A 116,184-nucleotide genomic window follows, 5' to 3' on the forward strand; every position below is an offset into this window, starting at 1 on the left:
CGATCTTACACGACCTAAATTACTAAATTAATATAAATTGTACTATTTAAAAGGTTGTGTTATAAACTTTAAATTGATACCATAAATAGAGGTAGGTACATAGTAGTAATTAAGCTTGGAACAGAACATAAGAGGGTGATTCCAGACTTTTGCTCGCAAGTATACATAATTACTCCATTTTTGTCAATTACCAGGAACTAATGTGTACGTACAGGTAGTGCACTTAGATTTTAATTCTTGTTGTAACTTTGGCATCAAGCCTATACTTACCTACTTTTCAGTAACACTGCAAAATATTAGAAGAGATAGTAATAGGATGGGTATGTCTTGCCCATATCTTACAAACGTCCTATTACCATCTTTTCCCACGCATCTGTCCAAATTTGGTACCAGATAGGAACTTTGGCATCCTCTGATCTCAAATTTGTGGATGAGTTTGACGTAGAATGAATTAACAAAAATACCCAGACATTTTTTACACTGCGCCATCTAAGTCTTAAACAAAGTTAGCAAAACTTTACCAGTGGTGGACCAGCTTTAGTTTTGGTTTCTTTTGCGGTTATATGCATTGTGCAAATTACAAATTCTAAATAGGTAAATGAAATCTTTTTTCTAATTTGTGCGAATTGGAACTCTAATGCTTCAAAAATAAGCCCCCTGAAAGCCGACACATCATCAATCAAGACTGAGCTCGATGGCGGACGTAACGTTACGGCGACGTTATAACGGCATTAGTTTTGATTAAGAAAAATCGACCGACAGTAATTTATTTTTAGTTTATTTGTTAATAAACATATTTATTAGGTTTAATTAGTCATTATTTAATTAGTTTTATCAAATTTACAGTTCAGTAACGTCACCCGCGATAAAATTTTCCAAAACAACATGCAATACTTTCCCTGTTTGAAAAACATTATTCATTTAATTAGTCTGGACGACATTGTACGCACAATATTCGAACTAATTTGTATATTTTATAAAACAAAATGTTTAAGACGGAGATTCTACTCGGCGTTGTTGCCTTGTCAATCGGCGTAGTTCACTCACTGTGCTCTTATCGTGATGAGAGTCCAGCTGACTCATGGGGTGAGTTACTCTTGTATCATCATCATCATCATTTCAGCCATAGGACGTCCACTGCTGAACAAAGGCCTCCCCCAATGATTTCCACAAAGACCGGTTGTTAGCGGCCTGCATCCAGCGCCTTCCTGCTACCGTTATGAAGTCGTCGGTCCCACGCTGCGCTTTCCAGTACTTGGCCTCCACTCCAAAACCTTACTGCCCCATACGTGCTATTTTATACATTTTTATTGTTTTATCGTATATTTTTTAAATTTTTCAAACATTTGCGTCTGTGAATAATAATCTTACATTGATGAGCTAATGATGAAAGATTAAACTCCTTAACTTTAATTTTAATCTGCCATCCATCAGCTCATCTTCTAATGAATTTGAAGTTTATCGAAAAGATACTGTGTCGAATTTGGGCTCGTAAGAAACATGAAGATGAATACTATTTTTCTCATCGTTAATTTCCTTGTTTCAGATATTGTTATCTCCAGTGAGGGCCAACTAGAGTTCTACAGTAACCAAACCAAAACAAACAGCGAAGGCACTGGCTTTAGGGACCTTTCTGCTTTGGCTTACGATGCTGTCCACAATGTGCTGTTCTTCGTCGACAGGGCAAACGACAACGCAACCATATTCAGCTTCAATTTAGCAACAAAGAAGTTCCAGTCTTTAGTCAAGAATAAGTGGCTCCAGAACATCCAGGGTCTGGCCTTTGATCCCGTGAAAAGAATGCTTTTCTGGACTGACATAATAGAAAGCAGCATATTCTGGATGTCATTGATGCCAGACTCCGAAAACGATGGCTATGGCAACGTTTTGATCAAAATGAACGATGAGATCCCAGTATCGATTGCCGTCGATAGCTGCAGAGAGTAAGTAAGATACATTGTTTGAAGATATTGTCGCTACTTATTGATGTACCAATTTTTATTTCTTGGCTATGTCAGGTCATGGCAATAGGTACTCGTCTTTCCTTCGTCATGATTATACGCACAGATCACAGAAATAGATCTCTATGGTTACCTATACGTCATGGAAACATGTACCTAAAGTATGGCCAACGAGAAGCGATACCAAATGTAAACAAACCCAATGTCATGGTCATTAGAAATAGTGCATAACTTTTTAATAGTTATATTACAAATTTTTGTAGACAATATAATTTTAAAAAATATCTGGCAAACCATAAAAATAGATGTTTTATTGAATTTTGTTTTTGTTATAATTTGAATTATTTGAATTATTTGTTTAATGTAGATTTAAATTAAATAAAGAGAATAATAAAATAAGAACCAACAAGTAACAGATCCGCCCTCGTGAATTGCAACAACTATGTATACTAAAATTTACGTCCGAATGTTGACGAACCCGTCTGACTTTGACATATTTTGGCGGGAGAACGAGACATTACGACAAATTTTAATACACAAGATCGGAAGAGACAGAATAGATTGTCAACTCGACAGTCGTATCGACCTTTCGTATCGCTGCTAGTTGGCCGTACTTTACACGTTATAAACTTTCGAAAAACAAAGCTGAAAAGTTTTTAGGGTTCCGTAGTCATGACAAGGAACCCTTATTTTACTTAAATTTAGCCACGTAACATTTTCATTTTTATTTTAATGACTGTGTCCATTATTGGCTTAAACATATAAATAACTAGATTTTGCCCGCGGCTTCACCCGCGTGAAATTTTGTTTGTCACAGATTGACATAAATTATAGCCTATATGTATGTTAATCTGGGTTATAAACAATAATACTGTAAAGTTTCATCAAAATCTGTTCAGTAGTTTTTGCGTGAAAGAGTAACAAACATCCAGACATCCAGACATCCACACAAACTTTCGCATTTATAATATTAGTACGATTAGTAGGATAGGATAGTAGGCAGTAGGATGTTTCTTCATAACTTTAATTAAATTTGTTCTGTTTTATTCCAGATACATTTACTGGACGTGTATCCTGATAACAGATTCAAAATCATCGATAGAAAGATCTAAATTTGATGGTTCAGAGAGGGAGGTCATTGTTCACACTCATCTTCACATGCCACTGCAACTGGGCCTAGCCATCGACCAAAGAACTAAGAGATTATATTGGGCAGATGAAAAAGAGGGCATACATTTTTCCATAGAAAGTTCTAACCTAGAAGGAGAGGACAGGCAGATATTGCTAAATGACGCTCATCACCGACCAAATACTTTAACAATATCAAAGGACTGGATCTACTGGGTCCATTCGGGATACAAAACCGTCTGGAAATTGGCAAAGGACAAAGAAAACGTTGAACCTTTGGAAGTGCTCAAGCTCACAAAAAGCATTTTTGGAGTAGTTGCGAATTACGGAATCCCTGAGTGTGAGACTTTGCCCAGAACGTTGCGAAATAAAGCAGCTAGATTCGCCAACTCTAAGAATGCATGGTTGGCCCTTGTACTTTATTTTTGTATTTTCACTGTATCCTCTCACTTTTATTAGTAGGTACAGCCGGGTTGGAGGGCGCGCCGTGATAAAATCCTATCGATGATTTTAGACTACAAACGTATTATTATCGCGTAAAATTGATAAAATCTCGCGATAGAAGCTTGTCGCGGCGCGCATCCTTGATAGTATTTTTGTGGATAACTGACAGTGTTGATTGTGTGTATAATTACTTTAAACTGTTTAAATTATAATTTTTGTACTTACTGTTGTTTATTGTCCTTACTTTACAGTTAAGGGCTAGTATGTATTTCTTTTCACTTTTTAAAGTAAGTTTCACGAGAGCTTTGTAATTTTGTTACGTGGTTTTGGTGAAACCGTAAGAGGTGCTTTTGGTTTTTTTTCTCGTTTTAAAGACTAGTTCGGGGCCAATTCCAATTTCTATTTAGTAAGAAGTCATATCGTCAAATACTTTCTAAATGACAAAATTATAAAGGTNGTAAGTCATACCCAGCTTTTGGCCTAGGGGGAGGGGCAAGCCTTACCCAGCTTCTGGCCTGGGGGGAGGGGGAGGGGTCAAGTCATACCCAGTTTCTGGCCCGCCCATGGGAACGGCGAATAGATAGGTAGGTTTAACTCAGAAAAACTAAATAACAGGTAGGTATTGCGTGTACATCGAAATGATCTTCATAGCAATGTCTTGTAGCCTAGGCAGAGTGTATCTGCCTCAGCTATACTAATATTGTTAGAAGTTAAATTAATACTTATACATTTTTATACTTTACTTGGACGAAGATATGACTCAACAACACTTATGAACACTTTATTTGCATAAATCGCCAAATATACCACCGCGGAGACCCTAATCGCGTCTCCGCGTTCCATTGAATCGTATGAGCGTATGGATTTTTTGCGATATTTTTCACAATTTCTATTTTAAAAAAATACCTATCGATAGCTTACTTTATTCTGATGAATAAATGTCATAACAAGTTTTTCTCTAAAACTGATAGTATGGCTAGAAAAAAATATTTTCTATCCACGCAGTACGCCGGCAGCGTTCGGATCGGATATAATGACGTCAGCGGTCCCGCGCCGGGCGGTCAGTGAACTTTTTTAGTAATTTGGCCATAACTTTGTCAATTTTTGTCGTAGAACAAAAATTTTTGGACTGTATATTAAGGATTTCTTAGACCTATAAATCTGCATTCACAGCTAAAAATCGAAATGATCCTCATTATAAAGGTACCTATTAAATTAAACAAAAATGTTAATCTTTCTTCAGGTAATAGGGTAAATTCACCTTAAAGTAACATCTTTCGTAAAAATTTTAAAAAGAACTATTTGTGCAACATTTTTTATTTTTTATATAGCAAGGGCCATTTTTACACAGAAAAACACGTTATCTATACTTAATGTTATAAAGCTGAAGAGTTTGTTTGTTTACTTGAACGCACTAATCTCAGGAACTACCGGTTCGATTTGAAAAATTTTTTCAGTGTTAGATAGCCTATTTATCCTGGAAGGCTATAGGCTACATACCATCACGCCATGAGTAATAGGTGCAGAGCAAAAATGAAAAATGTTGCGAAAACGGGTTTTCACGTGTACCTACGAAGTCGCGGGCACAGCTAGTTATTAATATGGCCAGTAGAGAAAATATTAGTCAAAAAATTTCCGTCGCTAATTGGTCGTAGAGTTTTAAGGTAGCAGCTGTTAGGGCCAAGGATAAGAAGTATCAAGACCTTAAGATATAGGGAGACTAGGTGTAGACTCACCATTACTCTCATTACTGCAGTTAGCACATCAAGCTAAATATGATACAATAAGAAAGTTGTAAAAGGAGTTTTTGTAACGGAAATAACTATAATAATACTCTGATTCACTGGTGACTATGTATAGGTAAAAGAGTGCCCTTTTTTCAGAACACCGAATGTCCCATATGGCTGACTTATAATATTTGTTCCATGTAGCCCCATAAGGTCTTATTAAAGCACTAGATAGGATAAAATAATTGTTGGTTGTTTCTTTCTCTTCCTCCAATGTTTCCCAACCATTTACATACTCCACAAATATTCACAAAACTAATAAAAACCGCGTTGAAAGCTATAAAAAGAATCCACAGGTGAGTACTGTAGCTTAATTAACTTTGTTCATAGCAATTAAAAGAAGGGGTGAGACACCAGCCCCGGGTGACCTATTTCCGTTCTTGATTCACTCAGGTCAATATGACGACCCACTACACTCAAATGGGAACTCTAACGGGACAAATTTAAAGTTTCATTTCCGTTTTGGGGGGAAAGTCTGGTACTGAAATAGATTTGCAAGGTATCCAGTTTGAACAGTATTGATTGTTCTGCAGTGAAATGGCTGAATTCCCAATAAATTTGCTATCGTCATTATGACCTCGTTAATATGCATGTTCATAATGATTATCTTTATGATGAAAGTTTAGCAATTTTTCAAGCTTTTATAGTTTGCTTTAAACGGTCTAGAGCCCTTCCTTGTGGCATCCCTTTGGGGGAACTTATACCCAAGATTGAGCTTCTAGAAAGAAACTAGAACTGGTATTTGTTGATTCTAGGGCATTGGTAGATGAATTTAAAGCTAGTTTACTATACTATCTAAATATATAAAAGGAGAAACTGACTGACTGACTGACAGATCAACGCACAGCCTAAACGGCTAAACGTAGGCACTTGAAATTTGGAAGGGACGTAGCTTAGGTACCGTAGAGGTGCACTAAGAAAGGAATTCCCAAAATTCCCACGGGAACGGGAATTAGCGGGAAAAACGGGATTCACGCGTACGAAGTCGCGGGCGGCCGCTAGTAAAGTATAAAGTTTAAAAAGTTCTAGAACAAACTAACACAGAAAATATTAATTAACAATTTTACCATTGCTTTGGGATAATAAGGAGGGCTGGTGTACAGAGAAAGAAATTGCAAAATAATCTTGATTCACGCATAGCTTATTACATTTTGGATCTCAAAGTAATTCATGGTAAAGTAGGACAAAACCTTGGCAAAGAACTTTGGCTTTTACGGCATCGTAAAAGAAAGAAATTGACAGAGCCCACCAAGCAAATATAAGTCCCGCCCGTTTCCTACACATCTCTATTTTTAGCGCCTTTCTTTGCTCTAACCTGCTCATATAACCTTGCACGCAAAACTGAATCTTCAAGCCTTGTCTGTAATAATGAATTTCCAAGAAGAGCCTTAGAATAATCGCAGACATAGCATGGGAATATTTTAAACGTGCCATATGTGCTCGGGACCTTCAAAGGGACGGAATGAAATTCTAAGTGAATCAAATATCAGTTATAGAGGTAAACGGCTCCTTTGAAGAAATCTATTGTGAAGTTGAATATGATTTTATTTCTTAGGCGTTCATAATTTTAAATCGACTTCAAATATTTTTTTATTATGAGGCAAGGCCACTCGATGGACTGACGATCTGGTGAAGGTCGCGGGTTGCACTTGGATGCGCTAAGCGCAGGACTGGTCGTTATGTAAATCCTTGGTCCAGCAGTGGACGTTTTTGACTGAAGTGATGATGATGATGATGATGATGATGATGATGATGATGATGATAAAGTACCTAAGTAGAATAAATTTCATTTTCATTTAAGTTAAATATTGAAATTTCTTTAATATTTACATTATTTGCACTACCAGAATTCAACATAGACACAAATATTTTACATTCAGGTTCTAAAATGCCCTTTTATTCTCTATGCTGCACTGTGTCCTTGTGGTTGTAATTCATAGCACAACGTAAAATAACGGATGTACCTACCTACTATTCAATTAACTAAAATTAACACCTTCCTATAAAATAATTAATCAATGCCACATGTAGTATACTTATTATTACTAATTTATAACTATTAAGGGCTGCATATTGTTATATTTTTTTATATTTTAATTTATTATCAATAGAGAGTTGAATTTTTAATCATCATCGATTGCTGCGGAAAAAAGAGAATAAGGTCACGGGAAAAATTTGGAATAATCAATTATCACATAGTATAAAACAAAGTCGCTTCGCTGTCTGTCTGTGTATGCTTAGATCTTTAAAACTGCGCAACGGATTTTTAAAGAACTAATAGAATCGCTTCATATAGTTACCTCGCAACAGCTCTGTTTAGAGATTCAACTTTTTTTCATGCGTTACAAGGCAGGTATTTGAACGCCATCGCACCTAGTGTTAAGTGAGATGCAATCTAGGATGGTACATACCTGCCCTGCCCTATTCACTTTCGCCTTGAAAAGGTCCGGATGAAAGTGTTCAGAAAAGGCAGCAGCAGGCAGTGAATTCCAGCCCCTAGCTGTTCGCATTATAAAAAAGTTGTCGAACCGCATAGTGCGAGCTGGTGGAATGTCGACAATGTAGGGATGGTGCGCTAACCTGCGTCTGGTTCCCTGGTGATGGAAGGTGTGAACTGTGCATATTCACAGCTTCGCTACACATCTTCGTAGGCAAATCTCTGGTGGGAACGCAGCCTAAACAAGATTTTACTATCCTCTTAACTAAGTATGCCCACTATAGGCACTATAGCTACATCGGAAGCGGAGCCATCTGCTACGTTCCATCTCACAGAATTATGTAAATTATGTATAGGAGCAGATCGTTCCGTGCTCGTTGTTTTGGAAACCCTCTCCCTCTTTGCCCGCTGTCCACTCTACTGGAAGTAAAGCCGGACGTGTACAATGTGGGACGTTAATATAGACTTTTTATGCGGGAACGGAACGGCGATTTGGTGGAAAATTTTGATAAAGTACTTATGTACCAACATGGAAAAATACGGGTTTTGCGACACGGATTGTGTTGGTGTGATGTTCTGAAGCAAAACTTTTGTGCACTTGATAAATTACTAACTAAAATACTTAAAATAAGTACCTACGAGTACTTTATGAAATTCTGAATGAAATATGTTTTTATTTCAAAGTAGCTTTCCGCCCGCGGCTTCGCCCGCGTGGAATTTTGTCTGTCACAGAAAAACTTATTCGCGCGCGTCCCTGTTTCAAAAACCGGGATAAAAACTATCCTATGTTCTTTCCCGGGACTCAAACTATCTCTATGCCAAATTTCATCAAAATCGGTTGCGAGGTTTAAGCGGGAAAGCGTAACAGACAGACAGACAGACAGACAGACAGACAGAGTTACTTTCGCATTTATAATATTAGTTGGGATGGGATAGTCTATCACATTATGCATTTTTTTCACAAAGTAGCAGCTATTTTAACTACATGAGTACAATGGCATGGTGTCGTCTATAGTTAGTCATATTTAACAAAGAAATCGATAAAATCCATCTAACAAGGTAATCTTGCATCAATAGTCAATTATGCTAGACGTAGGCTTANCCAACATGGAAAAATACGGGTTTTGCGACACAGATTGTGTTGGTGTGATGTTCTGAAGCAAAACTTTTGTGCACTTGATAAATTACTAACTAAAATACTTAAAATAAGTGCCTACGAGTACTCTATGAATATGTTTTTATGTTAAAAACAGTTAGATCTTTTTCACAAAGTAGCGGCTATTTTAACTACATACGAATACAATGGCATGGTGTCGTCTTTAGTTACAATAGTCAGTCATATTTAACAAAGAAGAAATCGATAAAATCCATCTTACAAAGGTAATCTTGTACAGTTGTATGTGCAAAAGTGTAAATAAATAAATAAATAAATCTTGCATCAATAGTCAATTATGCTAGACCTAGGCTTACAATATTCCGAGTGATGTATTTATAGACTAAATGCTAAGGTATTTAATATTTCACGAAAATGTACTGTACAGTAATAATATTACATTGCTGTACCGTGGGCCCGCCTACTAAGGACGTGTGGGCTCGGACCCGTTTGGCCGTGGGCGACCCGCAAAGGGCCGGTTTAAGGACCCACAATGGCCCCGATAAATGTAAATGATTCATCATCATGCCACAGGACATCCACTGCTAAACATAGGCCTCCCTAAAGATTTTCAGATTTGCCGGTTGGTAGCTTCATGCTGCTATGATTTCTAATCAGCTTTTCGTCACAGAAACTCGGCGCAGGCCTGAAATATCTGTTTTCCTAAAATGTACAATTCTCAAAAAGTTTACGTACTCCTCATGTTTGCATTCCTATTTTGTCAGCTTGATTGAAATGTCTTCAATTTAAAATATGTGCAGTATATTAGAAGGTCTTCTCATAATGTTTACATACATAATTTCTATAATCTGAAAAGCGAACATTGTACAAAAACTGCCATTCTTGGAGACAGACAATTTTAAATAGTTAAAATTTTGAGAAGCTGATATTATGCACAAGACGTGCTCACATTCTGAATAGCAGACATTTTGCGAAAAATACATTTTAGGAAAATGGATATTTCAGGCCTGAACCAGAAATTCTATTCTCACTTGCGTCCAAGAATTTAACTATTTTTATTTTATTTTATTCTATTTCTTCCAAGAATTACCCATATTAAGTTTTAAGTCCTTACTACGAGTACCTATACTGTCTACAATCTATAAGTTTTCTTGCTCCTACTTTTGCAGCAAAGATCACATTTCCTTTAAGTGTAGTAGGTAACTCTCTTATAAATATTATTTTTATTATTATTATTTATACCGCCAACAACCTGAATCCCTCCCTGGCTTTGTAGATAATAAAATAATAATTTCACACAAGATTTACAAGTCAGCCAAGGGATAGACTGCTTTGATAAGGTACCTTTATTATTAAATTAGTGTCTGTTCTGCCATTCTGTGCTACTTCAAATAATATTAAATATTAATGGTTCTCAATTTATTATGGTGCCCAAACGGTCGTGATATAAGTTGGTTGGACAACTTTAACACAATCTTCTGCCGTTAAATACGTACAGACATAATTGTAATGTAAAATGCTGTAGAAAGTATCAACTAACAACCATTTATGGGACGTCCACCTACAAGGTGAACCGATGCCCTCATAATTGTAGCAGGAAGGCGCTGGACAGACCTCAGACCGCTACTAATCAGGCGATGTGGAAATCATTGGGCATACATTCAGCAGTGGACGTTCTGTGACTGAAAATGATGATGATGATGAACAAACATGATAAAAGCTAACATAATAAAAGTATATTGAAATGAATAAATGGACCAATTCTGACACTGGCCTGAAACATTAACATCAATTACTTAGGTCTTAATTAAGTTAAGTGCACACGTAGTTCAGCAAAATCCCTTCGAATGCACGTTCGCGCCTGTTGCGGTTTGAAGCAATTGACTGTCTATTGTTTCTGAGTTTCCATTCAGCAAAACATTTTCCTTTACTTCACCTTTGCCTGATCTTTTTGGTGAAAGAGACAGAAAGAGAGGAAGAAGAATCAATCTTCATCCAGCAGTAAAAAAGGTCAAACTCTAAATTTCCTTAAATCGCATATTATGGTGTTTATCCATAATAGTAGTTGATGATTTAAAGCCTGAACAAGTTCACTGTATGTAGTTACGGTTAAAGTAGGTTATTGAGGCTGAGTTGCACCACTTTACTCCGAAACTATAACCATAACTGGAGTTTTATGTACGTAGTTTGACAGACTTTTAATTTTTGTTAAAGTATGATGGTGCAAGTCTCCAAAAATATTAGGTTCAGTCGTGGTAAATAAAGATTATGATGGACTAAAAAAATTTGTATCTAGGTATATTTTCAGCATTATTTCGACGGATACTAAATTCATAATTAGTGGTAATGCCTACTTATAAATAATAAAAATACACCAATGATTTCCCGAATATGATGCAAGTAAATTATCGATATTTAATTACTCATTATCATTTGTAAATAACTATTAAGTTTTTACGCTTAATGAAGATTTTAACTGATGTAACGGTTAGCGTTACCGCTGACCTTTATCTTAAATCTAAATTCTAATTTAATTACTATTATCTACCTAAATAAATATACTTAAATAATAAAATATCTAAATCTACTTAAACTACCTAACTAAATAACTTAATTAAATAATTCATATTGTTCTACACTAATAAAATAAATAAAATAATAAATCTACAAGCAAACCCGCGCGAAACAAGTTGTTCGAGATTTCTTTTGTTCTCTGTCGAGCGGGCGGACTGTTTTTAAGTATGTTAAATTCGTACACATACTCACTCACAAATTGGATATTAAATACAAATAGGGTAACGGCACCAGTGGTCAGCCTCATAACAGCTTTTTGAAGTTTTGACAATTGCCATTTCTACAACAATCGTCGCATAAAAAAACGTACAACATGTNTATAATATCTTAAAAACTAAATATGTAATCGCGAATTGGTGAACCCCGCTACCGGGTGAGTGTTGCAAAAGTATTTTTAACGCTTAGATTTTATACTTGTCCTAAATGTAAGTACCCCGCCGCCATTTTGTTCTTCAAATGTGCTATCCATGTGCTCGGTGTCATTTCATACAAATTTCCTATTTCTATAACTTCCTAATATTATTTATTATTTTACAACTTACTACATGATTAAATAAGTGAACTAAATATTTTGTGAAATGACATCGACACGTCATGACCTTTAAATGACCTTGTTCGTACTGTAACGACACTTATTCCAAATTCTATTTAATTTACTAAATTGAACTAATCTAATCTTATTCTACTTGTTCTAATTATTCTAAATTATTGCCTACCTATATTGTTCTATAAATTAATTGCCTACATAGATGATATGCTAAATTATTTTCTACCTACATAATTTAATATTTTTGCCTACTTCACTGCAATCACTTTCACTGCACCTATTGTAATTCTGTTTGACTGCCACATCATTACATCACCATTTATTACCAAAATCATTCCATCTGCTTCGCTAGTATTTTGATGTCGCAGTCAAACGGACAAAAGCTAGCAACTGCTTTAGTGTCCGCTTTGATTTGCAGGGTTCACGTTCATTCTCACCTTATCTTCACTACAAATGGCCATCTCATCACTGTCGAACTACCAGCGGCTCTTCAACCCGGCAAAGCTGCCTGCCGTGTCGGACGGCCCGTGCGCACACTCTAAGTGGCCCTACACCACAGTGCGTACGGCCCTAACCGTCTGGCGCGTCGGCGACTCTGCGGGATTACCACCAGCGAAGAACCAACCCACATCACCATAAATGCTAGCGAGGACAGTGGTTTGAATATACTACCACCGGTGACGAATCTCGTGCGATACGATAGTTTGCTCGACAACCCACTCCCTAAGAGTTCTCACTTCTCTAAATTGTAATAAACGACTTGTAAACTTAAATCTATCTTTTATTTCTCTAACTAAATCTCTAAATTCTAAATATGTCACTGCTCCTAAAGCCACTAACCGTGACACTGAGTTATTTCTATTTATTATTACACCCGACTTATTCACTTTTTCTTTATTCAGCTTTTGGCTTACTGTATTTTTTCTATACATTTGTGACAAAACGTCTAGAAGTTTGATATTGTACCTACATTGACTGCAATACGCAAGCAATAATTGAAAGGTGCTGGTTGACTGGACAACTGGGCAGGCTAGAATCATATTTCTTCTGAGGCAATTAAATTGATAGTCATAGTTTGTAACTAAACTCGCATGGAATACAAATTCCAGATCTTTGAGAACTTAGTCATCTTCCACATTTTGTATTCCATCTAAGAAACGGGTCCAAGTGTCAAGGTATTCTGAAATAAGAGACGTTTGTGAAGACATTGTATTTGTAGTGAATATTGACAAATTTTCAATCTCATCTGAAAATTGCAAATAGGTCCAAGTGATTCCATCTGTGGTGGAACGAGGTAGTTCAGTCAATGAGGTATGATTACAGATTTACTGGTAATAAGTTACCTTACAATGTTACAGGTACATTTACAGTGTTGGAAATTAGTAGGTATAACAAATTTCCAACGCTGTAAATGTACAAATTTTTTCACTATCCTAGAACAAAGAATACCCAATTAAATCCTGCTAATAATTGCGCTGAAAAACTAATAGTCTCAATTGCATGCTTCAAGCTGTACATCCGATGTTAAACAAATTAACATTGTTGCTTTACGTGTATCCTCCACTATTATTGATGGGTTTATAAATCAGATGGGTGTGCTCGTTAAGGCATTTGCCTGATTGCATAATGAGAGGCGTATCGGTTCTTTTGTTGTGGAGTGTGGTGGACCTCTCCACCCAGTATGTGTACGATAATGTGACCATAGACTATGTGCCCAGACAGCTGACGCAGTTTAAAGAGGAACATCCTGTGAGTACTGAGTACAGTTATATTATTAATGCAAAAAAGATAATGCCCAACAACATTAACATGAAGTTATCTTTGCCTCGAAAACGATTGATAGTACAAAGTGAAAAAGTGTGTCTGTTTTTCATAAACCATGTCGTCTGATGAGGCACTCTTTATTTTTAGTTGCGGTGTGACGTGCTCCTATGTTTTATTAAAAATCACTATAAGTAAAGGCTATTAACTAACTTGATACTTAATGCTTTCACTTACAAGTAGGTAGTTTAACTGAAAGCCGTCAGTTAAGGGTGATTCTTTACTACTTTTATGATCTGTTGATAAATAAAAAAATCAATAAAAAATAAATTGTGCGATATTGGTAATAATATTGCTCTACTAACTATATGTACATTTATATTGAGTTTTTGTCTCTTTCAGAAACCAATAGGAGTTCTCACAACAACTGCCGGAGCACCTGTTGACATCAGGCAGACGATCACAATGAACACAGACATATTCTCCAACACCTACCACATGGACACAACCTCAAATTCTGACGTCAGACAAATCCCGGAAAGGACTGTGCATGCCCGAGGGTTTGGAGCTCACGGATACTTCGAAGTGACCCATGATGTCTCCAAATACACCAGTGCTGATGTTTTCAATGGAATTGGAAAGAAAACTCCTTTATTTGGACGTTTTTCCACAGCCATTCAAAACAAAGGTGGACAAGAGCTTGGAAGAGAAATCAAAGGATTAGCAGTCAAATTATACACACAGGAAGGAAATTTAGACTTCCTAAACTTACATCTTCCGGTCTACCTATACAGAGATCCCGTTGACTTTGCCCATTTTGTAAGGTCATTCAGAAGGAACCCTAAAACAAATGTAATTGACTACACAATGATTTGGGACTTTATATCCCAAAGACCAGATGTACTGAACAACTTTATGTGGCTACACTCGGATTACGGGATCCCTGATGGATACAGAAGAATGGATATATTCCCATTGCATACTTATGAAATCACCAACAAACATGGAGAGAGTTTCTTTGTTAAGTTTAACTTTCGGACTGAACTGGGGTTGGCTAATCTTACCACTGCTCAAGCCCAAGCTATAGCCAGCCAAGATCCTGATTATTTCACCAGAGATGTGTATAATTCAATTGCTAATAAGAAATATCCTTCATGGAGATTAGACATGGACATCATGACTCCAGAACAGGTATTGCATCTAGATTATAATCCTTTCGACGTGACAAGGTTGTGGAAGAGAGGAACTTTTAAAACTGTCACCATTGGCCGACTCGTATTAAATAAGCATGCCGATAATGACTTTAGAGATACAGAACAGAGTGCGTATAACCCTGCCAACTTAGTGCCTGGTATACCTGGGCCCGTTGACAATATGTTCAGGGCACGAAGATTTGCTTACCGCGATGCTCACAAGTACCGTTTGGGAGGTAACCACGATAATATTGAAATCAATCATCCAAAATATACGAAGGTCTACAATCGCGATGGTCAAGCTCCGGTAAGAGATAACGTGCACGATGCCCCGGTTTACTACCCCAACACTTTTAATGGTCCAGAACCAATTGTTGATTTGAGTCATCCGAAAGTGAGGAAACACATGTGGGATAGAAATTCTGTTGATTTGCAGCCTAATTCAGAGTTCTACAATGACATTTTAGAGAACGATGCTCATAGGCAAAGGCTTGCAGATAACTTGGCGGCTACTCTTGTCAATGTGGACCGTCGTGTTGTGAAGAATGCTCTTAGTCTGTTATCGATGGTTTCTAAGGATTTGGGTCATAGAGTGACTGTGAGTTATAAGGCAGCTCAAGAGAGAGCAAATGCTGCTGCCAAGTTGGATGCTCAAACGAGATACGAGCCTCTTGCAAGATGTGTCAGCTTGTTCGCACAAGGTCGTTTAAAATAAGATATCCTAAATACTTTTTCTTAATTCTTTCCGGTTTCTTTTTCTGTATAATTTTAATTTTCAATCATCAAAATTTCCGTCCATGAATGCTTTAGTGTTCGATTTATTGTAAAGTATGGACCGATTTCATGACGAAATTAATTTTATATTTTCATAATAAACCTAATTTTGTGACCACATTGTTTCGATAGTTCCACAATTGGTAAATGAAATGCTAAAGGTAAGAATCCTTTGATTTGCCCTCCCACTGGAATTCTTGGAAAGTGACTTTTTCTTTTTGCTGGAACTTGGGTCGTTGGAGGAAAATTGACTTACAGCCGACGACAATGTGTGGGTAAAACGCAATATACACCTTATGTAATTTTGATTCTTTTTTTAGACCAGTTACTTTGCAAAAACTACTTTACTAAATGAAATGGTAGTACTAACCAATCAACTATTGGGTTTATTTGTTTCGAGATTGTTTTTTATTGATTTCTACTTTCTGCCGACTGATTTATGATTCATGTTGGTAGCAGAATAATATTTTTTTACTTATTAACTTTCGATCCATCATTTAGAGACATCTGAAAATTTGTACTTCAAAAAGAAAGTCCTGAAAGGTTGGAAATACCCAACAACCTCTCGCATACAAACTTGCTGAAGTTGGTTGTGTAGGTGCAGTATCGATCGAGGGCGTTGACCCCGCGTGCCACAATCGTAACTCCGTAACTGCTAAGTTCATGGGCAGACATGTTGACAGTTATTGTGATATCGATTCGTCCTACAAAAGCGTTACGGGGGCGGAAAACTTTGCTTTCTCTACAATTACGAGTGATAATTAAATTGGATGATGAAGGAAAATGGTAGAAATAGTAATAATATAATAGGTTATGTCGATGCCTCCTAAGTAAACTATCGTATGTCTCAAAACCAAACTTTACAGTAGAGCCATTTTAAGANTAGTACCTACTAACCAATCAACTATTGGGTTTATTTGTTACGAGATAGTTTTTTATTGATTTCTTCTTTCTGCCGACTGATTTATGATTCATGTTGGTAGCAGAATAATATTTTTTTATTTATTAACTTTCGATCCATCATTTAGAGACATCTGAAAATTTGTACTTCAAAAAGAAAGTCCTGAAAGGTTGGAAATACCCAACAACCTCTCGCATACAAACTTGCTGAAGTTGGTTGTGTAGGTGCAGTATCGATCGAGGGCGTTGACCCCGCGTGCCACAATCGTAACTCCGTAACTGCTAAGTTCATGGGCAGACATGTTGACAGTTATAATATTGTGATATCGATTCGTCCTACAAAAGCGTTACGGGGGCGGAAAACTTTGCTTTCTCTACAATTACGAGTGATAATTAAATTGGATAATGAAGGAAAATGGTAGAAATACTAATAATATAATAGGTTATGTTATGTTTTGGAGTCCGTACCTATTGAAAACGATTACCTTACCATAATTTGAGTGTAGAATCATACTTAGGCGTCATTTTTAGAAAACAATGATACAGCTTTAATAATGATAGAAGACGCCTTTGATGATCAATCAAAGAGATAAACAAAATAAGGGCGTTACCTATAGGTAAAACATACTGCGACACTCTAATGACCTAACGAGCTAACGACCATGTCTGTAGCCGCACTGAAATAGCTCTTTATAAATACAACGGTCGGCCATGTTGAAAAAATCTAAGGGCATCCAAGTGAGTACACATTCAGCCTGTCGATCAACAGTCCATCGGAAGCTGATCTCCCCTGCCCTGCTGAGGACTTTGGAGTAGACGCGAGAGAGGGGTGTTGTAGCTGGTATCGAGGGTCAAGGTACACTGGTCATTGGTACCCCATTTGTTGCCACCTTTGTTAGTACTTTATACTAGGGACACGTAGGTAGATGGGTACTGGCGCATGCTTGGACATTGCCTTTCGCATAGCGGATTTTATACCTACCTAACGTTCAGAGCCAGTGTCATTAGTTCCTGATAAAGTTATCTGTCATCATATCTAATGGATAAAATATGTTTACCCAAAGTAGATACGATCCTAAGTAAAGAGAAATAAGAATAAAAAAGTTTTATCATTTCTTAGTACCTACCTGCACTATTGAATTAATTCTGCCTTTAAAAAGTTTCGCCTAGGCAAGTGTGTTTATTTATATTGTGTAAAATTATATTAGCATCTACTCATAAGCATTATGTGTAATGGTTGGGAGGATTAATTGAAGATAATTTACAAGTATTATCCATTATTATCATAATTACCGACCAAGTAGATTCCACCGAGAGGTTTCAGATACCGTACATCATCACTATTTGACGGCTGCGTGCCGTATTATCATAAACAAAACACGATAGAAGATTGAAGGTGTGTTTTCTAATCATTATACTTTGTAGGCAGTGTTAATGAAGTTAATTATTTCGACTTTGTCTGTGATTGTTAGATGGACTTAAAATAAATACATAAATAACCATTACCAGTTACAGAATAAACTGAACATGTTAGTTAGTTAAAGTAAAAATTACAGTTGCAATGTAATTGGGTCCATTTAAAAACCTTAATACCAAAATTAAATTATTGTGGGAAACAAAAAGTTTTTCCCGTACCGGGAATCGAACCCGAGCCTCCTGGGTGAAAGCCAGGTATCCTAGCCACTAGACCATACGGGAGTTGATAAAGTTGTTGAAAAATTGTAATTTAACCTAATTTTTCATTATATTTGGAAGACAGTAATATTGCACACTTGGTAACTGAAAATAAACATTTAAAGTAGAGATGAAACGGATAGTTGTTTGGCCGGATACCGGATACCGGATATCCGGCCAGCTGATAGGCCGGATAGCCGGATATCCGGCGGCCGGATAGTTGGCTCATTGTCTCGTTGCATTTCGTGCCGAGTTTAACGCCGCACAGGTGTTTCGAACGTGATCAGTGGGTCTAGCTAGACTAGTCTAGACTAGACTAGTCACACTTTTCGAAAATCGAATCCGTCCGACCGAATAGAATGTCAGATTTTGCCACTTTTCTAGGGAGCAGATCAACTCAGGCGATTTCGGTTGCCATCGTGTGTGATTGAATAGCGAAAATTAAATTAGTTTACTTGCTGCGTAATCTGACTTAACTGCATCATGTCATCAGACCATCAGTGAAAAAAATAGCGCCTATTTATGTATTCGTCATTAGAGTGAATAGCCCAGAAAAAGAAATTAGGTTTTTGAAAGGCCTTAATATGGCTTTTTTGTAACTTTTTGGACTTTAAATAAAAGCTGTCATTATTATAAGCCATTTTATTGATATTTACCTCAAAGATTAATGTACCATTTTATGGTATTTCATTTTATTAACAGGAAATTGTAGTAGTTTTTTAATATCCGGTATCCGGCCGGATAGTGAGTTACTATCCGGTATCCGGCCGAATAGTAAATTTATTCCGGATATCCGGCCTACCGGATAGTTGCCGGATATCCGTTTCATCTCTAATTTAAAGTAATCAAGATGCAATGCTCACTCGTTATAGTATTAAATAAACAACATCATACTACCTACTATTTCAATAAAGAAAATTCGTTCTCACCAGGTTATAGGTATCAGCCTATTTAGATACAATTTTAGCCTATTTTTTTTTTTTTGTATTTTTAATATTTTGGGGACTAAATAAATGGTACATGTAGTGACATCTAGTATCACTGCTCACGCAACATCTATTTTAGGTACTCGCGCCCTCTTGCGTTTATTCAAAGAACTCCATAAAGTTAGGTTTCAATTTGTAGTTTGGAGCAAGCGATTCAATTAGTTTGCGTTAGATGGCGCTTTCTCGCGTAAAACCTTGGACAGAAATAAATGAAAGTTAGTTCCAGACTAACATTATAGATGGCGGTTTATACTATTTTTTCAAAAATACCCCATTATAAATATTTGTAGAACCACATACAATTTTACTATCGCTTAAAATTTACTATGTACAAAATAGTTTTATTTATCTATGTGCTGGATTAAAACATATAATAATGACCTAATAAAATTCCTCACCACAAGATTTTTTCTTGATGCAGGATTCGAACCTGCATTTTTTTGTTAGTAAATTCTTTCAGTATTCATTATAAAAAATGCTCTGACTTAAAATACAATGAAAGAAAGAAAACAATCTAAGAGCTTTTATTTGTCATTATAAGATTTAAAAGTTTTTTTTAAACAGGTGCTTAAAGAAGGAAAATTGAATAAAAAAAAGAAAATGCCGTGAATAAATATGAATATCTCTTTATTTTTAACAATAAACTCTAGACAGGAGGTATTTTATCACTTATAATAACCATTTAAGTACTAAACAAATTTGCCACATAGGTACGTTATAGGAATTTTAAGTTTAACATTAAATCACTATTATAAAATGATGGAATGTTAACGAAAGCTTGGATAACCTTAATTAATATAAATACTTTTAAGTTTCCCTAATTACATTAAGCGTGTTGTACTAAATAGTGTCATTTTACATTAAAAGGAAAAGTCAAGTTTTAGGAAAAATATTTTGGCGTCGTTTATTTCGTATTCCTTATTCATTTTGTAAAATCTTAGAAATGATAAATTACGCATTTAGGCTTATCACATAGAAATGCTCAAATCAGTCAATTTCTAAACATAAAGTTACTTTTACGAAAATAAATTGTATGCAATTATACAAAATAATTATTTCTATTAATAGGTACTAGAATTAATTTCTCTTGGTAAAAATGACTAGAATAATAGGTTTACTTATGCAACTCAATAAGTGTAATAGTAACGAACTTTAGTTTGTTAAGTATTGAATAAGTTAAGATGGAACAATGAAATGGAAGATAAAGATCGAACTATGATTTTAGATGAATGAATATTGATTAATATTCACGATTTCCGCCATCTTACATTCAAAACACTATTAGACAAACGTTTTTAAGATATCGATTTATTTAGACACAGAAGGCAAAGTATACAGCGTTATTGTGAAGTACATGACTATGAATTGCGAGAGCTTTCTAAAAGCTTGAGTTTGTAAGTTTACGTAGATGTTGCCAGCCGAAGGTGGGCCCGAAGCGTGGATTCTAAGTGGTGGGGCGAGGTGTGATGGGGCCCCAGGAGGTGTGACGGGGCCCCAGGGTTTGTGTGGGGCCCCGGAGTTGTTGGTGTTCTAGTGGGCATCCCGCCGCCTCCTGCCGGGACCGAAGGCCGAGTTGGCGGCGGCGACGCCCAGCATATGCTTGGCTTGGAGAGCCCCGGAGTAGCCACGGCTGAGTCCTAGGTCCAGAGCGCGTTNTGTTTGCCTTTGTTTTGGATCTTAATACGGTTAATTGGGAAGCATAATTTATAATATAATATAAACGTTTTATGGAAATTATCGAATGCTGTATTTAAGTCATTTTCAGTAAGAACGTCTGACCTTTTCACAAGGCAATAAAATCTTGTATTACTTAGTTCATCGGTAAATGATTATCATTACTTAGGGTTTTAAGTGTTAAAAAGATTAAAGTACTGCTACCTGGGGTACGCAGATGTGGGCAGGACCAACAGCAGGGCGATGAGAGCGCAGGACGCCAGAATATAGCTTGCTCGCACCATCCTGGAACAACAACAAAAATATCTTCATCATCAATATCATCGTCAACGTCATCATGTCATTTAGTCTCCACTGCAGCGACGACCTTCTTTAATTTACCAAAGGCCATAGCTGGGCATTAACTCGTTAATCCGTTAATCGTTAATTAACGAAGTTAACATTTCTATTAACGGATTAACTTTTAAATTAACTTTAAAAAATGTTAACGGACTCGTTAACTTCCGTTAAATTATCCTAAGTCCGTTAATCGTTAATCCAGTACCTACTATTTATCAAAAAGATACAGCAGGCACGCTGAAAAACACTAGAAAAACGCGTTCTGACAAATACGTTCGGGCTTCCAGAACTTTCAGAACCCAAAATAATAGTTTTTGTAACCAGGACGAAAGGATATAAAAAATGGTATTTTTTTATTTATTTACAAGCTTTATATTGACTTCATTCACTTGTTAGTATGTGTGGGACAAATCTTGCAAATGAATTTAAGACCAGTTCTCAACCGATTGAGCTGAAATTTGGTATACTTGTGTAAGTACGATGAAAATGCAATGTTATGGTACCATTAAGCTGGTCTGATGATGGAGTCAGGAGGTGGCCATAGGGACTCCTAAATGAAACGGCGGCATCGCATCGAATTTGCGTTCGTTGGATCTGTCTTTTCAAGCACTTTAGTACTAGATGATGTCCAGGGTCCTGATGATGGAGTCAGGAGGTGGCCATAGGAATCCTAAACGAAACGGTGGAAAATTATCGAGTTTGGGTTTGTTGGATTTGTCTTTTCGAGTAGGTGCTAACTTCGATTAATAAAGGGTGCTAAATTGTATTGTAATTGAACCAAGGCTCTGAAATTGAGATACTATAGACTAAGAGCTGGTGAACGCCAGACCTACGTCATTTTATAAAAGCTGAAAGTTTGTCAGCGTATGCTCCCAATATAGGTTAGAAGAATGTTGGTGGATTACGAAGTTTGGGTCATCGTTGCTTTGGTAGCTATCCTAAAAAAACTGTCTGGCAAGGAGTTGAAACTGTCAAAACTGTGTGGCTTATGTCGAAATCACTTCTATCTCTATCATTGCCCAAATATTATACATAAAAATCAGATTTTATGGTATAACTTCAGCTTTTATAAAATGCCGTAGGTCTGGCGTTCACTAGCTCTTAGTCAACTACTAAAAAGTGTAATATAAAATTATAATAATAAAATACTTTTTTAAAAACAAGCTTTTATTCTGAAATGCAGTTGTTACTAAAACATAAAAGAGGGATAAATTCCGTGCGCGATACAAGCTTTCGAAATTATTTGAACCTTGCATACAATTACTTTTTTCGTTTTAAACATGTGTTAACGGATTAACGATTAACGTTAACTTGCGTTAAATCTTGTTAAATGTAACGTTTTAACGTTTAACGAAGTTAATTTTTTTACTAACGGTTTAACGATTAACGAAGTTAACCATTTGATTAACGGTGCCCAGCTATGCCAAAGGCAAAAGGGATTTGCCCTATAGGCACTCTCCACCCTGGCCAGATGGGTTGGGNGGCGCGTTTCTCGCTGTGAACAGTCCAAAATTGTAGCTAAAGAAACGGTTATTGTCACTAATGTAACATGCAAACTTTTTAGATACTAAGGGTGGGTTGCACCATCTTACTTTGACTTTGACAAACGTCAAAAATCTGTCAAACTCCATACAAAATGCACCGGTTATCGTCATAGTTACCGTTAAAGTTAGGTGGTGCAACTCAGCCTAAGAGCGTCGATCGGTCTGAGCGGGTTCACACTACTTTCTGTATCCGTGAAAATCGGTCTGGAATACTAAGTCGTAGAATTATTTTAAGGTAGTGTACGCACTAGTAGATACGATTTCCGTCATCCAATATTTTCTATTTAGTTACTTTCTAAATCGATATTTTGACGGACTTTTTTGCACTAAGTGCCTACATCCGATCTGTTTCCGAGAAAATATTATTATGGTATAGAAAAGTCATAGTACTACGTGTATTATTTTGTAAGATAGTTTACGCACTAGATCCGATATCCGTTATACGATTTCTCTAGTTAGTTTTCTAGATCCGTATTTGAACGAGTTCGGTTCGGACGTAGTGCGAAACTCTATTGTAATGCAAGTAAGACTATGCCTAGTCGTAGACTACAACAGACTTTTGTCGGCCGATAGTTGGATCGGGCTGTTAATCAGTATGGACAATGTATAAAAGTGCACACATTATTGACCGATTCGTCATACAATTTAGAATCGAGCGCAACTATCGGCCGACTAAAAATCAGCCTGCGGGGAATCTAAATTCGGGGTAGAGAATCCGTGATGTGCAAGGCATGTACACAATGTAACACTGTCAAACGCCGAGCTTTACAAAGTGAAATATGTTGAAACGCGCTGCATTGCTGTAACTTTGCAAATTCTTTTATGACCTTTTCGACGCGGCTCCAAATTAACAGTGTTTAGAACTTTTAACAATGCTACTTTATTTGGGGCTTAGTTTAAGTGAATGTAAGCAAAATTTATTTAAAAGGTTAACAAAGAGTTTAAAATGTGTTGCTTCTAATTAAAGAAACAGGATTATAACGCTATAGTAATTATTGGTGCGTAAAGAGGATGAGGTATCTATCCCTCCCATAAATATTAAACCGGTTCTTGTTTCAAAATTTGAAGCCTGTTAAAACGTCATTTATTAAACCAGGCTGAGTAGCACCACCTAACTTTGACCGTAACTATAACGATAACCGGCATTTTTTGTATGGAGTTTGACAGATTTTTGACGTTTGTCAAAGTTAAAGTAAGATGGTGCAACCCAGCCTTTTATTCGTTGATATATTCACCATCGTTATGCTAACTTTATGCGTGAAAAAAGATTTCTTAACCACAAGAGCACAAAATTAAATTTAACAGAGCTACATACCTACCTACATAACATAAAATAAGTATCTAAAGTTTAGTTTTTATAATTATTTTAGCATAATAAATAACTTGATAGTAAACAGGCATGTTACAAATGTGGTTAATAATAAAAAAATACATACAACAAATCATGCAAACATTGCAAACCCAAAGCGTTCTACACGTACCTAGTGATTTCATCTTTAAAGCTGAAAAGAGACAAAACATGTGAAAACATTAAAGAAAACACACACAATTAAAAAATACAATCACTATTATTCTCAAAGTGGTGATAGGTACCAAATTTAATTACAATCTGCCAGTCAAACCGTTAATTGTTTGTCCAATGAGTTTATCGTGTTTTGAATAATAATTAGGACCTGGATATCGTTAATGGTGACAGTTACTGTCCAGCTAAATAGTTTGAACTTTGAATTATAGATTAATCTAGCTAAATGGATTCCGAATAATTCCTAGGAAATTTTAGGCACATTCTAAATACGTCCACGTTTATATCTAGATTAGCTTTCTGCCATAGTATTCGCCCGCATGTTTCTCCATACAAGCTTTGGATCCCCGTATGAATTTTGGAAAATCCTTTCTTAGCAGATGCCTCCGTCATAATAACTATCTGCGTGCTTTCAAGGCAATGCGTTCAGTGGTATGAACTGTGTTGATAGATACAAAACAAATTGAATTTTATAGGAGTTAAATGTGCCAATATTTGAATAATTTCTTTCTGCCTGAAATTTCACTGGCTATTGTAATTAATAGCTATCGATAAATTTTTCAAGAACAGCTTTCATCTTACGATAATATTTAATTTAAAAACACTACCTCCGAATATTTCATAACGAGTTCCTGGAAATGGATTTTTTCCTTTGGGACCCGATATAAAGGTAAATACAATAATTCTGCTCTTATACGATTTTTTTTGTTTTTCTCAACCGGTTTATTGTGCCTTAGCATGTGTATTAAATATGAATTCATGAGAGTGTATGTGTAGTGATTCCCAAGGTACATATAAAATGTTAGCTTCATAAAATGTGGAGTTACCTATCTACTAGACCATCGCTTATGATCCAGAATATTGTGATGTTCTCTTGATTTGGTGTGGTTATGATAAAAAAGAGTCTCAAATTGCTGCAGTTTTCCTTGAAACGTGTTCCACGAGGCACAGTTACACGTCGCTTCAGATGTAGGCAAAGAAGTTTAGATGAAAACTGACCTTTCTTACACAGAAGTAAAACTTTTCATCTGGCTTTAGTGAAAGGAATAGTTCAACTTAGAGACTTTAAAGTCTGTCCTTCAATTACTAAATTTGATAGAACTTTGACATCTAAAATCTTTACCACAAATCTAAATCTACAATGGTATTTTGATGTAGGTACTAAGTATTAACAGATCTGGGACGGTTTTGTATGATTCAATATTATTCATTTTACAATTAGTTTGGAACTTCAAATTGAAATCGCAATTTGTTTGATTGAAATATTCATGAATAATGTATACCTAACTTCGAAATTTATCTGTAGCTAAACAACATTTTGTAAATACTTTACATTATTGTTTTAATATTATGATATTTTAGAATAGACACTTAGATAAAAACATCACAATAATTAATTGTTAACCGAGAAGTAAAAATGTAGAGAATATGCATGAAAATATTGGTATAATAACCTAATTTCATAGCAAGATGTAAACTTTCTAAGCATAGAAGTAGTAGGGTAAAAAATCTTGCATATTCCCTATTCATCCAATCACATGCGACAAATTAACAATCACCAATCGGATGCAATCGAAATACCCATAAATTCAGTTAATTTTTAGAATGTTTCCCGTATAGATTAAACAAGAAAAAAGGAGAATAGACTTGAAAGTTAAAATCCATTGATCCACACTGAATCCCCAAGAAACGAAAAGGAAAAGAGGAAATTTTTGAAGTGACATCAACTTACTTCTCCATTTTGCGTTCGAACTGTAGAAGGTTCTGGAGTCTGCCGAGCATGTCCACGATCTCCTCGGGCTCGTACTGGCCATCGTCGCGGTAGTAGTTGTTGTAGCTGAAGGAAATAAATTGTTTAAGAAATAATTGGTTTGTTCGAGACATTTGTACGGCTTTACCTTCTATGTGCCTCACCATCATCAATATCTTAAGAATGTTGTAAGGCCCGCCATGGTGTAGGTAGTGGTATTTTTTTAACTCATCATCATCATTTCAACCATAGGACGTCCACTGCTGAACATAGGCCTCCCCCAATGATTTTCACAATGGCCGGTTGGTAGCGGCCTGCATCCAGCGCCTTCCTGCTACCTTTATGAGTGGCCTCCACTCCAGAACCTTGCTGCCCCATCGGCCGTCAGTTATTTTACCTATGTATCGTTATTATTTTCGTTACGTGATTCGAAATAACTTATTATAAACAGTTTTTCTAGTACTGTCTTACTTAGGAGTTTTTAACTCTTAATCAGGCAAGCAAGTTTACATTTTTACCTTTTCACAAGGCAATAAATTCTTGAAAATGGTATTACTTAGTTAATCGGTAAATGATTATCATTACTTAGGGTTTTAAGTGTTAAAAAGATTAAAGTACTGCTACCTGGGGTACGCAGATGTGGGCAGGACCAACAGCAGGGCGATGAGAGCGCAGGACGCCAGAATATAGCTTGCTCGCACCATCCTGGAACAACAACAAAAATATCTTCATCATCAATATCATCGTCAACGTCATCATGTCATTTAGTCTCCACTGCAGCGACGACCTTCTTTAATTTACCAAAGGCAAAAGGGATTTGGCCTATAGGCACTCTCCACCCTGGCCAGATGTGTTGGGGAGGTCTGATGTTCGCATATTTCTTCCTTAGTCGCCTCTTACGACATCCATGGGAAGCGTAGGGGTATTTTTCGTAATTGGAGGGTATGTTCACTGCTGTTTGTATGTGCAGACTCAACGGTGTCTAAAAATCCAGGTTAATGAGTTCTAAAGGAGATAATAACATTGTCCAAGCTACAGCACAGAGCTAACGTGTGTTTTTGAATCTAGCGTCTTTAATATTTAGATTATCGTTAACGAGATAATGTAAAGAAAATTTTGATGAATTTAAGAGACTCCTAAAATCACAAACCCGATGAGGTTCATCATTAATTAACCACAAATTATGTTATTGTAGGATAAAAAGGAAATTAGGGCGGTTTTGTTTTGGAGTCCCAATGATCTTTTGGTAAAACGATACGAGCCTTAAGTGACGTAACTCGACCTACACACTAAGTGCGATGCAAACTTAAAAAGGTTCACGAGGGAAATAAAAGGAAATAAACGACAGAGAGATTATAAATAAAGGGGCAGATTGTTTGAAAAAAATACAGTTTCCCTGTAAGTTGAACTTTTTTCATTCGAATCCAGGATCATTAAAAAAGTCTTTTTTTAATTGAAAGTTTTGCTAGGTGTATTTTTTCCCTACCGTAGGTAACGTAATTTACGTGAGGAAATAACATCATAAAGTCTTCATACGTCGTGAGAAGTCTCATTGAAAGATTTTCGTTACTACAAAAAATAATATAAGAGGAGGAGGAGACTGCCCGTCTCATAAATTCAGTCCGTAACTAGAGTAATTACTAATAGTTCTTATAATGGCATGATACTACTATAATATCTGAAAATTCCTACCTCACGTTTCCCGTGTAGACAGAGTCAACTAGGACTGGCAGTAAAATCTGATCAGAGAAAGTGGCATTATGCAATGCAAGGAAAGGAATAATTTATTTGGCCTTTTTTGGTTTTGTTTTTATACAGGGTGAAATTGCAAAGTGTTGCCACAATTTTTTGATAAGCTCTATGAGTATAACAATATAACTTTATCGTAATTATTTTGAATCGTTGTATTTTTCAAGAAAAAAAATATAGAAAGTGTAATTCGCGGGTGCCTATCGTAAGTTTTCGCGCACCATAAATTGTCTATTAAGCTTTGCAGTTAACTGTTTCCATGTAAGTCAATTTTGAAACCGCACGCAGCTGATAAAAATATGAAATAAAATATTTGTTTTCTTGACGTAAATCGATTATCTTACTGATCCTGAGTCGCTGCTGTAAATTTGGCAACACCTTGCAATTTCAACCTGTATTTATATTATTATTTTTATTTGTGAAACAAATGCAAGTCGAGGAAGCGTGCTTTTGTTTTGGTTAGTTATTCAAATGTATTTGACACGGCTCTTGAATCGGAACAAGAAGAGAGAGACAAATTTCCCGAAGGGTTTTGTGATTACTCAACACTAGGATAAATAAAATATTTGTCTTTTACAAACAAAACAAAATAAATTGTGTTACTCTACCTACTACTTTTCAAATCAAATCAAAAATGTTTCATAGTTCTCGTCATAACAAATCAATTGGACAAAAAGCTTACAAATAAGAATTATTGGATTTCGAGAAACGCTAAAAGATTTGCTTTTATCCCATCAGAATGATTAGTTGATTATTATTACTTATTCTATAATAAACCAAATTCTAATAATACGTCTGCGTCTTTACAACGGACTTATATCTGGTAATATCGTTTCAGTGTGTCAATTTAATAAAGATATTCATGATAATCACATTTTATTAATAGCTTCGCTAAATTAGGAGCTAATACGATAGCTGGAACAATTTTTATTTAGCTAGGTACAATTGAAACTGTGCTTATTTCTATGGAACAAGCCAAAGTCTTGAATGAACAAATTTAATCATGTACCAAACGCCATGAATGCGGATAATCTATTTCAGTACCAAATCAGGGACAAAACTTTAGAATAGTTGGCGTATTTAGCAAAGTGTCTACATTTTGACCCGTCATCCATTATGAAGATGAGATAAACTCCTGTGAGTTCTTCGTACTGAGTAAGGTTTCTTGAAACCCTTTATGTTTACAACTAGAGGCCGCCCGCGACTTCGTACGCGTAGATCCCGTTTTACCCCCTTAGGGGTGGAGTTTCGTAAAATCCTTTCTTAGCGGATGCCTACGTCATAACATCTGCCTGCATGCCAAATTTCAGCCTGATCCGTCCAGTGGTTTGGGCTGTGCGTTGATAGATCACTAATGTCAGTCAGTCAATCAGTCACCTTTGAGTTATATTTAGATTGAAACACTGAAACAATTACCAAAAATACAGTCATACCGATTTTATAATTAAAAGTTTAACATTCCAGTTAAAACAAAACTTCTAATTAAGTAGTACGGAATGGTACAGTACGCACAAACTTTGGGGTGTATAATTATACAACCTGCCTTGTTTGCGGTTTCACCTAATTAATATAGAAAGTTAAATAAATATCACCCATGCGACTATTCCTATAATATAAGTAATTGATATTTATTACTGTAGCACGAGAAGAAACTTTTCATCATTTTGTGAAGGTTAAAGTTGAGATTTAAAAATAATTTCGAGACATGTTTTTGTACAAAAAATAAATTAATTTGATCAGTCGTCACAATTTTCAGGGGCAGGCATTTCTTTCATGATGATAAAGTTGCTCTGTAGGTATTAAGTAGGTAATCAGAACAAGAACAACATTAAATAAGATTTATTAAAATGCACAAATTTAAATACAGTAAATAGAAAATAAAAGCCTATGATACGTGTTTAAAAATATTATTTATATACAAAAAAAAGGCTAGTTATAAGAGATGCCAATTTTGTCGATGAACTTCCACCAACGTAACAGGGTGTTAGTAGTTAGGCTAATTATTAATTAATTATGGCTGAGTTTACTTTCTAATTATAATGTAATAATTACGTTCATACGTTGCTCATTATCGTAACATAATCAATATGTAATTAGTGACTGACATCCATATTTTAAAAATGCACAGACTAAAATGTTGCTCTTCTCTGATCACAACACTGTGGTTAGATGTTAGAACATTAAAAAATACCTCCCATAATACAAAGTAGTAGGGCTTACCCGTTTTGTGTCAATAATTTATATACCTAATCCTTTTTCCTTTTTGGGAACTATAAAACTATTTTCCAATAAATTCTTTACTTACGCAATGCGACCAAACTCAACCACGCTAAAACCCAAAATGGTGTATTTAATTAACTATATTGTGTTAAACCTTTATAAGAATTCGTATCACAGATGGTCAGTCAAGCGCTATGTTGACACACTCCCGAGTTACATGGCAGGCTTGCTAATTACAACAAACTAGTGTAAGCGCGCGGCTTTTACTGTGAAAATTAAAAAGGAAACACATTCGTTTGTTTCTATTAAAATACAAAATACTTACATAGTAATTGGAAAAAAATACTATATTAAAAAAATTGTTTTACCATACACGTTTTAAAAGTTTATTTTGGGCTCTACTTAACATAATACTGAAATCAAATGCAGTGTTTTTACAAAAAACATTGATTTCATTCAAAGCCAAGATACCTACTAGCGGCCGCCCGCGACTTCGTACGCGTGGATCCCGTTTTACCCCCTTAGGGATTGAATTTTGCAAAAGCCTGTCTTAGTGAGCACCTACATTTTAAATTTTCCTAGCACTTGTAGTTTCAGAGATTTCGCGATGAGTGAATGAGTCTGTCAGTCAGTGACCTTTCGCTTTTATGTATAGATTCATAAATACGTAAGGTATGAATTTCGCAACTGAAAGAAAAACTGCAAGAAATTTTGGGATAGAATTTGATATTTCCGAATCGTGCTTCTTGTCAATGTATTTTCATAGTAGAAAGTAACATGTTTACAAATACAAAAATAAATTTTCGTTTGAAAAATAATAAAGATAATAAGATAAGATAATGGACAGGAAATGATAACATAAACTAAGGTTCAGTTTTGTTACGGGTACTTGGTTTTGTCGATTGATGTTGGCCCCCACGCATTTCAAGATAGGTATGGAATTATTTTTGGAACTCTATCTATGAAAATAACTTTATCCCACGAGTATTTAAATACTCTGAGGGCTAAAATAATAGTTCGTTAATTTTGGGGTAATACTTTAAAATGTTGATAAATCTCTGAGAGAGGTTCCCGGTTTGAATTTATAGCAAATGAATTCAATTCAGTCATTATTTTGTGTGTAAACAGGCCAAAATGACGGAAGTATTTTTACATTTTTGTCAAAACAAAACTAAGAGTGCCATACAATTAATGCCAATTAGTTGGAACACGAAACCAATTAAGTGGGCATAAATTGCACCAAACTAGCACTTTGCACTTGTATTACACTTAATAACTATGTTCATGAACACATTATTATCAATATAGACTAAGAGCTAGTGAACGCCNCCAGGAAATCTTTAACGTTTTACATAAATATATTGACTTGGCCATCGCATGAAAACACGTGTAAATTAAATTATTTAGTGCGATGGCCAAGTCAATATATTTATGTAAAACGTTAAAGATTTCCTGGCCTGGACTTGGTATTACATGGATCTCACAACTTTTTACCGTAGAACAACTGAGTTGCGAGACTTGGTTTTTTTGACAAGTATTGTTTTTGATGGTCACAATATACTGTGGTTAGATGTTAAAACATCAAAAAATACCTACCATAGTATATACCTACAAAGTAGTAGGGATTACCCGTTTTGTGTCAATAATTTATATGCCTAATCCTTTTTCCTTTTTGGGAACTATAAAACTATTTTCAATAAAAGGAAGAAGAAAAAATAAATTCTTTACTTACGCAATGCGACCAAACTCAACCACGCTAAAACCCAAAATGGTGTATTTAATTAACTATATTGTGTTAAACCTTTATAAGTATTCGTATCACAGATGGTCAGTCAAGCGCTATGTTGACACACTCCCGTGAAACATGGCAGGCTAGCTAATTACAACAAACTAGTGTAAGCCCGCGGCTTTTACTGTGAAAATAAAAAATAAAATGTAAAGACATTTGTTTGTTTCTATTAGAATTAAATATTATTACATAGCCATTGGAAAAAAATACTATATTAAAAAAATTGTCTTGAGGAAATACTTTGTATGTTTTACCATACACGTTTTAAAAGTTTATTTTGGGCTCTACTTAACATAATACTGAAATCAAATGCAGTGTTTTTACAAAAAACATTGATTTCATTCAAAGCCAAGATACCTAACTAGCGGCCGCCCGCGACTTCGTACGCGTGGATCCCGTTTTACCCCCTTAGGGATTGAATTTTGCAAAAGCCTGTCTTAGTGAGCACCTACATTTTAAATTTTCCTAGCACTTGTAGTTTCAGAGATTTCGCGATGAGTGAATGAGTCAGTCAGTCAGTGACCTTTCGCTTTTATGTATAGATTCAAAAATACGTAAGGTATGAATTTCGGGAATTGCAAGAAATTTTGGGATAGAATTTGATATTTCCGAATCGTGCTTCTTGTCAATGTATTTTCATAGTAGAAAGTAACATGTTTACAAATACAAAAATAAATTTTCGTTTGAAAAATAATAAAGATAATAAGATAAGATAATGGACATAAATGATAACATAAACTAAGGTTCAGTTTTGTTACGGGTACTTTGTTTTGTCGATTGATGTTGGCCCCCACGCATTTCAAGATAGGTATGGAATTATTTTTGGAACTCTATCTATGAAAATAACTTTATCCCACGAGTATTTAAATACTCTTTTGAGGGCTAAAATGATAGTTCGTTAATTTTGGGGTAATACTTAAAAATGTTGATAAATCTCTGAGAGAGGTTCCCGGTTTGAATTTATAGCAAATGAATTCAATTCAGTCATTATTTTGTGTGTAAACAGGCCAAAATGACGGAAGTATAAAATGTCAAAACAAAACTAAGAGTGCCATACAATTAATGCCAATTAGTTGGAACACAAAACCAATTAAGAGGGCATAAATTGCACCAAACTAGCACTTTGCACTTGTATTACACTTAATAACTATGTTCATGAACACATTATTATCAATACGTATGAACTTGTTCATGGACAAAAAGTGCAAGTTACTTATATTTTCATTTAATGCCATTTAAAAGCGAGTTTTGAGTTTTTCAAAATTAAACATAACTTAGTACACAGTTAACTGGAAAGATAAAATAAATTGTCTTTCTGGATTATGACACTGATTCCCAGACCCAGAAAGCTTGACAAATAACACATTAGATAATTCCATGTTTTTACGCCTAAAACATACTAATTTATTAATGATAAGTACTTTATAATATTCTGCAAAGATTAAAAGACAAATATACATGTTTTTCTTTGTTAAAACATATTTTTACATGCAAATTTTACCGGTTTTGTTAAGTAGCTGCTTAAAGTGCCAATAATTGGGTGGTTTACCCTATTTAGTATTAGCTCAAAAAGCATCGATATAAAAATATTTCACGCACACTTTATACTCATCTTCCAGCTGACGAAATTCCCAGAGCAAATCGCATTACCATATTTGCATGATACACGTTAATTATTCCGTATACATTCATTAATAAATAACATAATTTTACGTCATATTTTTATTATTTTGTTTACTGATGTATCGGATATCTTTATTTAGTTTTTGTATGTCAATCTTACATATAAATATAACTGAAAGTATTAATAATTTAGTACGATAAGTTTTGCATTCGTAGCAGTGTAAAGTTCAGAACTCAACTTTGTAGTCGCGCTACAGTTCGTAGCACTACACTGTGTCGTAGCGCAGGCTCGTTAAGCCTAGGAGGTCTTTCCTGTCGCTTATTTGAGCCGTAGCTTCGTTTGCGGCTTTGTACTAAAGCCGTGCAAAGTTACCGTAGCTACGAGTAGCTCGTAGAGGATTGTGAATATTGCGATTTGTTTAAACAACTTTGTGGCTAGATTTGGGCATTTCCGCTAGTTTGAGCGCCCACTGGTTTTCATACTGAATTACCGATTTGAATAGACAACAAAGACTGGCTGTATACAACTATTATTTATTTACTGTTCGTAGCCAGGCAAGACTTTATATTGTGATCAAAGCATCTACCTAAATGATGTGTTTTTAAACAGTTCTAAAGTAATATTATAAAGTTTTAATAATTTTAAAGTCGCCAAAAGGTATTCTGTAGAATGCCCGATCCACGTTCATTTAGTTCATTATTGTAACAAGTGAGGTAGGCAATTGTTACAATAAATCCCTCTTTTCGAAGTAAACAGGCACTTTTGTAACAGTGTGCATCGCCATCGCACTTCCCTGTTTTTGTAGAGATGATTTTGTTACATATAAATGAGCTAATATAATAATCGTAATGGAACAGTATCCCTACTTCCCAGTAGTTATTCAGCGGAATCCACCTTTGTCAAAGACAGTTTCTCAAAGGACGACAGTGTTGTCGTATGGTCGCGCTTTAAGACTATCTTTGTGCTTGCCCGCTGTTGGATTATAATTGGTAGTACATTACTCGTATTATAGGACTAATTGGACGTGATGCTTGTTTATCAAAAGGTTAATAATAATATAATAACTAACATAAGTACGAGTTACCTATTGTTGTGTAGATTATTTGGAATTTTTGACCAACTTTTTTGCTGCTATTTGCCTGCCGGTATTGACTATTTAATAGTCTATACCATAGTTATTTAAAATAATGTGATTTTAGATAGCAATGCGATATTATCGTGTCATAAAATACCTTCTCACGTTCTTATGATAGAGCTGGAGGCTTACCGAAATAGCCTTAAAGGCACTCTTTATTTTCGTATTTTCTGCGTAAATGTTTTTATTTGCCACTGCCACTTGATTTTAGCAATTTTGCGAGCTATCACATATTATTTTCTCCAATTATAATTATTTTATCAATTGATATTTACGAGTATATCCGCATTAATTACAGTACAAAAGGCGAACTTAATTATTTTGGGAGATTTAATAAAAACTTTTTAAGCTTTTTCGATAGGTTTGTTCGATACGAATGACTTTGACACAGACGCGTTGTATTCAAAGAACTAAAGTGTTGTCGGAATGACAATAGATTTGCAATGCACAGTTGCACACTATACACTATACAGTACTTTGGTGCATCTTCATGCCTGTATTTTGCAGGATATTGTTGGTTTTCAATACTGTAAAGATACTAACTGGATGTGTGAGAAAAATGACTGTAAATATCAATATAGAAAAAAATTGCAGTATTTTCACACAAAAGGTACGGACAATACGGACTATAAAAAGCAAATTGAAAGATAAACTTTCGTAATATTTGTAAGTCATAAAAATACTCAATTCGATTCTTTTCATCCGAAAGATGTTCATTGCTAGACAAAGATTTTCTCTACAAATTACTATTAAAAACTATTTTCTTTATAAACGAACTACAGTCATCGTCTTTTACGTAGTTCGTGACACCCAGAGTAGCCAAACAGTTCAATACACATTGTCAACTGGAATAAGGCAGTGCTGTCAACTTTTTGACCACTTTGGGTGTCACGAACTACCTACATGCATCTTAAATTAATATCATGACTAAAACTTAAAAAATGTATGCTATATCGCCTAGATGTAAGATATCAAGTGTGTCTAACGAGTTCAACTCTCCCTCCATATCAGTTGTAGACTATTTTTAGCTCTAGACAGACAGATATCAGTTTTTCCCGCATCGTCGATGGATAGGAAATTGCTTCGTTGTCGTGCTTGTGGCAAACCTTTGTCGCGGGAACGCTCTTATACTAACAATTCTATTGATCTTATAGCCACAATATTCCTATGTTACACGTACGAGTAACTGTTTCAATATAGTCATAAGTGTTTTGCTTTCCCCATTACCGTACAATATCTTTGGGAGAGTAGTATGGGAGATAAAAGTATGCCAATTGACTAGAGTACTATCTACTACACTATTGTCTTAGCCATCCGGAAAATTTACTTAGAACGTATCTACTAATTCAAAAGCTACTACATATAGTGCTACCGATAAATCCTTCCACATACTCCAACCACAACTCCAACTCACTAACTTACTCTGTTTTTAAAATATAAAACATTTGTAAAAGACGTTATAAATTATAAATACATTATAAATCTTACGGGACATGCAGAACGGCCTTACCACATCATATAAGATCTTTATTGGGTTACCGCGAAAACCATTAGTGCACCTCTAAGGGTACTTTAAGATAGCAGCCACCTAAGGGCTGATATATTTTAGTTACGTAATACGCGGTTGTGTTGTATTTAAAGCTCATATTCTGTAGATCAAGTGGAACTTTATACAACCTTATTCTATAATAAATAAAGAAAGCAAATGATGGAAGGAGAAATATATCTGTTAAAAAGTATTTTGACAATACTTTCTAAATACATACTCGCAGAAATGAACAAGAATTCATTTTTTCCACAAAATATTGCACTCCCACATTTAATCTCCCAATATAAATAATGACATCTGTTTTGTTTCCAAATAATATAAAATAAATGTTCTTTAATAAAATGCCTGATGTCCAAAGAAGTTTAGAACCAAAATGGCAAAATGTAAAATATTACTTTTTCCAGAGATATTGAAAATTAAACTCGTCGACAAAGGCCAGTAAAACATGTAATTGGATGCGATACATCGTACTTTTGTAACAAAGGCACTTTGAAGTCAACATTCATTAACTCATTTCTCGTTTTTAACCCTACTGCACTGTAATAGAGTTTTGTTTCTCAATACTGACATTCTGATCACTACTGCTTGATATTTCTGAATAAAGTGATCTGTTTGTGCGAAAAATATCTAAAATACCATTTCTTTTTTGGACTAATGTTACATATTGATCATTAGCGGCCGCCCGCGACTTCATACGCGTGGATCCCGTTTTACCCCCTTAGGGGTGGAGTTTCGTAAAATCATTTCTTAGCGGATGCCTACGTCATAACATCTACCTGCATGCCAAATTTCAGCCCGATCCGTCCAGTGTTTTGGGCTGTGCGTTGATAGATCACTATATCAGTCAGTCACCTTTGAGTTAAATAGTGAACCTTAGTGAGCTGGTTAAAGATCCTGATAATTTTGTTTAGTTAATGTACCGGCGATGGCAAATCAGGCTTTGCACTGTTGTGTTAGGTGACATTGCAACAAAAATATGTAATCTAGGAATGTGTCTTTACCTATCTCACGTCATTATCCAGAGTTGAATGTATCTAATAAGGAAGGAAGAAAACGAAACATTGGTACCTAAATTGAACTCCGACTTAGATTTAAAGATTAGGGTGCAAAGAGCGCTATCTGTATCACCTCCCAGGAGTCTCGAAGCTAACCATTAGCTTTTATTACGCTGTAACACATAATTTCACTAAAACTAGCCCTCAGGTCGCCTTAATACTAGGTTTCATCTACAACTTTAGTATTTGGTCTGTGAAAAGGATTCTAAAAGATTTCTTAAGCATAGTACCTACTGTTACATAATCCTTATAACCGGTGGTTTCAATTATGAAGCTATTCTTTGTGGGTTTGATTCAAAAAACAAACATTTCTAAAGGCCTTGCCAATAGCAATAAGTATCGGCTTGCAACTCTATTAACACTATAACGTGGCGGGGCTTTTGTAGATGAGAGTGAATAGGCACCATGCCATCCTAGATTGTATCTCACTTAACATCAGGTGTGATTGAGTCATGTACCTGCCTTATTCTGCATAAAAAAAGACGCGTACTATTAATTTGGAGAAACCTTCAAGGTAGGCACAGATTGACTTATTTGTTACTACAAAGGCGACGCACTCATGTTCTGCCATAGCTTTAAAAGAATATTCACATCATTTGCTTGCCACAAAGTTTGACACGCACTCTTAAAAATGTTTAATCAAGTACGCACAGAGATCCAGTTTCCATACCATATAATTTAGGCTTGAGTATCGGGGTGTCGTTTGGCCACACACGGTGGCGGAGAAAACCACAGATGCAGTTTCGCCTGACGAAATGTTGCTAGATTTGACGTAGGCCCGAATACATAGGCAGTACAGTCAGCGTCAAATAGTTAGTGACACCCAACGTAGCCAATAAGTTCGCAACACGTCTTTGTAATAATTAGAATAAGGTTGTATTGTCAACTTTCTTCCACTTTGAGTGTCATGAACAATTTGACGCAGACTGTACCTATTCCTGTAATAGTTGTATTTGTTGGCCTCAGAACCAGGATGAGTCTGGCACTCGATGCACGTTCAAATTCGTTCGTTTCAGCCAAATGACGTCCACTGCTGGACAAAGGCCTCCCCAAGATTTTCCACAATGAACGGTCCTGCGCTGCCCGCATCCAGGCTCTTCCCGCGACCTTAACCAGTTCGTCGGTCCACCTAGTAGGAGGCCTGCCCACGCTACGTCTTCCAGCCCGTGGTCGCCACTCGAGAACTTTCCTGCCCCAACGGCCATCGTCTCTACGAGCACGTTCAAATTAAAAGTATTTAAATACTTTGCGTTTAAAATACTCTAAAACGAAAATAATATTGCCTGACCATGATTTTCATACTACATACGAGTATTATTGCCGCAAACTATTTTAAATAATAGTAATGTTTTCCAAAAAATCAACGGTAAAATTATATTTTACCGTCTGTTGGTTAACTTTGTCATAAATGTCTCTAACGACAAGGACAAAAGAAAAAATCTGTGCCAGATAGAATGCAATCCCAGTGCGAACAGTTTCACTTTATTTGCTAACGAAGTGTCTAATCAATGTAACTCTATTTCTTTCTGTAGCTAGTTCTATTTTCTGTTCAATTGATTGGTAACTTAATAGGGTCTTTTTATAACTTAGTTTTCTTTATGGCTTTTGAATTTTTATAATTAATGTACCTAACTGATTTTGCATAATCACTAAGTAGGTACATAGTATAAAACAAAGTCGCTTTCCGCTTTCTATCCCTATGTATGCTTAGATCTTTAAAACTACGCAACGGATTTTGATGCGGGTTTTTTTAATAGATAGAGTGATTCATGAGGAAGGTTTGTATGTATACTTGGCACCCGTGCAATGCCGGGTCGGGTCACTAGTTATGGTCAAAGCAAAAGACTAGCAAAAGGCTGAATAATAGTTAAACCCACATATTATCATTCATTGGCTTCAAACAAACGTGACCTGACCTTTATGAAGAAAGGTTTAAACGGATCGTAAAGGAACAAATGCCCGGTTTTATTTGCCCAAAACTTGAAATACCTTACAGTTTTCACCTAAACGTAAACACAGCTTAAAGGTTCATAAAACGAAGCTTTAGGTTAATTCTGACGACCGAATACTAAAACAGAGCTTATGTTAAAGCTATGACATGCGACGGAATGTCAATTACTTGTTCAACTTCCAGATTCCGAGAGCTTTCAGCTTTTAAGGTGGCGTCATGACGTCATAGTGCGTGCCTGTGACTACAATATGTAGGTACTAAAAGAGTACGAAGTGTGTCTGTTATTTTCTTTGTAGGTTGTCAATTGAAGGGTTATTTTTGGAAAAACAGCAACTGACAGTTTTGGTAAATTTTATAGCAGAAACAAAACACTTTTTTCCGCAGAATAGCTGTTAAAGCTTTATGTTTTTATTATATTGGTTGTTTTTCCAAATACTAGCCCTACAATTGTGTTAATAATACATAGTCATTGTTGGTTTGTCCTTTGTTGCAATTTTATTTTCCATTCTACATTATGGGTTTACCACTGAAAACCAGTGTCGGGACATCACATTATGATAACGTTCCGATTAGAACGGAGCAGGTATCCTTTCGGCACATACTTTTTCTGGTTAAAATTTAGTGTAGGTGCCTTTATGTGTGTCTATAAAGTTTTATATCACATTACTAACAGCCAAGAATGGAAAGGCTTTTTATATTCAACGCAGATTTGATTTTATAATTCGTTATCAAATAGTTACTTTAATAAATTATATCCCTCAGGTGTCTAGGGCCGCTTTCTGAGGGCTCAGTGTGAGTATACATCAAACGTCGTCACTAGTGAACACTAAAAAAAGAAAAAAAAATTGAAAACTATTTCAATGAAGTGTGCGCCGACAAATCAGAAAGCGGCCTTAATCAAACCTAATTCGGGGAACCCCCCGAACTGGTTTATGATAATATAGATATTAACCGTAAATATTAAAACCGGCCGGCCATCCCGCGGGACGTTACGTTTTATTCCATTCCGGAATATTTCAACCCGTTATGGATCCGTTAATATCATTGTTTATGGCACCCAAAGTTTTATGGGTTTGCAAATTGTCAGAACATGAACTGGAAGTAATATTTTTTGGTACTTTTTTGGCATTTTCGATTTATGTGCTTGCATACCTTTACAATATAAACATATTAAAATTATGTTTTACAAAACAAAATGCTGATTGCTTTAGACTTTAGTTCGTTAGGCATAAAATAATCGTTTCTTATGTAATTATAATTTTTACACGCCGAATATCGGTAAGACATGTTGATACTAACAAAATTTACTAACACCAAAAATATATTTCTGTATTGTCTCACACATGGTCTGATAAATAAAAATATCTTTATCTTTATCTTTATCTTTATGTTTCTTCAGAGTCTTAATTAGCAGCTTACTGGGTATAATTTTATATAAATTAGTGTCTGCGCTAAAAAAACAAAACTCAAAGAGTCTCTTTTTGTCAACTGCATTAACTACGTGCTTTGCATTTCTATAATTTTAATTGCTAAAGGACTTTGTTTTGTAGGACGTATAAGAATTCTTGCAAATGACTCATTTTACTGTAAAAAAAAACTATAATAAGAAAAATGGAGCATCTTGAGATCGTCAGTCCACCAATCACTAAAATGTTGACATTTAGTGAGATATGATTTTTAAACGAGAACGTTTTCGTCACATTTCTTCCGTTCTATGAAAGTTACAGCATAATATTTTGACTTTAGCCTTTATTTGGTCATTTACCGGAGGATTTCACTCCTAATTCCGCTTTTACATTATGCGGAAATTAGCCAAGTAAAGTCAATCTGAACACAAACCGAACAGTGCGTGTTCACATTAACTTGACTTGGCTAATTTCCGCATAATATAAAAGCGGCATAATATTTATCCCATTTTAAATTTCGGTATATATCTACCCAAAAAATACGCATCTTCTTTTTATAACAAAACAAAGAGTACGAAACTACCAACTAGAGATCTGCGAAAGACAATTTGAACACAATTTGGGCTATAAATAAATACTTATAAAGGCTCAATCAGATGCCTTCAAATTTGACTGGTCTCATCCATCATGCTGGTTGTCTCGTAAGCCTGAGTGCTGCGAGGGTTTTAAGCCTTGTTCAGACGAAGAATGATTGGGATACGTGTTTTTTTTATAGATTAAATGGAAAATCCCTTCTCTGCAAAGTATTATTTTTACTGTCAATAATGTCAATGTTGTAAAAAGTGATCTTAAAGTAGCTAAGTATAAGATCCGTAACATGTGCCATTGTCACTTTAATTATTTTGTAAGAATTGTTTCTTAATGACGTCACATGGAAGTAGGGTTTCTGATTTCTCGACCTATTTTTTTTCTCGAGTTTCGAGAATTCTCGAGGCCAAAGTCTCGAGTTTTCTCGGGTCTCGAGTCTTTTAATGAAAAGTGTTAAAATCGGTCGAAATTTAATAAAAACATAGGTTTTTTAATCTAATATACCTACTTTTATTACACAACAATCAATATTAGAATTTAGTACCACTTATTTTGGTAAGGAAAGTAACAAAAAATAAAATCTTCTTTCATAATTAATATTAACTAATAATCATAACAAAAGTCATAAAGTCACGTGCACTTTAAGGATAAATAACAATAAAAATCTGAAGCTACAATTGAATCACTTGTTTTCCAAAGAACACAAGTCCAAATAGCAAAATTACGATAAATAGTTTTTTTTTATAAACAAAAAAAATATATTTTTAATAAATGTTTAAATTTCTTAAAGATAACGATTTGAATAAACTTTACGAGGAGGCACGAGTACTTTTTTTTTTTCGGGGAAAAATGCATTGAATTGCGTACCTACCCTACGGGGTCAGGGTAGGTTATGTGGGGCTCACCAAGTCAGAAGGACAAGGCATACCCACTAAAAGACCCCGGTGTCATTCGCCTTAAGTGGGAAGGAACTGTGGGATTCCGGACAAAGCCTTCACTACCACAGTCCCTCCCGGAGATTGCCCGCCTACACGGCGGGCTCTAAAGGCCCCCCAGGACGGGGGAAGGCACGNCTTCAGTCTTAATTAGGAGGTTACTGGGTATAATTTTATATAAATTAGTGTCTACGCTAAAAAACAAAACTCAAGGAGTCTCTTGATGTCAACAGCATTAACTACGTGCTTTGCATTTCTTTAGTTTTAATTGCTAAAGGACTTTGTTTTGTGGGACGTATAAGAATTATTGCAAATGGTTCATTTTACTGTAAAAAATAAACTAAAGAAAGAAAAATAGAGCATCTTGAGATCGTCAGTCCACCGATTACTAAAATGTAGTGACAATTACTGAGATATGATTTTTATTCGAGAAACCGTTTTCTTCACATTTCTTCCGTTCTATGAAAGTTGCAGCATATATTTTGACTTCAGCCTTTATTTGGTCATTTACCGGAGGATTTCACTCCTAATGCCGCTTTTACATTTATTTATTTATTTATTCAGAAACTCAACAGCTGTTTTACAATATTGATGTTAGTTTGATGAGCATTAAATCTAAGCTAATTAAAGAGTTTCCTAGCTGCTTAAATAAGTTCGTACATTTTTACATTTTATCAGGTAATAAGTACCAGGTAATGAGTACCAATAAACTAAATAATACCAATATATAAAAATAGTAAAAAGAAAGCGCGTAAAATTACATTATGCGGAAATTAGCCAAGTAAAGTCAATCTGAACACAAACCGAACAGTGCGTGTTCACATTAACTTGACTTGGCTAATTTACGCATAATGTAAAAGCGGCATAATATTTATCCCATTTTAAATCTCGGTATATCTACCCAAAAATACGCATCTTCTTTTTATAACAAGACAAAGAGTACGCAACTACCAACTAGAGATCTGCGAAAGACAATTTGAACACAATTTGGGCTATAAATAAATACTTATAAAGGATCAATCAGATGCCTTCAAATTTGACTGGTCTCATCCATCATGCTGGTTGTCTCGTAAGCCTTAGTGCTGCGAGGGTTTTAAGCCTTGAAGAATGATTGGGTTACGTATGTTTTCATTGATTTAATGGAAAAACCCTTTCCTGCAAAGTACTATTTTTATTGTCAATAATTTTTATTGCGTCATGTTGTAAAAAGTGATCTTAAAGTAGCTAAGTATAAGATCCGTAAAATGAGCCATTGTCACTATCCCAACTATAATATTATAAATGCGAAAGTAACTCTGTCTGTCTGTCTGTCTGTCTGTCTGTCTGTTACGCTTTCCCGCTTAAACCTCGCAACCGATTTTGATGAAATTTGGCATAGAGATAGTTTGAGTCCCGGGAAAGAACATAGGATAGTTTTTATCCCGGTTTTTGAAACAGGGACGCGCGCGATAAAGTTTTTCTGTGACAGACAAAATTCCACGCGGGCGAAGCCGCGGGCGGAAAGCTAGTAATTAATACGTCGTTAAAATTCTTATTGTAAGAATTGGTTCTTAATGAAGTCACATGGAAGCATCAATACTAGCCATTGATCCTCTAGTTTGAAAAGAAATGATGACGTGTCCATCGTTATTTTTAAATCACCTGACATAAAGAAAGTGTTTAAAATAAGATTTGTAAGCAAAATAAAATTACAATGAAGACACTGAACAAAAAAAGTAGAAAATAATGTAATCAGTTCGCCTCATCAAATACTTAAATATTTTACAGAGAAACACGAAAATACTGTCTTTAAGAAAATATCTAAAGAGTACCTATCTCAAGTATAAAAAAAGAAAGCGCGTTAAAATCAAAATCAAATGACATCGCTAACAACAAAGACGTCAAGTATTATTTTAAAATGAAAGTATCGAAGACTATTCAGTTGACATCTCGAGGTGTTTACCAACATATCGATAGAATGTCGCCGTCAATTGTGATAAAATCGAACGCACGACACAATACAATCTGAAGAACATTGTCTCTGGCTCGTCGTAGACCTGGGATGAGTTGACTCGATTCAAAGTCATAGTCAAAAAAGTTTTTTTTTCTGTTAAGACGAAGTTACTTTAACATCATCATTTAATTCTTTTTAGGTCTAAATGTGCGCGATGTTATTGATTTTGTACTTGCCCATTACATTAATTGTAGTCTAAAATCATCGATATGGTTTTATCATGGGGCGCATCTTAGGCTTCTAGCCCGGCTGGAAGACTTAATTAGTCTACATAACGTACCTACATCTCCCCCAATTGTTAAAATATTTTAGTACTTATTTTAAAAGATTTGCTATATTAATGTTCCGGGACAGACATTCTAATACGCTTCGAGACAAATTAATGGTTTTCATCGACTAACTAAAGATTTTGGGAATGAGGACATAACTTTTCGTAATGTCCTCTATTAATTCTCTATGGTGAAAATTTAAGGATAGACCCTTTAATAAAATGATTCGTTTTAAAGTAATACTTGAGACTTCAGTGACTTGAATACATGAGCAATGTAATTTAAAACTATGAGCTCTTTAGAGTAAAGTGTATGTAAGTGAAATAAAAACTTGAGTTAGTGAAAAGAAAGTGTTTTGTAAAATAGAAACTCCTTGACAATTCGATTTAGAGTTGAAATATCAACCTGGTATTCTGCAAGGCAAACACTGAAGACTGAGGTGAAAGAATCACGTTGAAGTTGGTTCCCGTATGTCAGAGCTAGTTAACTTAAAGTTAGTTAACTTGATGGTCTAACGGCGTCTCGTACAGATTCTTATCAGTTTTATTAATGCACTTTTTCAAGATAAGGAAGTTACTTCCACTACTACTTTGCGATAGTAGAACCTTTATCGACTTTATAAACTTTTAAAATGCCATTATAATAATTTCGTTTTGATGGAAATTATTGTATTTTATAACATCACTATAAAATGAATTAAATTATAATATGGCATGCAATAAACGTTTTGAATTTGACTTTAAGAATTGCCTATCTCGAAATAGAGATATTTTATCACTGAATTCGACGGAATTACATGTCACCACAGAAAACCATCATCATGGCATTATTGAGATGCTACGACACCATGCTAAGTGGATACCTTTTCAGTATCATTTTGTACATTTATTTTTCAAATTTTGTAGTATATTAGGTACTAGTGATCCGCCCGGCTTCTCACGGGTGCTAAGTATACATAGCAACTTTCCTCTTGAATCACTCTATCTATTTAAGAAGGGTTCCTTGTTAGGACTACGGAACCCTAAAAAACCGGATCAAAATCCGTTGCGTAGTTTTAAAGATCTAAGCGTATATAGAGACAGACAGTGGAAGGCGACTTTGTTTCAAACTATGATAATGTGTGATTAAACTGAATAGATATTTTACCTATTTTCTATTTCTAGATACAGCTGCTTTACTCGTGTGTTATGAATACTATCGTAGTGAAACGTTAGGTATTCGATATTTAACGAGTGAAAGAAGACACCTCACTAGAGGATCGCGTTCCAGCTTTATGCGGCATCGACACTCAGGAAATGGATGTTAGACGCTCAATTTTTGATTCCGACAGTGTTTTGTTCTTGTCATTTTTGCGAGATAAACGTTTGGTAAAATAACTTTTGCTACTACATTGACTTTCATATCTAGTTCATTTGGCTTTAGGTTTGCTTTTGTTTGGAAAATGGCTACAATCATGATTTTCAGCGAAGTATGTATCCTGTTTGTTTATAAGATGCTTTATTAGTCCTTGTCTTTAACACTTGAGTGTTGTAATTGGGTTCTTTTAGATATGTTCGTTCGTTTCAGCCAAACGACGTCCACTGCTGGACAAAGGCCTCCTCCAAGGTTTTCCACAATGCACGGTCCTGCGCTGCCCGCATCCAGGCTCTTCCGGCGACCTTTACCAGATCGTCGGTCCACCTAGTAGCAAATGTTTGAATGCAGTTCTCTTTCTTTTCAAAAATTAAGGAATGTTTTCTTAAAAATTTTCTATCTACAGTATTAGGAGTACTTTCCCTCCAGGTGGCATTATAAAATGTATTAACTTAAATATTTTTAATTGTAACATAACCATTGCGCTCCACACAGTGGTAGCAAGTATGTTTTTGTATAAATATAAAACTTTATAATAATAATAATAATAATAATAAATCATTCTTTATTCAAGTNCTTTGCCATGATACGATACCAATCCTGTCAAAGACGATTCAATCTTAAAACAAATTACTCATTTTGAGAGTTTATTAACTTAATCAACCACACGAGGACAATTTTATACGCCTTGGGATATGCGACGAAATTCACGTCTTGACGTAGATACTCTTGGCACATTATTTTATACTGTACAATATTACACAATATGCTCACGCCCGATTTTACAAACATTACTATGAGGTTTTCCGGGACGTCCACCCACAAGGTGCACCGACGACATCATAAAGGTAGCAGCAGGAAGGCGCTGGACGCAGGCCGCTACCAACCGGGCAACATGGAAAGCATTGGGGGAGGCCTATATTCAGCTGTGGACGTCCTATGGCTGAGATGATGATGATGATGGTGATGATGATGATGATGATGGTGATGATGATGATGATGATGATGATTATGAGGTTTTACAGTGCGCGTACAGACAGGGTGACACACGAACCAATCACAGAGCTCTATTCAACACTGTGCGTTCGTTTTGCTGCTTCACTTAAGCAAGCGTCAGTAAGTTTAAAGATTGTATTTCTTAATAATCCGAGCAAATCTGAAAACCTACCCCAAGTTCTTAAATAACAATTAAAACTACTTATACATTAATCAAACTTTAAGACTTGTTTAAATGAAACAGAGTTGTAATCAGTTTTACGTGTACACAATTAAAATTTTTAATCAACCAACATAACCGAAAGAATTCTAAAACTCTCAACTCAATCGCTCCAAGTCTCTTAAACCAACAAAACAATAAAAGTAGTTACTTTAATCGTAACTCGAAATTAATTTAACATGAATGAACAACCTACGTGCTTACACAAATGTAATTTGAACTCGAAGTAAAGTTAAAAGTTTAATTCTTTATTTAATAAGTAAAACCAAGAAACTGCCCATGAATTATTTATGCTCTGACGGTTCTCGTCTAATCGTTTTAATAAAATATTAAATTGTAACATTTTCCGCGGTAGGAGAATTTCATCTGCGTGTCTCGAATGAAAAAGTTTTACCTATTCGGTATTAAAAAATAATATTATTAGATTAAGTCTTACAAAAAACATTATAAAAAATTAAGCAATCCATTTTGTTCATACTTATCATGTTTATTTGATTTTATCTCATATTTATTTTAGCAAACGGTCAAAATAATTTCTAAACACAACAACCAATGTTTCATTTCATTTGATCATTTCGAACATTTTATTTTGAGAGCTTAACTTTTTACAAAGCAGTTATGCGCTGTTAAAAAGTTTTTTCTTTTAACGCAAAGGAATAACGAATCATGCAGGTGGTGTTCCCAAATTTATTTTTAATTTTTCTTATTTTTTTCTGCTATTGAAATGGAACTGGCAGTTTTTTTTTATTTATAAAAGAGGATGAATATTTTTGATCGCACGTATAGAAGTAAGCTTAAATTTATACTCGCACAAGAAATAAAATAAGTTGGAACTAAGTAGAGTTTGTGTTATGGACAATAGACGACGAAAAACAATTTTTTTTGCTAATGATTTTGGGACCACAAACAAATTATTTACTTTGTAATGAAAAACCTAAAAAAAAAAATACAAATAAATTCTACATTACTTGGTAGCATATTATGCAATGTAGGTACTTCCAAACTTTCCCATTATGCTATCAGTCTCCAAAGGTTAAATCATATCATTATCACATTGTTAAAGTTTTGGACCAATATAACATCAGATAACTTCAGGCAAGTTAACTTGGGCTTAGTTCGGTTTCGAAGGATGTGGGATCGCTTTCCGAGTAGACAGATAATGCCTAGAATCCATTAGTTTACTATGTTATGGTCTGGATATTACACAATAGTATGTGTAATAATAATTGATGTAAGTCTATAACTATATCGTGAAGTTGAAGTTTGAGAGACAGATAGAATTATTAAACATGCAGCTGTGCTGTGCCTGCGACTTCGTACGCGTGAAGATAATCTGAATAATATTTCCCGTTTTTGCAATATTTTTCTTTTTCTTTACTGCTCCGCCCCTATTGGGCTATCAAACACAAAGAGATTTTTTTCAAATCGGACCAGTTGTTCCTGAGACTATCGCGTTCAAACAAACAAACTCTTCAGCTTTATAATATTAGTAAGTAGTTAATAGATACTGTATTATGTAAATGAAGTGCAAGTGAACATTAGTAATTTATGTTACTCATTAAATCAGTCGGAAGGTATTACCGTGCATACTAATTTGAAAGAAAGAAAGAAAGAAAGAAAGAAAGAAAGAAAGAAAGATACATTTATTACAATGAACATCACACAAATACAGGCAATTACATAGACATGACAGTGGCACATAATAATGGAAGAAGAAAAAATAAAAACAAGAGTAAACTGAGCAGTGCCACCCATTCACCAACAAGATGCCCACTGCAACGGGACCCCACTCAGCATATGCCGTAGCCCACGGTGACGAAGGCCACGGCGCTGGTTTTCAGTGTGCCCCATGCCGAGTGAGGTTCACGGACCATTGGGAACTTCAATAGTCTGTCCTGTTTGGAAGTCGAATCGAATACCGTAAGTTGAGATAATCCAACTCTTATTCTCCTCCTTGCCATCTTAGTACAAAAGTTTGTAATGATATTACTCCTAAATGTCTCGTAACAGTAAAGGAGGTCATAACGAAGAGTTAATAATATTTCTGGCAAATTCTGGCCACTTCTAAACTCAGTTATCGGCTATTAGGAGAGTAGGGATAATAACCCGCCAAGTTCCTTCCTAAGTATAAGTTAGCCTAAGAAAATGCAGAATAATTTTCTCTGTTTTTTCCTCTCCATGCATAAAATATTGTAAACATTTTGGCATTTTTTTAAATAATTTGCCCCAAAAAGAATCAAAAGGCCTTTTACTTTAATTTAATACTGTTGTGTTAATTAGTTGTTTGGGAGAGCGTAATTATTTTTTTTAAAGTAATCTGAATTCTCCCAATTTTATATTCTTTGTATTTGCTTCAGTTATGTATGGGAGGTAGTGGCGAAGTAAACTGCTCAGCAGTGAACTTCCTATGGCTGGGATGATGATGATGAAACTCTGCTATTTCGACATTACTACTAGACTTAAGTAAGTACACAGTATTTTTTAGCATTTCATTCATTTATTTCAAGGTTGTAGTTTTTATTATTACAATTTATTGGGCCGTAATTTTGCCTTTTACGCTAATAACACTTCAACGCCAGATCTAAAAACGTACTCACATTTCCCTTGAAGCGAAATCCTGTTTTTGCTAAATAATATGGGTCAGATATCAGACGGCGCTATTATTAGGCATTTACGAGTCACTTAAAAATTCCGACGAATACACGATACGGGTTTTATGCGTGTCAAATATGGGGAAATGGTACAGCCGTCAACAAGAATTGGGCAAAATTTGTCCTAAAAACAGACGTCAATTTTAGCCTCTATCGCCATAGCTGTAAGTACTTTGTTATAGAACTGTAGCTGAACTTTCAGTGGATGTACATGTAGGTATACTTGAAACAGAAGCGTGCCAAAAGACAGATAGTTGGCGTTCCATGCCGTGTGGAGATATGCGTGGGTGCCCCCTCACTATGTTCCCTGTGTTTTGGTCATACAATACCTTTCATCTACATGTATGTGGGAAATGGGGGCATAATACCGTAACGTATAACTTTTCACAATATGTCTAAGCATCAATATTCTAAAATTGGATTCTAGTGAACTATAGCTGATATTGTGATTTAAAAGGGATCCTTCGTTCTAAATCTATTCAAACAAATTATTGTTATATCACTACGACTGTATCAATTGACTTAAAACTAGACACCTTCAAAATTGCCATGAATTTTCATATTGTTTCAGTTTATTGTGTCAGCTGTCGAAGCCTCTACTCTACTGGAGTAGTTACTGTAATATTTCCTCTATCATTCATAACATCACATCAACGTTTAATAAGCTACAGTGTCCAATAAAATCACAATTCGATTTACCGCAGTATAGAGTAAGTCTTTTCCAATCGAAAAATGAATCGGACCGTTTGATCAATTTAATGAATTAACACAATGGCGGCCACGATTGGATTTCACACGGGTGACTTTCAATTTATAGGATAGTTGTAGATAAATAGCCTATCACCTCGGCCAGTATGTGTTGTTAACGGTCAGTAGATCTGTGAAAAACCTATTTGTGATTTGTCACAAAAAGAAAGTGACGTAAGAAAAATATGATGACGGAAGAAGAATAAAGTGACGTAAGAAAAAGCAGTGCTGTGTCAAAGATTCTGTAAAGTACCTAGTAATGCAACAGTCTTTTGTCTGCTAGTTTGCATCCCTTTGTAAACTTATGAATTTTAAGCATATCTTTTGTATACATATTTCTCTTTTTATTGCACTTTAAGGAATAACTCAAAATAATCTTCTGCAGTCGACTTACTTAATTGGCTCTTCAATTAACGTTTGTCCTTTTTACAAGCCGGTCCATACTAACCGGCTCGAACTTTAATAAAACTAGAGAGCCATAAGTCACCATTATTTCGTCATGGCATAGAAATAATCTCGGAAAAAGCATTCAAAATGAAACCTAATCCAAACAAAATGGCCTCTAACAGGACGGTAATGGATTCCAAATGAAAATCCTCTTGCACCTGAAACTCTAAACTTTCTATTAAACATGCATTACGGTCGCAAAAGAATAAATTCCACGTGGGAAATGCTTGAACAATAATTTTCAGGGATTTTTTCAAAAGTTTCAAAGAACATTCGTAATATAATAATAATTTGAGATCCCTCAAGTTCAAACGAAGTGGAGAACTTTGTGAGCGGCGGAAAATTATTCGACATTTGTAACTTCAAGTTGTTAGTCTTGAAAGTCCCATTGATACCGCGATGATTCTGTGTTGGTTAACCACACGTCCGGATTCGTATATATTTTCGGACACGTCCGGACTTTGTCCGGTTTTAATCTGACCTGATTTTTGACTTATATTTAGTCGCACGTGCTGTAATCCTTATAAATTTTGCGCTCTGCGTGGAATTAATTACTTTATTTTGACTAAAATGCCCAGCTTATATTGCGTAGAATTTCGAATTTGGCGTAGTATTTCAGTGCTTAAGTAAATTGGGACTTTAATTATTATTTTTAATCCCATTTTAAACTTTTTACTCGGTTATTATGTGACTTGCAGTACAAAATACAAATAAATCCTGTGGGTTATGTCAGACTGCGGGTACAACACCCATCACATGGTTGATTTAGTGGTTTTATAATAGAAAAATAGTAGAGCACAGAAATTCCATTTGTTTGTAACATGAAGTTACTTTATTAAACTTTAAAGCGCACAAAGAGGGACCAAAATATTTGTTGTGAGGTTATGTTACACATTACTTAAATAAACAAGAGTTTAAGCGTTCTAGAAAGTTTCCAATTTTCCTCTTTTGGAGGCAAATGTTTGTTACAAGATAGATAGATATCTAGCAAGAAATTAACCATCGTTTGTACTATGGATAGTACAAGATTCAAATTCAAATTCTTTATTGCTCCAATGTTGGTATATAAAAGTTCTTACATTTGAAGTTTGAAGATATGTCAACGAACACAAATGTTTGTTTTGTGCTGGGATCGAACTAGTGACATCTGGTAATCTGATCCTATCAAAAAGCGGTCGCAAAATTTTGACATTAAGTTTCACATTCTTCTGCACTATTTTCGATTCTGACTGTACGTGTCATTAATGCAATTGAAATGCCAAAATGCCACTCCAGCTCAATTGTTAACGAAGCTTTTAAGCAGAACCACGAAATTCATTATTCTCCCAATTATCATTACCATCCCGGACTTTATTAATATTTGCCGATTAAACTGTGCAATTTGACATCGCTGAGATCGCGTCTTTAGAAATGTCGTTATCGTTCTACTCGTAGAAAATTCTAAAATGTCTGAATTTTCCACTGAAACACGAATGTTTGTATTTGTTTTGAATTATTTCTAACAGCTTTTATAAAGAAGAAAGTGAATTTTAACGTTAATATTTTCTTGAGCGACCTATGTTTTGAAAGTGAAGTTAATTCATTTTTGTCTCATTTCATCGTCTGTCTCATGGAATATAAATAAGTACCTAATTAAAACTGATTAAAAATTTTCTTCTCATCAACTTTGCAAAAGACTAAAATAAAAACCTAGGTTATATTGACTTTATTCAGATATGACATTCAAATTCTCCTCATAATATCATTCCAAAGCAGTTGAAAAATAAGCTTTTAGTATATAAATTCTCATCTCCATACTACAGAAATTGAATTAATTATATTATCAAAGTGAATACTGAAAGATAATGGCATTTCGAAAAAGGGTCCGTGTCACTGTCATAGTGTCAAATCGTATTGGAGATCAGTGATTTTGATATAGTGGTTATTTGATTTCGTGGTACACTTAATTATTACTGCTCTATATTTTGTAGAAGACAAACGAAATTTCGTTCAACAACAAAACCAAAAATAGATACAGATAAATAGATAGAAATAAAAAACTTTAAAATAAACTGCTCTTTTTTAGACTCCAAATTGTCTTGGACAAAAAAAATCATTTAGATAGGTAGGTACTAAAAACTAAAACAACTTAAGTTAAATACAAACAAAAGTCCACAAATTGTCGTGGCCTATCTTAATTTAAGCAGTATTTATTAAGGTACTTTGTTCTCAAAGGTCGTCCAAGAAAAGGAAAAATTTAAAGACAACTTCAAATCGATCAACGTCAGTGTACAGCTGCTTGTTTATTAGTCACAGCAAATTAGACCTGAATGGTAGATGAACTTTATTTTTAGGCTCTTTTCCCTTTTTAGTCTAGAAGGTCTCTTAATTTCCTCTCCACTCGGAGGTTCTGGATTCGGTTCCGAATTGAGACATACAGTGTAAAAAATAATCAAAGATATCCAAAAAATAATCCTACCTACTACGAGTAATATTATAAATGCGAAAGTTTGTATGCATTTATAGATGTATGTTTATTACTCTTTCACGCAAAAACTACTGAACAGCTAAACATGTAAGCAAAGCCGCGGGCACAGCTAGTAATAAATGCTACCGTGATTCGAAGGGCATCTGTAAAACTTCGGGATTGAGCCATGTCAGACGACATTGCTGGCTCATCAAGTTTGATTCCAGGATTAAAACCTTAGTTGTCAAACCCACAATATAGCAAAGAAGTCCAGTGTTCGTCATAATGTTGTGTTTGTCTGTAGTTAAGTGAGCGTAGCGAGCGATAAAGATAACCATAATATAAGTTAACTTGATTGCCCAAGCGATGCGACATATTAAAATATTTTTGTTGATTTAGGCTCGGACTTTGTATGAAGCATCCTGAGTCTTATTATGGATCGGTAAGAAACAGCAAAAAGTCTTCGAGCGTTTTACTCTTTTATAATTCTGATTGCTCCTGAATTTCTTATTTAAGTGATGCGATCCATGATAGAATTAGCGAGTACAGAAAAGGCCTATTCATTAGCCTTTTGAGGTTAAGTTTCAGGCAGAGTATTTCACTCCCTGATACATTACTTAGGCGTGACAATTAATTTTAAATACAAAATGTCACGATTTTTCTTAAGTGTCTAGCCTCGAAAAAAGTGCCGGTCGCAGGTTCGTGAGACTGTATAGTAAACGATATTTTAAGCATACAACTACCTAGGTATTTATTTTATAAACTTTATTTATTTCTTTATTTCTTTTATAAACTTCGTATCTAATGCCGCTGGTATGTTAAACGTTGCAATCGTCAGATGTAAATATTATGAAACGAAAGAAATGTGGATCCCTGAACTCAAAGTTACCCATCTATCAATCGGCAATGGGGCCCTGGGCACACGGCGGGATATTATTACTTTATGCCATAAAATATACAACTCTATAGCATGGAGTCTTTACGTTTCCCTTTTTTGTGAAAGACTCTATAGGACCTCTCCAAATTAATCTATGTCAGTTCACAACCCTTTGCTTATGTTAGGTTTATGGAATTCAAACTGATTAATTCGGGGGAGGATCTTACTCGATTTTTTTTTCATTCAATTTGCCAGAAATTTGTTTATAGTCGTATGCTAAAGAAAGATTTTGCATAATATTTTGGAACCTTGATATATTTGAGGAAATTAATTTAAATAATTTATTATTTAATACATGTAATAAACCGAAATTTTCTGTGCAAGTAGAGGTAGAAAACAATTACAACCGTATTCACAGACGATGCATGCTTAAGTGAAGCTGCAAATCGAACGCACAGCGTTGAATAGAGCTCTGTGATTGGTTCGTGTGTCACCCTGTGCGTCCAGGCGCACTATGAGACCATACAGTAATGTTTGTGAATACGGGCAATTCACGCCACCACCAGATAAGTATCTATCTTTCAAAAAAAAAGATAAATGATAAAGTCTATAAAACGAAGTATCTTCATAAGGAAGTATGAAGCCCACTAGGGGGTCTTTTACCTTATTATATTAGGACGTTTTCGAGCAAATTCTGTTAACACTGCATTGCAAATTATGGAGGCTTACGGAACATATCCCTTAATACTCAATTTCGGTAAAGCCACTCTGTAGCTGAGGCATTTTACGAGTCATAAATTTCCATCATTTTTTCATGTAGGATCAGAGTAAGTCCCAAAAGGTTACCTTGACGGCCCAATATGGGGTATTTGATCATTCAAACGCACTAACTTATGTACTAACTTGGATAGCCAAAGTTAGAGTGGAACTCTACATAAAATGTGTCCAACACTAGAAAAAATGGTGCACACTTTATTACTGCCTACGCAAATAAGACATTCGCAAACTTTTTGCTTCAGTGACATCAACATTAGACAATAAAGTATAGTCACGGTAATACTATCATACAGTATTGTAACTTCATATTAAAGGACGAAACGCGAGCTTTCCTTCGAAATTTAAATCTCGGTATGCGCTCGACATGCAAAAGTCAGGGGTGTTGCGAATGTGCCACAGTAATAAACGGACGATATGTTGTTTTTTTAACAGTAAGCGCTCTTTTTTTTAAATAATTACAAGTACCTATTTATACAGGGTGTTAGGTAAATGGGTTTAGTGTATTGTTTAGGTAGTGTTGTGTGAACTTGTGTGGATAGGTATTGGTAGCATTCCAACCTTTACTAGTACTATTGGTAATAATTTAAGGGAAACCTGTTATTGGCCATATTGTATGTTAAATTTATGTATGGTAAAATTGTATAAATACGCTGTTGGTTTTCTCAATAAAAAAAAAATAAAAAAAAAATAAAAAAAAATTATAAGCCGACACTAGCCCATGTTAACATTAAATGGTATGGTGAAGTCAGTGATATCATCATTTTAATTTTTTTTTTATTTTCATAAAAAATAAAATATATAAAATCAGATTTGTATGAAAATTTAAATTATTAAAATGATGTTATCAATTTTCTGACTTCACCATACCAATTATGCACATGTTAACATGGGCTAGTGTCGGCTTATAAACCCATTACGTAACACCCTGTAAAATAATCAAGCATTTTGTACGTCTCAGTCGAGGCGCATACATTTTACGATCACAAACTTATAAGATTTGTTACTAAATCTTACCACAAATATATGCTTTTAATTAAATGTACTAATCACAAAAAAACATGCATGTTTATCCTATTTCATTCACAAAGTATTTTGTTTGTGAAAATAAAATAAAAAATTACAATCACCAAATTAATATGTACATTTAAATTGTAAGTAGGCAGATGTAATGAAAATGGGTCTGCAGGTGGGCAGCCCTATCGCATGTTGTCATACCGTGACGTTCCGCGCGGCTGTTGACATTTATTTCAAAAATATGGTCGAGCTGGAATAGATAATATTACCGTGGTATAGTTCTTGTAACTCACGAAGCCGAGTGAGCTTTACTTGTGTGTACGTGTTCATGCACATAACCATAGCACGGACGATAGTATAATGTCTATCAAAACTTTTGAAAAACGAACATTAGCGAGCCACCACACATGTAAAGCTCACTCGCCTTCGTGAATTAAAACAAATAATATAATTTTTTATAGGTATTTCTATAGATTTTTCGAAGGAAGAAGACAAGATGAGTCTAGGTATATAATTTAACTGCTGTAAGAATTTGTTCTAACTACAAAACAGTTTGATAACTTCCTTTAAGATTTAGTTAAGTGGTCTTTAATTTAACTACGCTAATTAGTTACGCTAACAACTAAGAACAGCACGGTGTTAAATTGCCTTTCATTATAGAGTCCTATAAATCAAATCACAAAGGTTTTAATTAAACTAAGTTCCAATTAACAGTACCTTGTTTTATTTATATGCAAAATTGTTTAACGTTTGCTAAATGGATTGTGTACCTTTCCCTTATTTGCATTAAGACCTAAATACATTTAAAAGTAGGTATGAGTAAGGTACACAAGTTATGGTAGGAGACTTGATTAAATGTATGTTTAAATGTATCTTCTTAAATTCCTTACTTGATTATCAATTTTGTATTTAACTACATGTCTTACATACTTACGTATCTTAAAAAATTAAAATTAACATAAACTGAACAGTAAAGTAACATAAGATATCAGATACAGTGGCAGAAGTTAGAAGGAATTTTAAAAGTCAGTTTAATTTGAAGCATTTATTAAAGCTTTGACTGTTTAAATTTAAATTTTTAGACCAATCACTGGACAAAAAAGAGATTGAATCGAGCTTCCACTAAGCTACAAGCACTTTAAAAATATTATTTAGGACATATTTATAAAGATCTGTTNATAAAATTCTTGTGAAAACCATGATCATCTGCCTTATGGTTTGATTTGTGGGTAACGGTTGGTAAGTATGTGAAGTGTCAATTTGACCAAACAAATTATTTGGGATATAATATTTGGCAAAATAAAACATTTGCTATATAAACATTTGCCAAGTAAAATTTGGCCAAATGATAATTGGACCAAATGAATTAGTTGCGAAAAGTACAGTTGCTAAAAGTATATTTGGGAAATGAAACTTTGGCGATAAGTTGTTTGCGAAGTGAAATTTGGCGAAAAGTAATTTTGCCAAACGGAAGGATACCGCCCCGCCCACTGCCACTTGATTTTAGCGATTCTGTCAGCAAAAAAAGAATAAGGTGACGTAAGAAAAAGCAGTGCTGAGTCAAAGGATACTGTAAAGTAGTACCTAATGCAACTGTCTTTTGTCTGCTAGTTTACATCCCTTTGTAAACTTATGAATTTTTAACATTTCTTTTGTATATTTTGAATAAGGAATAACTCAAAACAATCTTCTGCAGCCGACTTACTTAATTGGCTCTTCAATTAACGTTTGTCCTTTTTACTAAACTTTAGTATGGACCGGCTCGAACTTTAATAAAACTAGAGAGCCATAAGTCACCATTATTTCGTCATGGCATAGAAATAATCTCTGAAAAAGCATTCAAAATGAAACCTAATCTAAACAAAATGGCCTCTAACAGGACGGTAATGGATTCCAAATGAAAATCCTCTTGCACCTGAAACTCTTAACTTTCTATTAAACATGCATTACGGTCGCAAAAGAATAAATTCCACGTGGGAAATGCTTGAACAATAATTTTCAGGGATTTTTTCAAAAGTTTCAAAGAACATTCGTAATATAATAATAATTTGAGATCCCTCAAGTTCAAACGAAGTGGAGAACTTTGTGAGCGGCGGAAAATTATTCGACATTTGTAACTTCAAGTTGTTAGTCTTGAAAGTCCCATTGATACCGCGATGATTCTGTGTTGGTTAACCACACGTCCGGATTCGTACGTATTTTCGGACACGTCCGGACTTTGTCCGGTTTTAATCTGACCGGATTTTTTACTTATATTTAGTCGCACGTGCTGTAATCCTTATAAATTTTGCGCTCTGCGTGGAATTAATTACTTTATTTTGACTAAAATGCCCAGCTTACATTGCGTAGAATTTCGAATTTGGCGTAGTATTTCAGGGCTTAAGTAAATTGGGACTTTATTTATTATTTTTAATCCCATTTTAAACTTTTTACTCGGCTATTATGTGACTTGCAGTACAAAATACAAATAAATCCTGTGGGTTATGTCAGACTGCGGGTACAACACCCATCACAGAGTTGATTTAGTGGTTTAATAATAGAAAAATAGTAGAGCACATAAATCCCATTTGTTTCTGACATGAAGTTACTTTATTAAACTTTAAAGCGCACAAAGTGGGACCAAAATATTTGTTGTGAGGTTACGTTACACATTATTTAAATAAGCAAACAAGATATCTAGCAAGAAATTAAGCATCGTTTGTACTAAGGATAGTACAAGATTCAAATTTAATTTCTTTATTGCTCCCAGTACACCAAGTACTTATAAAAGTTCTTACATTTGAAGTTTGAAGATACCAACGACGTCAACGAACACAAATGTTTGTTTTGTGCTGGGATCGAACTAGTGACATCTGGTAATCTAATCCTATCAAAAAGCGGTCGCCAAATTTCGACATTAAGTTTCACATTCTTCTGCACTATTTTCGATTCTGACTGTACGTGTCATTAATGCAATTGAAATGCCAAAATGCCATTCCAGCTCGATTGTTAACGAAGCTTTTAAGCGGAACCGCGAAAATCATTATTCTCCCAATTATCATTACCACCCCGGACTTTATTAATATTTGCCGATTAACATTGCAATTTGACATCGCTGAGATTGCGTCTTTAGAAATGTCATTATCGTTCTACCCGTAGAACATTCTAAAATGTCTGAATTTTCCACTGAAACACGACTGTTTTTATTTGTTTTGAATTATTTCTAACAGCTTTTATAGAGACGAAAGTGGATTTTAACGTTAATATTTTCTTGAGCGAGTATGTATTGAAAGTGAAGTTAATTCAATTTTGTCTCATTTCTCAGACATGTCGATGTCTCATGGAATATAAATACCTAATTAATACTGATTTAAAATTTTCTTCTCATCAACCTTGTAAAAGACTAAAATAATAAACTAGGTTATATTGACTTTATTCAGATATGACATTCAAATTCTCGTCATATCATTCCAAAGCAGTTGAAAAATAAGCTTTTAGTATATGAATTTCCATCTCCATACTACAGAAATTGAATTAATTATATTATCAAAGTGAATACTGAAAGATAATGGCATTTCGAAAAAGGGTCCGTGTCACTGTCATAGTGTCAAATCGCATTGGAGGTCAGTGATTTTGATATAGTGGTTATTTGATTTCGTGGTACACTTAATTATTACTGCTCTATATTATTTTGTAGAAGACAAACGAATTACACAATAAAAGTACCTAAACAGTCTTTTAAACAATAAAAAAACAACAAAACCAAAAATAGATACAGATAAATAGATAGAAATCAAAAACTTTAAAATAAACTGCTCTTTTTTAGACTCCAAATTGTCTTGGACAAAAAAAATCATTTATTTAGGTAGGTACTAAAAAGTAAAACAACTTAAGTTAAATACAAATAAAAGTACACAAATTGTCGTGGCCTTTCTTAATTTAAGCAGTATTTATTAAGGTACTTTGTTCCCAAAGGTCGTCCAAGAAAAGGAAAAATGTAAAGACAACTTCAAATCGATCAACGTCAGTGTACAGCTGCTTGTTTATTAGTTACAGCAAATTAGACCTGAATGGTTGATGAACTTTATTTTTAGGCTCTTTTCCCATTTTAGTCTAGATATCCTCAGGCTCTCTTTCTACTCGGGGTTCTGGATTCGGTTCCGAATTGAGACATACAGTGTAAAGATGACTCAAAGATAGCCAAAAAATATGCGAAAGTTTATATGCATTTATAGATGTATGTTTGTTACTCTTTCACGCAAAAACTACTGAACGGATTTGGATGAAACTTCACAGTATTGTTGTTTATACATGAGAATAAATAGGCTATATTAATAACGATCTGTAAACATAAACAAACATGTAAGCAAAGCCGCGGGCACAGCTACTTCTGTGAGTTTCTTGCGCTGTTTCTTCTCAGCACTGGCCCATTTATTGTCCTGAAGCAGTGGTAGGGTTAATACTGGGACGTGTAAAAGTGCTTTTTTAAAGCCTACTTACAGAAATAAATGAGTTTTATGAGTTTTTAGTTTTTATAGCTGTAAAACTTCGGAGTTAAGTTATGTCAGACGCCTATGGTAGACATTGCTGGCTCATTAAGTTTGATACCTTAGTTGTCAAACCCACAATATAGCAAAGAAGTCCAGTATAATGTTGTTAGTCTGTAGTTAAGTGAGCGTAGCGAGCGAAAAAGATAACCATAATATAAGTTAACTTGATTGCCCACGCGATGCGACATATTAAAATATTTTTGTTGACTTAGGCTCGGACTTTGTATGAAGCATCCTGAGTCTTATTATGGATCGGTAAGAAACAGCCCAAAGTCTTCGAGCGTTTTACTGTTTTATAATTCTGAATGGGATTGCTCCTGAATTTCGTATAAGTGAAAATGCGATCCATGACAGAATTGGCGAGTTCAGAAAAGGCCTATTCATTGGCCTTTTGAGGTTAAGTTTCAGGCAGAGTATTTCACTCCCTGATACATTACTAAGGCTGACAATTAATTTTAAATACAAAATGTCACGATTTTTCTTAAGTGTAGTCTAGCCTCGAAAAAAGTGCCGGTCGCAGGTTCGTGAGACTGTATAGTAAACGATATTTTAAGCATACAACTACCTAGGTAGTATTTAGTTTAATTCGTATCTAATGCCGCTGGTATGTTAAAAGTTGCGACATTCTGAGGTCAATATTATGAAACGAAAGAAATGTGGATCCCTGAACTCAAAGTTACCCGTCTATCAATCGGCAATGGGGCCCTGGGCACACGGCGGGATATTATTACTTTATGCCATAAAATATACAACTCTATAGCATGGAGTCTTTACGTTTCCCTTTTTTGTGAAATACTCTATAGGACCTCTCCGAATCAATCTATGTCAGTTCACAACCCTTTGCTTATGTTAGGTTTATGGAATTCAAACTGATTAATTCGGGGGATGATCTTACTCGATTTTTTTTTCAGTCAATTTGCCAGAAATTTGTTTATAGTCGTATGCTAAAAAAAGATTTTGCATAATATTTTGGAACCTTGATATTTTTGAGGAAATTAATTTAAATAATTTATTATTTAATACATGTAATAAACCGAAATTTTCTGTGCAAGTAGAGGTAGAAAACAATAACACCCGTATTCACAGACGAAGCATGCTTAAGTGAAGCAGCAAATCGAACGCACAGCGTTGAATAGAGCTCTATGATTGGTTCGTGTGTCACCCTGTGCGTCCACGCGCACTATGAGACCATACAGTAATGTTTGTGAATACGGGCAATTCACGCCACCACCAGATAAGTATCTATGTTTCAAAAGTAAATGATGAAGTCTATAAAACGAAGTATCTTCATAAGGAAGTATGAAGCCCACTAGGGGGTCTTTTACCTTATTATATTAGGACGTTTTCGAGCAAATTCTGTTAACACTGCATTGCAAATTATGGAGGCTTACGGAACATATCCCTTAATACTCAATTTCGGTAAAGCCACTCTGTAGCTGAGGCATTTTACGAGTCATAAATTTCCATCATTTTTTCATGTAGGATCAGAGTAAGTCCCAAAAGGTTACCTTGACGTCCCAATATGGGGTATTTGATCATTCAAACGCACTAACTTATGTACAGTCGCGGAATGAAAAGGTTCGTCACCTTAGTGTTGGTTTTCGCTTGCACTAGGTACTGTAAGAGTCAAACCTGCCAACATTACAGTGCAAGAAACAGTGCTGCTAACATTTAAATAAATATGACGTTAAGTAACGAATAAGTGGGTCTAGACAAAGTGCCATTATAATCGCAAACCAGTCGAAAAGTGGTCGAAAAGCCCCTTTTTTGTATGGAATTTGACGGATTCGATTTTCGATTCGATCAAAAAGTGCGTTTTGTCTAGGGGGGCTGGTTTGCCTTGTTTTTATTTGCTATCCCATCAGTGCAATACAATGATGACATTGACCAATTGACAATAGTTTTTTTTTATTTAATAGAAATAATAATGGCAGGTTGAACCAACAAGAAGGTTTTAGTTTATCAATCATAATAATCTTTTTGACAAGATAAATAGTCAAACAACTTTGATCTGAATAATTTTGAACTTTACTGACGAACAGTTAAAGATTATTTTCTCTAACTCAAGATTATTCTGTAACATAGTTTCAAAAGGTAATATGTGCTCGCGTTCGTTGAAGGAATCAATTTGAAAACTGACGAACCTTTTCATTCCGTGACTGTACTAACTTGGATAGCCAAAGTTAGAGTGGAACTCTACATAAAATGTGTCCAACACTTGAAAAAATGGTGCACACTTTATTACTGCCTACGCAAATAAGACATTCGCAAACTTTTTGCTTCAGTGACATCAACATTAGACAATAAAGTATAGTAGTTCTTTTAACTCACGAAGCCGAGTGAGCTTTACTTGTGTGTACGTGTTCATGCACATAACCATAGCACGGACGATAGTATAATGTCTATCAAAACTTTTGAAAAACAAACAGTAGCGAGCCACCACACATGTAAAGCTCACTCGCCTACGTGAATTAAAACAAATAATATAATTTTTATAGGTATTTCTATAGAATTTTCGAAGGTAGAAGAAAAGATGAGTCTAGGTATATAATTTAAATGCTGTAAGAAATTGTTCTAACTACAAAACAGTTTGATAACTTCCTTGAAGATTTAGTTAAGTGCTCTTTAATTTAACTACGCTAATTAATTACGCTAACAACTAAGAACAGCACGGTGTTAAATTGCCTTTCATTATAGAGTCCTATAAATCAAATCACAAAGGTTTTAATTAAACTAAGTTCCAATTAACAGTACCTTGTTTTATTTATATGCAAAATTGTTTAACGTTTGCTAAATGGATTGTGTACCTTTCCCTTATTTGCATTAAGACCTAAATACATTTAAAAGTAGGTTTGAGTAAGGTACGCAAGTTATGGTAGAATACTTGATTAACTGTATGTTTAAATGTATCTTCTTAAATGCCTCGCTTGAATATAAGTAGTTTATGTAGTTATAACACGTTTTATGTATTTAGTAACATCAGGTTCAGTGGCAGAAGTTAGAAGAAATCATAAAATCAGTCAATTTCAAGCATTTATTAAAGCATTGATTGTTTAAATTTAAATTTTTAGACCAATCATTGGATAAAATCTGACTGAGATTGAATCGAGCTACCACTAAGCTACAAGCACTTTAAAAAGATTATTTAGTGCATATTTATAAAGATCAAACTGCATGGTTGTCACAATAACAACCCTTCACCTGTGTGATAGTAAAGAACTCTCTCTTATTTTAAAAGAAAACGCGTCAGTAAGCTGAAAGCCGCATAAAACTTCAATCGGCTCAGAACATGCGCTTTGTGCTATACGTCATAGGGGACTCTAAAAAATAGTATCAATGCTAAAACAGAGCGTCAAAACTACATACATTCCTTTACCTGTTTGCTATAGTAAATAACTACACTCTCTTGTTTTCAAAGAAAGCAAACGCGTCAGTAAGCTGAAAGCCGCATAAAACCGGCTTAGAACATGCGCTATCGCCCCTTTGTGCTATAAATGTCAGAGGGGACGGCGGTGTCCTGTATCCGACTCGGGTATACATTCTAACTGGAAATTTTCTTCGATTCCGATTATCAAACGATCTTCCGACAATCGAGAGTCAAATACGTAATGCATGAAAAAGTATTAAGTATTATATTAGGTATAGATAGATCCATTTTGGAAAGTCTGCTTATTAAAAGTGGCTAGAAAAAAATTGTTTTAGGGTTTTATATTCAGGGAAGTTCTATAATAATACCTGTAGCCTAATTCACGTCTTAACAAAATTTGCAAGCGATTTGATCACTGGAGTCACTTTTCGTATTCACGTATTATCGTCCGATATTGTTTCGATTTCGTTTTTATGTATTCGATCGTTACCTCCACGGTATTCACCTACCTATTTTGAAGTTTGGTTTAATTGGATGACAGTGATTGAACATCAAATGACAAACTGAGTTGCGATCCTATTGAGTACCTAATCGTTCTATCGAAATAACATTGTGAATACGGACTGACTGTATTATCTGATTGAAAATGACTTGAAAACGATTTCTACTCATACGGTACATATTATACAGACTGATTTTAATCTTTATTTTAACCATGTGTCACTTTTCATTATTAAGAAAGGTAGGTACTTGTTTATGCGACACTCATATAAGTAGACACAAAGGCTTATTTGCGGGAACAATAAAGGTGATAAAACAGCAATGAAATTATCACCTTTCATATAAACGTAAGATTTAACTGTATGATTACGGAATGTAATAAATGTCTTTGGCATAACTTGGAACGTAGGTACTGAAATTGAAACCATAATAATTAATAATAGGTATAACAAGAGATTCAAGCACGAAGTTAAAATTTACAGGTTCAAGGTTGGGCTTCAGAAATATGGTACTTATTCTGAGAATTTAATTCATTATTATAAATTAGTCTTATTAATTCCTAAAAATGTTGCCTAATTAGTATTAATGAATACTTATTGATAGAATAGAATAGAATAGAGTAGAATTACTTTTCCATAATTTTTAATTGTTCAACGTTGTTTCTTAGAAGATGAAAAAACTACTTAAAGTTTTTGTCCAGACAAGGACTATTGAATTGCCTTTTCGTAGAAAATTTTTTGCAATTACCCTTTTTACACANCACGTAGAATATTTACAATAGAGAGTTCGGCACAGCCATTACACAGCTAAAGACAACATCACATTTGAATATAAATGACAGTTCTATCATAGCGGTTCCAGCTAGCCAGCTCTACGTTATACAGCATGAAGGTGCTCATCAACAAGATCAAACCGCATGGTTGTCACAATAACAATCCTTCACCTGTGTACTACAGTAAAGAACTCTCTCTTATTTTAAAAGAAAACGCGTCAGTAAGCTGAAAGCCGCATAAAACTTCAATCGGCTCAGAACATACGCTTTGTGCTATTAAATGTCATACGACTCTAAAAAATAGTATCAATGCATTAAAACAGAGCGTCAAAACTACATACATTCCTTTACCTGTGTGCCTACCATGAGTTTACGTTAGGTGTGCTCGCTAGCGACTGCGTAAAAAAATGACATTTAAATGTATGACATATTGTGCAGCGCCCCTAGCGGCTACTTTCAAAAAATAAAATCTTCATATAATTTTTTGACGTATTCGCTAGCGAGCTCACCTAACGTAAACTCATGGTAGGCACACAGTTTGCTATAGTAAATAACTACACTCTCTTGTTTTCAAAGAAAGCAAACGCGTCAGTAAGCTGAAAGCCGCATAAAACCTCCATCGGCTTAGAACATGCGCTATCGCCCCTTTGTGCTATAAATGTCAGAGGGGACGGCGGTGTCCTGTATCCGACTCGGGTATACATTCTAACTGGAAATTTTCTTCGATTCCGATTATCAAACGATCTTCCGACAATCGATAGTGAAATACGTCATGCTTATAAAAAAGTTTTAAGTATATTAATATGTTACACTTACTAAATAATCAGATACTTATAGCAGCACGACTTTAGAAAGCCTGCTTAAAAGTGACTAGAAAAAAATAGTTTCAGCGTTTTATATTCAGGGAAGTTCTAATACCTGGGCTTGTTTTAATCTGCGTTGTACGTTGATTGAAAATTACAATAAAACGATTTTTACACATACGAAGCTACAAGCACAGTTAATTAGTCAGTATAATATGTACCTATAGGTACAATAGGTACCTACATATTATACAGACTGATTTTAATCTTTATTATAGCAATTTACCTACGTGCCACTTTTCATTATAAAATTATGATAAGAAATACACAAAAGCTTATTTGCGGGGACAATAAAGGTGCTAAAACAGCAATGAAAGTATCACCTTTCATATAAATGTAAGATTTAACTGTATGATTACGGAATGTAATAAATGTCTTTGACATAACATGGAACGTACGTACTTACTGAAATTGAAACCATAATAATAATATAACAAGAAATTCAAGCACGAAGTTAAAATTGAAAGATTCAAGTCTGGGTTTCAGAAATATGGTACTTATTCTGAGAATTTAATTCATTATTATAAATTAGTCTTATTAATTCCTAAAAATGTTGCCTAATTATCTATGTCTATCAATAATTAATGAATACTTATTGATAGAATAGAATAGAATTATTCTTCCATAATTTTTAATTGTTCAACGTTGTTTCTTAGAAGAAGAAAAAACTACTTCAAGTTTTTTGTCCAGACAAGGACTATTGAATTGCCTTTTCGTAGGAATTTTTTTGCTCAAAATTACCCTTTTTACACAAAACTGTTTCGATGAAACTGTAGCAGAACTTATAAAATAGGTACTATTCGTTCAATGAATTCTGTTGGTTTATTTTACCAGAGGCCTAATGAGGGCTATCGTTTTTATACTTAACAGTTGGCACCCCTGGCGATTGACAGGACCTTACTCTACAGTGGCGCCATCTTGGTGAGTGCAAATGCGATAGTCCTCCTACCACTTTAGCGCTCACCAGTTGGTGCCACTGTCTTCGCTACTAGCAAGTGACAGGACCTTACTCTACAGTGGCGCTAACTGGTGAGCGCTAAAACGATAGCCCTCATTAGTTCAGTACTGTGCAGCGAACGCATTTCTCGCCATTCCGCTCACCTACCTCTGTCTTGTAGGGATGGCAGCTAAAAGTGAGACCAAAAAAAAATTAAGTAAGAGATCGAGCACTAAGTACTACGAGTATAAATCTTGATATCATTGGCATATATATGTATATGACTTGCACGATAGAGTACTAGGTAGGTACGTACCTACTATTCTTGAAGTATGTGAATCGGTACCTATTCGCCTATTAATTTTGCAGATTGAGGACATAAATACTCGTAAGTCAAATAAAGCCCAGGTGGATACAAAATATAATGAGCATTTACATAGTTATGAATTAGTATTTGTCCGACAACTATCTTAATAGTGGAAACTGATAACACAAAATGTGTAATGAACATATGTATTGATTTTTAATCTGTGCGCAGTAGCAAGGAGATTTTAAATGAGAGGCTAGCTTAAAATGGTAGTTTTATTAACTGGTACTAACTGATTCAAAAATGTATCATTGAAATTTTAACAGTCATGTCCAATATTAGAAAAAGAAAAGAATGAAGATCAGTAAATTAAATCTAACATTTATCCAACCTATATGGCTGTAATTTTCTTTAAAGTTAAACGATACTTTGTCGTTTATCACCCCTAACCGTTAAGGGTGACAATGAGCAAGTGGCAGGTAATGAGAGGCGCCCGCGGAGCTGTGTGAACAGCCCTCGACTGCTGGCCTACTGGCGACTGCACTATTTTAACGAACGTTTCTTTTTAAAATATCGACAGTTTCTTTAGATGATATTAAAAAAAAAAGATTAAAAAAATTGTTTAGCTGTCTACAGATAACCATGCGTTGAGCTTCTTGGTGGGAAAGTAAAGCGTTTTTGTTCTCTAAATTATTTAACCGAATATCAATATGGGTGAATTTTAACATATCCGCTCCATGATGAATAATTTACTAACCACTGTTTCTTAATGTAAGTGAATGTGTTTTCTGTTTTGAGAAATAAATGTCTTAAGCCGTAACTATTCCGTTTTAGATGATTAGGTTTATGTGTATAATAGTGCGAAAATGTCACATCTTTACTGAAATTCAAGAAAAAGGGGCATCATTTTATCGTTCATAGTCATTAATTTTTGATACCTATCATTTTACTTGATACAGGCTAAAAATGTGTAAACCACACGAAGCCTAAATGAAAAACCACACAAATCAATTTTCAACAAACCGTAGTTCGGTGTGCCTACCATGAGTTTACGTTAGGTGAGCTCGCTAGCGAATACGTCAAAAAATTCTATGAAGATTTTATTTCTTGAAAGTAGCCGCTAGGGGCGCTGCACAATATGTCATACATTTAAATGTCATTTTATTACGCAGTCGCTAGCGAGCACACCTAACGTAAACTCATGGTAGGCACACAGAAATGATTATTGAAAACTTAGGCTGGGTGGCACCATCTTACTTTAACTGAGACAAAAGTCAAATATCTGTCAAACATCATACAAAAAACACCGGTTATCATCATTGTTACAGTCAAATTTGGGTGGTGCAACTCAGCCTTATTGTTATAATGTACCCGAGTGAACATGTTTCGATAAAGCCATAAACAAACGTAGATAAAGATTAAAGCTAACCTCTACTTAAATATTAAGCCACCACTGAACTCGAATGTCGTCAAAGCGACAATGTCGGACGCATCGTAAAGCAAACACTCAGGCACTCCGAGGAGAGAGTGCATTTCCTCCTGTGAGTGCCAGGGACAACAAACAATATTTTTAGAGAGTGTTTTCGGACTATGGTGAGAAAATAACTAGAATAAAAGCACTTCGTTTGATAATTTCAAATAAAATAGAGAAATAAGTTAGGTACGAATCTCGTATTAAAAATACAATAAAGAGAATCACTGGTAGTTAATTAAGAAATAAAAAGAAAATTAAAGTAAAAATGTAAAAAAAAGTTATCAGAAAAGATAAAAAGAGGATCATCCATGTATTGGTTCTAACAATCAAGTAGGTAATTCGATATTTTATCAGTACAAAAGAGGTCCAGTAAAATGTTCACATAAATACAGGGGAGGCTAACCACTTCCTGTTTTTGTATAATGATCAGGAATTTCTTAAAATGTCATTATGTAAAGTAAGATAATGTTACACATGTCTTTTAATGTTGATAAAATTAATAACCTACCTTTTAATACAAGTCTTTGATGTGTGGATAGGGACCATAACAGTAAATTCGAAATATTAAAGGACATTTTTCACAAAAAAGGTACCTACCTTGATTTAGTAGGGTCTTTTCTCGCATGGTTTTCCTTAATTAAATTAATTAAAACCTGCATAAGTGCTGTTTTTAAAAATACCTCGTAGCTTGAAATATTAATGAGAAACTGCTATATAATTTGTAATAATTAGATTCGGGGTTTTTAAATTATGTGGTAAGATATACAATCTTATCTTGTATCATATAAAATTTTGCTTAAGACTCTATCTAAATGCTAATCTAGCAGTGTATGAAAATGTGACAATACACGTCGAAAAATGCAGTTTCTTTCGAATATTTTGTAAAACCACCAACGCTGAAAAGTTGAAAAACCTATTTTCTAGTCGTCAAACAATTGACTGCGATGTTTTGGAGAAAAGAATCACGATTTTGTGCTGAAAAATGGAGCGCTTTAGAAAATAAAACCATCGAATCTAGATCCGGAATAAAACTACTGTTTCGTGCCTCCACTTGCGCGAACTAGTTTACTTTGAAAAATATTGTTAGAGTATTTAATAACATGACGGATAGTCCGGATTCGTATTGTGCAATGCGTTTTTCAAGGAATTTAAAAAGGCAGTTTAAATCAAGAATAGAAGGAACATCTCGTTTCGTTTGACAACAAATTAAATTAGAGACAGAATAAAGGTAAAATTAAACTAATACTGTATAGACAATTACATCCAGGTGGATGGTCTCTTGATCACCTGCATGTGGGGAACGCAAGACCGGTCGTTGTGAGAATCCTTAGTTGAGGATCCAGCAGTTTTAGTTGCTCAAATATAATAATAGAGTTGGTTAAGTCAGAGTTGATCCAGGTCGCCTTTCACAAAAAGGGTGCAATTTGCGTCACAGTTGCATAGCGGTTGAGCGAAAAATCGCAATTTTCGCATGACTCGATTAGTGTGGGTCTAGTTTAAACCCTTTTCGATGAAAATGATTCTCTATCGTCCATAGCATACAATTTGATAGAGTAAAACGCATACTCGTGTATGGTTTGGGACTAAATACATTTGGGAGTTTTCTTTCAAGAAATCTAATAGTCGGTGATTGTTTCACTTAACCTTACTTAGGCTGGGTTACACCATCTTACCTTAACTTTGACAAACGTCAAAAATCTGTCAAAATCCATACAAAAAGCACCGGTTATCGTCAAAGTTACGGTTAAAGTTAGGTGGTGCAACTCAGCCTAAAAATTAATAAATGCGTTGCTACGTATATGTACGAGTATGTACCGTGTCAGTTGTTAAACATTTTGATGTTATATAGTTCCACTTAGTGTCAATTGCAAATAAAACTTAAGTAGTACTTATCTACCTACGTCATTGCTTCTTTAGTGGTATCCTTTTTAAGCCAACGAAGTCGCAGTACCGTTACACCGTATTACCAAATAACGCTATTATCTTGATTTAAACTCAAATCTGGATCTATGCTCGTTTGTTATTATTTTGAATCGAATTGATTTTTGTTCTGAATCAAGTTTTACCGTATTTTCCTAATATTAGACTTATACTTGGTCAAAGTAAGATTAAGTACCTAAAGCGTAAAAGAAAAGCACCAATGATGAATTAGCGAATATTGTTTAAAGGAGACAAACAACAATAACTGTAGCCCCAATCCATCAACGTATTGTATTGATTGATTAACTCAAGTTTTTCGTACCTATGGGAATGCTGAAGTTGTTTAGGAAAACAATCGCGAACATGTGGCGTACTAACGCAGTAAAGTTTAGCTTATATTCGTATCTTTTGTTGGATTAAACGAAGTTTTTGGGTTAAATAAAAGCAGAATTTCCGAATAAAACTATTCTTAACTATCCAGACTAATAATTAGAACTACGAAACATTTCTTTTTGTTTTCTCCAAGGTATGGAACCTTGGAGAAAAACAATAAGAAACATTTCGATAAACGTGGGTGATAAGTAAATATAAAATAACATAGGTATGTATGTTGGTATATAGGCAAATACGTAATATTTACGTATAGGTACTACTGCTAAATTATATTGATACATAATTAAGTGTTTATCTTATTACACAATGTAAGCTACCCTACAGCACACAATTTAACATACTTAAGAAAGAAGGTAGTAAATAATTGCTCCAGTTAAACAAAAAGAGTGTAAAAGGAGTTGAATAAGTGGTCTCTAATTAAAGGCCGTAATTAATTCTGTTTTCCTTACTAAAGGCATTCCTTACAAACGCCGTCTCGTACTCATTACTAAGATGAATGCAAATTGGACAAATGTCGGAAAAACTGGACTTGGCTATAAGTTAGATTTTATCTGCTAATATGTCCAGTAGTAAGTAATTTAAAGGGGGTCCATTATGGGAGGGGAGTGCAGTCTACAGTCCCACAGTGAAGTCTTCGTATAGTGAATAGTCCATGCAGCGGGTAGTCCACCCGGTGGACCGACGACATCGTAAAGGTAGCAGGAAGGCGCTGGACGCAGGCCGCTACAAACCGGGTAACATGGAAAGCATTGGGGGAGGCCTATGTTCAGCAGTGGACGTCCTATGGCTGAGATGATAATGATGATGAATAATCCATACGTTGGGTAATTACTGTTTTATCTGTACTAGTTAGTTAATTAGAGGGGGCAGTGCTTCTGCAGTAGAGACCAAAGGATCTAATGATTGCGATTTCTAAACTTCTTTAACAAAGACACAAGACTATGTTAAACGACTAGAAAAAGTTTTTAGTAGTTTTTATGTTGTAACCCGCCACGCAACTGGCCAGACAGCCGTTATTCACAAAAAGTTGTATTCCATTTGGTTTATCATACCATTATGATTAATAGTCCTTACATTAAACTTGATAAATAAACATTTTACTAAAATTGCTTCATCATAAAATTAATCAGTACCCAGAATTTATCTACAGTCGCCAGGACCTGTTTTTTTTTTGTTGAAAAATAGCTCCTTTTCCAACTACATACGAATCCATATTGTGTAGCTAGCTAGCTTGACATGCTGTTATTCATACTCCTAGAGGTCCTATGGGTGTCGATGTATGTAATAAATTACAACTTCACCTCCCCACTCCGATGAAATTAAAATTAAATTACAACTCGAGCAAAATATACTGGATCTGCAACATTTAATAAGCGTTTGGATGTATTGTTCTGTTGCCAAATGACTTTTGCAAGTGATGTTACATGAGTTACACGTCAAACAAAACACATCTGACGTCAAAGTTCGTGGAACTTTTATTCTGAATTTCGTCTCTACTTTTTACAAGTTTTTGTTTATTTTCACCTGTCTGTACCTCTAGCATGAACATTTTTGTCTTCGAATCGTTTGCGTATTTAGTAAAATTCGATATTCAGTCTTCGAATTCAACGATAACGTGACAATTTTTACCGTCAAAATTAGTTTCGTTCTACCATTTCTCATACTGAGTTCACTTTAAATCACTTTCAGAGGGGCTCTGTTTAAGTTTTCATACTAAATCTTTTCATGGCGATTCGAATACGCAAACGATTTGAAGTCGAAAGCTGTTCATGCTAGAGGCATTGGTGTCTATAATCAAGATTTTTTTCACATCATATGGTAATTCAGTACTATTTTTATTACTCATGCTATTTTATTATTATTACTTGTATTTGATTCAAATAAAAAGCCCATTAGTTCTCAATATCTGATCCAAAAAACTATCTAAAGATATTTATAAGATTTTCTTTGCCTTTTCGAAAAAGGAGGGGACTTATTACATATTATCGTTGATAAGACGGGGTTATTCTTGGAACATGGTTTTTTACTTAAGAAATTAACTTATTTGGCTTACGGTTTAAGGGTAATCTATTACGGTGATGGAACGACGCTGATTTATAGCGCGAAAATAACTGAAAATGTCGAAAGGTTAAATGTTGCCTGGCCAGCGGAGTCGCGGTTTCATGTCCTACTTGGGGCAGTTGATTAAGCATTAAAAACCTGATATTAAAGCTTTTGGCAAAAAACAATCCGGTGTATACGGGACTATTCCCACCTCTCTTCATCGCTGCAACTCCTGTGTAGCCAGGATCTACAGCTTCACCGCCAATAAAACCCCAGTGAAGGTCAAGTTCGCTTTTATTACTAGATGATAAAAAATAATCTGTCAAATACAAGTTATTTCATTGCAAATTCCATATTGCTCTCGAAAAAAGAGCTCATAATCCTGTAAACGACTTAATAACGACGTCATAAAATAATCAGTGCGTCACATCAGCTCACGTCCCGTTCGTATTAGGCGAATATTTTGCCTAGATTAGGCCATAAATCAGGCGTGACGTCACTAAACAGGCAATGACATAAATTATGTTTATTCGGGCGATGAGTGTTTGCTATTTCTAATCAGACTGAATAATAACGTTTTTGGGGTTGCATGCAGATACAATAAATTGTAATTCAAATACATAACTCGTTAATTAATGTGAGGTTGAATGAAATTTGCAGAAATGTGTTTTTGATACGGCCAATCAATGGATATTATTTCTTTGATTTTAAGGAAATTGAAACTTATCACAAAAAAGTTGAAAGCACGCGTTTAAATTATCCTTTTGGAAATGTCATTTTAGACAAGTGTTCAACGTGAGTTTAACTTTTTATAATAAGGGGGTTAGAATCTAATTAAGGCTAGTCCAATGCTTTCCTGTATTTATTTGTGGGCAAATCAATTAATTAACCAATGAATATTTTGCGAGTGAAATAACACGGTTTGGTAAAATAAAATAAACTGAATAGTTCTGCTATCAGACTCGAGAGTAACCTCAAAATTACAACTATTCTCTAATCAAGTTCTTGGCGACATTTTATTTAAATATGTTAAGTGCGCCCCTTAGCGGCAGAAATTACCCGGTGTTTGCCGAAGCAATTAACTTGGCGATGCTCGCGGAATAACTGCCTGGCTGGCCGACGAATCGAGCTGGCTAGATATAATTAATGGTTGAGCTGCTAAAGGATATCGACAATAATAACCTAAGGACCAGACATGCAACATTACTAGGTAAAAAATATTTAAAAAAAATATCTTCAAGGCGAGCGTGAATAGGCATTTATTTACTGAACTAGACTGTATTTCACTTAACATCAGATGAGATTTTGATAAAAAAAACAGTCTAACTCTGCATTAAAAAATTACTTCGTTCCAAGAGCTAACTTATGCTAATAATGATTTTATGGTATCGTGTTCTTACCATAGATAAAAAACAAAAATCCCATCTACCCAAAGCAGCCGACTTGTTTATATTTTTATAGTCTGATAATGTATTTTGAAATACATTAAGCATACAAAAATCAAAATTTTATTGTCCTGAAGCAGTGGTAGGGTTAATACTGGGACGTGCAAAAGTGCTTTTTTAAAGCCTACTTACAGAAATAAATGAGTTTTACTGAGTTTATCCTTATGAATATGTGTTCTTCGTTCTCGAGGTATCCTGACACCTCTATGATAATACTAGAAGTTTAAGCTAATTCAAATGCAAAATTTGCATATATCAGATAATCAAATCACTATAACGAATCTCGAAGCGCACTCGGAAATAGAGAGGTAGAATAAGATTTTATGCAAATGTATGACTTACATTCGTGGAAATTAAATACATAGATGGCGCTACCTGAACATTAGCTCACGATAGCGAGTTAATGTTGCTGGTTTCCTTTGCCAGATTAAAAACTATACCTCAGAAATGAAACAGTTTTGATCTGAACTATAGGTAATCTTTGATTTCATTTTGATTATTGACGACGTTATATCAAGCTGCAGATTGTGGCATTTTTCAATATGTTACAATGTTACTAATCTACTTTTCTACGAGAATAACATGTTTAACATATTCATATAATTATACTGACTGACAAACCTATACCAAATCAATATGCAATCATATCAATCAAATACAACAATACACTAATTTGATGCTCTACCACCGTATCAAAGCTTTTCACTCAAATCAATTATAGCCTAAACCTGATCTGTGATAATGACGTCATAATCCACGACCTATGTTAACATGTTGTGATAATCAGTCGCTCAATTAATTATTGGATTAGTTAACGACACTGCACTAATTGATATCACATAGAAATACTATAAAATCATAGTATGATTTCATACTCGAGTCGAAGTTTAAACGTTTTAAAACTCTGACTGTTCTGGTAAACGATATGAAAAAGTTATTAAACTGAAATGACTGACTCTTAATTTGTTCTGAATAATGCAATCAGATTTGTTGCTGCAATAGCCACGGTTCTTATTAGCGTTTTTATTTAAGCACTTTTTAATGAAACAATCGCGGAAATTAAGGTATTATTAGAAAACAGAGGCTGATAAATTTCTATTTCGTGATTGTGCAAAATTATTATTTTGTTATTAGTAAGCGAAGTGCTTCATAAATAGTAGAGTTTTTAGTCATATACCGACACCCATCGGGTATCTATAATACCCGATGGGTGTCGGTAATTTGTGGGCTACCTTTTTTTTACTGAATTTTGACGTTCATAAGTGCCACTAGTGGTCAAAATTGAATAAAATATTTTTGATTATAATTGACTAACTATGTTATTAACAAACTTTCCAGATTAGAAATGGCGGCACAGTGCGTGCGTACGAGTAAACCTTAACTTTAAATAATGTTCATGGAAAACAAAGTTTTCGGGGTTAGTTTGTAGACTACAACTTTCGCAGGCATCGTGTCACTTGTACTTCTATCGGTTGTTAATCAACTAATCGAGTTATTGATATAGCCTGTCTACTATAGTGATTGTACATAATATAATTTTAAATAGACGAATTGCCTAAGGTGGGAATCAACCCACGCCTACCGACCAACACCCTTCGCTTGTCGGGCCACTGCTCTCACTATCTTAGTTACTCATGGCTTTGATTTTTTCTAGTTATTTAAAATTTTAGTTTGAGAGGCGACATTTAATGCTAGATTTTTTTTATTTTATTGTGTGATTCCTTATATCCATAATCCTGTTTAGTCCTACTGTAGGGATACTCGGAAACTGTAAGCCCCTCATTCAATAAATCACCCTATGCTTGAACTCTACTCTACATACGCAAATCACCCTATGCTTAAGGCCTACATGCTCCCGTGAAAACTCGCGTTAAAAAGTGTCTCCAAGTACAGGCTAATTTTGTTGGAAGCCATCAGCCTGAAGCTAAAAGCCCAGCCGTAGCCTTATCTAATAAGTAGGATTGAAGCGATTACGGTAACGAGGACGCACCGGGGTGCACTCAAGAAAATAATTATACATCCCACCAAAAATTACCTGGATAGGGGTCACGGTTAGGCCTTTACGTCACCAAATTTTAATTACGACTATCTGCTAATTTGCTGAAGTTTTTGGGAGGGATTATGGCCCTTTTTGGACCTTTCGATCATTGCGTTTAATGAAAAAATACTAAGATTTCAAAATAGAGACAGTCCCAAAAGTGAAAATGGCTTTAAATTAAATAGATCTTTAGTTTTACTACATAATAAATTTAACTTTACTGGATTTACTTCAATCTTCAAACAGGGCAAATTCTTTCCAATTCGATAGTCAAAATAATACAACTTATTCTTCCAGATTTCTTTTTAACAGTCAGGAAAAGTTACAAGCCGTTATAGATCCATCAAATAGAAACAGGGCTTAGTAAGGGTTGTATACAAGAATACAACGTAATTGCACGTGCCTAAACAAATAGCAGACCCAATTCCGTGCAAACACCCTTAAGATTACAGTTAGGCCTTTTTACGGTTTCCTTACTTCCTTAGCTTTACCAAAGTACCACTTACGAGTTAATAACCAAGTTAAATTTTGACGTATTCAATATTGATAACGATTGAGTTAATGTTTTAACTTCAATGCCATGGCTTTGTTAAACTAAGTACAAATAAATGAATAAAACTTTAAGGTACTGGCTGAGAAATAAAAGCATCGTCTTTTACGCATTTGAATTTGACGTTTATACCTAATCCTCTTTCTCGATTGTCATCTGTCAATAGAATGATTGATTGCAGTGTTTTGTTTTATTTCAATTTGTGAGTCTTTCTATTGCTCGACTGCGCAAACCGTAAGTAAGTAGGCTTAATTTCATCATCTTATTTTTATATTTGTTCATATAATGACCTAAATCTGACAATTTAATACTCAAGTGTCATTATTGTTTTTGAGATACATTTGAAATTTGATAGATGTGTAGTTTTTATTACAGAAGAAATTTTCAGTGCTAATCGGTTAACTAGCGAGCTCGTCAAGCATCTTAAACTCAACAGTATAAAAATATACTGTGGTTTGGTTATTCAGAATAAGATCACAAGTAAATCCCGTAACGCAACGTGAACATTATAACCTTGTTACGGGATAAAAGGTCACGCGGATGGATTCCTTTGCGCATGCAAAATACCTTAAATTCGAGGTATTTTTCTAAACTGAGATTAAACGCATGTCATGCAAACTCTTTTTTAAATACTGGACACTAAGCAACAGCACAGTGATTTTTTATTTAATTTTAGAAAATAAAACAAAAGAAAAAATACTTATTTTTAAATTGCCAGCATTTGAATGTTGGCGTTCTTTTTTTAATATTGCCTACGTCATCAAGCTTTCACAATGCAGAATAAGCAGCGTTTATATTAAGCGATATCCATTCAATATCTCCTGGAATGCCATTCAGTAATGTGCGAAAATGGCCAAGATTGGTGATATTTGGCTCTTTGTTTTGTCCATTCATCTCGATATTGTTCGAAGTAATTCCGAACGAAGACAATGATAGCGTTGTTTGCTATATATTAATGGCACAATGAAGTTGTATACAGAAGGATCACTTTCGAGGAGAAAAAGTAAACAAAAAGCGACCTTATACAACGATATAATAAGTTATTATTAGGTAGAGCTTCAAATGCGTACAAATATGCACCAAGAAGGGCCACACCAATTAAATACTCGTACTTCTAAAATCCCTACTTTTTCAAAAGGTAATGAAATCACTGAATTTCAAGTCATTTATGTCATAATATTGAGTTTGGTTGCAGAAATGTAGACGTATTTTTGTTTTACAAGCATTTATTTTTGTTGGAGAAAGTTGTATTGGATCAAGATCGTTAATTTTATTAACATCCTCCTAAGTTTACTGCAAAATGTGACTAGACTTGGTAAGTAAGTACCTAGTTACAAGTAGTAATTAATGTAATAATGCACAAAACCTTTGGAAAAAACTGTCTTTAATTCTTATTGTGGAAAAAGGTTTTTCTAAGTAGTCTGATTTACATTAAGATAATAGGAATAATTAAGTACTACCCAAAATTACTAGACTGGTCTCAGTGTTTTCTTGATCTCTATCAACTCTCAGGTCTTTGAACCCTTAATATTTTTATACAGAAGTGTCTATACCTAAATAAATGTTGATTTGCAAAAGCGGTTAATAAATGTATCATAATGTACAGCCAACGGCTTATCAAGATAATCACTATGGGATCTTGTCTAGTCGCAATAGATGCTATTTTTGAACAAGAATTTAAATGTTGATGTGTTGTCACCTGTACATAAATACATCGTCACGTCAGCCATCCATCATCCTTTGAACGTACACTCACCCCGAATCTCGACTACCCGCATTTTTACCGGTATGCCTGATACAGCAATCTGACACGTTGATGGTTTCACAATTTAAAGATGTATTAACTGAGAGTGTATTTCATTTAAAACATTCCTTACAAATACACGATTAGTATTTTTTCTACCCGATAGCGCTAGAAAGAAGCGAGACAGCGCATTTTTTGTTATAATTATGTCTAATGAATTATCATGGCTGAATCTACCATTATGGCTTTTTGGGCTTCAGCCCAGGGCCCCGTGGATTCAGGGCCCCCCAGCTAAGTCAGTAAAAAAAATTTAACTGTCTAATTGTTTTCTATACTTTGAGTAATTAGGCGGGCCCCTACGTAGAATTAGCCCAGGGCCCCCAAAACTCACGGTCCAGCCCCGATCATTATGGTGTTTTCGAAGTAATTTAATAAACAGTAAGTACTGTTTATCAAATTACTTCTAAAATTGTTCAACGTAAAAGATATTCAAACTGCTTGATGGCCATTGATTTTTATGTTTTAGTATCTCACTGTTGTCTAAATCTCTGGCTCTGGTTGTTTGGGTTTGATTATAATTAGATAAGATAAAAAAATATTTAAGGCTGGGTTGCACCATCTTACTTCAGCTTTGACAAACGTCAAAAATCTGACACCGGTTAAAGTTACGGTCAAATTTAAATGGTGCAACTCAGCGTAAGTGTGTACTTACATTTTCATTTATAAGAAAATGCAAGAACTATTTCATATTCAACTTCATGCACATTAAAGTTATAGCAAATTGTTACCACGCCATTAAAATAACGGCTTACATTGAAATGAGAACGTTTATTGAGTCATTAACACCATTGCAAATGCGAAATGATGGTTTTACACAACCGTGGGCATTCATGAAAATTAATTTACAGACCACAGCATAAAAAGTTAGATACTGTGGCATCTTATGTGATCGTATAGGTAGGTACTGTTTTGCAACCAAAATATATCTCTTTTACCTGATGACTAAAATTAACTGAAATACTGTAGCACTTACGGTAGGTCCCATCATTTTTGGTATGCATAATTGCACAAATCACATAAACGTTACACTTTAAAATTGTTTTATATAACACATTTTTGATGATTTCCTAATAATTTTCTTATGAATTTTGTAAAATTTTAAATCAAGCGAAACCACTTTCGTCTGATTTTTTGTGATCAAAAGTGGTTTTGATTAACGCCCTTAGTCAAAACCAATTTTGGTTGGTTTTAGCCCATAATGAGTATGTATCTGTTACTGTAAAAGCTCGAATTGCAGTAAATTCTAAGATATTCCAGTAAAACCTAAGATCTACCAATTCCTAATGGTAAATGTCCCAAAAGGTTTGCGATTCGAACTCCTACCACCGATTCGTTGGTAAATCTTAGGATTTACATTAATGGCACGGTAAATGTTGAATAACAAAACATGTCATAACGTTCTCAGGGCATCTCATCATCATCATCATCATCAGAAATTACTTCAATTGGAAAAAATCGAATCTATCTTAATATTGAAGTTGCCCTCTTTGTATTTCTAGTCGCTCACTTAGTTGGTAGTCGCACGGACAGAATTTTAATATCTAAAATGGATTAAACATAACCCACTCTTTGTAAGCTCGTTCTGCATTTGATTTATTAATCAATATTCGTCGTTAGTTAAGTTAATTTTTCGCTTACTCAAATTCATAACGCTCAAGTTAATAAAACAGTATGCCATCATCAGTCGCTAAGTTATTTTTTAGTCGATCGTTTTATAATTCCCCATTAAGAATTACTCATTGTTTTTTTCCTAAAACCACCTGCTTTTACCTGCTGACAGAGGTAAAACCTAGCATATACTGAATTCGAATGGTAAAAGCTCGAAAAAATCGTCGTATTTTCAGAAATACTTACATTTACCAACTCATGTCGGTAAATCCTAAGACATACTGCTGCTCGCCAGTTCTGTTACTTGAACTTGTCTTGACACGCTACCGCGTATCTAGTGATAAAGTAAATTCGTGAATGAAGTATAACGCTAAAATTGAAACAACTTCGCGGTAAAAGCGACGATAAATTGACATCCGCCTACTTCCAATGGTTTCAAATTCTTTACACCTCCCCGATGAGTTTTGGCTGAAGACAGAAACGTACTGAATATTAATACATTTAGTAGGTACTCTAATTCCGGGAGGACTGATAACTTTCATAGCTACTCACCGTGGGCCCCCTCAGGTGTCATAAGTATTAATTTTCGTCTTAATTTTCCCGGTACTCCATTGTTCGGAGTCATAGCTCGGAGAGAACAGAAAGGTCGACTTGTACTGAATGTAGTACAACAGTTTTAATGCAATGTTTACGTAAAGAAGATAGTTATTTGGATAGAAAAATAGTGATAACCAATTTTTTTATTTAGCTTATTGTTAGATAACACATAAATAGATAGTACCTACTCATCAATCCCCATTCAAGCGATTGCATTATGACCCCGTAACAATTGATTATTCTGTGTCTCAATTGATTATTATTGATGATTGTGTGTTCACGGGGCTTGAAGGGCTGAAGAGTAAAAATATTTTTACATAAATCTCAGCACCAGTCTTTAGTATAATTTACTCTTTAGGTACATTAAAACTTCAGTCTGCCACATCAGCGAATGTTGTAAGTAGAAATCAGAGCAGTAGTAGATCCTATGCGATGTTTAAAGTGACAGTAGACTTAGTAAATTTTGAATTATTTTTATTCTTAGGACGCCGGCCGTTCTCGTTAATCTGTGCCTCGGGCCTGGCTATGCCGGGCATGCTTTAATCTGAGGCGACCCCGCCGGGACTCAAACTAATATTGGCTACAGTACACAGCAATTTTCTTTAAACCACCGGTTTGTCGGTGAGTTAACTATTAAACGAGCGCGCGTGCCAAAACTCTACTAAGCAACTTCAAACTTTTAAACAGTTTCTACACTATTATTATAAAGAGAAAAGATTTGATTGTTTATTTGTATTGAAAAGGCTCCAAAACTACTGGACTGATTTGAAAAATTCTTTCACCTTAGAATTCTACATTATTTCTATTGAACTTTTGCGGTACGAAGTTCGCCGGGGTAGTTAGTATCGTTTAAAGAAGACATAAAAAGTTTTCATCATGATTATTGAAAAAAGATGCGGGTTTTATCTGAAATATAGTTTTTTATCACAAAGGCTGTCAGGTCGGTTTTCATTGGAATTTTGGACAATATTTCAATATTTTAATTACTTCTTCTAGTGAAATACCGTGGATTTCATTACCATGGCCATTTTTTGTTCATATAATGTAGAAAGAAAATATGAAACCGAACTGTGTGAATAAATGTTGTAAATTTTGTAAATTTCTTCGGTAATTTATTTACCAGTGTACATATTATTATGATAGAGTCAAGAAATACAAGTACTGGTGAAGCTTCTTCTTTTTGACGTCGGTTAAAAAGCTTGCATATAACTAAATTATTAAAAATGCCTGACCCAAAGTCATAATACCACGCGGACGATGTCGCGGGCACAGCTAGTAAAATTATAAAGGGCTAAAATTAGAACAACACTGAACTATGTATTATTTTTAATAACTTAGTGTTATTAAAATTACAGGTGAAAATCTATACTGAAGATTGTCGGATGACATGCCTATGCAATATTAAACGTTTGATATCACGACACACGATGTACGGAATTTCCTTGTTTTGTCTTAAACGTGTGTTGAAATTGCCTTCTAGGCCGTAGACGCTTAATATGTGAAGTAAACCATTCATGTAATATTGCCTAGGCGTTTAGGTTTAATAATAGCATTCTACAAGGTTAAGAGGTTGTACTTAAAGTTGAAGTTATTTAAAGAAACAGCTTGGCGTTGTAGCTTTTTGTCATGCTTATGTTGAACCAAAACATTTCTATTATTGTACCACTTAACGATAAATAATTTGTTTTTGTACATTACTACGCAAAAATTAACTCTCGACATCAAATAAATCGCACCTCCCGCGACAAGCATTTTCAAACGTATGCTTCCCCACTTCCCACCAATATTGGCACCATTTAAAAGCCTAGTTCTAACCTTCATTGCATTAAAGGAAAGGTTTTTACCCCAAAAATGTGTCTTTAGAAGGATCCAGAGTCACTTCTTCAAAAAATAGGTAATTACGCTAGAGCCAACTTTTATGGCTATAAAACTGTTAAGTTGGGATTAATCGCTATCCATCTGTTAAAGAGGACACGTGAGATCATTATTTGGTTTTATAACCATAAAAATTGGTCTAATTAATCCCATAGGTGGGCCCAAAGTGAGGTATTTTTTCAAGTCACATTTATGGTATATGTTAATCATTTATTAAGAAATTAAATGTGTTTTTCTTTAAGGATATTTATTGGGCTTTCAANCAAAATTCTATAAAAAATTAAAAAAAAATCTCAAAAATTTTTTGACCTCTTTTTTGTCGATAAAAATAGGTCTAGTTTCATCTATTTTCATATGTACACTTTAACGTGACTCACACTGTATATTATTTGATGTTTTCTCGACTGTACATACAAACTTTGAAACTTAGACAAATAATCTCTTTAAAAATCAATCCAAACAGAATGATTTCAAAACTTGTTTTAAGAACTAAAACACTTAACTCAAGATATTTGTTGTATTTCATTCAAACTCACTAAGCTCATAACTCCAGAGCAACACTTTGTATTTTCCCCAAAGAGAATTCCCGTTGAAATTTTAATTTAAACAACCGTACCCGCGGTATAATCAAAAAATAAGTTGCGTAGCAACTGTTTTACCTGGGGTTGCTTTGTACTCTTTTACTTTGATAGTAAAGTGCTATTCATACTTACTAACAATTCAAATTGTAGAAGTAGGTAGAACAAACTAAATGCAAATCCTTGCAGAGACAATTGCAGTCAAAAATTTAACACTTTCTGTTAGATACTACGTAAGAAAAAACATGTTTTTGATGATAATGATATTGTCTATTTGATAAATAATATTATGTGTTAACAGAAGCTCAAAGTTGCACAGCGTTCTATGGAGAGGGCTGTGCTCGGTGTTTCTTTACGAGATCGAATCAGAAATGAGGAGATCCGTAAAATTCATTTATTTTTGCAAATAGACTTTTAAAAAGCACTTTTACACGTCCGAATATTAACCTTACCACTGCTTCGAACTAAAGTCGCTGACATAGCCCGACGGATTAGCAAGCTGAAGTGGCAATGGGCAGGGCACATAGTACGCAGAACTGACGGCCGATGGGGCAGCAAGGTTCTGGAGTGAACTGAGCTTTTACATGTATTGCACTCGTAAGAAAGTTACATTACATAGAAATGTTCAAGAAAGCATCTAAATGCCCTTACTAAATACTCCTTAGCCTAAATAAAACATTTTAATTCCTTGACAAACTATGAATGTAACACGCAACAACAGCGCTCAGACGTAGGGCGCAGCCCGGCATCATCATTAGTTATGTCCAAATTAGGTTACAGTGCCCTACTAACTATCCTCCATTTGTATTAATACGTGCGAACACTTTTACGACACCACAGTGGAAAAATATAGCCCAAAAATAACAATCATTTATTGCTGAGACTGACTGTTGCGGTTTTTTTCAATCAGGCTCTTTCAAACGTTGATAAAAGTCCTTATCAATAAGTTTAATCAATAAAGTATCAAGCATACTGATAAAATCAAGTCAAATTCAAATTCAAATTATTTATTGCATGTCACATGGGTAAGGGTTGACAAGAACATAATATTGTACCTACATGTGACGCCCAGTGAAGGCGTTGCAAAAACTTAAAAATAACATTAAAATAGAGAATTATTTGTCAAACTAAAATTAAATTATATAATATTTTCATTAAAAAATTCAGAGATTGAAAATAGCTTTTGAGAGTGAGAAATTTCTTTAATTGTTTTTCATAAGATGATATTTTATTTTTTAATTTATCATTAATTTAGATTTTTAATTTATCGGAGTCGGAAGTCGCAGGTCGGAAGCTACTGGTTTGTAGTATTTTCTGAATTACCTTTGATTCAACCTTATTATTTTTTAGCTGTAGAGGTAGGCATAAACGTGCCTATTCATAAATAAACACTTTTGAATGGATATTAAAACTCAACGTAACGACTTTTCACTATAATTATTTTGTGATTTTACACTCCATGGACAACTTCAGATAGTGAAAACATCACTAAAAAGGAACCTGAGAAATAATTCAACCTTTTTATAGCTTTTTTATAAATAAAATATTGAGGTATTACGAGTTTAAGGTTACGTAATCGATTTAATTTCGGTTGACATCCTCGGATAATAATAATTTTAGATTGTCAGTTCTCATATTTCCTTTTATTTCAATTTTCCTCTTCGTGAAAAGAATGAATCAAATTCTTTCACTCGTTGCATTTATTGCGTAAAAGTTAAATTACAAATTGTAGAAATTATTCCGTCTTGTAAACCAAAGCTTTGCTAAACATTTATTCGCAATTACTATAAGAGTTAAATAATGCAAATTGGCTGTCACTGAGCTGATAAGCAGTGATAAATTCGCAATCAATAGTAGACACAGCTTATCACGGCTAATTGCAAACTGATTGGCTGATACTGCCTGCCGTACAGAGAGTTTAGTACATCCCCATAGCAACTACCTTTAAGAGCGTTCTCTGGTAAAACAAATGACAATCTCCATTGCCGGCCGCTTTTTGTTTTATTTAAAAGTTATCAAACAAGTGACAATCTACAGTGTCGATCGCTTTTTGTTTTGTTTATGTTATCGAATCACCCGAAAGATTACGAAAATAGGTAGGTAGCTAATGAAGTCAGTTAAAAAGTAAATGGACTGTCTGTCTGTTTTTAAAGGAAATACTTTTTCGAATACATTAATAGACATAATTTGAACATTGCTAAAAATTAATACGTGTAAATCAGCCTTTACAGACATATCAAAGTTTGATTAATGTCACAATGTACAAAATGAAATAAGTTTCAGTTGATTATGAAATTAATACATCAACGCAGTCAACCAATTTCATTCCGCGGATGGCTACATATTTTCAGGATGTCAACATTGTCCCATGTATATAAATATGAATCCTCTGGGATCCTTGATTTGTATATTTTGCAATGCGATATGACAGTTATTGGGAAATGGTGAAAAGTGGGATTCCTGACCTTTAGGCCGAATGCGAATAGAATGCGAACATATTTTGCAATGTAATTTATATGTGGAATAAATGATGCGGAATACGTTGGGATACTTAGGCCACGTTTGCGTGAAGGATTCGCGAGGGAAATATATTTTTATCTGCTCGCGGTTTTCGTAAATACTGCAGAACCTTATAAGATACAGTTTGACATATTTTTGGGTTAGTATTTAGTAGTAGTTCTATATGTGCGATTAGTTATACCTTCTTACTGATTTTTATAATTTGTTACAGGTGGTGGTGGTGCTAATATGAAACTGCGCATTTTGATAACCGGCTAATTAATGTGAGTTAAACTTACATCGAAAGGGTCCCGTTAATGTTTATCGATTATATTGTATAGGAACATGTACCTATTTGAATATAAAGAAGTTAAAAACATTATTTCGTCCTCCTATAAACGTTTGTTTCAATTTTTCGAAATATTGACATGACATATTCACGGTTGTTTTTCTTGTTTGTATACATAAGCATCTCACCTTAGCTGGTATGAAAATTTCAGCTAGACATTAGTGAAAATAGTTCCAGAAAATAATGTGCAATAAATTGGTTATAATCACCGGCTGCCGGGCGAAACGTGAAACTGACACGTTTCCCGGTGACATGAGCATGTGTGCGCGTCATTGCACGACATAAGTATACTGTGTGAGACTATTAATGTGCTTATTAGGCTGGCCAATACTTGGATGAACCTATAATGTACTTATTACCTTGCTAATATCATGTTACGGTCATAGTGATAAATGTGAAAATTATGAATAATCGCCGGTTATTATGAATAATTACCGCATGATTTGGTAAATGTGATTAATATGAGGTCATTTATGTGTGTATAAAACTAAATAGGCGGCTTAGGGGTGGCCCAAGGGCCACCCCAGCCGCACCTTAACCTATTATGTTATAGGCATTATGAAAAAGTAATATTATGCAAGAAACATTCCAAACTCATTATGCCAAATTATTATACTTATGATATCAAAACGTCCAAAAGTTTGGCTGTACACGAGCACGTACACAAGATGTTGTTCTCTTTTATGAAATTTGTTAGTACTAAGGTTGAATTATTAAATAATCACTGTTAAATGTGATTAATTTATCACTTTTACCGCGACTGTCGGTAATTATTCATAATAACCGGTTATTATTAATAATTTTCAATTTATCACATTAACCGTAACATCATTATCATCATCAGTCATTTTGGTCTCCAAACTAAATTTCCTGTTGTATCTAGTTTTTAGTTAAAGCATCAAAAGATTATTTGTCGTTGTATTTTTATTTTTACCCGAGAAACGCATTCAAATATTATTAATATACAATACTAATTTCTAATTCACTAATTTAACCTGTGAACATAATACTTAGTGTAAGCTTCCCTAAAGTGAAAGCATTTTTCTTACTTTATAATCATTTCCCAACAATACTGGTTTAAATTCCATATAACACAAGTAGGAAATCCAAGCACGTAAAATTTTAAACCATTCAGCCAACCAAACCGTGACCAAACTTTTCATTCATTCTCAGTATGGTTCATTCACTCATTCTAAAGTCACATCTGAACCCCACATTAGCAGAACAAAATAAATTCCAAAGGGTTTTGCCAAAAAAGGGCCGGCGATGCGAGCGTCACTTACATTTTTAAAACAGGTAGATAAAAGACTTCAAAGGTATACATGAATTCGACATTTAGAAGATGTGGTTTAAAATGTATAAAATATTTCGAATACATAAGATTTTTTAGCGGTAATGATATTATATTAACAGAATTAAGTTAAGATTAAGCCATCGCAATTAGTTGTAATTATATTTTCAATAGGTGCTCCTCTTATCATATGAAAATCCCTTATTATAGTGGTCTGATCAATATCAATGTTGATAATTTTAAACTGAAAGGAGTTCGAGTATTATGATCGGGATATGTTAAGTGACGATCAGTTAACGGCTTAAGTTATCACCGTCATTGTAACCAATTTCAGTTTATTGTAAGCTTACTCCAAGGGACGCTTTAAAGCATGTCCCACTTTATTATCCAGCCACTGCAAGCGGCTTTCCAAAATTTTCGATTCATCGACGTAGGATTCACAAAGGAAAACGAAACACGTGTGTAAAAGAATCTTGGGCCGCACGACACTGGCCACCAAGAAAAAATAATTATTTTCTCGACTACCAATATCCAATCGTTACTCTTTTGTTTTTTCTCACGATACTTTTACGACTAGAATTTCCAAGCAATACATTTCCACGACTCGATGATGTATTTTATTGTAAATTATAGATATCACGTTTTACAGCTTACATCGCATTTATGTTATCTACGAAACCACGAAGTTACACATTGACACAAGATTTTTGGCTCATCAAGTCGACACGTGTAAGAAGTACGCGTTCACATGAATATTTGACACCATTCCCCAATAATTTGAACTCACAACTTTTTTATTAAGACACTTCATTTTGGTCTTAAAAACTTAATTAATTTTAAATTACCTGTAAATTAAGATTTTTGGTCGCATTGTAATTGTAAAAAGTAGTTTATTTGAGTTGAGTCACTACGTCTCACGTCACTTGCTTGTATTGCCATACAAAACGTATGGGAGCGTCTCGTTTTGACTGTTTTAAAAAGTTGGTGGTGTCAACACGTCTATTGCGCTGTGAAACATCAATGTGTGAAGAAAATTGTACGTGGACACGTGTCGCAGTTAATCTGTCTCGCCTAAAGTAAGGCAACAAAGTTTGGACACATAAAAGTACAACTTTACAGGGTCAGCAACAGTTATTTACGGGACGGGCGAAGGAACATCCTAGTCCGAGTGAAAGACACTTAAGGTTCTCTTGAGAAGTGTACCTCTGAAGGGACAAAAGCAAATGGAGATAACTAAACAAGTTCCTAAACTAAAACGCTAAGCTAGACGCACGTAATGGAAAAATTAAAACATAATGACGTCTAGTCAAACTTATTTACAATAATGAGCTGAAAAAGACCTAATGTCAAAGATTTAGGTACCTACTGAAGTACTGGTATGCTGTGTATTTTGCCAGCAATAGTAGAGTAATGTGTAAAGAATCCAGAAATCCAGAATCCAGTTTGATTAAAATTGCTGATACTCATACTAGCTTTTGCCCGCGGCTTCACCCGCGTGAAATTTATTTTGTCACAGATCGTCATAAATTATAGCCTGTATGTTATTCTGGTTATAAAATAATATTTTAAAGTTTCGTCAAAATCCGTTCATTAGTTTTTGCGTAAAAGAATAACAAACATGTTGACATCCAAACATCCATACAAACTTTCGCATTTATAATATTAGTAGCGGATTGTGAGTCTAAATTTCATAAAATTGTTTAAATCTATGGCTTAATGATAGCCATGAATTGGTACCATTTTATTTAGGCTATTTGACTTTATAAAAATACACACCAGTTAAACGTTTAATTAAATTCAAATGCAGTAGACATGTATCTCTTATGCCCTGTTCCTTCAGGATTTAGTCAAATGAACGTTGTGATACATAACGTTTATAATGCGCAAAAGTGACAGCGTAATGAATATACCGGCAGCCATTTTGTGAAACGCTGAATTCAGGTAAAATTCTCGCGGAATAATAAATAACGAAGATTGAGATATGTGATGACAAGTCGTACTTACCTCATGCTTATAAGATACTTAATTTATTACGAGTTTTCTTAAAATGTCTATCAAAATACCCTTTCATCTATCTATATCTATAAAAGCAAAAGGTCACTGATTGACTGACTCACTCATCACGAAATCTCAGAAACTACAAGTGCTAGGAGTCTCAAATTTTGCATGGGGGTTCCTTTTAGTTAGAACGTTCAAAATTCAACTTCTAAGAGGGTAAAACGGGATCCACGCGTACGAAGTCGCGGGCGGCCGCTAGTTATACTATAATGTATGTATAGAGAAAAAGCTTTGGTGCTTGTTTCCACGGAGATTTTTCTTTTTTTTTTTGCAGGATCCCGTTTAGTATACGTGTTTTAATATTAACGAACATCCCGTTTCAGTGTCTCGAAAAAAATCGATCCGTTCGAAATCGTAATACGAATTTCAAACACTCATATTATGTGTATTTTCACACGTTAGTCCAGTTTCCCGCATTCCGCATTACTGGATCCCCAAAACTGAATTGCCGTGGGAACGAGCCCTTACACCTGTAACTTTACCCTTACACCTGTAGTTTTAGCTGTAACTAATCTGTTCTCTATTATAGTCTGTATCAATCATCTGCGACAATTTCAGGGTCACTTAAACAGGCCACCGTCCATTACATGACCTCTTCTCCGCCATCTTTGTCTTAAATAGCCTGTCCCTGACACCCGGTATTGTTTAACGAGTCGTATTGTGATACCTTTTCCAATGGCTTCCCACGCCTTTGGTTTTATTTTTAAACTGTATTGGTAGACCATTAAATAGCCTTTATAAACCAAGTGGTGGAATATAAAAATCATTAAGTAATTATGTATAGAAAAAGGTAATTACGGAATCATAGCGAGTTTATAAAAGCTTTTGATATTTTGTCAGTTTTCATAAAGCCATTTGTAAACGACCAATAATTTACTTTACATCGCCCAAAATGGTTTAAGTAATGCTAAATAATTCGTCTCTAAATGATAAAACCACTCATATCAATACCCATAGGATTAAAATATAATTTTATGAAATAATGTAGATTAACCACAGCCTTAAATCTGCTAATTGAATCGGAAAAGTAAAGGTTAGCTATTAACTATGAAAGTAAAATGTGAGTGTCGACAGCCTCGTGTTCGAGTGATTAAAAAGTTCAATTAATGTCGATTGAGAGCAAAATAATTTGATTTTTCAGGCAGAAAACACAAACCATTCGGTGAAGATTTGTAGCTATTCCCTTGACATGACAGGACATGAAGTAAAGGTCTAAATATAAATACCTACATTTACTTATTACGAAAAGGTCGTATTGACAGACATCAAAGTGTCAGAATTTATTGATATTCGATTGTTTCAAGAGGACGAGATGAATAATATTCGTGACAGCTCATATTTATATACTGTGACAGTTTAAATCTTAAAATTGCTTCACAAATAACAAGTACCGTAGCTGGAGTTTCGAAATTACTTGTCACGTTAGTAACAGTGGAGGCTGAACTAATTTGCTAAGAAATTGAAAGAAAGAAAAAATATTTATTTGGCAACTGGCAACTAATAAAAGTACAAAAACAATGGAGAGAAAAAAGGAAAAAAAATGTTTCCAAAGAGGTTACCCACTCAGTATCATCTTGACAGTTGACATTTTACTGCCAAGTGCCAAGACACTGGTTTTCAGAGATTAAAAAAATTGCCACAACCATTTTACGCATCAAATCATATCGATTGTTATTCGACTAAAACAACAATCGAGATTCGATGTAATAACAAAAGCACATCGCAAGTATTTTCCTAGTTCCTTATTCAGGTTACATACAAAACATAGGCTTGAATCAACACGACAGAAGACTTCGTGCTTCGGAGACCAAACTAGGGATCTCAGTTTTTGTCACTGCTAGTTTTTGGAAGCCATTGTTATAAGCGGTTACAACCTACACGCATAGATTAATAAAGCCTAGATAGATAGGAAGCGCTCGAAAAGTGAGGCAACTTTTAGTAGACCATTCTGGTCCACTTGAAAATTGAAACCTTTTTTGTTTTAATTAAATGTCTTATTAAAATTTTTTTTTTAATAATTAATAATAACATTTTATTACGATAAAATGTGGATAAAAATCTCTCATTTTCGACAAAAAGGCCTTAATTCAAACATTAGTAACATCATCCAAGGGGGACACACGAACCAATCATAAAGCTCTATTGAACGCTGTGCGTTCGATTTGCTGCTTCACTTAAGCAAGCATCGTTTGTGAATACGGGCGGTAAATTGTTGCATAAAAGTATCATATTATTATCATAAGGTGTTCTAAAACTTAATGTTCATATTTAATACTTCATCCCTACACCCTCAAATCTATATAACGTAAGTGCGCCTATTAACGACCCCCCAAAATTTGTATCCTATTACCGCCCTATTTTTCTTTCTTTCATAAAAGACATAATAACAGGTTCCAGAAATCACGTTTACCTAAAAAATATCTAGATATGTTTATTGACTATCAAAACGATTAAAGTTTGTGTTCGTAAATAACCAGTAAACGGAGTTATTTGACATTAAATGGAATGCGCCCGCAACGAACGCACTTTTCATACTGACGCGCTCCCAGCTACTTAAGGTGGACCTTGTAATTAATTAGCGATTTTAACACATTTAAAATGAGTATNAGTACAGAAAAAGGCAATTACGGAATCCATAGCCAGTTTATAAAAGCTTTTGATATTTTGTCAGTTTTCATAAAGCCATTTGTACACGACCAATAATTTACTTTACATCCCCCAAAATGGTTTAAGTAATGCTAAATAATTCTTCTCTAAATGATAAAACCACTCACATCAATACCCATAGGATTAAAATATAATTATGAAATAATGTAGATTAACCACAGCCTTAAATCCGCTAATTGAATCGGAAAAGTAAAGGTTAGCTATTAACTATGAAAGTAAAATGTAAGTGTCGACAGCCTCGTGTTCAAGTGATTAAAAAGTTCAATTAATCTCGATTGAAAGCTAAATTTGAATTTTCAGGCAGAACACACAAACTGTCCGGTAAAGAAAGATGGTAAATATTCCCTTGACATGACATGACAGGACATGAAATAAAGGTCTAAATATAAATACATTTACTTATTACGAAAAGGTCAAATGTTGACAGACATCAATGTATCAGAATTTATTGATTGTTTCAAGAGGACGAGATGAATAATATTCGTGACAGCTCATATTTATATATACTGTGACAGTTTAAATCTTAAAATTGCTTCACAAATAACAAGTACCGTAGCTGGAGTTTCGAAATTACTTGTCACGTTAGTAACAGTGGAGGCTGAACTAATTTGCTAAGAAATTGAAAGAAAGAAAAAATATTTATTTGGCAACTAATAAAAGTACAAAAACAATGGAGAGAAAAAAGGAAAAAAAAATGTTTCCAAAGAGGTCACCCACTCATTATCATCTTGACAGTTGACATTTTACCGCCAAGTGCCAAGACACTGGTTTTCAGAGGGCAAAAAAATTGCCACAACCATTCTACGCATCAAATCATATCGATTGTTATTCGAATAAAAAAACAATCGAGATTCGATGTAATAACAAAAGCACATCGCAAGTATTTTCCTAGTTCCTTATTCAGGTTACATACAAAACATAGGCTTGAATCAACACGACTGAAGACTTCGTGCTTCGGAGACCAAAATATGGATCTCGGTTTTTGTCTCTGCTAGTTTTTGGAAGCCATTGTTATAAGCGGTTACAACCTACACGCATATACAGTGTGAGTCACGTTAAAGTGTACATATGAAAATAGATGAAACAAGACCTATTTTTATCGACAAAAAAGAGGTCAAAATTTTTTTGAGATTTTTTTTAAATTTTTTATGGAATTTTTTTTCTTCCAATTACTTATTGTAAAGAAAACGTAATAACTTTTAAACTAAGCGGTATATCCTGATAAAGTAAAAACAGTAATAATGCTAAATAACAGGCGATACTAAAAAAATACATAAAATACACAAAAAAGGCCAACAAATAATAAAAAATGATACTTTTTGAAAAAAATCTGCTTTAAAATTCGTGTTTTTTTGGTTATTTGATAAATTTCTCCAAAAAATGCCCCTATAACAGGTGGTTTTTATTACTTTGTATTATTCTCTATCGTATTATCTTTGTAAAACCAAAAATCGCATGTCTTTAACCCTATCACAACATTTGCTATGATCGTTTGAACAAAGGCCTGCCACAACATTATTCTCCGCTACAGTTAGAGACAATTTTAATTTTAATTAAAATGCTTATTTTACTTCGAAATCTTTTGTTTTTATTTTTTTTTTCTTCCAATTACTTATTGTAAAGAAAACGTAATAACTTTTAAACTAAGCGGTATATCCTGATAAAATAAAAACAGTAATAATGCTAAATAACAGGCAATACTAAAAAAATACATAAAATACACAAAAAAGGCAAAAAAATAATAAAAAATGATAATTTTTGAAAAAAATCTGCTTTAAAATTCGTGTTTTTTTGGTTATTTGATAAATTTCTCCAAAAAATGCCCCTATAACAGGTGGTTTTTATTACTTTGTATTATTCTCTATCGTATTATCTTTGTAAAACCAAAAATCGCATGTCTTTAACCCTATCACAACATTTGCTATGATCGTTTGAACAAAGGCCTGCCACAACATTATTCTCCGCTACAGTTAGAGACAATTTTAATTTTAATTAAAATGCTTATTTTACTTCGAAATCTTTTGTTTTTATTTGAAATCTAACTTGTCTGTATCAAAATTACAAATCTAGAGCCATTTTCAGTTTCGTTGTTAACGAAGCGTTGAATGGCGCGCCCGGAGAGGCTTAGTTCAAACGATCATTGCAAACGTTGTGATAGGGATAGAGACATGCGATTTTTGGTTTTACGAAGGTAATACGATAGAGAATAATACAAAGTAATAAAAACCACCAGTTATAGGGGCATTTTTTGGAGAAATTTATCAAATAACCAAAAAAACACGAATTTAAAAGCTGTTTTTTTTCAAAAAGTATCATTTTTTTTTTATTTGTTGGCCTTTTTTGTGTATTTTATGTATGTTTTTAGTATCGCCTGTTATTTAGCATTATTACTGTTTTTATTTTATCAGGATATTCCGCTTAGTTTAAAAGTTATTACGTTTTCTTTACAATAAGTAATTGGAAGAAAAAAAAATCTATAAAAAATTGAAAAAAAATCTAAAAATTTTTTTGACCTCTTTTTTGTCGATAAAAATAGGTCTAGTTTCATCTATTTTCATATGTACACTTTAACGTGACTCACACTGTATTAATAAAGCCTAGATAGATAGGAAGCGCTCGAAAAGTGTGGCAACTTTTAGTAGACCATTCTGGTCCACTTGAAAATTTAAACTTCTTTGTTTTAATTGTCTTATTAAAGATTTTTTTTTAAATATAATAACGTTTTATTACGATAAAATGTGGATAAAATCTCTCAATTTCGACAAAAAGGCCTTAATTCAAACATTTTTAACAACGTTTTGACAGTAATGACATAACATTTTTGCCTCACTTTTGACAAAGCGTTTGTATGAAGACTATCCATCTAGGCTTTATTAATCTAAGCCTATACGATTAATTGCATGTTAATTGATATTATTTTACGATTCCAAATACTTGCAGCCTTAATTACCAAAACTGTACCTACTTCAAATGAAAATAGATTATGTTGTGATGTTGACTCATACAGCCTGTCACCAGTAGAATGTGAACCGTTCGTTTTCATTGTGGATTAGATAAAGCTAGCATCTTCTCTTTTGTACGTTAACAGCCCATAGATTACATAAATTGTTGCATAAAATGATCATAAGGTGCTCCTTGTTAAACTTACGCTCGTGTTCACAAACATTAGGTACTATGAGGTCTCACAGTGCGCGTGGTCGCACAAGGGGGACACACGAACCAATCATAGAGCTCTATTCAACGCTGTGCGTTCGATTTGCTTCTTCACTTAAGCAAGCATCGTTTGTGAATACGGGCGGTAATTTGTTACAAAAAAGGATCATATCATAAGGTGTTCTATGTTAAACTTAATGTACTCTCGTTCATTATGGAAAACCTTGGGGGAGGCCTTTGTACAGCAGTAGACGTCATTTAACGACGACTCTCGTTTATATTTAATAATTCATCCCTAGTCCCTCGAATCTATGTATATGTGCAACTAATCGGAACGCTGATAAACCAAATTAATTCTCTGAAAATTCAACTTTCCTCTTTTGTTTAATCCTTACTAAACTTGTAAGTGCAGTTTGAAACACTACAAGTCATTTACGGTATAAAACTGCACTACTGCTCTTAATTGGAAAAGTTAATGAGAGAATGAAATCCCTTTATAAGTCCTATTATCACAGGTGCGATCTCCAAGCACTTCCTCTTAAAGTGTCATTAAGAGAGCATCAGTCTTTTTTTAGTTCCAGTGGTAGGTATAGTTCTTGCAACTCACGAAGGCAAGTGAGTTTTACTTTTGTGTGTGTACGTGTACATGCACATAACGACAGTGATGATATTACATGACTTTTATTCGCTGGGTGCGAAGTACTAGGTGGGGGTAACATAATCGATCGCAGCGCTCATGGTGGTCAAAAGTAGAAATAATGTAAGCTCTGTCATCAGATGTATCTGTCAATGGCAAAGCGATTCTACATAATACATTTTAATATCATTGATTAATCGCATGAATAGGGTCCTACTGGGAACTTAAATAAAAGAGTGGACTGTTTTTCGATAGGGCTGGTTTAATAGCCGTTTACAATTTGGAAATAACTAGACTATACAATGTGGTAGTACAAAAATGAGTCACAGTAGTTGTTGTGCACAGATGTTTGCCTTATGATGAGAGCGTGAATTATTGAACTCTGCCCTTGTTTTGTTCTTAATTCTTCTACATCTCGGACTTGTCCAGCCAATACCAACAACTTTCCTTTAAATACGGTTTGTGGTTGGAATTTGATATTGTAAAACTCTCAACCCGGTCTTCAAAACAATACTCATTTCGATCTGAAAACGATATTTAATTTATTACTAGTGATACAGGAACATTTAAATATATTTACTGTTATATAATGAAACCGTTAAAGTAGCTTTTTCTTTTTGTTTTACTGTAAAACTACTACTATAAATAAAGTAAACAAACCCTGACACAATCAAAATTAAACACACTTTTTGGACTTACCTCATTTGATTTGAATGACCAAAATTATTTCAAAACCTTTTTTCCACCCAAATCGTGGTATCACAACCATTTATTAGTTGAAAATATTTGTTATTTTTTCATTTTAATATTTTTTCACAAATATACGACCTAAATGTCAATGTGACAGAGCCCACAAAGTTGTGGACGCTAGTTGGCGCTGTAATCGTGCACAGAGCCAATATCAAACTTTTGAAAAACGAACAGGAGCGAGCCACCACACATTGTCATGTAAAGCTCACTCGCCTTCTTTAGTAGACCGTAATTTTTAAATTCTTCTTTCACTTTATTTCAATTTGGAAGACTGACGTCTGTTTAAAAAAATAATTGAAAGTCGAATTTTATTATAGTCAAGCGATTCTGATATTATGTTTTAAATGGGATTTGGAATTAATATTCTCAGTATTGATGGTAGCGTCAATGTTAGCTGGGACGATTCAGTGTTGGACAACCGATTGCTCTTTCTACGAATTTATGAAGACAGGCCATTATTAAATCAAAGATTATCAAATAAACAATTTTCCTTTCACAATTAAATAACTGATATTAAGGTTCCCCTAGAACTAGGTTCTCCAGAACTTCAGCAGTTATGCCAACTTATTTATGGTTCGGATAACGAACTTAATAGTTTATGAAGTTCTGTCGTAAAGCTGAACCCACATTTCTACGTGATTACATTTTTTTCTCCCATCACATCACGTTTTAAAGAATCTATAAAACAAGCAGCATCGTTAAAATTGTAGTTACTTAAACTTAATTTTTAAGACGTAAATACTAACACCCGTATTCACAAACATTACTATAAGGTCTCACAGTGCGCGTGGACGCACAGGGTGACACACAAACCAATCACATGTGCGTTCGATTTGCTGCTTCACTTAAGCAAGCATCGTTTGTAAATACGAGCGTAAGTAATTTTAATGTTTGATATGCTTTTAGTGGGTACAGGTTCAAAATCAAAATCTTTACTCCCGGACTTTAGGTTCGTAAGGTGTTACTAAAATAAGTAACTTATCTAGATCTAGATTCTAGATCTGCACAAGGTAAATATGTAATTCATTTCTTCACTGTTCAGAGTTAAAAAAAACACAGTAACCTAATTATAAAATTAGCCGCATACCTGTACCTACGTCGAAATGTAAGATTTTAATTCCCAGACGTTGGAATTTAAAAAAGCCTCCGATCTAATTTCATTTCTAATTTAGCAACCTGTTGTGGTTCATAATAAAGATATTTGGAATTTGTGAAAAGTGACGCTATAGAAATACGAGGATAAAGTCCTTTTACGTTATTTCGTTTCGCTCGTCATGGCATTTCGTAAATTGGCTTATCGAATTCGCCACCTAAATGCTTGTTGATTTGATTTTGTTGCGATCAGTGGTCCGTGGTAACATCAACTAACTCAATTGGCATATCCTCATTGTTGGAACTTTGGCTTTGGAAGAGTCAACTTGATAAGCTGTTAAAGTAATCTATGAAAATGTTCTAAGGCGAAAGTTTTCAGCGGTGAGATTTTATCTCCACAATTTATATTTTAGATGAAATTGTTGATGTTATTTCATATTTTAGAAGAAACTGTTGTTAGTTTAGTCCGGAAGACGCAGTGTGGGCAGGCTCCCCACTAGGTGGACCGACGATCTGGTGAAGCTTGCGGGAGGTGCCTGGATGCGGGCGGCCCAGGAGGGTTCGTTATGTAAATCCTTGGGAAAGGCCTTTATCCAGATTCGTATAAATAAATAAATAATTATTTATCGGTATTTAATCAACTACTTAGCTGCTACTAAGTTGACCTAGCTAGAGCTAATATTGAAAAAAGTAAGTACAATTACTGGTGAATAAAACACTAGACGGTTTCTCTCCTGGTCGACCATTATCCGAGGCAGTCATGTTTATTGAAAGGAAGAGAAAACAAAGAAAATATGTCTATAACGCAACCTAAATTAAACTCTCATCTTTTGTTCCTTTTTTTAATGAACACATTATTTTAGTCTCATACAGTTAAGAAATAAAGGTAAAAAAAAACTTTTTGTGGGACAATAATTATATTTTGTACGTCAACCGAGAACTAGCGTAAGTAACATCATGTTTAGATGTCTCTTTAATTAACGTATAAGTTGAAGGGCTTTTAGAAAAGGGCGACCTTTCGCTTGTGGCAAAAGTAATACAAATGGGCATGTCACATTCATCGCAATACCCTGAAAATGTTGACTAAGTGATGTTGGTTTAATTAATATAGTATGTTGTGTTTGACTTGAATCTTTGACGACGCTCTTTTTATAGGCTTGTTTTCGTATAACTATAAATTATCATCTTTTTTAATAAGAAGAAAGTAGAGTTCGTGTCGAAATGAGTTGTCCACACAAGGGGAAGCCTCTTTATTTAAATTTCATTATAACTTATAGCTTTTTTGTTTGATAAATTTTTAGGCTGACCGGTTTATCTGTGTAAAATATGATTAATGAAAAAAGGGTGACCTACCTACCTCTTAGTAATTTAAATTAATGGTAAAAATAACCACCTAGTCGATAACCTTAATTTATCAGAACTGAAAAACATACGGGTCGAATTGAGAACCTCCTCCTTTTTTTAAGTCGGTTGAAAATACAGCAAATTGTAAATGTATGAGAAAAAACACGATCCAATTTTATGAAAAATAATAAAAAATTCAAGAGCGAATATCAGTCTTGATACTTGCATCTCAGTAACCTGGTGCCATTAACCATCCACCTCCTCCGAATACCTATGTGATGAGAATTTCGTCGTGAAAAATACCACTTTTATGGATGCAGAGGTGCACGCTGCAATAAATTTTAAGTTTTTAACCTTTCAACCTGCGGGCAACCTTTCGTATTCAACACATTTATGAAAAAATGTAACGTTTACAATTTCAAAGGGAAAGCGAGATGGTTGTATCGGGTTTTGGAATTAGGAATTCATTTACGTCAATTTCAGATTACTTTTACGTATTATTTCTAGTAACTTTGTATCTTGGTTGATTTATACAGTACAGTTGAGACGAAAAATAGGTTTCTAGAAGAAATGTGTTATTGTGTTTTCTGTAGGATCCATAAAGTGATCTAACAAAAGCATTTAATTATTAAGGATAAAAGTAATAATTAACACTTGTAATCTCGCAAGATTACATACACTTTTAACACCATCAGCTACGAACTTTGTTTCGGAATTAAATGATTGTTTTTTTTTGTGGAAAAAAACAACTATGGTATGAAATTGGTTAAAGCTGAAAAATTCCCATGCAATTTCCCAAAATTATCTCGAGCTAGGCACTTCACAGCGTTTATCCGAGATGCGGACGCAACCTTCCAAATTAAATTCTGGTTCATTTATAATTTCTTGTCGGCAACCAGAGCATCCGCACACTTGTATACATTTCATTTCAACTAACGGCCAATAACACAGCTTAACAAATTTAAACTTTACCCAAATTGAGTAAGACACAAATCAGAACATTAATCAATTGATTTATTTAAGAAACAAGTAAGACTTAAAAATATTTATCCCTGTAATTACTGACAAAAAAGAGGCATTTTATTCTAATTTAAGTTGAATACATCTTTCCCCTTTGAGTCAAAGAGTTGGGTCCACTTAGTAGGGAATTATGTCCTTTGACAGTAAAGTAGCTTAAACCTTTGCATTATAATTTTTTCGGTGTATTTAAACTTTTTGAGGTAGAAAAGTGGATTTTAAAAATGTAAGCTGCCAATTTCCACTATATGAATGAACTTTTCAACAGACTGAACAACTGTGTGTCGTAATTATACTGAAATTGTGTTGGATAATGCTATTTTTTTATAGTATTTATTACTTAGTTGCGATAAAGTTTTTTTTTTTTTTGAGTAGTGCTGATCTGCTATTCATAATAATTAAATTAAAATTAATTGAATCTAATAAAAAGTTTCATTCATTATTTAAAATATTTTTATATTGTGTTATTTTCATTATATTACGCTTTAACGACATCCTCACAAAATATTAATTTAAAAAAATATTTTTCCTAAAAATCTTCATATTTTTTTGCACATAATACCACCAGCGTTCAGTTATATTTTTTAATAAAAAAAAATCTACGCACTTACCTTGCTACGTACGAAGTTTGTCGGCTGTCGCAACGGAGGCTGCTGCGGCGTCGGCAACAAGTGGTGTTGTGCGCCCGCCCGCCCTACGGCCGCTTATATACCGCGCGGAGGGCGCCGCCCGCCCGCCCACCGCGCCACTAACATAGTTTGCGTTTCAATTTGACAAATCAAAATTAGGAATAGGTACAGCTTTTCGGGTGCTGGTGACGTCGTAAGGTGTTTAATAATTTATATTTGGTATGCTTCGAATTTTTAAACAGCAAAATCGCTACGTCGCTCGTATCATGGGAAAAGGTGTGATGATAATGATAAAATGTCTTTATCTTGAATTGTTTTTTGTATAGTCTTCTGAATTAAAAACTTTGTGCATTTGGTCGGTCACAAAATTAGAAGATAGAAATTAAAATAATTATTTTCATAGGTAAATGTTTGTATACCTATAATGTTTTAGCGGTTTAAATTAATTTTTTCATTGAGATTAACTATGAACTTTTGATTTCTTTATTCTTTCCTGTTTGAGTGGTTAATTTAAAATAGTATTAAAAGCAAGTTAACATTTTGACAAAAGTAATAGATTCTTATAAGTCTTTCAATAATGAAACTGCTGTTTGTCAACGCCATTCTTGTGGCGGAATTTTGGGCTGACACTGTGTAGGTTTGTTGTCGACATGAAAAGAAGAAGAATAATGAAACTAACTTTAATATTCATATGAGAATAAAGCTATTTCTTAGTTCCTTGTCTCCAAAAATAGGGCCCAAACTGATCAATCACAGTTTCCATCCTCGATAATTTGCCCACCGCTTACGTTAGTGTGACCAAAGACTTATAATGTTAGATGAGCCTTTTAAAAGAAAAGAATATAGTGAAGTTTGACATGACCAATTGACCATGCGAATGTCGCTACAATGTTTTAATTGTAACTTTTTACAAACTATCTTTCAGTGTCCTGATTTTATGATCAGCTGTTTCCTCAGACGCCGTTTTATTAAATGGAAAAAAAAAACAAGTCTATAAAAATCTTTAACTATGATCGTTTTAAGTTAAGCAGGAATCGAGCCGAAAACCTATGAGAATCGAGAGTCCAACTCTCTCACCACTGCATAAACATGATTGTAGAGCAAAAATGTTAAATAACACAATGGCCATTGGACAAAACTTTTAATTAATGTTAAAAGAACATATTATTGTTTGATTTCAAGAAAAAAATGCCAATAACTTGACTAAATTCTAGAACTTTATATCTTCGATATGAGGGCAATTCCGCAGCTGAGGATTCTGGGATTTGCCGTGAATTTCCTGCGCATCGTCACTGTAACAACATCACCACACTATTTCGATATTTTTGTTATATTTTCGCCTCAAAACGCTTATAGTGACGTTTACTGTCTGTTCAGTTTGTAGATTGGAATTGCACTTATCGTAGTACTGTAAAATATATATTTCTTAGAAGCATAGTTTTCAATAAATTACACATATTATAAGTAGGTAATAATATGTACTCTGATGTCAACATAACTGAGTCCAACGCTAGTAGACTACGTAACATTCCTAACAGATTCAATTTCGTGATCGTTTCGCTAAGACGAAAAACGTACTTCCTACTTGTATCTTTCTAATGTAGAGACTTAGAGTACCTAGAATAGAATAGAACAGAAAGTATTTATTTGTCTCAAAACAGGTTTCATTTACAGTTTTTCACAGATACAAAAAATCATAAGAGACAAAAAGGTCTATGACTCAGTGATTGCAGGAGACCCACAAACCCTGTTATTCTGCCATAGCCAAGATATACCTACATAAGTAAATAAATATTAATTTATACTTAAAATTACAATTCCCTAAAATTTACAAATTGCTATGTGAACTTATAATTAGCCAGTGCCAGAGATTGCTCTTGAAGCAGCCAGTTGCGACATCTTTTGCGGAAGGTCGGTAGCGTAAGATCTATACGTCCTACGTAGTACTATTATTATTCTGTATCTATATCGCATCTCTACATCATTAGTTTTAACCGTCTCTGTGGTCTAGTGGTAAGACCACCTGCTTCAGACGCAGAGGTCCCGGGTTCGATTCCCAGTGAGTGCAGATTTTTCTTAAAAGCATAGTTAGATGGTTGGTGATAGGGCTTGTTCTAAGTCCGGCTGGCTAGCTACCACCATCTTACCTAAGTCTGTCGCCATAACAACAAGGTTAACAGCATTGTTGTGTTCCGGCAGTTAGAGGTAAGATAGCCAGTTCCTCCGTGGTTGAGGATTCCGGGTGAAGATCCCTTCCACCTTCGGCCTGATCATCACTTACCATCAGGTGAGATACAGGCCAAGAGCTTCCTCGTAGTGGATAAAAAAAAAGTTCGTTAGTTGAAATCCACTGCAGGACATAGTTATAAGGTTATTTATTTCAAAACTTAGCTCTCATAGTTTGCTCTTATACTCCTACTATTTATCTTTAAAACCATGACCTAATCTAATCATAGAAGAATGGCTGTCGCCTGATTACCCGCAAAGAGGTGGACGTGGGCGCCTTCACCAATCATATTAATATCACTTCTATTGTTTGCTCGTCGTCGCAGACGCTATAGAACTTCTATACTACGGGTACTCGATCACAGATTTCTTCATTTATTAATTGCGGATTCATACACAGCGATACGTAGACAGGAATTTAATGTGGTAATTCCTCGTAACTACAAAATGGTAAAATTACAAGCTTCAATGTATTTACTAGGTGTACAGAAATTAGATTTTTTGGAATCTTTACATGTCTAATACTACATCTTCATCGAGGACCTCTTTGTCATGTTAGCTACTTTAATTTGCTGAGGATCGTGTGAAAAAAATACCTTAAACTTTATTTCAGTCGAACATAATAATAAGTTTGAATAAATTACAAAAGTTTACGTGTATCAAATTATTTCAAACAAAACTTCATTAAAACCAGACTAAGGAAGTACGAACAACTAGCAAACTAATCAGAAGTTCATATAAAACATGTTTTCATGATTCATAGTAGGGGTTTATTGGATAAGTTAAGCATACACCTCGACCACATAGGTATTTAATGAAGCTTATCTAAGGCTGGGTTGCACCATCTTACGTTAACTTTGACAAACGTCAAAAATCTGTCATACTCCATACAAAAAGCACCGGTTACCGTTATAGTTACCGTTAAAGTTAGGTGGTGCAACTCAGCTTAAGACACGCGTTACTGAAGAATTTCCCATATAAATCAGGACTTTTTATTTTAGTATTCTACTTATACTGTGGTTATTATGACCTAAGTACCTTTGAAATTAATCCGCTATTGCACAATTACATCTTAGTTATTGTTATGCAAATCACGATGGAATGTATAGTATTCCTTTTAGTTTAAATAAATTAATTTCAATAGGTACTTATCAAGACGTAGCGTGGGCAGGCCGCTGAGTATCCCACTATCCCACTGAGTAGATCGACGATCTGGTGAAGGGCGCGGGAGGTGCCTGGATGCGAGCGGCGCAGGACCGGTCATTGTGGAAATCCTTGGGGGAGGCCTTTGTCCAGCAGCGGACGTCTTCCTACTATCTAGTGAATCCTTATTGCTAAGATACAACATTTATAGGTACTTTAAATAAATACAAACTTTATTACGGTAATATGCAACAAATATGTACGTACAACTAAATTTGAATGGGCGCAAAAACTGTACAGGGAATTAGCCAAGCGGCTGATTGACTGTACAGGTGAAGAAGAGCTGGTGCATTTCTTGGCCAACGAATCAGTTTGGCCATTCAGCGCGGAAATGCAACCAGCATTCTGGGCACCATGTCGCGTTGTTTGGACAGCGATTTGGGACATATTTTTTATTTGTAAATATTTAGTGTATGTAGGTTAATTATTTGTATTATTCTTAATTTTCTTCTATTCTTATAATACAATCTTTACAATGTTTTTTGAAATACATAGTTGTTCGATGAATCCTCTTCTAAACCTTTAATGTTTTTAAATCTCGTATCGAGATACCGTATTCTGCAGGATAGCAGAACCCTTCAGGCTTAGCCGGGACGGTTTATCGTATTTCCCTTCCCATACTACTTACTATAAATAAATAAGCATTCAGAATTATCATATGGGAGATCTTTCGGCGAATGTCGAATGAAAGGTTTTGTAGTTTGCTGGTTGATTTTTACAGTTGACACTACATGAGACTTTTTTGTTGAAAAATAGCATTCACTACAACTTTATAAGATGCTATAGTGTTAAGATTGACGTGCCGTCTTCTGTTCATGATATATTTTACTATATTGCACAGATGGGCTGCCTGCCTTACTAAAAAACTTAACAGTAGGTACAAAATAACTACAAGAATTACAAAGTTTGAAGTTTTTAAATGAAAAGGACTATCTTTATTACCAGTGGCATATCAAAGCGGTCATTATGATAAACATCTAGCCCATTGAATTTTAAAGATTCTACGCTTAAAATTTAAATAACCAAATAGTTTTAATTTTGCTTGATAATGAGACGATCAGATACGTTACAATGTAGAATCATGGTTTTAACCAACACTTTTTAAAAAGTGAAGTTATGAGTAAGACTTACTCGTAGGGAAAATTCATATTTAATATCGAAGTACGATTTCATGAATTGTTTTAAAGCTAATTTGTAATTTAAATTTACAGACAGATGCTTTGTCGATTCAAAATTTCAAAGTTACAATAAAATAATACTGCTTTTTTGTACGATACAGTTTCCCAAGGGTGCCTTATAAAAAGTAATTTAAAAGCGGATAACAAAATCTAATACCAAAGTTTGTAATTTTACGATGTGAACAAGTGAAATTGAAAATCTACGGTTTTCAATAGCATAATAATAATTGAAAAAAATTGTTACGAATTTTTCATTATAATTTTTCCTCTTCTATCGAATAAACCGAAGTGGCTTTTCTTCTTCTTTTCGTGAAAAACCTTTTACAGCCCTTTTAGTGGTGTGGGTGCATATCCACACAAATGTTACTGAATTATTAGTTTAGCTAGTTTCCTTATAGGTACATATCATAAAATGTTTTGTTTCATTTTTATACCTGTTCTGTCAGGTTTTGTCTCAAAATTTATAGCCAAATTTTAATGCGTCGGTCGTTACCTACATTTATTTTACAACCTACGTGATCTGAGTGGTGACTGATAGAAATAACTTATATAGCTACATGGAGTGACAGTGAAACTGAAACTATTCAATATTCTTCAGACTTCTCGGATTTGATAGATTTTGGAACCTGATCTTCTGTATTGCCCGATTTCTGTATAACTGTTACGGTCAAAGTGATAAATGTGAAAATTATGAATAATCGCCGGTTATTATGAATAATTACCGCATGATTTGGTAAATGTGATTAATATGAGATCATTTATGTGTGTATAAAACTAAATAGGCGGCTTAGGGTTGGCCCAAGGGCCACCCCCGCCGCACCTTAACCTATTTTTCACATTAAATCAAAACTTTATGTTATGGGCATCATGGAAAAGTAATATTATGCAAGAAACATTCCAAACCAAATAAATGTTTTTTCTTTCTTTCTTTCTTTCAAACTGATTATGCCAAATTATAATTATAATATGATATCAAAACGTTCAAAAATTTTGGCTGTACAAGAGCACGTACACAAGATGTTGTTCTCTTTTATGTTATTTGTTAGTACTAAGGTTGAATGATTAAATAATCACTGTTAAATGTTATTTATTTATCACTTTTACCGCGACTGTCGGTAATTATTCATAATAACCGGTTATTATTCATAATTTTCAATTTATCACATTAACCGTAACATAACCATTTCATTCATTAAATGCCTAGAAAGTAAGATATTTCGCAATATTGGCTACAAAAAATGCCCTATTTAAAATCTCTGGAATTTTGTAGTACACTATGTTATGATAAATGTTACAAGTAATGTTTTTGTGTCGACAGAAAACGAGGAGCCACTTTAATCAATAGCTGGCTTTTACGGAAGTCCTTTATTACTAAGATACACAATCACAAAGGAATCTCACATTGAAGTATTCATTCATTAGACACACTTTTGGCTGAACTTACTAAATACTATGAATAGTTTTTGACAATAGCTATATCAATTCTGTACTAAGTAGTATCTTCAAATGACCAAAGTTTGTGGTAAGGCGCTGGATGCAGGCCGCTACCAACCGGCCAATCTGATAATCATTGGAGGAGGCCTATATTCAGTAATGGACGTCCTGTAACTGAAATGATTATGATGATACTTTGATGGTTCTATATTGGCTCACATAAAATTCTAAATCCTATTCTTTGTCTTACTATTACTACCGATTTGTGTTCATAATAATCTCTCTTCATAATTTTATTTTTCATACTTTTTTTATTCATACATTTTTATTACTACCAACGGAGCTCATAACAGTTAGTAATCATAATTTTTTTATCAATACTGTTACTGCCAAGAACCATTTAAAATACATAATTTTTATTTTCAGAGCTTTTTTCTTCATAACATTCATTGATCATATTGTTTTAATTAATAATGTTGTTACTAAGAACATGCTTCAACTCATAATGTTGTTGTTCAGAATAATTTACTTTATAACAGACATACTCGTATCTTTAAAAAAAACATATATAATTTAATTAAGTAAATAAGCATGCAGAGCATGCAGCATGTAAGCAAGCATGCAGCATGAAAGCAAGCATGCAGCATGCATTGGTATCTCCTCGTCTCCGGCGCTGCGGGATGTGCAGCCCTTCCGCCCTTGCGTACCGAGGCTCAGGCACCCACGCTTGCTTCTGCAGCTTCGGCTTTTTGGATCGCCATCGGCGCCTTCGGCGCCTCAGCCGCTCCAGCTCACCCGGGCGCCTGAGCCTCGTTACAGCGGGCGAGGGCTGCCCTCCCTCCGCGCCTCCGGTTTTTAAATTACACTCTAGGGGTAGGGCAGACAAGACTACGTGGAGTCGGTTTTGCAGCGATTCGTTTCTGTCACTTTAGTTTTGTGGCACAAAATATTGCCTGTTTAGGACCATTTCAAATTAATTTAATGTTAAAATACGATTTAATACGAATATAGACATCATGATTTTCAATAATATGAATAGGTAAATAGGTACACTTATGAGTAATAAATTTATGAAAACAAATATTAGGATACATCACTTTTATGAATGTTATAGTTATTTATTCGAATGATTATGAGTTTCGATCATTAGTATAGAAAAATATATGAAAACAAATATTAGTAAAAACTAAGTGTATGATTAGTGATATTATGAATATCAATGAGTATGTTTTTAAATATGTGGGTTTTAAATTTTTTATGAAAAATGATCATTATGGTACCTATCAAATTGTATGAGAAATATTTTCGGACCTCCAATGATAGGAATTGAAAAGTTATGTAAGAAAATGCGCTACCTACTTTGATACCATGATCGTCTAATATTCAAAGGGGTCAACAAAACCCTATGCATTGCTTGTTTAAGGACCAATAAACTCCAAGAAATACTAATCAAAGTGTATTAGCACAGATAAGTGAATGCAGATGAGTTATTGGCAATAAAAGTGCGATAGACAGCAATAAAACGTTACGCCCGTCTGTGGTGTACGCTGTGCGTTTACGAGCCGTAAAGCGGGATTTACACGAGCGGCGTCGGGTTAGGGTACACTTGTGCCTACTTCTAAGGCGCATACAAGACTGCTAATGTGACAATCTTGTAAACGAATAAGTCTAGTTTTTGTCTGTAACTTCATTCGATAAAAATATCCTAATGTGCCATTTGATATATTTATAAGCCATTTTAATGTCTAATGCAAATCTTTTCAGCAATAAACGTCCATCTATCCATTATTTTACTATCCAAAATGTTTTATTCATCCCTTCCCACAATTTCAGCTTTGCAAAGCCAGTACCTAAATGGCGCCGTGTAAAATATATTTATTGTTATCAATGTTCAGCACAAAACGTATCTACACGTGAAATTTGGAACATTTCCACATAAATCCCAATTGGTCTAAGTCACAGATAAGGCTGATTTGTTATAAAGCTGTGGCCTGTAATAGAACGGATTGTCATATCTCGGTATGAATACGTCAAATTAAGCTACTTGACGCTATAAAATTACGCAATTTTATTTGTCACATTTAGGTTTTATTTAAAAGACACCAGAATATGTTATATCCCACTCAGTGGATCGACGATCTAATGAAGGTCGCTGGAAGTACCTGGATGCGGGCAGCGTAGGATCGGTAGTGGATGAACTCAAGGGAGACCGTTATGTAGTAGTGGACGCGTCCACTACTATTACATAATCATTTGGTTGAAACAATTTTTTTTTATGATTAACTGCTTGTGTGCCGTGTGGTGACGGCAGAGTAGAATACATTTGTCACCAACCCATACTCTTCCCGCGGGTGTCGTAAGAGGCGACTTAGGGACTACACATCAAACAGAGAACGGGCAGCAGCGCTCTCTGAAAAACATCAATCTTTTAAACTGCGATCTCCAACCCGCCTGCCAAGCGTGGAGATTATGGCAAATCCCTCCCCTATAGTGGAGGAGGCTCATAGTCCAGCAGTAGACTGTAAAGGGCTGTTGATGATGATGAACTGCTTGTGTAATTAAAAGTACTACACTACAATATCGCAGAGATTCATACATTTGTATCTTATTTTTACACGTATTTCTGTTAATGAGTATAAACCTACTACAAAACAAAGCAAAGGTTTTTTCAAACAGAGTCTTTCAGGTGGAACCAATTAACATAACTCAAACTCAACGTGGTTTACGTACTAAATAACAAATACAGAAAGTGACACAGTTCAATCTAGTTATGTGACACCGCTTGTTAACGTTATTAATTAACATTTCAGTCAGGAGTTAATTTGATTTTCATTCACTTGACGACACGTGGAAATTCGTTGATAACTAAATCACCTATTTTAAGCAGTCGGAAGCGTAACGTTCAGAAATTACAACCTAATTACATAAACTGTTCCAAATACTCGTATCACACTAATTTCTTTCTGTAAAATATGTGGATATTGTGTAACAGAAAAGTATGTCAATATTTTTATTTTATTTATTTATACAATGAAGTAATGAATACATTTTTTAGCTACCAAAATAATTTTACGGATAAGATGACGTGACGATAGTGAAATGGACGTGTCGCATATTTTTACTAAGGTGTAGAGTTTGTTATTTAGAGTTAGAAGCTTGGCTTTACTTATAATTTTATAACTTTTTCGCAATTTAAGCCCGGTTTCGTCTTGGTAACATTTCGCACAATACTTACTTTTTACGTCAACAGATTCTCCGCTTGCCGCCAAGCCCCAACCCTACAAGCACTAATCTGTAGCGCTTTTTATGTCCTAGATCCATCGGAGACGAGTGATTGCCTATCGGCCATACGTTTTATGTGCCGTAAACCAGACCTTTGAGGACCGAATGAGACAAGTCTTTGGTCACGCGTGACGTATTCGTACGTCGTCACGTACGGTGCCTACGTGATAATTGTGGGTAGATTATGATGTAATCTTATGGCCACATAAATTAGGAGCGTAAGTGTGGTACAGATACGGGCCCCATATTTTACATGCTAAGTTTGTGTTCTGTTTAAGATAACTCACACCTTACGTGAGTAGGGTGTAATAACTTACTGGCTATTTATCATGTTGTACCTATTTATGTGCAATAAATGAATAAAATAAATAAAATAAATAAATAAATTGGCATCATAATTCACAACATAAGTAAGTATGTACCTACTTTAATACTAAAAATTTTACAGGACGTGGAAACGGTTACAGAAATATTTTTGGGATTTAAATTAATCACAAGAAAAAGCTAATTTTACATATAGACCTATTTACCCGTTTTCACCATCAATCCCTTATTTTTAAGTGACCCCTATAGTAACACATAACATTTTGTTTTCATAGGGGTCACTTAAAAATTAGGGATTGATGGTGAAAACGGGCACTAGACTACCAATTGACTTCCCCTAATGTAAAGTTGATGAAATGAATGAATGTAAAGTTGATGAAATGAATGAATCTCGATCGTCATTATGTCACGCTTTAATTTAACATTACCTACTTGAATGCACAAACGAAAGCCGGTAAAACAGTAATACCTTGGTCACACATTCTTCGAAGTTATATCAAGACACACGAAGAGTGTACGTCGTAGCCAGAGAAGCCATTTTATGACGGCGATCAAGTCTCTAGGGTGTAGCTGCAGCTAACGAAAATTTTATCATGAAAATGTTTCCATTAAATAATTTTTAGACTCGCTGTATCATAGAACTTTATTTGATTGTTCCACAACAATGTTTGTTTAATAGCTCGTTAGGGAAAATGGTTGTTTTTGAATGTTACAAAGTTATTTACATTTCAGTCATTCAGGTTAGATAGGGATTTCATTAAATAATTACATTGTTCTGTCGTTTTTATTAATTTACTATTTATTATGCTGCGTTCCATGTAGCCACATGGAAAATAAATATAACCCTTACATTTTACAAACAACCTAATAATATTTAAGAAAAATATAAATAATGCCAGCTCAATGAGGGCTATCGTTTTTATACTTAACAGTTGGCACCCCTGGCGATTGACAGGACCTTACTCTACAGTGGCGCCATCTTGATGAGTGCAAATGCGATAGTCCTCCTACCACTTTAGCGCTCACAAGTTGGTGCCACTGTCTTCGCTACTAGCAAGTCACAGGACCTTACTCTACAGTGGCGCTAACTGGTGAGCGCTAAAACGATAGCCCTCATTACTTAATACTTGAGACTATTATGCCCGTTTTCACCATTATTCCCTAAATTTTAAGTAGCCCCTATGAAAACAAAATCCCTGTTATGTGTTACCATAGGGGGACACATAAAAATTAAGGACTGATGGTGAAAACGGGCATCAGTCTCTCATATAAGAATATAAATTTAAATGGTAGGTACCACAATTTTACATTTTGGTCCACTGGCGTAAATATAATATCTGTTTATCATTAGCATCTATTGTTTTACGAGCATTAATCATCATCATTTCAGTCATAGGACGTCCACAGCTGAACATATGCCTCCCCCAATGATTTCCATGTTGATCGGTTCATCCTGCATCCAGCGCCTTCCTGCTACCTTTATGATGTCGTCGGTCCACCTTGTGGGTGGACGCCCACGCTGCGTTTTCCGGTACGTGGACTCCATTCCAGAACCTCGCTGCCCCATTACGAGCATTATTAATTAATAACTGCATTGAAGTAAAATTACTATAAGTAAGGCCGTTTTATTCTGATGTGCGTAATAATCAACAATAATTTCAAAATCATATTATTAATTTTCTCCCTAAACATGAAGCAGATGGTAGCCTTTGCAAAAACTACTACATTGTTTCAGAGACGGTCTAGATGGATGACTTTTTATTAAGTCCCATGTTTTTGTCAGCTCTACATAAAAACAATGATTTATACGTTGCTATGTTTTCTGATTAAAGAAAAAACTACTAAATCCCTAACTTAGCTGACCTAAACTCAAAATATAGAGTTTTTGGTAACCGTAAATTGGTTTATTTTCTTTTTTGTCAAATTTTACGTTAGTAAAAAAGGCATAGAGTTTTATAAATGCGTTAGGAAACAGATTTAAATAAAAATCCTTTGTAATAAGGCTTAAGTTTTTTAAGGAATTTGTAAAATAGGAGTGAATGAGGTATCTACTCTAAGACTGAGTTACACCGTCTTACTTTAAATTTGACAAACGTCCAAAATATGTCAAACTCCATACGAAAAGCACCAGTTATGTTATAGTTACGGTCAAGGTTAGGTGGTGTAACTCAGCCGAACTCTAACTTTGTCTAGGATGGAACGAGGAAAAAATGGCCAAGAAAATGAATTCATACGAGTACCTACCTAATAAATGTTTATTTTCCTAGTGCCCATGCTGATATTTCAGTTATGTGCTAAATCCAATGCGGAATTGCCATTACAATTCAGCTTTTATTTCCTTTCTTGCCTTTGATTCTTGACTCTTGATCTCAAGCTTACCTTTCATAATAATATAGGACACAGTCAAGACTATAGTACAGTAGAATAGATATCTACAGACACACACAAACCATTTGGTCCCTCTAAAGTAAGGGAAAAACATCGTGAGGAAATCTACACACTGGTTGGAAATACGACTGAATACACTAGAAACTACATTAATTTAGCTGAAGCTATAGCAGAAGTAATAATAGAAATCCGAACTCAAAATTATTTTTTCATATTTTTTAGGGATAGTACATTAGTAGAGCTACCTCCCCTATCAGTTTGATTCACCCATTCTGGGACACCCTGTATTTTAGACATTTTAAAATGGCCACAACCCCAGGTTGTAAAAATATTAGAAATCAGATATTAAAATTAAGGCTTATCTACTGCATCCATCTATACTATGTCCAGTGCAGTGCAATAATCCCGTAGAAAGTTTTAACAGCCCCATTTTATTCAAAACGCCTGTTGCTGTAAACAGTGAGTGCACTTTATATGTAGATGGTCGCTCATTGCGGGCAGATTGCGTTTGCCATTGTTATTCTGAAGTGCCTTTTACATTTACATTTCTGATTCATCGAGTGATTAGATTAATGTATCTGAATTTTTAAAAACCCTGGTTGAAAGATAGATAGCTTTATTAACAATGTGAATTAAAACAACAAAAAGTGGGGCAATTATTCAGAGTACCTATGACGTATTTTAGTAAAAACTTTATTTTTAATTAATGTTTTATAAAAAAAACTGTAAACTCACTGATATGAGGAAATTAAGTTTTCGGTAATACCAAGTTAATATAAAACAGGTTCATTTCAGAGACCTCTAACGCCATCTAGCAAGCGACTAATATACTATCACGCGAAAAGCAGTGGAAAGCTTGGGAAAACCCTACTTCTCTTGTTTTAGTTTGTAATTCCATCACTACGTGCGGATGTGGTGGGTTGAGTATTAATCAAGGAACTAGGAATTAAAGTAACTAATGACTAATAGTTATTAAGTGCAGGATCATTTTAAAAAGCTAAGGCGAGGTTTACATCATATAAGATAAGGTTTATCCTAAAATAGTTGAACCATTTTGACATGATTGTCTTTTGTTTATTGCGAAACGCCGTTAGAGAAAAACATTACATACCTACTCATAATTTAGATGGAAATACCAACATATCTAGGTAATAATTTATTTGATTTTAATCAATATTCCACTTTATGAGTAATTTATTTATGTTAATCATCTACTAAACATACATTAAATTTTAAGGAAAAACCATACTTGTTTTAAAAACACTTTATATTTTCTTGGAAATAATTTATTTATTTCGCATTCGCAGAAGATGTAGCTATTGATTTTTATTTACGTATACGATAACGCCAAGTTCAACAGTCGCATACGACATTAAACGACTATTTACGAAGAATTGTACCTTTTAACCTACTGATAAGACCTTATTTACTCTGATAATGTACTGCGAATATTATAGACATTTGTATATAATTATGCGTTGACATTTTTATGTTTAGTTCGTTAATCAGTGTTTGTAGTGGTAAGTTCTGTGACNTTTACTTAATACCTGAGACTATTATGCCCGTTTTCACCATTATTCCCTAAATGTTAAGTAACCCCTATGAAAACAAAATCCCGGATTGATGGTGAAAACGGGCATCAGTCTCTCATATAAGAATATAAATTTAAATGGTAGGTACCACAATTTTACATTTTGGTCCACTGGCGTAAATATAATATCTGTTTATCATTAGCATCTATTGTTTTACGAGCATTAATCATCATCATTTCAGCCATAGGACGTCCACAGCTGAACATAGGCCTCCCCCAATGATTTCCATATTGATCGGTTCATCCTGCGTCCAGCGCCTTCCTGCTACCTTTATTATGTCGTCGGTCCACCTTGTGGGTAGACGTCCCACGCTGCGTTTTCCGGTACGCGGACTCCATTCCAGAACCTCGCTGCCCCATTACGAGTATTATTAATTAATAACTGCATTGAAGTAAAATTACTATAAGTAAAGCCGTTTTATTCTGATGTGCGTAATAATCAACAATAATTTCAAAATCATATTATTATTATTAATTTTCTCCCTAAACATGAAGCAGATGGTAGCCTTTGCAAAAACTACTACATTGTTTCAGAGACGGTCTAGATGGATGACTTTTTATTAAGTCCCGTGTTTTTGTCAGCTCCACATAAAAACAATGATTTATACGTTGCTGTGTTTTCTGATTAAAGAAAAAACTACTAAATCCCTAACTTAGCTGACCTAAACTCAAAATGTAGAGTTTTTGGTAACCGTAAATTGTATTTGTTTTTTGTCAAATTCTACCTTATTAAAAATGACATAGAGAGTTTAGGAAACAACGTTAAATACGAATCCTACTAGGAAGGGCTAAGTTTTTTTAAAGTATTTGTAAAATAAAAGTGAATAGGTCTCTAACTCTAACTTTGTAACATCACTTTGTCTAGTGTCAGTAGGTAATGAAGGAACGTGGAAAAAGGTGGTTAAGAAAATAGTCATACGAGTACCTAATTAATGTTTATTTTTCTAGTACTCATGCTAAATATATCAGTTGTGCGCTAAATCCAATGCGGAATTGCCATTACTATTCAACTTTAATTTCCTTCCTTGCCTTTGATTCCCGACTCTTGATCTCAAGCTAGCCTTTCATGGTACTATTGGACACAGTCAAGAATGGCATAATTTAGTAGAATAGGTCCAAACAGCCTCCTTCCGGATGGCTACCCTAAAGTGAGGGAAAACACACTAGTTGGAAATCCGGCTGAATGGACTAAAAACTATGAAAGAAATATGTTTATTTAGTACTTACTTAGCTAGGTTAGTTTATATTTAATAGCAATTTTGCTGGAGTTATTATATTTTTATAGCCAAGGTAATTTTTCACAGCAAGTTTTCACGTGTTTTCATACAAGTGCATATCTAGAATTGCCTGAGATAATGAGGGTAAACTAACTTAGCTCAGTTTTTAGTCTGCAACCGTAAATATAAAATAACTACTAACAGTTTTTCTACTTATTTATTGCATCTAGATATTTCAAATAGTCACGATCGCAGGCAAGAATTGTTAGAAATTAGATCAATCTACTGTATCCATCTATACTATGTCCAGTGCAGTGCAATAATCCCGCAGAAAGTTTTAACAGCCCCATTTTA

General features: G+C 34.6%; 3 protein-coding genes and 1 non-coding gene across 13 annotated transcripts; 2 read left to right on the forward strand and 2 right to left on the reverse strand.

Moving 5' to 3' along the window:
- The first annotated feature begins 960 nt into the window (after positions 1-960).
- Positions 961-5,479, forward strand: LOC114366771 (protein cueball-like). Its single transcript, XM_028323748.1, has 4 exons — positions 961-1,086; positions 1,547-1,943; positions 3,014-3,987; positions 4,737-5,479. Exons 1-3 carry the CDS (start codon positions 987-989, stop codon positions 3,546-3,548), a joined length of 1,032 nt encoding a protein of 343 aa, XP_028179549.1. The 5' UTR covers positions 961-986; the 3' UTR covers positions 3,549-3,987; positions 4,737-5,479.
- Positions 5,480-13,618: 8,139 nt separating this feature from the next.
- LOC114366777 (peroxisomal catalase 1-like) lies at positions 13,619-15,758 on the forward strand. Its single transcript, XM_028323755.1, has 2 exons — positions 13,619-13,741; positions 14,156-15,758. Exons 1-2 carry the CDS (start codon positions 13,619-13,621, stop codon positions 15,659-15,661), a joined length of 1,629 nt encoding a protein of 542 aa, XP_028179556.1. The 3' UTR covers positions 15,662-15,758.
- Positions 15,759-18,246: 2,488 nt separating this feature from the next.
- Positions 18,247-18,318, reverse strand: TRNAE-UUC (transfer RNA glutamic acid (anticodon UUC)). Its single transcript has one exon. It is a non-coding gene; the product is annotated as a tRNA-Glu (tRNA).
- Positions 18,319-19,890: 1,572 nt separating this feature from the next.
- Positions 19,891-101,021, reverse strand: Dh31 (diuretic hormone class 2). Of its 10 annotated transcripts, none has more exons than XM_028323736.1 (6): positions 100,970-101,021; positions 26,734-26,814; positions 26,092-26,196; positions 24,319-24,339; positions 22,784-22,788; positions 19,891-20,935 (listed from the first exon to the last, which is right to left on the reverse strand). In XM_028323736.1, the coding sequence occupies exons 2-6, from the start codon at positions 26,811-26,813 to the stop codon at positions 20,811-20,813; spliced, it is 336 nt and encodes a 111-aa protein (XP_028179537.1). In that variant the 5' UTR covers position 26,814; positions 100,970-101,021; the 3' UTR covers positions 19,891-20,810. The 10 variants fall into 10 exon arrangements, with proteins under 10 accessions (XP_028179537.1, XP_028179536.1, XP_028179532.1 ...); XM_028323735.1 differs by having other exon boundaries at positions 19,891-20,927; positions 22,776-22,788; XM_028323731.1 differs by having other exon boundaries at positions 26,731-26,814.
- Positions 101,022-116,184: the final 15,163 nt, after the last annotated feature.

The sequence above is a fragment of the Ostrinia furnacalis genome, unplaced genomic scaffold, assembly GCF_004193835.3.
Source record: "Ostrinia furnacalis isolate ACB-3 unplaced genomic scaffold, ASM419383v2 OfSCF0682, whole genome shotgun sequence".
In the NCBI taxonomy this organism is placed as follows: Eukaryota; Metazoa; Arthropoda; class Insecta; order Lepidoptera; family Crambidae; genus Ostrinia; species Ostrinia furnacalis.

What these genes read in the sequence shown, in the direction of transcription:
- LOC114366771 (XM_028323748.1), top strand. Translation starts at nt 987, where the DNA reads ATGTTTAAGACGGAGATTCTACTCGGCGTTGTTGCCTTGTCAATCGGC. An exon ending in GAGTCCAGCTGACTCATGGG is followed by an intron (nt 1,087 to 1,546) that starts GTGAGTTACTCT and finishes TCCTTGTTTCAG; the next exon opens with ATATTGTTATCTCCAGTGAG. An exon ending in GCCGTCGATAGCTGCAGAGA is followed by an intron (nt 1,944 to 3,013) that starts GTAAGTAAGATA and finishes GTTTTATTCCAG; the next exon opens with ATACATTTACTGGACGTGTA.
- LOC114366777 (XM_028323755.1), top strand. Translation starts at nt 13,619, where the DNA reads ATGAGAGGCGTATCGGTTCTTTTGTTGTGGAGTGTGGTGGACCTCTCC. An exon ending in AGTTTAAAGAGGAACATCCT is followed by an intron (nt 13,742 to 14,155) that starts GTGAGTACTGAG and finishes TGTCTCTTTCAG; the next exon opens with AAACCAATAGGAGTTCTCAC.
- Dh31 (XM_028323731.1), bottom strand. Translation starts at nt 26,813, where the DNA reads ATGGTGCGAGCAAGCTATATTCTGGCGTCCTGCGCTCTCATCGCCCTG. An exon ending in ACATCTGCGTACCCCAGGTA is followed by an intron (nt 26,197 to 26,730) that starts GCAGTACTTTAA and finishes TATTTCCTTCAG; the next exon opens with CTACAACAACTACTACCGCG. An exon ending in TTCGAACGCAAAATGGAGAA is followed by an intron (nt 24,340 to 26,091) that starts GTAAGTTGATGT and finishes GTCTCTTTTCAG; the next exon opens with CTTTAAAGATGAAATCACTA.